A 143,307-nucleotide genomic window follows, 5' to 3' on the forward strand; every position below is an offset into this window, starting at 1 on the left:
GAAACTGACCAGAGAGGCAGTGACTGAAACTGACCAGGGCGCTGCTCGAAACTGACCAGATCGGTGAGCGTCGGTTAGGTGAGTCCCTTTGAACCTGGCTCTTTTGCTTCCAGGGCGTAGACCAGGTGTGGCCAAACTGTGGCTCCGGAGCCACATGTGGCTCTTTCACACATATTGTGTGGCTCTTGAAGCCCCCGCTGCCCTGTGGACCAGCTTGGAGAAAGCATTTGTCTCTTTAAATGATTTATCCAAGCCAAGCCAGCTGGCAGCTTGGGGAATCCATTTAAAGTTGAAGTTGCTTTCTTTCTACCTCTCCCTCCCCATCTATTCGCTTTCCTCCCTCCCGCTCTTCCTTCCTGTCTTGCTGATCTCAAAACATCTGGCGTCCATGTCTTTCAGCTCTCAGACATCTGACAGTCGTGTCTTGTGGCTCTCAGACATCTGGCATTTATTCGATGTGGCTCCTACATTGAGCAAGTTTGGCCACCCCTGGGATAGACGAACATCGAGGCGGGGGGGGGGGAGTGATTTGCAGGTGTTCGATGTTGCTGGCCCGAAGGGGGGTTGCAAACGGGAGGGGTGGGAGCCGCGGTCCGGCTGGAACTTTCTCTTCTGCCCTCGAATATACTTGATATTTCCATTATACATCGCTTGGAATGCTTTCGCCCCCTATAGACCAGCGGTGAATAAAGGTGCGCTAAAGTAGATAGATCCAGGTGGGCAGCCCATCTGCCACTATATTTGAATGCAGGGGTGGCCAACGGTAGCTCTCCAGATGGTTTTTTTGCCTACAACTCCCATCAGCCCCAGCCATTGACCATGCTGGCTGGGGCTGATGGGAGTTGTAGGCAAAAAACATCTGGAGAGCTACCACTGGCCACCCGTTTTAATGTATTCTTTTTTTTCTAACGGCAAACTAGAATGAACTTGTGCCCTTTTTTTAACCCAGAGCTAACATTACAACAGACTCTTATTTATTGCAGGTGGCAGGATGCCTAATGACATAGACATCAGTCTGCTATTCTGACATATAGTGCCTTGTTTTTTGTTCTTTCAGCCCCATCGACCCAAACTAGCAATCACCAGACCTTAACTTTGGATTCTTTTCATCTGCTAAAAAACACCTCCATGATTTTGCATACTAATTCACTGGCCACTTTCTCTCTCTTAAGGACTGCTGGCCATTCCATCCTATTGTCTGATGAAGTTGTGCTTCTAGCACACGAAAGCTTCCATTCGGAAGAAAGCTCTGTTGGTCTTAAAGGTGCCAATTGACTCCTGATTTGTCCTGTGTGCTAAAGCGATGCTGTCCTCCGCCGCTCTTATCCCGCGGGCTCAGGAGGGCAGCCCCCAATCCTCCCCCACACGCTGGGAAATCAGCCTTGTCCCTTCAGAAGAGCTTACTTCTGAGTAAGGATGAAGAAGGTGTCATTCCCCGACCTCTAGGCAAGCGGGGAGTCGAGCCAATAGGAGCTCAGGCTGGGGTCAAAATTGCCAGCCTGGAAGGCGCTGCGGGGTTTGTTTTTAGGCGCGCTGATGTTTCCCTTCCCCCGGCTTCTCTCAGCCCCTTTCTCGCCCTCTTGCCACCCATCGCTCCTGGAAGGAAAGCGTCGGAGGGGGACCAACCCTACCCAGCAAGCTTCTCCCCTCTGGGACCCTGAATCCCTGGGAGAAAGAGGTGGGAAGTCACTGGTTGAGGGGGTGGGGGTGGGGGGCTCTAACCTCTGAGCCAGGCGGTGGCATGGAAACAAAACAGCCAGAGAGCTAAGCCGTGCCTTTTGTTCTGGCAGATCCACCCTGGCTGGTGGCAGAAACTCCCTGGTGAAAGAAAATGAATTCCAAGTCCCACCATAGAAAGCCATTCTTACTGGGCTGGTTCTGGGACTCGGCAAAAGAGACAGAAAGCCCTGCATCCAGTTGAATAGCCTGTACACACAAAAGGTAAAGGTAGTCCCCTGTGCAAGCACCAGTGTTTCCGACTCTGGGGTGACGTCGCTTTCACAACGTTTTCACGGCAGACTTGTTACGGGGTGGTTTGCCATTGCCTTCCCCAGTCATCTACACTGTATACGTAACTCTCATAATAATCTATAACGGACACATTATGGTCTACTGCAGAATGTACATGATCTATAATGTGCAGCCAGTATGGGGGGGGGGGTGTTTCATACCACCAGAGTCTCCAAATCCATCAAATGCCCCAGATCTTGAAAAGCTTTCAGCATGTTTGCTTTCAACATTGGCAGCAGATCCCTCCATGGAAAGAGTTTGCCTTTTATTCGAATATACTTCGTTTGAACCCGTCTTTTCTCCCCAGACCCAAAGCAGCTCACGTTGTTCTCTTCCATTTTATCTTCACAACAGTCCTGTAAGAAAGAAAACAGATCAAAGTAGGAATCCAGTAGCACTTTTGAGACCAACGAAGTTTTATTCAGAACGGAAGCTTTCGTATGCGTGCAGACTTCATCAGACAATGGAATGGGGTACAGTGAGCAGCGCTACATATAACTGGTGGGCAGGGGTTAAGCATGCAAAGTGGTACAAAGTTAGAATCCAATGGCAAAATAGTGAAAATAACACATTGAAAGAACGTTTGGTCTGGATAGCATTTGCTTAGAAAAGCAAGATAACAGTAACATGTCAGAATGGGGAGATGATGATGAGAGCGTCATAAGACAATAAATTTGTTGTTGTTCAGTTGCACAATCGAGTCCGACTCTTTGCGACCCCATGGACTAAGTCACACCAGGCCCTCCTGTCTTCCACCATCCTCCGAAGTCTGCTCAAATTCGTGTTTGTTCGCTGTCCAGCCATCTCCTCTTTTGCCATCCCCTTCTTCTTTTGCCTTCTGTCTTTCCCAGCATCAGGGTCTTCTTCAGGGAGTGCTCCCTTCTCATTGGGTGACCAAAGTATTTGAGCTTCAGCTTCAGCATCTGACCTTCCAGGGAACAGTCTGGGTTGATTTCCCTTAGGGCTGACTGATTTGATCTTATTGCAATAAATGCAGTCTGTTAATTGCTCCATTGCTTGCAAGTCTGGGTTAAACTGAGGACCAAGAGTGTATGACTGGCCCAAGGTCACCTGGTAAACTTCTGGGGCAGAGTGGGGAATCGAACCAGGGTCTCCCGTGCCCTAGTTGGACAGTCTAACTACTACAGCATGCTGGCTGTTGCTTCAGCGTTAAAATAATCTTGATGTAGATGAAAGAGGAGGCTGTTGTTGGAAGAACATGTTGTGTTTCCCATACTGTCACCCGGTAAGCAGTATGGAGAAATCTCTTCTCTCCTCCCCACCCGCACATTATCTCGGTGGGACTGTATTATTGTTAACCAAGTTTCATGTTGGTCTGCTGTCAAAAAGTTAGATTTGAGTCGCGTTTCTCTTAAGAGTGCAACGAGATTTAGGGGGCATGAGCTCTTGAGAGTCTCAGCTTTGTGTTTGACAAAGGAAGCATTGACTTGAAACCTTGGAAATCGTGTTGATTGTGAAGACATTATTAGGAGCAATCGCTTCTGCCATGATTTTACAAGAGAAAACATGCTTCGCTGTTCTGCTCTCATTATTTCTTGCAAAGAGTTCGCGAGACAGATGAAGCCGACGTAGTGAAACCATTGTAGCTAGCGGCGAGCCGACGGCAGTAGAGAACTGTAGCTTGGCATGCGGAAGGTCCCAGCTCCAATCCCTGGCGTCTCCAGGTAAAAGGATCAGATACAAGACGAAGTGCCTGAGAGCCCCTGCCAGTCAGAGTAGGCGAGGCTTGCCTTGATGGAGTGGCAACGTGACTCAGTAAAGGCAGCGTTGTGTGTTCTGTTTTACAAAAATGTATGAAATGACTGTCGGTTCCTGCAGGGGATGCCCTGGCCCCAGCCTGGGGGGACGAGCTCCCCCCACCCCAGATCAAGGCCTTGCGGGATCTACTGCAATTCCACAGGGCCTGGGAAACGGAGCTGTTCTGCCAGACTTTCAGCTGAGGCAGTGGCCATCCCAAATATCCACCTTTGACCTCCCCTCCCCTTGGCCTAGCAGTCAGTAGCTCAACATCTCACAACACTGCCCAGAAGGCTCCTGTTGGTGTGTTACTGGCCCATTCTGCTTCTGCATGAGTCTGAGTTTAAATTGTGTGAATTTTAAACCCCATTGTTGTTTTAACCTGTTATTTGATTTCGTCACAATACTGTGTGACCTGTAAGCCATCCTGAGCTCGCCTCGCAGGGAGGGCAGGATGTAAACATAAACTTAAGTCCAGAAGCCCCAGGGAGCAAGTTGGGAAGTTCTGGGTAGATCTAATCCGTATGACCATTTGATGATGATGAAGAAGATATTGGATTTATATCCCGCCCTATACTCTGAATCTCAGTGTCTCAGAGCGGTCACAGTCTCCTTTATCTTCTTCCCTCACAACAGACACCCTGTGAGGTGGGTGGGGCTGAGAGAACTCTTACAGCAGCTGCACATTCAAGAACAACTCCTGCAAGAACTATGACTGACCCAAGGCCATGCCAGCAGTTGCAAGTGGAGGAGTGGGGAATCAAACCTGGTTCTCCCACACTTACCACTACACCAAACTGGCTCTCTTGATGTGCTGCTGCTCCAAAACCATTTTCTGCTTGAGAAACAGCCCTGAGTTTGATGACTGAACAGGAGTTGGAGGACTCATCTCTCACAGGGCAAACTGTGGGGAGGGATGGTGGCTCAGTGGAAGAGCATCTGCTTGGTAAGCAGAAGGTCCCAGGTTCAATCCCTGGCATCTCCAAAAAAAGGGTCCAGGCAAATAGGTGTGAAAAACCTCAGCTTGAGACCCTGGAGAGCCGCTGCCAGTCTGAGAAGACAATACTGACTTTGATGGACCAAGGGTCTGATTCAGTATAAGGCAGCTTCATATGTTCATATGTTCTACAGAGAAGTCCACGTTTACTGGGTGCTCTTTGGAGCCGTGGGATACATATGGACATATGAAGCTGCCTTATACTGAATCAGACCTTTGGTCCATCAAAGTCAGTATTGTCTTCTCAGACTGGTAGCGGCTCTCCAGGGTCTCAAGCTGAGGTTTTTCACACCTATTTGCCTGGACCCTTTTTTGGAGATGCCGGGGATTGAACCTGGGACCTTCTGCTTCCCAAGCAGATGCTCTACCATTGAGCCACCGTCCCTCCCATATCTCATAAGAGTCATTGGTGTCATGTTTAGATTGGCAGACCAGGACCTTGAAGGGCTGCTATGGAGAGGATAAAATAGAGATGGAAAAGAAATATTGGTACCAGACATTGGGTGAGATAGCAGACATAGAAGGAGCATCAACTCTATGGGCACCTGATACAATAGACCAGAATTTTTTAGAGTTCTTTAAGATTATGGCCTGGAATAGCTCCTCCCATAGAAGCTTAGCATAGTCATTCTTTTTGTTTATGATAACCTGAGATAACTGATTTTGAAGATCAAAGGACTCTGATGGTAAGGACAAAGCCCCGGAGTCAAGGTAACATCTATAGGTATTGCGCAACAGAGTCTTAACGGCTCTACATTCTTTATCAAACCAGGGCTGCAGAGATTTCATGTTTCTTTCCTTTTTTTACATTTTTCGGTCTAGCATTTAATGAACTAAGAATGTTAGATATTAGGGAATCATAGGCTGTTATTAGCACTGAAGGATTGGTTGCAATAGTTAAAACACTTCTAAGATTCGAAAGGGAATGAGAGTTTAAAAGTAACTGAGCTTCTCGTTTTGTCTGATTATTCCAGCAGATTTTTGGTAAGAACGTAGAATCCACCAAGGGTAGAGAGGGATTAAGGGAAAGGTCAGGGGAAAACTCTGCATGGAGGGTCAAAATAAGTGGAAGGTGATCACTGATAATGAGATCACCTATGCAAAAAATCTTTTATATAAGATTCTAGTGAGGGAGGGACAGTAATGTAATCAATTGTGCTGCAACCCTTCTTAGAAATGAATGTAAAATCCCCAGAATGAGAAAACCTTTCCAGGCCATTTAGCCAGACCCTATTGTGTTGGATACAGAATTTGGCAAAGCAAATGCCTGCCAAGTTTGAAGAGCTATCTTTAGCTTGCCTCCAATAGGAAAAAAAAGGTGGTAAGGTAGCATCTAAATTGAGGTTAAAGGCTTTAAAAAAGATTTTTTTCATCATTGCCAACTCTTGCATTAAAATCCCCTGCTATTATTATTTCAGTGGAGGGAAATTTGGTTTCCAGTTCATTCATAATTATATTCAGACATTCCCAATGATGTAAAAGGGCTGATTTATCTAGGGCAGAAGGGATATATATGTTTACCAAAATCACAGAAAGATTCCCATAAACAAGCTTGATAGCTTGTTCCATAGCGCTTCCAGCCTGTAAGGGGATGCATACAAAATTATAAAGAAGAGACACAAATATAGACAAACCCATTTGAAAACGACCTCTTGAGTTTGTTCTAAAGGCTGGTAGCGAATAGGGCTTATAGCCTTCAAGGTAGATCGGACTTTGGGACCAAGTCTCTTGAAGTAAGATGACATCAAAGTTCTTAAGGTAATTAATGAATTCTGCGTCTTTGGTTTTATTCCACCAACCAGTCACGTTCCACTAGATGATCTTAATATCCGATAATAGAGAAGTATTTGGAATTGAAGACAATGAAGAGGATCTCAGTCAGTCATCTTGGAATAATTGGTTTGACGAACAGAAGTAAAAATCATACCTTCGTTTTCAAGGACTCTAGAAATGTTTTTGCTAAGTTCACAAGGCCTTGGCCAGATGAGTTTATCTTTAGGATTGATGGATTTATCCATAAATGTGGTGGGCAATGGCTGGATCTCAGCAATGGCCAGCCTTTCTGAGGGCCGCCTGGTTTCAGGTTGAGGGTAGATGGTTGATGGAGTCTCAGATGGAAGAGTAGGTATCGTATTATCAAGATTCGAGTCTATTAAAGGAGGGTGACTGGAGATTGAAAAATGAGGTGGATCTTGTTGTTAATCTAAATCGATCAAAGGCACATCTTGGAGATCTCTCAACTCAGCAGAAGAAGTCTCAGGAGAACTCTTTTGCTGCCCACTCTGCTTTAATAAGAGACTTTCTTTCAACAAGTCTAATCTTTTTAAAATGTCTTGTTGATCATAAGTCTGGAGAGATTGGAACTGATCTCTAATGTTATCTTCCAAGATGTTGGTTGCAGAAAAAACCTCCATAGGTTCATTAAGAGGGTAAGATTGAGGTAACAAATTGGCTTTGGCAGATGAGATGTTCACATTCAAGATGTCACAGGTTCTATCTGCAACTGTTAGATAGTTATTCCGTTGGTCTAGATATTTCTTTCGATGAATCGGGGTAGAATGATTTCATTCTTAAAGACACGAGTAGAGAAGATTCCTTTAGATGAAAGGTATTTTTTAGATCGCAACAAAAGCTGAGGAATCTGCGCTGACCTAAATGATAGTAGCACCCTCTGAGACTGGGAACTAGCATCAAAGAAATCTACCTCATGAAGATCAATCTGGGTCATTTTCCCTGGGAATAAAGTTCTTAGTTGTCTTTTGGATAGTTGCATAGTGTTCCACAAAGGGCACCTCCCCTTATGGTTGCAGATGGTTAAACAGATTTTGTTTGGGGTGAGGATAAGTTTATAAAGTTGTTCTCGCTCATCAGATAGAGACTTTAATTTGTTACCTACCGTTGACTTTGATACTTGCTTTGGAGAGGCAGTCTTGGGATAGCTGTCCAAAAAGGGGCTTTTTGAGGATTCCAACTCACCCTGTTCCTGGAGTCTCTTTCCAAAGTAAGAGAGCTGCTTACTGACATGATCAATTTTGCTGTGCAGCAATTTCAGTTGGTTATAAATGTGCTCAACTGTTATAGCAACAAGGCTGATCAGATCAGATGGATCATTAGAACTGTTGCACTCAGTGATGCTTAAAGGGCTCAGCACTGCCCCATCAGGCTTACTACTGTTAATAATTATAGGGTGAAGATCACCGACTTTTTGTTTAGCTAAAGCTGGTTCATTTAGAGCTAGTTTATTTAAATCATCATTGTAATCAGCCAGAATCTCAAAATGATTTGAGATTGGAATTTGTACAGAGTAAAAATTTCCAATTCTCTTTTGGTTGGGAAGGGGGAGTAGAGGTTCCTCTTGTTCTCTTCTGTGCTTGGACACACCCATGTTAGTCTCAAGATATAACAGCAAATAGTAACTGCTTTAATTCCTTGGCTCAGGATGATAATAAACTGTAGGGTTGCATCACAGAACAGAGTCTCTTTCAGCCAGGCAGAAAGTTAGCAGCTTCTCAGGTTACATGCATTTACATAATATTCCTCTGAGAGCAACAGCTCTCATCCCTCTTTACAAGTATTGACAGAACAGGCATAATTCCTAAAGCCTGGCTCAACTCAATAGTAGTCCCAATTTATAAAAAAGGAGATCCTGCCATCCCAAATAATTACAGGCCGATTAGTCTCCTATCTACCATTGGCAAACTATATTCTAAACATCTGTTGAGTAAACTTGAACAATGGATGACACGAGAAAAAATTCTTGGTCCGGAACAACTGGGATTTTGTAAAGGCAAAACTACTCTTGATCATTATAATACCTTGTCTCATCTAATTTCTTAAAACACTATTAGGAAAAAGATGCAATTGTATGTAGCCTTTTTAGACTTAAAGGGAGCATTTGATTCAATTGACAGGGACCTGCTTTGGGCTAAACTTGAAGAAACAAGTATTGATTTAAAGACTTCTCATGCTTATTAAAAAATTATATACTTCTAACTTTTGTCAGGTCAAATGCTCTTCATCAGGCAATCTTACGTCAAAAATCCCGTTAAACAAAGGGGTTAAACAAGGCTGTGTGTTGGCCCCTTTTCTATTTAACCTCTTTCTTAATGATCTTGCTCCCTATTTGTCAGATATCGATCATCATAGTCCTAAACTCGGTGCCAGACATGTTCCCTTACTTTTATATGCAGACGATACAGTTTTACTATTTTGTTCCAGAATTGGATTAAAACGCTTGCTTGCCCGTTGTATCACTTTCCTTAACTACAATAAGCTCCTTTTGAACTATGACAAATCTAAAATTGTTGTATTTTCCAAATCTTGGAAACCAACTAAATGGTCAATAGGTGGCAAAGAGATAAAACAAGTAAAATACTGTAAATATTTAGGAATTCATTTCCAATATAACACACTTTGGACTAATCACCGTAACTGTATAATTAAGTCAGTCAATGTTAATGCTGCAGCTATTCAGCGCTTCTTTTATAGTAGAGGCAATCAGTTTGTCCCAGATGCGCTAAAAATCTTTAAGGCTAAAGTGATACCACAGTTCTTATATGGGGTCCCAGTTTGGATCACAGCCTTGGACAACAACATTGAAGGTGTCCAATCAAAATTTCTACGGAAAATCCTGGGATTCCCGAAGTGTGTACCATATGCAGTTCTATTTTTAGAAACAGGGATGAATCTTGTGGAAACACGAGCATGGCTGATGTTATTTAAATATTGGTTACGGCTACATTTCTATTCTGATTTGGAGAGCCTTCTATATCAACTGCTCTCAGAATCCAATATGTCAAATTGGTTAGTATTTATTGAGAGGAAAATTAAGTCTATGGGCATTGATATAGATTCACTTTTTATGCTATCCCTAAAAGATGCATTCTTGAAACTTAAGCTTAGAATCTTGGATATCGAAATGCAAACATTATATAGCCTGGCCAACAAAACTTGCTCCCCGCTGAATTTTGAACTTCCTCTTTCTGTAGGGAAATTAGCGTCATATTTCTCCTCTCTGCAAGCCCCACAACAACGGCGTGCTTTCTCGTTAACGAGAAGCAATGCATTACCATCTGCTATTTTATTTGGCAGATTTAACAGGATTGATTACTCTGCCAGACATTGTCTTCGTAATCCCAAATGTATCGAAACTATCTCCCATGTATTATTGAATTGTCCCCTTTATGATGATATTCGTCATACATATTTGAAAGATATTTTAGCAGATATGTTGAGCTGTGCTGATTCAGGCAAAGTCTACAGACTTTTAAATGACACCTGCTCTGAGTTAACTTTAACGGTTGCCGAATTTCTTCAACAGGCCATGGAAATCCGACAGAGACTGGCTCTGGAAGGACCATACCTTATTTGTTTTATTCATTTAATTGTGTTAAACTTGAAATTACATATATTTTACTCATTTTATGTACATTAGCTCCCCTGCGTACTATATTATCCAGCCAGATATTATCCAGTTATATTACTTACATTGTTATTTGTACTGCTAAATCTGTTTTATGCCAATAAAGGCTTGTTAAAAAAAAATAGAGATGGAGAAAACCACACTGCAAACTGCTTTGGATCCTCATTGGGGGAGAAAAGAGTCTAAATGAAGCAAAATGAATACAAATTGCAGGCACCAAATTTTACTCCCCTGTGTGGAAAGTGCTGTCAAGTTGCAGCGGACCCGGGGACTCCTCATTGGATTTTCAAGTCAAGGGACATTCAGAGGCGATTTGCCATTGCCCGCCTCTGCATAGCAACCCTGGATTTCCTTGGTGGTCTCCCACCCAAGACTTAACCATGGTCTAGCCCTGCATAGCTTATGAAATCTGACAAGATCCGGCTAGCATGAGCCATTCTCAGCTTAGAAAATTCTTTTCTGAAATACAGATTTTTTTTTCTTGCGCACTGCTATTTGCAAGCTACTATCTCTCTCAATTGAAATCCCCATATTTGCATGATGGAGAAGACCAGTGGTGGTTATGGGCAGAGTAAACCTGAGTGTTCGTTGACATCAGGATCTCCATCAGGCCTTGGTGAAGCTGACCCGGAAAGACTTCTGGATTGATCGTGGCTCTAGCGTTGTTGTTGTTTTTGCAGTACAACTCATTCAATGCTCTAGTCCCTGAAGAAAATGCAGCACCTGTGCATGGCCTCCACTGAGCCCATGCGCAAGTGGTGCGGCCCACGTGCAAGGGAAAAGGGAACGTCAGTGACCAAAGTGCCACTTAATTTTCTTGCCACTTCCTGCAATTCTGGTTTAGTGCTAAAGAAAGTCCAAAACGATTGAGAGCTTTCATTGGGATACAATTTAAGACAGGGGTGGAATTCTAGCAAGAGCTCCTTTGCATATTAGGCCACACACCCCTGATGTAGCCAATCCTCCAAGATTAGGGTTTGTAGAATCTTTCGGGCTCAAGTGCCGTGTTCTACTGAACACGGCACTTGAGCCCGAAAGATTCTACAAACCCTAATGATGTTACCAGCCGTGAAAACCTGAAATCTTTGATAATCCTCCAAGAGCTTACAAGGCTCTTTTTGGTAAACTCTTGGCGGATTGGCTACATCAGGGGTGTGTGGCCTAATATGCAAAGGAGCTCCTGCTAGAATTCCACCCTTGATTTAAGAGCACAGGCTGATGTGCAACACTGAATTCTTCAGGAGGGCTTCTCTACCCAGCACTGTACAAAAGGAACCACCGAGTTAACTTGGATAAATTATCGGGGTCTGCACTGCCGTGTACAGTTTTCTGTGGGTTGGAGCCTGTCATGTAATTTTGCATTGTTTAATGTGTCAGGTTAACACTTATTCCTTGTTCCAGTTCTGTTTAATCTGCCTTGAGTCCAAGTGAGAAAAGGAGGCATAAATGATGTAAATAAATAATAGGGAGAATGTTTAGAGAAGGCGGAGGGAGGATCGTTCGCTCCCTCCTTTTCTGCATTCCAGGCGACTCTGGATGATTAAACAGCCCACTGTAGTGGTGGCTGACTGCACTGCACTTCTCCAAGCAATTGGCTCTCTGAGGCTTCATTATATCACTTGGTCACACCGGTGTGTGCTGTGGACTCAGTGCTGGGAAATTCTTAGCAAAATGCCCGTCATTATGGTAGAGATGGCGTATAGCGTGTATTTTTCTTATGGAAGCCTGGGAGACATTATCAAAATATACAATCTTACGGCAGGAGGAGTATTTGCCAAGGTGGAGTGGGGCGGGGGCTTCTTGTATATAGTAAGGGCTTGTTAAGGAAAGCACAAACCCCCTCTAAGATCCTAATAAGCAAAGGCTCAGGGGTGAAGGGCAGGATACACACACACACAAAGACGCAGAATGTGTTGGTTGTTAGCAGGCCTCATTTTGGGCAGGAGCTCACAGGAGCAGAGCGCCAGAACCTCTTAATTTTATTGTGCTTCCTTTCTTTCTCGCTCTCCCCCCAATACTTGCTTCTGGGCTCCATTGTTCAAACCCCCTGTGAGAATTTTGCAGAACTCTAAGATTTGACAAACTTTTTAATATCCCCCCCCCAAAAAAATAGGAAAATAATTAAAACATATAAAGCAGACAGATGGAAATTTTCATCGTGCCACTGTAGCCACATAGGAGAAAGTCATTTTAAAAGTATGGTGGGAATAAGGTTTTATTATGACCATTCTAATTCAAGAAGCATTTGAAGGTAGACACTGAGCTGATATGATTGAGTATACCTGGTGCTGTCAGGAGTTTGTGGCATATGCAAATGAGTGGTGCTATTGAGCTCTGGCACCTCTTTGTCTACAAAATCACCCCTGGTTGTTAGGAAGTGGCTTTTGTGTGCCCGCAGTTCTGTACAAGGAGAGACTTCTTGTTAAAGTTGTCAAGTGTGTTTGGTCTGTTTTGGGATCTCAGATGCCGCCTTTAATCCGCCTCAAAAACGCTGCTTAAAAATAGCAGTACTCTGAAATGAAAATATCCACAATTCAGTTTGCAGGCTGTGAGATGTTGCTCGTGTCTCTCGGTTCTTTTCAGATCTGAATTTCTCAGTACGGTACTAAAATGGGCACAGTTCATTTTACAGAGAAATAAGTAGATTTTTTAAAAAAAAAGATGTGCTCAGCAACAGCCTCTCTAATTTCATGGTTCTTTCCCTGGCATATATTATCTTTATGATTCCCCTCCCCCCGCCCTCACATAAGACAAGTTCGAATTCCTCCCCTCACCCCCCCCTTTTTATATCTGCAGTTGTGAATGAATTGCTGAGACTAATCAAATGAAAAGCTTTTGAACAATCAAATGGCTGTTCTTGATTTGGTAGCAGATTTTAAAACATCTTTTTAATAAAGATTTGTCCCAAAAGTGCAAAGGGAAGGACCCACCTCAGAGGAGTTATTTCATCCTGAATAAAACTGGGAGGGGGGGAGTTTCTGGTGATGCCACAGGGGGGAAAGGTATTTGCTCATACACATATCTATCCAGTTTGGTGTAGTGGTTAAGTGTGCGGACTCTTATCTGGGAGAACTGGGTTTGATTCCTCACTCCTCCACTTGCACCTGCTAGCATGGCCTTGGGTTAGTCATAGCTCTGGCAGAGGTTGTCCTTGAAAGGGCAGCTGCTGTGAGAGCCCTCTCCAGCCCCACCCACCTCACAGGGTGTCTGTTGTGGGGGGGGGGAGATAAAGGAGATTGTGAGCCACTCTAAGACTCTGAGTGGAGGGAGGAATATAGATCCAATGTCTTCGGGTGTTTTTACATTCAGTTTGATCCAGAGTTTTAGAGTGTTCAAATCGCCTGGCACCATTCCGCTTTAATTATTTTCCTTTCACGTTGGTGGATTTGCTGCACTCTATATTTCCTGCTGAAAGCGCTTCAATTTTTTTTTTTTTTTTTGGGGGGGGTGTCTCTGATCAGAGGGAAGACGGAATACCAGTGCTTAGTGAAATGTATACTTAGTAAAATGTGTCAACACTGCAAAAACAATACAAATTTAAATTTCAAGATAAGGCAAACAACGATATGTAAAAATGTCAAGTGCTGTCCGTTCTCATGCAAGTTACTGCACCTTGCGGCTTTTGGAGAAGTCTTTTAAAATGCATGAAGACTTCTACAATACAAGTTTGAAATGCCTATGCAGAGAAATGATAGGATCAAACCTAGTTTTGAGAAAAACAGCTGTAAAAGCAGCGCCAGAACTCATCTCACCAAAACAAATGTAGATGCTTCAGGCAGCAACGATGCAAAACAGTTGTGAGAACAGTTAGGTGAGTTTCCAATGCGGTGATAGAGAGTCACAAACTGTCAGTGTAAAAACACCCTTCTTCTTCTTCTTCTTCTTCTTCTTCTATTCAGATTGAATCAAGCAACTGACTGAGTAAAAACTCATAATTATTTTATACCCTTAGATGACTGAGTGGATGCTGAACTAACCAGTGAAATTAACAGAACTTTTTAAAAGTTCACCTTTGAATAACTCAAGTCTGCTCAAATTCGTGTTTGTTACATCAGTAATACTGTCCAGCCATCTCATCTTTTGCTATCCCCTTCTTCTTTTGCCTTCTGTCTTTCCCAGCATCAGCATCTTCTCCAGGGTGTGCTCCCTTCTCATTTGGTGGCCAAAGTATTTGAGCTTCAGCTTCAGCATCTGACCTTCCAGGGAACAGCCTGGGTTGATTTCCCTTAGGACTGACTGATTTGATCTTCTTGCAGTCCAAGGGACTCTCAAGATTCTTCTCCAGCACCACATCTCAAAAGCATCTATTCTTCTGTGCTCGGCCTTCCTTATGGTCCAGCTCTCACAGCCGTACATTACTACTGGGAATACCATCACTTTGACTATACAGACTTTTGTTGGCAGGGTAATGTCTTTACTTTTTATTATACTGCCCAGGTTCACCATAGCTGTCCTCCCAAGGAGCAAACGTCTTTTAATTTCATGACCACAGTCACCATCTGCAGTGATCTTGGATCCCAGAAATGTGAAGTCTGTCACTACTTCCATGTCTTCCCCTTCTATTTGCCAAGGTGTGATGGGGCCAGATGCCATGATCTTTTTGATGTTGAGTTTCAAGCCTACTTTTGTGCTTTCCTCTTCACCCTCAACAAGAGGTTCTTTAGGTCCTCCTCACTTTCTGCATTAGAGTGATATCATCTGCATATCTGAGGTTGTTGATGTTTTTTCCGGCATTATTTCATCCCAGCTTCTGCTTCATCCAGGCCAGCATTCCACATGATGCACTCTGCATATAAATTAAATAAGCAGGGTGACAATATACATCCTTGTCGAACTCTTTTTTCTATTCTAAACCAATCAGTTGTTCCATATCCCATTCTGACCGTTGCTTCTTGACCCTTATACAGGTTTCTCAGGAGACGTGAGGTGGTCTGGTACTCCCGTCTCTTTAAGGACTTGCTACAGTTTGTTGTGATCCACACAATCAAAGGCTTTAGCATAGTCAATGAAGCAGAAATAGATGTTTTTCTGATACTCCCGTGTGTCCTTCATAATCCATCAAATGTTGGCAATTTGATCTCTAGTTCCTTGACCTCTCCGAAACTCAGCCTGAACTTCTGGTAGTTCCCGCTCGACATTCAGCTGAAGCCTAGCTTGTAGGATCTTTAACATGACCTCGCTGGCATGTGAAATGAGTGCAATGGTGCGATAGTTTGAACATTCCTTGGCATTATCCTTCTTTGGGATTGGAATATAAACTGATCTTTTCCAATCCTGTGACTGCTGTTGTGTTTTCCAAATTTGTTGACATAATGTGTGCATCACTTTAACAGCATCATCTTTTAGGACTTTGAATAGCTCAACTGGGATACCATCATCTCTGCTCGCTTTGTTGTTAGTAATGTTTTCTAAAGCCCATTTGACTTCACACTCCAGGATGTCTGGCTCAAGGTCATCGATTTCACTGTCATGGTTGTCCGGGACATTGAGATCCTTCTTGTATAATTCTTCTGTGTATTCTTGCCACCTCTTCCCCATGAACAGAAACAAAAGGTGGCCTCCTATCCAGGTACAAACCAGGGATGACCCTTCTTAGTTTCTTGGATCTAACAAGATCAGGCCAGCCTATAGCATCCAGGTTTTCAGCCATTACTTTTCAAAAAACAAGCCAAACAATGTCAAGAAAAGTGTGGAAATCATGACCTGCATAGCGCAGGCAAGCCCAGTCTCAACAGATCTGAAAAGCTATGCAGGGGGTACTCTGGCAAGTCCTTGGATAGGAGACCTGCTTGGAATACCAGCAGTTGGGAGGCAGGGGCAGGCTTTATTCATCTACCTTTCTCAATATCCTCCAGGCCCCCCAGTAGGGGTCAGGCACCAGAGGTTGCCATGACTTCCAGGAGCACATGCACACACACACACACGTGCTCATGCACACGCAACATACAAATAAAAAAACCCCAAAAGAAAGGAAAGTGGGGAAACAGTTGTAGCAGTGAATGCGTAACAAGATTTAAAGCTCTATCACCCAAGACAGAATAAAACTATTAACATTCTGAGGTACATCTGGACACCTTTTGTAGAATGGGGAGGAGCTTAATAAAGAGGGAGGTCATGCCTGAAAAAGAAATAACTGGAGGGGGGAAGCTAAAGAAATAGTCTGTGATTTTTGCATACAAAATGCTGAAGCAATCAAGTTAAGCAGAGGGACAGTTCATAGCAACTGCTGTCCACAGTCTCTTTCGTTATGTTAAACTGTTTTCTTCCTTGTATCTTTTCAAGCGCTTAGGGGGAAAAATTGAATCAAACAGTTTCTCCCTACAAACTAGTTTCTTGTTCTGGCGACTTTGCTGATTTGTACTTCGATTCTCCTGACTGTCCTCAAAGGCTTTGGTTGTAAAGATTCCTTTCCGTCTTAAACAACTTCAGATCTTCTTCCTTTGCAGGTCCAGAATTCACCACATCTAAGGTGTTTCATTTTTGCTGGCAAAGATGAGGAAGAGGTGGAGCCTGGAAGACTTCCGACTTCTTTTTGCCTGTGGGCTCTGCCTTCTTTTTATGGAGGGAAGTAAAACGGAACAAGGGAAATGTGAGTAGCCTTTTGAAGGGTAATATTAGTGACGGGTCAAGTTGCCTTTGGCGTCTTGGTTATGTTGCAATGACACCAAGATGGATGTTTGATTTTACAGCTCAGACTGAGGCTGAAATTAGTAGGAGCACAGAACAGAGGAAGAGAATTGACCTGTGAGCCCCCGTGAAATTGGTGGGACCCACTATTAATTGTACACTGTAACTGTGAGAGTTCATTTGTTCATTCATTCATTCCTCCAAAGCTTGTAGGGGTTTACAAAACTCAGGAGCGCAAAAAAATAGTGTCACCTCGGTAGGGCGTTATGGCCAGGAGCACCGCAGTTCACAGAAATCCCAAGGAAACCAGATGCCTGATCCAGGTTTGCTTAGAAGGAGATTTTTAACAAAGCATCAGACCACAGCAATTGCAGGCTTTGCTCCTATCCACTGAAGAAGAAGAAGAAGATGATGATATTGGATTTATATCCCGCCCTCCACTCCGAAGAGTCTCAGAGCGGCTCACAATCTCCTTTACCTTCCTCCCCCACAACAAACACCCTGTGAGGTGGGTGGGGCTGAGAAGGCTCTCACAGCAGCTGCCCTTTCAAGGACAACCTCTGCCAGAGCTATGGCTGACCCAAGGCCATTCCAGCAGGTGCAAGTGGAGGAGTGGGGAATAAAACCTGGTTCTCCCAGATAAGAGTCCGCACACTTAACCACTACACCAAACTGGCTCACTGAGCACACACAGCAAAGTTTTCCAGAGTCTAAGACCACATCCGTAACTAAAACTAGGCATTTGATATGCTAAGCAGTGTTCCCTCTAAGCTGAGTGAGCGTGAGCTAGCTCACAGAGTTTTAGCCTCCAGCTCACGCATTTTTGTCTTAGCTCAGGATGGATGAGCCCAGAGCACAATAATTGATGCAGCAGCTCACCACTTTAATGCCAGTAGCTCACCAAGTAGTAGGCTTGCCAATCCCCAGGTCCCAGCGGGGGTTCTTCCGCTTTCCCAGGATCCTTCCCACCCCCATTCAGCTGGCCGGCAAGAGGAAGCCCCGCCCCCAGAGGACCATGTGCCTTTCCACCTCCGGAGGCTTCAGTCTCCGATTGAAAGGCTTCCTCTTGGGATGGGGTGTCTGTGTTACTTTGAAGAAGTTGGCAGCAACTCGTGAGTAGAGAGGCCAATCCCTCGCTTCAGAGTTGCCAGAAATGGGGTGGGGAGGGAAACGTCTGCTGAGCACTTCGTTATTCCCTATGTGGAGATCGATTCTCATAGGGTATAATGGGGAATTGATCTGGAGGTTTGGGGGGCTCTGGGGGAGCTGTTTTTTGAGGTAGAGGCACCAAATTTTCAGTATAGTATCTAGTGCCTCTTCCCAAAGTACCCCCCAAGTTTCAAAACGATTGGGCCAGGGGGTCCAATTCTATGAGCCCCCAAAGAAGGTGTCCCTATCCTTCATTATTTCCTATGGAAGGGAGACATTTAAAAAGGTGTGCTGTCCCTTTAAATGTGATGGCCAGAACTCCCTTGGAGTTCAATTATGCTTGTCGCACTCTTGTTCCTGGCTCCGCCCCAATGTCTCCTGGCTCCACCCCCAAAAGTCTCCTGGCTCCACCCCCAAAGTCCTCAGATATTTCTTGAATTGGACTTGGCAACCCTACCAAGTAGAATTTTTGCTCACAAGACTCTGCAGCTTTGCGGGAACATTGATGCTAAGTCCAAATATAATTGCTTAAGCTGTCCCAAACACTAGGACGAGCCAGGCCATCTTGCAACTGGCCTCCAGTGGCAAGAAGAAACAACTCAGGTTTTGAAAAGAAGGACTGCTAGCAAGTGTGATAGCAGTCCGACCCAGTCCTCTCAGGGCAACTAAGCACTAGCAGGTAACGAAGATGGAGTTACTGAGGCCAATGTTCCTTCTAATCTCTCCCCCCCCCCCCAGGTCCCCTATTGTGCAGGTCAATTCGCATCCTGAGCAAAATATAATGGCTGTAATGTTAAAATGAGCAGTGCAGGACCCTCCACGGCTCCAGATTGCTGCCGAACAGGGCTTCCTGCATTAATGAATGGCTGTTCACATGCACTGCTTAGAGGGAACACTGTATACGCTATACAACCTCTTACCGCATTTTCCTGCAGTGTGTTTTATGACGTTTTTACGGCAGGTTTGCGGCATCGTGAGGATCAAACCAGAAGAAACGTGGGGAGTTCTACTTGAACTCTCAAACAGGAGAAGAGGAGCTGCTGTGGACTGAAAATTCCCCTGTGGTTTTTCTGAAAGCTCCCCTATGTCTTTCAGCAGCTTGCATAAGTGGTTGTGGGTTGCAGCCACCCAAACCGCCATAATTCGGCTGCTGGCTCGGAAAACTTGCTCCCCAAGCTATCTGGGTTTATCCCAGATTCCTGGGCTTTTAGCTCCCTATTTCCTCTTTTTAACTGATCCTCACCAAAGAAGAGCATTCATGCTGGCTAGATTTAATGCATGACCATCGGCCATCCTTTTCGGAAGATACCACAGAATCCCCCGCAATCTTAGACGATGCCCTTGTAGTCAAGGAGCCATCGAAACGGTCCCTCATGTTCTTTTGGACTGCCCTTTTTATAGCAGTCCACGTGCGAGATATCTAGATGCACTGCTTTCTGACCATCAAGACCTTTCTGACAATGCCAAGGTTCGCTTTTTACTGCACGGGAAACACAACTTTGTCACTACTCACGTTGCTTGCTTTTTACAGGTTGCGATCCAAACCAGAGAGGCTTTGACTCATGCATAGCCCACAGCTATTTTATGTCATTTAACTTTTGCTGTTTTTTTAAGGTTTTATTATATTCTATAGTGTCACTGTTGGTTTTAAAGTATACTGTATTCTTGTATTAATGCCAATAAAGGTCTATGGTATGGTAATTCAGCTGCTGGATGGGAAATCCCCGTAGGTTTACTTGCTGCAGGAGAGGGAGAGTAGGGTTGCTAGAAAAGATCCCCATGGTGGTTTTTGTGCCACCTTGGACAGGATAGCAATAGTGTGTTGAAGTTGTCCCGTTGTATAATCGTTTCATCGTCCAAAATCCTCAGCTAAAGACGAAAAATCGATTGAGGAAATGAATCCTGTGGGGCCAGGCTGATCCTTCACTGCGTGTGAGGCTCTGGAGAGAGGGAGGGAAGAATAGGTGCAACTGTTTGGTGGCCTTAAGAGTCGCAGCCAGTAGCAGAGGCCACAGTACCCTTTCATTCACCTCTGCAGTCAACTGGGAGTTGAACAGTGCGATTTTGGGGGGTGGGGGGTGGAGCAAGCTCCCCACTTGATGGCCCTTGGAACCAAAGTTTGCTATGCAGCCATTGGAGACCCTAGGACTGAGTTACCTGCTGACAGGGCTAGCCGTGCCACTAGGCAAACTAGGTGATCGCCTAGAGGGCCAATCTTCTGGGGGTGTCCAATTAGGCACCCCCATGTGGCTCACAACAGCCCCATGGCGCAGAGTGTTAAAGCTGCAGTACTGCAGTCCTAAGCTCTGCTCACGACCAGAGTTCGATCCCCAGCAGAAGCCGGGTTTTCAGGCAGCCTCCCATCCTTCCGAGGTCGGTATAATGAGTACTCAGTTTGCTGGGGGGGGAAAGTGGAGATGTCTGGGGAAGGCAATGGTAAACCACCCCGTAAAAAGTCTGCCGTGAAAACGTTGTGAGAGCAACGTCACCCCAGAGTCGGTGCTTGCACAGGGGACCTTTCCTTTTTCCATGTGGCTCAATGATGTTAGCAGTGTGTGTGGGGGGGGGGGATGTGTGTGCCAGAAGTGAGCCTTGCCGAGGGTGCCAGACGGTCTAGAGCCGGCCCTGCCTGTCAAAGCAGCTTTCTGCGAATACGTGAAGCTTCCTTATAGAGTGAGATCCAAGTCCACTGGTCCCAACAAGATCTTTGGGGCATCAGCTTTTGAGCGTCAAAGCTCCCTTCGTCAGATATGAGTCGGAATGGAGATCAGCGTCTTTTTATCCTAGTCAGAAGTGGGAAGGGGTGTTGTAAAGAATGCCTGTAAAGGGTGCAAAGTTATAAGCGCATTCTGTACAACGCCTCCCCCCCCACCTTCTGATTGGGTTAAAAAGACTCCGAAATCTTACTCGCGTCCAACAAAGGGAGCTTTGAGTCTCGAAAGCAAGGGCTCTTTTTGTAGCAGGAGCTCCTCTGCGTATTAGGCCACGCCCCCCCTGATGTAGCCAATCCTCCAAGAGCTTAGAGGGCTCTTAGTACAGGGCCTACTATAAGCTCCAGGAGGATTGGCTACATCAGGGGCGTGGCCTAATATGCAGAGGAGCTCCTGCTAGAAAAAGAGCCCGATATGCCCGAAGGTTTTGTTGGTCTCTAAAGTGCTCCTGGACTCAAAACTAACTGTTCTACTACAGACCAACACAGATACCTTCTGCAACTTCCTTATACTGAGTCAGACCATCGCTCTGTCATGGCAAGTACAGGGTCAGCCCTGCCACTGGGCAAGCTAGGATATTGCCTAGGGCGCCAGCCTTCTGGGGATGCCGAATTGGGCACCCCCATGTGACTCAGTGACATTATCAGTGCAGGGGCGGCACCAAAAGTTAGCCTTTCCTAGGGTGCCAGACAGTCTAAAGCCAGTCCTGGGGGAAGCATTGTCTACTCTGACTGGCAGCAGCTCTCCAAGATCTCGAGAGAAGGTCTTTCACGTCACCTCCTGGGACCTTCTGAAAGCCAGTTCGGTGTAGTGGTTAAGTGCACGGACTCTTATCTGGGAGAACCGAGTTTGATTCTCCGCTCCTCCGCTTGCAGCTGCTGGAATGGCCTTGGGTTAGCCAGAGCTCTCGCAGGAGTTTTCCTTGAAAGGGCAGCTGCTGTGAGAGCCCTCTCAGCCCCACCCACCTCACAGGGTTGCCTGTTGTGGGGAGAGAAGATAAAGGAGATTGTGAGCCGTTCTGAGTCTCTGATTCAGAGAGAAGGGCGGGGTATAAATCTGCAGTCTTCTTCTTTTTTCTTCTCCTTCTCCTGCCTGATCCTTTTAACTGGAGATGCCGGGGATTGAACCTGGGGCCTCGGCATGCAAAGCAGGCAACACTGCCTCGTGCTGTCGGTTCATCAAAATCAGTACTGCCCGCTCAACAGCTGCTCTCCAGGGTGACAGGCAGAGGTCTTTCCCATCACCCACTACATTATCCTTTTAACTGGAGATGCTGGGGATTGAACCTGGGACCTTCTGCATACCAAGCAGATGCTCTGCCACTGAGCCACGGTGGGTTCCTTGCGGTGCTTGGCGCTTTGCGGTCGCCCATACAGCAGGCCTGCTCGTTCATCCCAGCTTGAGCAAACGGAGGGATACAAAAGGGAAGAAGGGCATGGCTGGGGTCCAAGGGAGGCATTCCCTCTGCTCCACTGAGCTTATTCACAAGAACGAGCTGTGCAAATAGCTTTGTCCAAAGCCGGAGCATCACCGGGGAACTGTCGGTGGCATCTCCAGTTCACTGCCTCTCAGACATGAAAGCCTCATTCATCCTGCGGATGACAGAAAGAAAAGCCGAACTTTTCACATCAGCCAGCGTGCAGCCCGCTAGCTGCGTGGAGGGGAAGGAAAGCGACGAGGATCAGGTTAAGGTGTCTCTCCTTCAAATGAACACACGCAGCTGCCTTATGCTGAACCAGGCCGTCGGTCCATCAAGTTCAGTATTGTCTACTCGGCCTGGCAGCAGCTCCCAGGGTCTCAGGTAGAGAGGTCTTTCGCACCATCTACTGCCTAGTCTTCTTCACTGGAGATGCCGGGGATTGAACCTGGGACCTTCTGCATGCCTAGCTGAGCCTCTCCCACTCAAGTTGATGACCTTCCTTTGTAGGAACAAAATGTAAGGAGAAGAGCTATTGGATAGGACCAATGGTCCCTTCAGTCTGTCTCTCTGTTTTCCACAATGGTCCCCCAGATGTCTTTCGGAGACCCACAAGATGGTCATAGAAGCCAAAGGCCCCCCCCACACACACACACATTGTTATGCCCCCCTAAGCAAGAGGTACTCGAAGGTAGGCTGCCTCTGGAACCACTCCACCAAACTTAATTTTTTTTCTTTGTGTCAGAAATGAGAGATTGTCTTGCAGGGAAGAATCCCACCTGCCAGTTCCTAAATTATGACATCGTTCTAAAATGAGACAACTGGGAAGAGTTTCTAAGTGAGCAGCCCTCAGTTTATAGATGCCCGGCTCTGCTCTCATGGAGGCCAGGGAGTGGGGGGGCATGGAAGAGCACAGCGAGGGCCCAGGCCAGTTTTCATCCTTCTCCTCTACTCCATTTTATCCTCCCGGCAACCCTGTGAGGTAGGGCAGGTGGAGGGGATGTGACTGGCCCACAGTCCCCCAGTAAGCCCCCATGGCAGATCTGATGGGGATTCGAACCAGGGTCTCCCAGATCCTAGTCTAAGCACTGCACCCCACTGGCTCATGGTCCAGAATGTGACCTCGGGCTTCTCTACTTACAGCGATCTAGGAGAGGCCCTTCTCTGTTTGAGAGCCAAAATAAGCTGCCACGTGTCCGAGAGCATAAGACGGACCCAGGGTCTGATTTCAGCTCCACAGTTTCCTATGTCCTCTTTGCTTATGCTGTATCTGCAAAAGTTCTTTGTCTGCTCACAGCGTCGCCTCCTCTCCCTTGCAGATCCAGAGACCTACTGTGTGTTTCAAGATAAGAAGTACCGCGTAGGAGAAAGGTGGCATCCGTACCTGGAGCCCTACGGCATCGTTTACTGCGTTAACTGTCTCTGCTCTGAGGTATTTCTTGCAGCTATCCCGGAGGTCTTTTCTGTATTGTTAGTTGTAAATAGTTATCAAAATACTGGGTTTTAAAACGATTAGGATATGCAGGGTGGGGGTGGGGGGAGTGAACTGCTGCTGGCCTCATTCTTGTGGCGACCCAAGAGCCAGGAGGGGGGAAACTTTGCCCACCCACAGCCAAATCCCACAGTATAGCTCTTTGTCCAGCAGAAGGCAATGGGAGCTACTGAGGACTGCCAGGGCAAACCCGAGAACACTTGCCCTGGGAGTCAACTGTACTAAATAGACTTGAGTAAGTTTCTCAGCAAACCTGCTCAGGGCTTTTTTAGTCGAAAAAGCCCAGCAGGGACTCATTTGCATATTAGGCCACACCCCCTGATGCCAAGCCAGTTCATGTGCGTTCCAGTTCCAACCCACCACCCCCCCCCTGGACCTGCTTAGGAAAAACGGGCACTGGGCAACACTGCGACATCACTTCCGGATACATATCCGGAAGTCACAGCACTGGGTGATTGCTCTAGGAACTTCTTAGGTCTCTGTGACACGTCCTGTCCTATCCACGCTAAGATTTCTTTCTCTGCCATGCTGGATGTTGAGTTACTTTTTCACACACAAGCCTTTACTGGTATATATCAGATAGTAAATAAAAACAGTGTAGAGGTAACAAGGAAAAAAGGTACGTCAATCATATACATCTAAACATTAAGAAGAAGAAGATATTGGATTTATATCCCGGCCTCCACTCTGAAGAGTCTCAGAGCGGCTCACAATCTCCTTTCCCTTCCTCCCCCACAACAGACACCCTGTGAGGTAGATGAAGATATTGGATTTATATCCCGCCCTCCGCTCCGAAGAGTCTCAGAGCGGCTCACAATCTCCTTTCCCTTCCTCCCCCACAACAGACACCCTGTGAGGTAAATGAAGATATTGGATTTATATCCCGCCCTCCGCTCCGAAGAGTCTCAGAGCGGCTCACAATCTCCTTTCCCTTCCTCCCCCACAACAGACACCCTGTGCGGTAGATGAAGATATTGGATTTATATCCCGCCCTCCACTCCGAAGAGTCTCAGAGTGGCTCACAATCTCCTTTCCCTTCCTCCCCCACAACAGACACCCTGTGAGGTAGATGAAGATATTGGATTTATATCCCGCCCTCCACTCCGAAGAGTCTCAGAGCAGCTCACAATCTCCTTTACCTTCCTCCCCCACAACAGACACCCTGTGAGGTGGGTGGGGCTGAGAAGGCTCTCACAGCAGCTGCCCTTTCAAGGACAGCCTCTGCCAGAGCTATGGCTGACCCAAGGCCATTCCAGCAGGTGCAAGTGGAGGAGTGGGGAATCAAACCCGGTTCTCCCAGATAAGAGTCCGCGCACTTAACCACTACACCAAACTGGCTCTTAAGCAATTGGTCCTTAACTACCAGACTTAAAACTAAGGCTTAGGGTGATGGAATTTTGGGCACCGGTTTTCAGACAGTAAATAATGATAGCACTTAGCATCTATACAGCACTGAGCACTTAATCATCATGCACAAGGGCTTGGATCCAGTGGACTTGTGCAACACCTAGACCGGCACTGTCCTCTCTATATTAGAGGGCCCAGAAATTGGTTGGCCCAAATCTTGCAAGAGGGGCACAAGTCTGGCTTAGCACAAGTGGCTGCTGTGATCTTTTTTCTGCAGTTTCCGCTTGCATGAGAGCCCAAGTGCCAGCGGAAATGGGGCAGTGGATCCAATCCACTGTGTTGTTACTCATGATAACATCCCTGAAAGGTAGGCCGATACGTTTTACACTTGACATTGATCTATTCAGATGTCTGCCTTTCCTGATATCGAGGGTGACTCAAAGCAGCTAACAAAAACCAGTATTCACTGTCATGATAACAATTAAACAAGAACGCTCTGTGGCTTTTGCCTCAACTACGCTCCCTGCTATCAAAAGCCCTCCGTCTGAGGCCCAGTGGGGTATCAAGGTTAGAGTGCTGGACTGGGGTCTGGAAGACCCAGGCTCAAATCCCTACCCTGCCATGAAAACTCACGGGATGACCTTGGGCCAGTCTCACACACACTCAGCCTGGCCAACCTCGCAGGGGTGCTGAGGATAAAATGAAGGAGACCAGAAAGCAGGAAGCTGCTTTGGGTGCCCACTGAAGAAAAAAGAGCAAGACTCCAGTAGCATCTTAAAGCCTAACGGAATTTGCGACAGAGTGGAGCTTTCGTGAGCCACTGCTCTCTTCTTCAGATCAGCTGGACTCCCGAAAGCTCCTCGCCTTTCACCAATTTTGTTAGTCTTTAACAGGTCTGTGGCCATGGGGGGGGGGGCGGCTGTGGGGGCACTGCCCCCTGACTTCCAGGCAGGGCTTCTCCCCCCCCACCGCCCCGAATCCCAGGAGGGCCCTCCAGGAAACAGTCTGCATTTCTCTTTTTCTTTTTGCCATGACTGAGTTGGCAAAGCGTCATTAGTGGCATCCAGAGCCAGGAGAGCTGGGGAGGGCACAGGGAGGTGGAAGAAGCCACGTGGAATGGGCTGGGGGTGGGGGGGAGGTCAGATGGAGCTGCTGACTGCAAAGTGCCTAGATGGGGGAGAGGGAGGTGGAAGGAAATCTCCCTGCTTGCACCCAGGGTGCAGTCCCTTCTCGACTCCGAAGATTTAGGGTTGGCTGCCTCAACCTGGCCGCATTCAGAGCCTCCAGCTTTTGCTCCTACCCCAGAAAGTTCCTGAGAAATGGATGGAAAAGGCTGCCCCCTGACTTTTTAAAAAGCCCCCCGACTTTTAAAATCCTGGCTACGACCCTGGTCTTTAAGGTTCTCTTGGACTCTTGCCCTTTTCTACTGCTACAGACTAACACAGCCACCTATCTTGAGCTGTCTCCACCGGGGAGAAAGGCAGGGTATAAATGAAATCTATAAATAAACAGGACCGCTTTACATCAGGTCTTAACATCAATAATCTGCTTTCAGCCTTCTTTGTTCCTTAAATTTTCTAACATCCACCCTGGTGAAGTGTTCTGGTGAGCTGGAAAACCTGCACAATGATTTGTGTCAATGTATCCCCACTGAAAGGGATCCCACAGATTTTCATTCCTGGTTTTGGGTTTTGCATGGATCAGTCTGGCTGTTCAGCTTCCTTGGTGTTACACAGGGCTTTTTTTGTAGCAGGAGCTCCTTAGCATATTAGGCCACACACCTGTGATGTAGCCAATCCTCCTGGAGTTTACAGTAGGCCCTGTGCGAAGAGCCCTGTAAGCTCTTGGAGGATTGGCTACGTCAGGGGTGTGTGGCCTCAAATGCTAAGGAGTTTCTGCGACCGAAATAAAAAAAGCCCTGGTGTTATAGAACTACCGTTGGAAATGGGTCAGTATGGGACCTTGCCCATATTGCAGATAGGGCTGAAGCCAAGAGACAGCGGTTTGGCTCCAGAACATCGATGAATCAGGGAAGACCTCGTCTAAGGAATTCCCATGTGTCATCCTCTACACTACTTTACACCAGTAGCTAGAAGCCTGCTTTTGTGTTTGTGTGGGTGGGACAGTGAAATTACTAGCACACAAGGTGCTGGATGCCCTGATTTGGGAAGCCCAGGCTAGCCTGAAATCAGATTCTGGAACCTAAGCAGGGCTGGTCTTGGTTAGTTACTTAGATGGGAGACCACCAAATATTGCTATGCAGACACCTCTAAATGTCTCTAGCCTTGAAAACCCTGTAGGGTGACCCGGATGCAAAAAAAGGTGCCAGGTTCAAAAGGTTATTTTAGAAATATATTGTGTGCACACCAGCAATAAGCTTACTGTTCTTGATGTTCCATCTCTCTCCATCTTATTTCTCCCCATCCAAATCTTATGAATACAGTATACAGGATTATGTTCTGAGTCAAGGTACTGGCCCATCAAAGTCAGTAGTGTCTACTCAGACTAGTGGCAGCTAGCCGGGTTCTCAGGCAAAGGTCTTTCCCATCATTGACCATCTGATTCTTTAACTGGAGATACCAGGGATTGAACCTGGTACTTTCTGCACGTAAAGCAGCTGCTTTACCCCTGAGCCACAGCCACACCGATTAGGCCTCTAGAAGTGAAATCTTTAAGTGGGGAATGAGATGTCACTTGGCCATGCTGCAGAATGACTGAACAGAGGGCAGGATCCAACTAGATCCAGGAAACACGCGTTCCAATTGTTGCTCTGTCCCAGGAACCCCAACAGAATCTCAGGCGTGAAAGCATTTCTCAGGCTGCTTTCAGTTTAGAAAAGAAATGACTAAGGTGGGGCATGATAGAACTTTATAAAATTATGCATGAGGTGAAGGCAGTTGACAAAAGAGAACTTTTCCCCCTCTCCCCAAATGCTACAACTTGAGGGCACCTGATGAAGTTGATGGGTAGTAGATTCGGGATGGACAATAGGAAAATACTGCTTCATGGAGAGAGTGATTAAAATGTGAGATTTGCTTCTAGAGCAGTGGCCCCCAACCTTCTTGGCACCAGGGACCAGTTTTGTGGAAGACAATTTTTCCACGGACTGGTGGGGGTGGGGAGGCTGGGGGATTTGCTGCCCCAGGCTGTCCCCATGCCCACACCCCGTCCCTGCCCCCCATAGGGGTCTTTAAATGAGGAGTAGGCAAAGGTCTCTGCCTCATTCCGTGGCCCGGTTGCTAACAGGCCACGGACTGGTACCGATCCACGGATCAGGGGTTGGGGACCCCTGGTCTAGAGGATGTCATGATGGCCACAATCATAGACAGATTCATGGAGGACAGGGCCATCTGTGGCTGCTAGCCATGGTGACTAAAGGGCACCTCCATGTTCAAAGGCATTCAACCTCTGAATCCCAGAGCCAGGAGGGCACCTCAAGAGAAAGTCTCAGCCTCTGTGCTCTGTTGTTGACTGTCCAGAGGAACTGCTGGGCCACACTGGGACCAAACAACAAAAAATAACCATGATTTACCAAATTGCCGCTCTTATACAATCATGATTAATTATTAATAAATGATTTTATATTTTGTTCGCAAAGTCGAAAATTCATAGACTATTTCATATAAAGAGCCACAGAAATCACATCAATGTAAGGAATCCCGGAAATTGATTATACGCTGGTCTCGAAAAAGTCTTTTAAAGTCCCCGCTCCAGGGGCGGACTGGCCAGGGTGTCAACTTGCCCGATGGCAAGCGGGCCCCTGATGAAGTGGGGCCCCTTTCAACAGTAGACAATACGTTAAAAGTGTTCATGTCCTTTTAGTAGCTTAAAAATAGAATAGAAGTTCCAATATTATTCCTGTAATGCAACTAAAATTTGCATTGCGTTTAGGGTTGCCAACCTCCAGGTGGGGCCTGGGGATCTCCGACTTTTACAACTGATCTCCAGCTGGCAGAGATCAGCTCCCCTGGAGAAAATGCAATCTGTATTTACATTTATCTACTGCATACTGCCAGTAAAATGTACAATATATGTACACTATAATTACTATATATATATATATATATATATATATATAGTAATTATATATAATTTTGCAGAAGTTTTAATTGTACATTTTTTCCACTTACGTATTTTTTTGAATTTTGTTTTAATTTCTTATAAAAATTAAATGATAGCCTTATAGGTGTGGGTGGGCCCCCTTGACCTCCTGGCAACCAATATTTTTAGACCCAGCCCGCCACTGCCCCACTCCATACTCGAAAGGCAAAAAGGGCTTGTGCTGCTAACATTCAGATGGATGTTCATTAGTGGGTAGAGAAACCCTCTATGCCTCCTCCGATGGAGACACCGGTCTGATCAGAAACTCCGTTTCCAAGATGATCTTTGTCAAGGAGGAGTTTAGAAGCAACTCATAACTCCAATGTTCCTTATATCCTCCCACATACCAAGCACTCAGTCTTCGAGCCACATTGTGAGGCAGAACACTGGAGTAGATGGACCACTGTTCTGATCCAGTAGGACTCTCCTTATGTTCTTATGAAAAACGGGGAGATCAATGTGGGATCAAACAAGAACCCTTTGCAAGCTCTTGGTAATACAAACATAATCCTTGTGGCTCTCTTGCTCTTCCCCAGAATGGAAACGTGCTGTGCAACAGAATACGATGCCCAGCCCTCCACTGCTCTACCCCAGTCCATGTGCCTCAGCTGTGCTGCCCACGCTGTCCAGGTAAGACCTATCTGCAGTCCCACAAAACTTTCTGGAGCAGACCATTCAGGCCATGTTCGGCCTGCATTGTGAAAGCTGCCGTTTTGAGAGGTGCAAAAAATGTTGCAAGGGGGAAAAGCCCTTCCTTCCACTCTTTTCCTTCCATGCACACTCGCTTGTTTCTCCAGTCTGTTGGGAGGGGGGAGAACTCTTCCACATCGACATTTCCAAGTGCACGTCTGAGTAGGGTTGCCAAGTCCAATTCAAGAAATAGCTGGGGACGTTGGGGGTGGAGCCAGGAGACTTTGGGGTGGAGCCAGGAGAAATTGGGGGTGGAGCCAAGATCAAGGCTGTGACAACGCATAATTGAACTCCAAAGGGAGTTCCGGCCATCACATTTAAAGGGACGGCACACCTTTTCAATTCCTTCCTTCCATAGGAAATAATGAAGGATAGGGGCACCTTCTTTTGGGGCTCATAGAATTGGGCCCCCTGGTCCAATCTTTTTGAAACTTGGGAGGTATTTTGGGGAGAGGCACTAGATGCTATACTGAAAATTTGGTGCTTCTACCCCCCAAAAGAGCCCCCCCCAGAGCCCCAGATACCCGCAGATCAATTCTCCATGATTTTCTATGGGAATAAATCTCCATAGGGAACAAAAGAGTTCCCAGCAGACATTTCCCTCCCCCCCCCTGCTTTCTGACGACCCTGAAGTGGGCGGAGGGCCTCCAAACCGGGGGATCCCCTGCCCCCACCTGGGGATTGGCAACCCTACATCTGAGTGGGGTTGTCATCCCTCTACACCAGGGGTCTCCAGCTTTGGGCCTCTGGGTGCCATGGCACCACTGACACATTCCATGATGCCCACTAACTGTTTTTAGGAAGTGGGCAGGGCCTGGGAAGGATTTCTGATGGACTACTGGAGTTTTGATTGAAGAAGAAGAAGATATTGGATTTATATCTCGCCCTCCACTCTGAAGAGTCTCAGAGCAGCTCACAATCTCCTTTCCCTTCCTCCCCCACAACAGACACCCTGTGAGGTGGGTGGGGCTGGAGAGGGCTCTCCCAGCAGCTGCCCTTTCAAGGACAGAGAGCGGCCTACAATCTCCTTTCCCTTCCTCCCCCTCAACAGACAACCTGTGAGGTGGGTGGGGCTGAGAGGACTCTCACAGCAGCTGCCCTTTCAAGGACAGAGTCTCAGAGCGGCCTACAATCTCCTTTCCCTTCCTCCCCCACAACAGACACCCTGTGAGGTGGGTGGGGCTGAGAGGACTCTCACAGCAGCTGCCCTTTCAAGGACAGAATCTCAGAGCGGCCTACAATCTCCTTTACCTTCCTCCCCCACAACAGACACCCTGTGAGGTGGGTGGGGCTGGAGAGGGCTCTCACAGCAGCTGCCCTTTCAAGGACAACCTCTGCCAGAGCTATGGCTGACCCCAGGCCATTCCAGCAGCTGCAGGTGGAGGAGCGGGGAATCAAACCCGGTTCTCCCAGATAAGAGTCCGCACACTTAATCACTGCACCAACACTGGCTCTCCAGCTGCCTCTAGGATGTGCAGATTTTAAAAAAATGCTGCTTTGGCAGTGGCTGCCACCACAGCACAAGGATCTGCACCACGTTACTGAAGTCAAGCAATGGCAGTCATTTGGTGGCTGGCTCCGCCTCCTGCAGCAGCCATTTTGTTACTGTGCCCACTGTGTCATGTCAGAATTCCAGGCTCAAAAAGGTCGGGGACCCCTGCTGTACACAGCGTGACTACCAGTGGGCTTGCCTGTCTTGCTGCACCTCTACAGGAGGAGGGGCGGTATCAGCCAGGTCGCTTCGGCAACGCAGACGTGTTCCCTCTCCCCGACCTCCTCCATATTCCCCCTCTTGCAAACGGGGATGTGAAAAATGGCTAAAGGGGTGGGGCTCATATCTCAGAGGACAAAAGTATTTGCAAAATGCGTCCCTTTCCCATTTCAGCTCGGGGCTTCTGGCTGCAATGTAATCTACCGAGCCTTCTGGAGCAGAGCAAACAGACAAATTCCCTGCCTAAAAATAACAATGGAATGCTTTCATGCAGCAAAGCCTGTTATACACTCCATTGATGACAAGAGAGGCCTGTATTCTCAGGAGCTGTTTGGCTGGGGGTTGGACGAAAGCCTACCCACCTCCTGCCCTCCAGTTCTGCAGCTCCCAGACTTCCACTCATGTCATCGGTTGGCAGGTGAATGCCTTCCAAATGGGCCTGTTTAACAGGCACCGTCCGGTTGTCCTACTGGGCTCGACGTACAGAGACGGTTGAGCGTTCATCCAGTGCCGAAATCTTTGGTTCTCAGCTGTACGTTTTTGGCTGGCACTGTTGTGACTTTGGAACCACATCTTAGAACACGACTACTGCCCTTCTGGGGGAAAACAAAGGCTCTGTGCTGTGCGGGGAGAAAGGTGTTGCATGACAATCCTAATGAAGAAGTGCAAGGACATCAACATGCAAGCATGAGCATATGGAGCAGAGGCCCATCCGTGGCTATTAGCAACAAGAGATAGACGGAACGCTCTGTCTGGGGCAGTGATGCTTTGTATTCTTGGTGCTTGTCGGGGAGGGGCAACAATGGAAGGGCTTCTGGAATTCTGGCCTCACTGGTGGACCTCCTGATGGCACTTGGGTATTTTTTTGGCCACTGTGTGACACAGAGTGTTGGACTAGATGGGCCATTGGCCTGATCTGACATGGCTTCTCTTATGTTCTTATGACTGGGGCAGTGATGCTCTGTATTCTTGGTGCTTTTTTGGGGGGGGGGGCACAGTGAGAGGGCTTCTGGAGTTCTGGCCCCACTGATGGACCTCCTGATGGCGCCTGGGTTTTTTGGCCCCTGTGTGACACAGAGTGTTGGACTGGATGGGCCATTGGCCTGATCCAACATGGCTTCTCTTGTGTTCTTATGACTGGGGCAGTGATGCTCTGTATTCTTGGTTCTTGGGGGGGAGCAACAGTGGGAGGGCTTCTGGAGTTCTGGCCCCATTGGTGGAACTCCTGATGGCCCCTGGGCTTTGGCCCCTGTATGACATAGAATGTTGGACTGGATGGGCCATTGGCCTGATCTGACATGGCTTCTCTTATGTTCTTATGAGCTTGGGCTTTCTAGGCTTAGAAAATAAAAATGGGTTTTGTAACGCATGGCTTGCGTCCCACCTCCTCGAGCCTCTTCCTTTGGACCAAAGAAGAGCATCTAGCTTGAGGGGGTGGGACAGTAGAATGCAAGAAGTCGAGTTTCTCTCTCTCATAACGACTAGAACCCGGGGTCATGCACTGAAGCTGAAAAATGGAGAGATTCAAGACAAACAAAAGGAAGGAATTCATGCAACATTTAGTAAGACTGTGGAACTTGCTGCCACAGGATGCAATGATGGCCCCCAACTTGGAAGACTTTAAAAGGGGAATGGACAATTGGGGCTGTCAATGGCTGCTAGGCATGACAGACATCCACTCCCTCCAGTACCACAAGCAGGATGCCTCTTCCGTCAGTGACTGGGGAGCATAAGAGAGATGCTGTTGCAGTCGTCATGCCCCATGGCTTCCTAGAGGCAGCTGGTCAGCCAGAGTGTGAAGAGAGTGCTGGACTAAAGAGGCATTTGGTCTGATATAGTATGGAACTTTTTATGTATTTAGGCACATGGTTCTAAAAGTAAAATCCCCCAAACCAAGAACACAAGCCATGGAGAGAGAGAGAGTTTGTCATGGGTCATCGAGTCACAGCCAACGTAGGCGACCCCTGAGTTTTCAAGGCCAGAGACATTCAGAGGTGGTTTGCCATTGCCTGCTTCTGCATAGTGACCCTGGGCTTCCTTGGTAGTCTCCCTTCCAAGTACTGACCAAGTCCAACCCTGTTTAGCTTCTGAGATCTGATGAGATTCCATTTTTCCAGTTTGGTGTAGTGGTGAAGTGCGCGGACTCTTATCCGGGAGAACCGGGTTTGATTCCCCACTCCTCCACTTGCACCTGCTGGCATGGCCTTGGGTCAGCCATAGCTCTGGCAGAGTTGTCCTTGAAAGGGCAGATTCTGTAAGAGCTCTCTCAGCCCCACACACCTCACAGGGTGCCTGTTGTGGGGGAGGAAGGGAAAGGAGATTGTAGGCCGCTCTGAGACTCTGTCCTTGAAAGGGCAGCTGCTGTGAGAGCCCTCTCAGCCCCACCCACCTCACAGGTTGTCTGTTGTGGGGGAGGAAGGGAAAAGAGATTGTAGGCTGCTCTGAGACTGTGTCCTTGAAAGGGCAGCTTCTGTGAGAGCCGTCTCAGTCCCACCCACCTCACAGGGTGTCTGTTGTGGGGGAGGAAGGGAAAGGAGATTGTGAGCCGCTCTGAGACTCTGTCCTTGAAAGGGCAGCTGCTGTGAGAGCCCTCTCAGCCCCATCCACCTCACAGGGTTTCTGTTGTGGGGGAGGAAGGGAAAGGAGATTGTAAGCCGCTCTGAGACTCTGATTCAGAGAGGATGGCGGGGTATAAATTTGCAGTCTTCTTCTTTTTACACTGGTATTGAAATTTCATACTATTATGGTTATATTTTGATATTGGTTTTCGATCTGTTTGTACCGTTTTGTGCTGGTTACATCCTGTAATAAAGCAGTGATGGTGATACAGGGGCGGTTTGCTGTTGCCTGCCTCTGCATAGCAACCTGGGACTCCCTTGGTGGTCTCCCACACAGGTACTAACCAGAGCCAGCCCTGCTTAGGTTCCAAGATCTGACAAGATGAGGCTAGCCTGGCCCATCCAAGCCAAGGCAAGAGACAAACAGAGGTGGCTGGCCATTGCCCGCCTTTGCAAAGTGACGCTGGGCTCCCTTGGTGGCCTCCCATCCAAGTACAAACCAGAGCTTCTGAGATCTGATGAGATCAGGCTAACCTAGGCTGTTCAGGTGATTGTGTACCCAATGCGATTAGATCCTGTTTCAGTGTTGCCTGGAAGGATATGTGAAGGATGAGGGAAGCACTTGTTTCAGCATCTGCACCCTGGGCTAACAACTCCATTTTATGCTCCATTGTTGCTGGCGAGGGGCTGATTTGAAAAACAGTTTAGGAAGCTGTCTATAAGCAATTAAAAGAAGAAGAAGAAGAATTGCAGATTTATACCCCGCCCTTCTCCCTGAATCAGAGACTCAGAGCGGCTTACAATCTCCTATGTCTTCTCCCCTCACAACAGACACCCTCTGAAGTGGGTGGGGCTGGAGAGGGCTCTCCCAGCAGCTGCCCTTTCAAGGACAACCTCTGCCAGAGCTATGGCTGACCCAAGGCCATTCCAGCAGGTGCAAGTGGAGGAGTGGGGAATCAAACCTGGTTCTCCCAGATAAGAGTCCACACACTTAACCACTACACCAAACTGGCTCTCCTCTTCCTCTGGCAATAAAAACCTATTGCCAGAGGAAGGCCTTGGAGAGATCCCAAGTGGGGTAGAAGTCACTGTTGGAGTGGTTTGGACTTTGGAAAAGGTGCAGAAAAGGGCAACTGAAATGATTAAGAGAAGAAGAAAAAGAAGAATTGCAGATTTATACCCCGCCCTTCTCCCTGAATCAGAGACTCAGAGCGGCCTACAATCTCCTATGTCTTCTCCCCCCACAACAGACACCCTTTGAGGTGAGTAGGGCTGAGAGGGCTCTTGCAAGCAGCTGCCCTTTCAAGGACAACTCCTGCGATAGCTATGGCTGACCCAAGGCCATTCCAGCAGGTGCAAGTGGAGGAGTGGGAAATCAAACCCGGTTCTCTCAGATAAGAGTCTGCATACTTAACCACTACACCAAAATGGCTCTCCAAAGGGTGGAACACCTTTCCTATGATGGAGGTTAAAAAGGTTAGGGCTCTTAAGCTTGAAGAACATGTCTTGAGGACATGTCTGATGTTTACAAAAGTATGCATGGGATAGAGAAGGTAGAGGAAGAAATGATTTTCTCCCTTTTTCATAATGCAAGAACTTGTGGGCCCTCAATGAAATTGATGAGCAGTACGTTTAAAACAGATCAAAGGAAGTACTTCTTCACCCAAAGAGTGTTTAACATGTGGAATTCAAAAAGGGGCAGCAGCTACAAGCACAGACAGCTTTAAAAGAGGACTGGATAAATATCTGGATCAGAGGTCCATCAGTGGCTATTCGCCACAAGGCATAGAGAACAGTCTGGGGCAGTGATGCTCTGTATTCTTGGTGCTTGGAGGGCAACAGTGGGAGGGCTTCTAGAGTTCTGGCCCTGCTGATGGACCACCTGATGGCACCTGGGTTTTGGCCATTGTGTGTCACAGAGTGCTGGACTGGATGAGCCATTGGCCTGATCCAACATGGTTTCCCTTATGTCCTTATGAGCTGTAAGTGTTTTGCCACAGTCACTTTTGAGCTTGTTCAGTAGTAGTTTGACTCTTGGTGCCATTCTGGTCTTTTCAATCTGTTCATTCCCTTCACCAGGCAGGTATTGCAAAGACTGCCTAGTGAAAATCCTTTAAAGGAAGTCCCTGCGTAACTGGGACAAATGTGGCTATATCACAGGGCTTGTCTGCAAAGAACCATCTCTGTGTTGTGCTCTGGATGGTAGCTAGAAGTGTGATAAAGTACATATTGGAAGTTATCAAAGATTTCAGGTTTTCACGGCTGGCATCATCATTAGGGTTTGTAGAATCTTTCGGGCTCAAGTGCCGTGTTCTACTGGAGAAAGTTTTTCTTCCAGACGTTTCGTTCTCAGCTGCGGAGAACATCCTCAGTGGCGTTGCAGCCGGAGCAGGCGCTCTGACCTTCTTGGCTGCTGTGCATTGAGTGAGGCCAGGGCTGCTGGAGAGCTGCTATTTCTAGGCTGGAGGGGGTGTGGTGAGAGGGCAATTGGTTTGTGGATGTGCCCATTGTTTGGTGGGACTTATTATACATATTGGAAGCTTTCTGGTTCCTCGCAAGAGCCCTGTGAGGTAGATTAGTCTGCGAGGGAGATCAGTCTCCTAGTGAGCTTCCATTGGTAGAGTGGGGACTAGAACTCGAGCATCCCACATCCTGACACTGTCACCACTACACCGTAGCGGTTCTCATTGTTGGAACCCGTTGCCTGATGTTTCCTTTCCCAGGCAATGTCCACCAGGTGGAGGCATAGTTAGGTCATATCATGACAGCATCCTCAGAGGCAGAGTGGCCAGGTTCGTGTCCTCTGAGCCTAGGATCCGGTGGTGCTTGCTGTCGAAACATGTGAAAGGCCACCTCTGTGCCCAAATGAGCGACGAATGGTCGTTTTCCTTGGGAGAGGCAGCCTTAAATAGAAGCTGTGTACAACTGGAGTCCTCTGTGCAAAAGAGCTGAGCTTCTTAATTAGGCAAAGGAGCTGTAAATCAGAGCTGTTGATGTTTATGGCTATATAAAGCAGTCTGTACATTGCATAATGAACTCCCACAGACTGTACACGTATTATACGGTCATTGTTCGGAGCCACTGTACAAAGCGGATGAAGCAAGATCTCGCACGGTTTGGTTGCAAAATTCCCGACATGGCCTAATGTCTGGTAGGTTCGCTGCCTGCCCCCCCTGCCTCCACCCCCCCTCCGGCTCCTGATTTCCAGTTATAAAAGGGTATTAGTTACACAGCATTGCAAAGGAGGTATTTATTCAACATTCTCCAGAGGGCTGCCGGGTTACTCTTGCTGCTGATATGAGCAAATGTCAGACAGAATAGAATTGGGGGTGGGGTGGGGTGGGGGGCGGGGATAAGAAGGTCAACACGTCTAGCAATATGGGTGAATTGCGATAAATGAGAATGTTTGAGACCTAAAGGAGGAGGTTAGGAGAACAAAACAATAGGGACTGTCCTCTCTAGGGAACAGAAGCCATTTCCCGCTCTTGCTTGCCCAAGAAATAAAATCCATGGCAGGTGAAGTGATGGAGAAACCTGAGTTTTTAAACTCAGCCGGTGGGAAACTTAAAGCTGGTCCTTGTTCTCTGATATGGAGCCAGCAAAAGTGCAGTTTAGGCCATAATATCCTCTCGTTTGCCCGCTTTTTATTCCTTCCCATTTCAGAGAATCACTCCTTCCACAGAGATCCCATCCATCATAACGAGCAGCGAGTTGTGAGTCCAGTAACATACTAGAATCCAACAAAGAATTTCAGAGTATAGCTTTCGAGAGACAAAGCTCCCTTGAGTGATTTAATGCGAGGAACGAAAGGTCTCAAAAATGGTCTAGGTATTGAGCAGGAGGCTCTAATATAAATCCTGATCCAGACAAAATTGGACGGCCTGGGGGAGGGGTGTCACTCTTGTGTATTTTGGGTAGTGCGTATAGAACTGGGCACCTTGAATATTCATTAATTAAAAATTTCTCAGTCTGCTCATTAATGTGCCCCAGTGCTAATGCCTCCCGTACCATTATTTTAACTATTTTTAAAATATGATTCACCCGGTCAGTTGCCAATGTCTTGTAATGCCCTGAAACCTCTAGTAGACGTTTTATCGTAACACAATAGTCCTCTTTATTCATAAGCACGATCCCCCCACGCTTATCGGCAGGTTTAATTATTACATCAGGATCATTAATCAAACCCTTCAATGGCCATGCATTCCTCATAAGTCAGACTGCATTTTTACCAGTCGGTTTAGATTCCAACATCTCCAAATCTTTCAGAACTAGCTTCTCAAAAGCAATTGGCGAGGGACGGTGGCTCAGTGGTAGAGCATCTGCTTGGGAAGCAGAAGGTCCCAGGTTCAATCCCCGGCATCTCCAACAACAAAAAAAAGGACCCAGGCCAAGTAGGCGTGAAAAACCTCAGCTTGGGACCCTGGGGAGCTGCTGCCAATCTGAGTAGACAATACTGACTTTGATGGACCAAAGAGGGTCTGATTCAGTAGAAGGCAGCTTAGGGTGGCCAGACCGTCCCGGTCTCCCGGGACATTCCCGGATCTGGCCACCCAATCCCGGATCCCGGGCTGCCTATACCGGGACCATTAAAGGTCCCGGTTTAGGCAGCCCCGGAGCCGGTGGGCCGCGGGCGGGGAAGGCGGGGAGTGAGGGAGGGAGCGTCCCTGCGCCTGCGCAGGGCTCCTGCGCACGCGCAGGGACGCTCCCACCCTCACTCCCCGCCTTCCCCGCCCGCGCGCGGGGCCCGGCGGCAGTGGTGGAGGCCTCTCCGTGGCCTCCGCTGGTCGCTGGAAGCCCTCCAGAGACTCTGGAGGGCCTCCAGCGACCAGCGGAGGCCGCGGAGAGGCCGCGGGGCACCCGGCGCTGGTCCCGGAAGGCCTTCCAGAGCCTCTGGAAGGCCTTCGGGGACCAGCGCCGGCCAGCGAAGGCTTCCCCGCGGCCTCCGCTGGTCCCTGGAGGCCCTCCAGAGTCTCTGGAGGGCCTCCAGGGACCAGCGGAGGCCGCGGGGAAGCCGCGGGGCACCCGGCGCTGGTCCCGGAAGGCCTTCCAGAGCCTCTGGAAGGCCTTCTGGGACCAGCGTCGGCCAGCGAAGGCTTCCCCGCGGCCTCCGCTGGTCCCTGGAGGGCCTCCAGAGTCTCTGGAGGGCCTCCAGGGACCAGCGGAGGCCGCGGGGAAGCCGCGGGGCACCCGGCGCTGGTCCCGGAAGGCCTTCCAGAGCCTCTGGAAGGCCTTCTGGGACCAGCGCCGGCCAGCGAAGGCTTCCCCGCGGCCTCCGCTGGTCCCTGGAGGCCCTCCAGAGTCTCTGGAGGGCCTCCAGGGACCAGCGGAGGCCGCGGGGAAGCCGCGGGGCACCCGGCGCTGGTCCCGGAAGGCCTTCCAGAGCCTCTGGAAGGCCTTCGGGGACCAGCGCCGGCCAGCGAAGGCTTCCCCGCGGCCTCCGCTGGTCCCTGGAGGCCCTCCAGAGTCTCTGGAGGGCCTCCAGGGACCAGCGGAGGCCGCGGGGAAGCCGCGGGGCACCCGGCGCTGGTCCCGGAAGGCCTTCCAGAGCCTCTGGAAGGCCTTCTGGGACCAGCGCCGGCCAGCGAAGGCTTCCCCGCGGCCTCCGCTGGTCCCTGGAGGCCCTCCAGAGTCTCTGGAGGGCCTCCAGGGACCAGCGGAGGCCGCGGGGAAGCCGCGGGGCACCCGGCGCTGGTCCCGGAAGGCCTTCCAGAGCCTCTGGAAGGCCTTCGGGGACCAGCGCCGGCCAGCGAAGGCTTCCCCGCGGCCTCCGCTGGTCCCTGGAGGCCCTCCAGAGTCTCTGGAGGGCCTCCAGGGACCAGCGGAGGCCGCGGGGAAGCCGCGGGGCACCCGGCGCTGGTCCCGGAAGGCCTTCCAGAGCCTCTGGAAGGCCTTCCGGGACCAGCGCCGGCCAGCGAAGGCTTCCCCGCGGCCTCCGCTGGTCCCTGGAGGCCCTCCAGAGTCTCTGGAGGGCCTCCAGGGACCAGCGGAGGCCGCAGGGAAGCCGCGGAGCAGCCGGCGCTGGTCCCTGGAGGCCTCCAGAGGCCAGCGCCGGTAGCGGAGAGGCCCGGCGCTGGTCCCTGGAGGCCTCCAGAGGCCAGCCCCGGCAGCTCCCTCCCTCCCTCGTCGCGAGGCCGCCGCCGGAGGACTCCCCGCCGCCGCCGCCGCTGGATCCGCCGCCCTGGAATAAGGTAAGGGGGCCGAAAGCGGGGGGGGCGGGGGGCGGCCTTCCTTTCTTCCCTCCCTCCTCCCTCCCTCCCTTCCTTCCTTCCTTTCTTCCTTCCTTCCTTCCCTCACTCCCTTCCCTTCCTTCCTTCCCTCCCTCCCTCCTCCCTCCTCCCTTTCTTCCTTTCTTCCTTCCTTCCCTCACTCCCTTCCCTTCCTTCCTTCCCTCCCTCCTCCCTCCCTTCCTTTCTTCCTTACTTCCCTCCCTCCCTTGCCTTCCTTCCTTCCCTCCCTCCTCCCTTCCTTTCTTCCTTCCTTCCCTCCCCCTTCCTTCCTTCCCTCCCTCCCTCCCCCTTCCTTCCTTCCTTCCCTCCCTCCCTCCCCCTTCCTTCCTTCCCTCCTTCCTTCCTTCCTTCCTTCCCTCCCTTCCTTCCTTCCTCCCTCCCTTCCCTCCCTTCCTTCCTTCCTTCCCTCCCTCCCTTCTTCCTTTCTTCCCTTCTTCCCTTCCTCCCTTTCTCCCTTCCTTCCTTCCTTCCCTCCCTCCCTCCTTATGTTGTTATGTGATGCAGAGTGTTGGACTGGATGGGCCACTGGCCTGATCCAACAGGGCTTCTCTTATGTTCTTATGTGACGCAGAGTGTTGGACTGGATGGGCCACTGGCCTGATCCAACAGGGCTTCTCTTATGTTCTTATGTGATGCAGAGTGTTGGACTGGATGGGCCACTGGCCTGATCCAACAGGGCTTCTCTTATGTTCTTATGTGACGCAGAGTGTTGGACTGGATGGGCCACTGGCCTGATCCAACAGGGCTTCTCTTATGTTCTTATGTGACGCAGAGTGTTGGACTGGATGGGCCACTGGCCTGATCCAACAGGGCTTCTCTTATGTTGTTATGTGACGCAGAGTGTTGGACTGGATGGGCCACTGGCCTGATCCAACAGGGCTTCTCTTATGTTGTTATGTGACGCAGAGTGTTGGACTGGATGGGCCACTGGCCTGATCCAACAGGGCTTCTCTTATGTTGTTATGTGATGCAGAGTGTTGGACTGGATGGGCCACTGGCCTGATCCAACAGGGCTTCTCTTATGTTGTTATGTGATGCAGAGTGTTGGACTGGATGGGCCACTGGCCTGATCCAACAGGGCTTCTCTTATGTTATTATGTGACGCAGAGTGTTGGACTGGAGGGGCCACTGGCCTGATCCAACAGGGCTTCTCTTATGTGACAATACTGACTTTGGTGGACCCAAGCACTGATTCAGTGTAAGGGAGCTTTGTGTTTGTGTCTTCTAGTGCAATTTTGTTCTCAGATCCTGTATTTACTTCATCAGTATATGGGATAAGGCACTTTCTCAACTGTGCTGCATAATGCAGCCTATTTATTTTGTCCTGTTGGCTCTGTTGGCTCTATCTGCGCCACCTTCATCACTTTCGGGGTGTGGATCCCCCAGTGGAGTGGTCTCCCGACTCCCTCCGCCGGCTGTTTCTGATAGCCCTGCACCCCCTCTTTCATTTGATATGTGTCCCGTGCGGGTGCCACCCTCCCGCCGGGAGATGCCGCAAAATGAGCCCCCTTGAGGCTTATGGCGGCAGGGCTCGGGGGAAGCGAGCTAGACTGCTGTTCTTTTGAGGGGTTATAGAGTGTTTCGAGCCCGTCCCTGTGGCATCGGTCCCATCATTGTGGGGCCCAGGGGGCCGGCGCAGCGGCACGCTGAAGCAGCCTGTCGGTCACTTCCAGGTTCCTGTCCTGCATCTTGACCGGTGTTATTAGTGACAGGCTGCTTCGGCGTGCCGCTGCGCCGGCCCCCTTGGTCCCACAACGATGGGACCGATGCCACAGGGACGGGCTCGAAACACTCTATAACCCCTCAAAAGAACAGCAGTCTAGCTCGCTTCCCCCGAGCCCTGCCGCCATAAGCCTCAAGGGGGCTCATTTTGCGGCATCTCCCGACGGGAGGGTGGCACCCGCACGGGACACATATCAAATGAAAGAGGGGGCGCAGGGCTATCAGAAACAGTCAGCGGAGGGAGTCGGGAGACCACCCCACTGGGGGATCCACACCCCGAAAGTGATGAAGGTGGCGCAGATAGAGCCAACAGAGCCAACAGGACAAAATAAATAGGCTGCATTATGCAGCACAGTTGAGAAAGTGCCTTATCCCATATACTGATGAAGTATATACAGGATTTGAGAACAAAATTGTTTCCGGCGGTGATATTTGGGGGATTTTTGGGGACGTCACAGGAAGTGCTGTGAAGTCACTTCCTGTTTCCGGCAGGTGACGCGGGGGAAATGATGTCACAGGAAGTGATGCCACTTCCTGTTTCCGGTGGTGGCATGACATCACCGGAAGTGACGTCACCGGAAGTGACGTCACTTCCTGTTTCCGGCGGCGCGCGCGCCTCGCACGCGCGCACCCCCCCCCCCCCCAGTGTCCCTGGCTGGCCTTCAGACATTATGGTCACCCTAAGGCAGCTTCATATATTCATATGTTCAATTAACAAAGGTTCGCTCACATTTGGGATATATGCTGATTTGGGTTTAAATTTATTACCAAGATCATCATCAAAAAGAAATCTTAATTTAAGTAAACACATAAAACGTATAGAAATCAACCTGTGCGGTAAATGATAAATTTCTACTAGAGCAAAACCTAAGCCAAGATTGAGAACTCTACGTTCTGTATCAGTAAGCTTCCTACCAGATAAATTGACTATTAAGTTTACTAGGGTTGCATGCATGTTAGTTCCAGACATAATTGTAGCCAGGGCTTTTTTTTTAGCAGGAACCCCTTTGCATAATAGGCCACACACCCTTGATGTAGCCACTCCTCCAAGAGCTTACAGGGCCCTTAGTACAGAGCCTACTAGAAGCTCCAGGAAGATTGGCTACATTAGGGGTGTGTGGCCTAATATGCAAAGGAGTTCCTGCTACAAAAAAAAGCCCTGTAGCTTAATAAAGCCTTCAAAAGTAACATGCGTGTAAACGTAGGCAGCGTGTTGCCACTGTGCTCCACCTGAAGAGCTATGTGCTGCTCCTTTGAAGGACTTCCTGTACCTCCCTTTGAGAGACTTTCTTCTTTTGGCGCACAATACCTCAGCATTAACTTAGAAGACAGCTTCCTTCTCTCCAAGTTGCAAGTCCATTGGATCAACCAGAGTACATTGGATGAATCACTGTCTTTTTCAAGGACTGTTTATTGAAGGACTGAGCCTTTCAGATATTTGTTTTGGAGAGTATGTGGCTGGTATAAGTGATTTGTTATTTCAAGTGCAGTTATTTCCTGCTGCAAAAAGAAAGCTCTGTCCCTAAGGTATAAAGGTCCCAGATCGTGAAGGGCTTTCAAGGTTAAAACTGGCACCTTGAGCTGAACATGGAAATAAGCAGGGCTTTTTTTTTTTTGAGCAGGAAAGCACAGGAACGCGGTTCTGGCTTGGTGTCTGGGGGTGTGGCCTAATATGCAAATGAGTTTCTGCTGGGCTTTCTCTACAAACAAGCCCTGGAAATAAGCAATGAAGGTAGAGACCAAAGAATTGGGGCATATAACCTCCCACCCCACTACCTTAATATCCGCACTGCTGAGTTTTGAACCGGTTGTACGTGCTGCATTGCTTTTGAGCGTACCATGTAGAGCGTACGACTATCATCTTGTCCTGAAGGTTACTGTAGCATCGTAGTCAAAACCTCATCAACTGAGCAGCGATGTGCTGCTGTTCTTGATGGCTTTTTCTCCATCTCCTCTTTTCAGGCGATTCCCTCTTTTCCATGGCCAGTAAGGTCACGGGGAAGTCGTGTGAATACAATGGCACAACGTACCACCATGGAGTAATTTGTTATTTCAAGTGCAGTTTATGTTACAAGCTAGTGCATTTGAAAGACAAAAATATATTTAAAAAGTAAAGCCTGAGTATATAGTGTATAAGTATTCTATGCAGTGTTTTCTTGTGTTGTCCCGCCTGGGGATCGGCATCCCTAGTTTTGGGGCTTAGAGAGTGCTAAGCAACAGGAGCTGCTGTGGCTTATTCCCCCTGTGGGTGGGCAGCCAGCCGGCTTGGCTCTGAGCATCTTACAAACCTTCTAGGAGGCCCTGGGAGAGAATCATCACCTGTGCTGTAGTGACGAACAAACACATCCGTCGGATGCAACCCTTTCGAATGCTACGTGATGCCTTCCAATGAACGAGGAAGCAGGTTCTTTTTCACGCAAGCACTTGCAAATCTCACAAGTGGGAGGTGGCAGAAGAACATAAGAGGTGCCCAGCTGGCCAGACAGCTGGCACAGCTTATAGGGTTGCCAACCTCCTCCAGGTGTGACCTGGAGGTCTCCCACTATTTATAATTGCTCTCCAGTCAACAGAGATTGTCTTCCCTGGAGAAAATGGCCGCTTTAGAGGGAGCGCACTGTGGTATTGTGCTCTTTTGTGGTCCTTCCTCTCCCCAAACCTCACCCTCCCCGGGTAAATCTCCAGGTATTTCCCCACCCAGAGCTAGTCACCCCATTAGCCTGCTGTGTCACACAGAGGCCAAAAGACAAGACCCAAAGCCTTTCTTTCCCTGACAATGCCTCCTCCCCCACTTGTATTGCAAGGTTTACTGCAGGGATGTCGAACTCATTTGTTACGAGGGCTGGATCTGACATAAAAGAGAACATGTTGGGTCGGGCCATGTCTGGTTGGGCTGGGCCATGTATGTACCTATTTAAGATTAGGTAGCAGAGATAGAAATTTGAATAAAGAACACAGACAAATGCAAATATATATTTTTTAAAAACTTAAAACGTTAGCACTCATTGGTCTTAAATATGCTTTCTTTGTATTTCTCCCATGGGAGCCAGGGAACTGGGCAAAGGACGCTCTGGCTCTCTTTCCTTCCCCAGGGGACCAGGAAGGGGAGGAACCTCAGCCAATAGAAGGAAGAGAGGCTTGGCTCAGTAGCTCTGCTGTGCCTGGCAAAGCAAGCTATTCCTCCCCAAGGAAGGAGCCTCAGCCAATGGAGAAAACAGAGGTTTTATTCTGTAGCTTCCGTGCAATTGAGCAAGCCTGTTATGCAGAAGGAAGCAAGGTATAGGGAGAAGGAAGCAGATGACCGGCAGTTGATTGAAGGCCTGATAGGAGCCCTCCGGAGACCTGATTCGGCCCCCGAACTGCATGTTTGACACCCCCGGTTTACTGCCTCTAAATATGGTGCTTCCGTCAGAATATGCAGCCGTTTCTTGTGCTATTGCAGCCAGGATCAAACACCTCTTTGTTATATCAAAACAAAGAAACAACGTATTTGTTCCTGATTCATATGCAAAGGTACAGCATTAATGAACCGACAGATCAAATACAGCTAGGGAGACCAGCCTGCCGCTTTGGTGAGCAGCAGGGGGTGTAGAATGGGTGGAGGGGAGGATTGGCATTAGATGATGCCCTGATGTCACTTCCGGGTACATACCTGGAAGTTATGTCACAGCCTTGGGGGACACTAGGGCAGGGGTGGCCAAACCGCAGCTCGGGAGCCACACGTAGCTCTTTCACACACATTGTGTGGCTCTCGAAGTCCCCATAGCCCCATCAGCTGGCTTGGAGAATGCATTTAAAGTTAAAGCTGCTTTCTTTCCACCTCTCCCTCTCCCATCTATTTGCCTGCCTTCCTCCCTCCCTCCTCTCAAACATCTGACCATCATGTCTTGCAGCTCTCAAACATCTGAAGTTTATTCTGTGTGGCTCTTACGTTAAGCAACTTTGGCAACCCCAAAATTAGAATGTCAGATTAGGATCCGGGAGACCCAGGTTTCGAATCCATTCTCCCATCATGGAAACTTGCTGGGTAACCTTGAGCCAGTCATGCACTCCCCGCCTCACCTCCTTCGCAGGGATGTTGTAGGAATAAAACGGAGGAGAGGAGAACCATGTTATGCATTTTGGGTCTCCGTTGGCAAGTTCTAATGCCACTGCAGGACAAGAGTGTGAAGCAAAGTTTCCACTGGAATAAATCCCCTTCAGCCTTTAACAAAGATTTTCCATCTTCCACCTCGTGCTTTGATCTTTCCAAACGCCTGGCTGGCTAACACCACGTTCTGCCATCTGGGTCAGCCCATCTGGCTCCATGCGCTGTTTTCAGCTTGTGACCCAGACTCCTTGAAGGCTCCAGGAACAGTTATGATTAGTTACACATTTATGTTCAGGCTCCTGAGAATTTATGGTTTTCCAACGTGTATCAGGTTCAAACGGCTTCTTCGCTTTCTCTCCCTCTCCCGATCGTTGCTTTGCTTTGCGAAGTCACAAAAACTCAAAGTGGGGAAATGGGGCTTTTTAAAAAAAAAACCATGCTCATGCATTAGCTCATTATTTAACTCATGGTGGTATCCAAATGAGTGACAAGACTTAGTTTGCACAGAAGCCTAAAACATTAATTGTAGAAAACTCTTGCGTACTGCAGTTCAAAAGCAAAGGTCAACGTGGAGTAGAATTAACAGAAAGATCCAGCATCACCATTCTGATCAAAAACAGAGGCCCCCCCCCACCCCTCGCCATAAGTATTTTTAAGTTCCAAAAGCATAGTCATCATGTCGGTGTGCTGCTTTTCTCATCCTGTACATAGTCATGCAAATCCCTCCCTTCACTGCTCTCCTTTGTCTGTCTCCCCCTACCCTGCAACTGGTAGAAAAAGCCCAGCAGGAATTCATTTGTATATTAGGCCACACCTCCTGATGCCAAACCAGCCGGAACTGCGTTCCTGTGAGTTCCTACTAAAAAAAAGCCCTGCCCACAACTAACTTTAGATGCTAGTGGCAGACCTAAGGCTTAGGTATGGTTGCCAGCCTCCAGGTAGAGTAGGGTTGCCATGCCAACTCTGGGTTTGGAAATACCTGGAGGCTTGAAGGTGGAGCCTGGGAGAATGGAGTTTATGGGAGGGAGGGACCTCAGTAGGGTATAATGCCATAGAATCCACACCCCCCCCCCCCCCCAAAACAGCGGTTTTCTCCAGGAGAAGTGGAATACATGGTTAGAATGAGGCTTGAAACTCAACATCAGAAAAACTAAGATCATGGCATCCGGCCCCATCACACCTTGGCAAACAGAAGGGGAAGACAGGGAAGTAGTGACAGACTTCACATTTCTGGGATCCAAGATGGCGACCGTAGCCATGAAATTAAAAGACATTTGCTCCTTGGGAGGACAGCTATGGTGAACCTGGGCAGTATAATAGAAAGTAGAGACATCACCCTGCCAAGAAAAGTCCGTACAGTCAAAATGACGGTAATCCCAGTAGTAATGTATGGCTGTGAGAGCTGGACCATAAGGAAGGCTGAGCGCAGAAGAATAGATGCTTTTGAGATGTGGTGCTGGAGAAGAATCTTGAGAGTTCCTTGGACTGCAAGAAGATCCAATCAGTCAGTCCTTAGGAAAATCAACCCAGGCTGTTCCCTGGAAGGTCAGATGCTGAAGCTGAAGCTCAAATACTTTGGCCACCAAATGAGAAGGGAGCACTCCCTGGAGAAGATGCTGATGCTGGGAAAGACAGAAGGCAAAAGAAGAAGGGGACGGCAAAAGAGGAGATGGCTGGACAGCGTTACTGATGTAACAAACACGAATTTGAGTAGATTTCAGAGGATGGTGGAAGACAAGAGGGTCTGGCGTGACTTTGTCCATGGTGTCGCAAAGAGTCAGACTCGACTGTGCGACTGAACAACAATAAAGTGATGTTTGTAGTCTGGAGGTCCAGCCTCCACCTGGAAGCTGGCAGCCCTAATAGGGCCTAAAGATCTCCCGAAATTATAACTGATCTCCAGGTGGCAGAGGTAATTTCCCCTGAAAAAAATGGCAACTTTGGAGAGTGGACTCTAGGGCATTATATTCGGCTGAAGTCTCTTCCCTTCCCAAACTCCCCAGGGTCTGCGTCCAGATCTCCAGGAATTTCCTAACCCAGAGTTGGCAACCCTATATGCCTTATGTCTTGAATTTTTTCTTCAGTACCTCCAGTCCAAAAGTAGCTGGTGAGTCAGCATATAATCCAATTCAAACAGTCTGATTTGGTATAAAGCAATTTCATGCCTAAATTATAAGTAGGGTTGCCAACTCCAGGTTGTCAAATTCCTGGAGATTTTGGGAGCGGAGCCTGGGGAGGGTGGGCTTTGGGGCAAGGAGGGACCTCAGGGGGATAAAATGCCATAGAGTCCACCAGCCATTTTCTCCAGGGGAACTGATCTGTAGAGCCTGGAGGCCAGTTGTAGTTCTGGGCGATTTCCAGGCTCCACCTGGAGATTGACAACTATAAGAGGGCATTATTATGTTGCAAAGCATGGAAGGAGCCACGTTGTTAATCACAGAAATAATTGTCTGTTGCACAGGCCTGGACTGTTTCAGACAAACTTCAAGAAGCATCAGACGTTCATGAAGTTTGCAAGGAAGTCAGAAATTATCTTTCCAGCTCCTTACATTGTAAGCGAATATTGGACAGATTCATGAAGGAAAAAAGGTCCATCCATGGTTCTTTGCCATGATGACTAAAAGGGACCTCCATGTTCAGATACAGTCAGTTCTCCAAGGAAGCCTTCTGCCTTGTGGGTCTTCTGTGGAATCCAGTGGGCTGATGGTGGTAGAAAGTACCGTCAAGTCACAGCCGACTTTTGGAACCCCTATAGGATTTTCAAGGCAAGAGATGTTCAGAGGGGGGTTGGCTATTGCCTTCCTCTGCATAGGAGCCCTGAACTCCCTTGGTGGACTCCCATCCAAGTACGAATTGAGACTGAACCTGCTTAAGCTTCCGAGATCTGACAAGGTAGGGCCACCCAGGTCGGAGCGTCCAGTTGGCTCTTGTAGGGGGGCAGCGAAAGCTGGATTTAGATCGCCGTGCTCTAAAAACAGAGCTGGAGAAAACATCTTTTTCAATGTCTCCTTCATGCTATTGTTGAGCGATTTCTTATGCCACCGTAAAAACAAAATAAAGCACAGGAAATTAAGCTGCACGCTCACACCCACAAATACAAAAGCATTGGAGAGCAAACCACCTTTTGCTCAAGAAAGTTGAAGAAACCCGATCACCAGAATTGAAAGGGCACCATTCACTTGATACAGTGAGCATGCCGTTTACAGCTGTACCGGTTTAAAACTGCCAAGCGGTGGGTGATCTTGCGCGTGCTACTGGCTGGCTGGCTGGCTGTTAAAGGACAAGAGACCCTAAATTGGCCTGGCGTTCATAAGCTTAGCACAGCCCTTGAAGTTTCTTTCAAAAAAGGACTGGGTAGGGTAATGTGTTTGGCACCTGTGTCTTAAGGCTGAACATCTGGATTCAGTTAGTGTTCTCATTGGTGGTTGTTTGACACTGGATTGCTTCCCAGCCTCTTTTCACTCCTTTCAGCTGTTGCTAAAAAAGTAACCCGTTTAGAGAATGAATCCTGAGCCCTTCTCCCAAATCACTTTGTATTTTATTTAACTATTACGTTACAGTACAGCTAAAGGATAGAGGGGTCTGGATTTGCCATTCTTGAATGCGGATTCTAGAGTTTCTTTAAAGCCTATTTAAATCCTTGGAAAGTTTCCCAATGACTTTGAAAACAGCACTGGATGTTATATACCTTATCGCCTACAGTTCTGAAGTTAGTTAGAATGATAAGCACACAGCCTACAGTTCTGAAGTTAATTAGAATTATAAGCATGCACAAAGTATTTTCGTTCAAAAGAAGTTTGCAATCCTGATTCCTAACAGAATTTCTTGTTTCACTGTTCAAAAGCATTGGCATTTAAATTTTATCTCCTTTAGAAATAGAATAATAGTGGCTGAATAAATGTAATTGTTTGCACCTTTGGATCCTTTAACTTCTACTCATACCAGCTCCAGCCTCTTTTATTTAAGTCTAGAAAAAGAAAATAAAGAATGGAAGTTGAGTAGAATTATATATATTCTGCTAGGTACCCAAATGGCAAAGATGGATGGATGGATGGATGGATGGATGGATGGATGGATGGATGGATGGATGGATGGATGGATGAGCGAGCTTATATGTTTGCAATTCAGGTTCCTAACAGAATTTCTTCTTTCACTGTTCAAAAAGATTGCTATTTAAACTTTATCTCCTTTAGGGATAAAATAACAGATGTGATTTTTGCACTTTTGAATCCTTCAGCTGCTCCTCATACAGATTCTAGCCTCTACTCGCCAGTCTAGGGAAAAAAACAAAGAAAAAGAGGAAGAAGAGGGGGAAATGGGTGGAGAGACTATGGTAGTATTCTCAGGTTAGCATCGGGACTGATGTGGTGGGCACCTGACAAACCCCTCAGCCCGGCAGAAATTCTCTCCTGCAGCTAAACCCTCTTTTGTTTCCCAGTGGAAATGCCTGGAGCCACCAGCAGAGGCCAAGCACAAGAGAACTGTGCTTTGCAGTTCCCTTCAGACACCTCCTAAGTCAATCCAGAGGCCTTGATATCATTGTAGTGAATCTTTCTTACTCCTCTTAACCCACCAGCACCCGTGGAACTGAAAGGATGAGAGGAAGTTGTATTCTCTTCCTTGTAGTACAGCTGTAAGTGGGGGGGGGGGATGGCGGCCATTAGAGGGGAGAGTATAGACACAACTGAGGGAAGAGGAAATGTATAAGATGCTGCAATCATCCAGGAAGATGCTGGTCATTAGTAAACATAAAGTAACTTTATTCAGGATAATGAATGAACTAGGGTTGTGCAATGCAAACCTACCTGAAAAATACCCTGTCAGTATTTTGGGGGGTATTTATTCGGCCAAATACAAATTCTGTAATCTTATTCAGCTACCAATATAGCTGAGCCCAAATAAAAGCCAATATTATTCAGATTTTATTTGGGCATAGCTTCTGACTTCACTCGCCAAGTTGTGCTGCTGCCGCCGCCGCAGAACAACTTAGTGAGTGAACTCAGGCATGTAAAGGATCTCTTTCAAATGCTGAACAAAAGAGTTCAGTGGAACTGAGTTGAAACGTTAAACTCTCTTTTCTTCCCTACATGATCCTGAGGCAAACTGAGGCAACGCGCCATTATTTGAGCTCTGAAATGCAGAGCTTACTGAGCCCTTTATAAATGTGCCGTTGGAAAGTTTTGGAAAACAAGCAGCTGTACTTGCAGATACATCCCACCCCCCTTGAACAATCTAAAGCAGGACTACTTGTGTGAAAATTTTTGGCAGAGTCATCTGGATGTGCTTCTTTCCTTCCTACCAACTCTATAGAATAGGAAGCTTCCTTAAACTGTCAGACCATCAGTCTAACCCAATTTACTGTCTACTTGACCTAGGGCTGCCAAGCCCCCGGTCCGGGCGGGGCTTCCCCCACCCAGGAGGTTTTCAACCCACCAGCCCACAATGGCCCTGGGGGGGAACCTCCCCCGACGTCATTGGCACAATGATACCTGGAAGTGACATCATTGCACAGGCGTACGGTGGCCACTCTAGGCATTTCCAGGAAAACTCTATGGTTTTCCCAGACGCTCTAGCAATTTGGGAGGGAAAACTCTATTGTACAATAGGTACCATAGAATTTTTCTCTCCCAAATGGCAACCCTAACTTGACCTTATGGTGAATCTCCAGGATGTTTGTCCCAGCCCTGCCCCACGGAATGAACTTGGGGCGTTCTGCTTAGAAAGCACATCCTCAGCCTCTGAGCTCTGTCCCCTTCATACACAGCTCTAGCGCCTTTCAAAAGCAGAACAAGAGCTGACTCATACCCTTTAACAGATTCAGAAAAGTCATTTTGTCCATTGCTTTGCATGGGCAGCCAGTGACCCAACACCCATGGAATAAACCAGTTTGGGAGGGGAACAGTCTCGATTCGGGAAACAAAAGTCACCCACCCAAGGACTTTGGGGCCAGGTAGCCTTTGAGGTAGTGACCGAATGCCAATGCCAATGCTGGCAGAAATTCTCTCCTGCAGCTAAACCCTCTTTTGTTTCCCAATGGAAGTGCCTGGAGCCACCAGCAGAGGCCAAGCACAAGAGACCTGTGCTTTGCAGTTCCCTTCAGGCACCTCCTAAGTCAGCCCAGAGGCCTTGATATCATTGCAGTGAATCTTTCTTACTCCTCTTAACCCACCACCCAAGGACTTTGGGGCCAGGTAGTCTTTGAGGTAGTGACCGAATGCCAATGTTAACACGTCTCGCTTGAGCCGACAGCCCCGGGGAGGAGTTGGTGGTATAGAACGCTGCCTAACTCGTGCCAAGATTTTTCAAACTATGCGCTTGACATTTACAAGAGCAAATTACTCTGGCTTCAGTTTCATCTTCTGCAAGACAAGGGGTTATTATGAAAGAGGCCAAAAATCCTCTGATGAATGTGGTTTTATGTATCAGGTTTGGAGAAGTAACTGGAAAAGAGTAGATGCAGCAGGAAGGGAGGCCCAAATCTGAGCTGTTATCAGCTCATATGCCTACACTCAGGGCCTTTTTTGTAGAAAAAGCCCACCAGGAACTCGTGTGCATATTAGGCCACTCCCCCTGATGCCAAGCCAACGGGAACTGTGTTCCTGTGCTTTCCTGCTCAAAAAAAGCCCTGCCTGCACTCAGCACAGTTCCTGAGGAGTAAGTCCCACGGATTTCCCTTTAGGTTCTAGTTGGGTTGCCAGGTCAGTCCTGTCATTGGATGTAGCAGGTCAGGTCAGTCCTGGCAACCAGCACGGGAGGGGGGACTTACTAGGAGCAGCAAGGAGGCCCATCCAACATACAGCAGTGTGTCTACGTCATTGGCCATGTGACCCAGAAGTGACATCATCACATCTGGGACAACAGGGTGATGCTCTGGTATTTGGCCTCTACCGTAGAGATTTGGCCTCTACTGTAGAGATTTGGCCTCTACTGTAGAGATTTGGCCTCCACTGTAGAAATTTGGCCTCCACTGTAGAGATTTGGCCTCCACTGTAGAAATTTGGCCTCCACTGTAGAGATTTGGCCCAAATACCAGAGCATCGCTCCAGTGTCCTGGATATGATGACGTCACTTCCAGGTCACGTGGTGTCCCAATTACTGACACACAGCAGGCAAACAGAGGTAGTTTCCAGAAGTCCGAGTTTGTACAGTACAGTTCCAAGGTTCAAGCACAGGTTAGGCAAGATGCACAGCTTTGAGTCTGAGGAGGTATTCCAGAACCAGGTTTCTCAGGTACAGGTGAAGATCAGAGACTAAGAGATCAGCTCCAAACACAAGCAGCAAGATCAGTAGCTAGCAGATGCATTGCTTTCACATAGCTGCTCCCTTCTCTATTGCTTTTAAGGCCCATGCTGTTGAACCACCTCTGTTGCATCACGCACCCGCCAGCCGCCTCGGTCCTTCTCCTGCAAGCGCTCACCACCACTGCTGATGCTGGGCCAGTGCTGTGCTGCTAGATGGGCACTGCGCATTCCGACTCAAAGGTTTTTCCTAGGGTTGCCAAGTCCAATTCAAGAAACAGAGCAGTTTTTAAACTAAATCTAGGGGGAAAGCCGACAGGAGATGAAATGTCTCTGGTTCGGGAAGACTCATCTCAAAGAGATGAAGGGTTAGCTGATACTTTTCTACCGGGTAATGGAACAGAGTTGTCCACTAAGACGGTGACAAACAGAATGGACTGCCTGCCAGAGTCTCGAGGCGGCAGGAGGAAGGTGGCGGGCCTAGCTTGCCTAGAAAATTATAGATGTTTGTACGCAAATGCTAGAAGTGTCCGAAGTAAAATTGGTGAATTGGAATGTTTAGTGTTGAGAGAAAACAGATATTGTGGGAATTTCAGAAACTTGGTGGAATGAGGAGAATCAGTGGGACACGGTGATTCCTGGATATGTTATACCGGAAGGATAGGGAAGGAAGGGTTGGAGGTGGGGTGGCTCTGTATGTCAGAGAGGGCATATGGTCCAGTAAGACTGAGGTCAGAGAATTGGACTCCTATAGAAATGCTTTGGGTTGAAATAGAGGGGCCCAAAAGGCAATTTAACTATGGGAGTTTGTTATCGCCCACCAAATCAAAAGACAGAGGACGACTATAATATGATGGAAGGCTTAAAGATGGTGGCTAGACAAAAAAACTGTGTCGTCATAGGTGATTTTAACTACCCGCAGATTGATTGGGTCAATATGTGTTCTGGTCCAGAGAAAGAGACTGAGTTTCTAGATGTTCTCAATGACTGTGCTATGGAGCAGATAGTCACAGAACATATCAGGGGTGGGGCGATCCTGGATCTGGTCCTAAGTAATGCCCAAGACCTGGTGAGAGATGTAAAACTGATTGCACCACTTGGGAGCAGTGACTATAACGTTATTGATTTCACTATTTGTATAAATAGGGAGTTGCCCCAAAAGACCAGCACAACCACGTTTAACTTTAAAAGGGGTAAATTCTCTGAGATGTGGTGGCATGTGAAGAGGAAACTGAAAGGAAAGGTAAATACAGTCAAAACCCTTGGGGAAGCTTGGAGGCTATTTAAAACTACAATCCTAGAAGCGCAGATAAAATATATACCATAAGTTAGGAAAGGTACAAACAGGTATAAGAGAAGGCCTGCATGGTTAACAAACAAAGTAATGGAAGCTGTAAAAGGTAAGAAGGACTCCTTTAAGCAGTTGAAAGCTAGTCCAAGTGAGATTAATAAAAAAGAACACAGGCAATGGCAAATCAAATGTAAGACTGTGATCAGGCAGGCAAAAAGGGACTATGAGGAGTATATTGCAAAAAAACATAAAGACCAACAATAAAAATTTCTTCAAATATATTAGAAGCGGGAAACCAGCCAGGGAGGCAGTGGGGCCCTTGGATGACAAAGGAGTCAAAGGATTACTGCAGGAGGATAGGGAAATGGCTGAGAAGCTAAATGAATTTTTTGCATCCGTCTTCACTGTGGAAGATGAGAAGTGTTTGCCTGCTCTGGAACCACTTCTATTGGAAGGGGTGTTGAAAGACCTGAGCCAGATTGAGGTGACAAGAGAGGAGGTCCTACAACTGATGGACGAATTAAAAACTAAGTCACCAGATCCGGATGGCATACATCCAAGAGTTCTGAAAACTCAAAGATGAACTTGTGGATCTTCTGACAAAAATATGTAATCTTTAATTGACATCTGCCTCCATTCCTGAGGACTGGAAGGTAGCAAATGTCACCCCCATCTTTAAAAAGGGTTCCAGAGGAGACCTGGGCAGCTACAGGCCAGTCAGTCTGACTTCAATACCGGGAAAGTTCGTAGAAACCATTATCAAGGACAGAATGAGTAGGCACATTGATGAATACGAGTTATTGAGGAAGACTCAGCATGGGTTCTGTAAGGGAAGATCTTGCCTCACTAACCTGTTACATTTCTTTGAGGGGGTGAACAAACATGTGGACAAAGGAGACCCAATAGATATTGTTTACCTTGACTTCCAGAAAGCTTTTGATAAAGTTCCTCATCAAAGGCTCCTTAGTAAGCTCGAGAGTCATGGAGTCAAAGAACAGGTCCTCTTGTGGATCAAAAACTGGCTAATTAATAGGAAGCAGAGAGTGAGTATAAATGGGCAGTCTTCGCAGTGGAAGACGGTAAGCAGTTGAGTGCCGCAGGGCTCAGTACTGGGTCCCATGCTCTTTAACTTGTTCATAAATGATTTGGAGTTGAGAGTAAGCAGTGAAGTGGCCAAGTTTGCGGAAGACACTAAATTGTTCAGGGTGGTAAGAACCAGAGAGGATTGTGAGGAACTCCAAAGGGATCTGTTGAGGCTGGGTGAGTGGGCGTCAACGTGGCAGATGAGGTTCAATGTGGCCAAGTGCAAAGTAATGCACATTGGGGCCAAGAATCCCAGCTGCAAATACAAGTTGATGGGTGTGAACTGGCAGAGACTGACCAAGAGAGAGATCTTGGGGTCGTGATAGATAACTCACTGAAAATGTCAAGACAGTGTGCGATTGCAATAAAAAAGCCCAACGCCATGCTGGGTATTATTAGGAAGGGAATTGAAAACAAATCAGCCAGTATCATAATGCCCCTGTATAAATCAATGGTGCGGTCTCATTTGGAATACTGTGTGCAATTCTGGTCACCGCACCTCAAAAAGGATATTATAGCATTGGAAAAAGTGTAGAAAAGGGCAACTAGAATGATTACAGGTTTGGAACACTTTCCCTATGAAGAAAGGTTAAAACGCTTGGGGCTCTTTAGCTTGGAGAAATGTCGACTGCGGGGTGACATGATAGAGGTTTACAAGATTATGCATGGGATGGAGAAGGTAGATAAAGAAGTACTTTTCTCCCTTTCTCACAATACAAGAACTCGAGTGCATTCAATGAAATTGCTGAGCAGTCGGGTTAGAACAGATAAAAGGAGGTACTTCTTCACCGAAAGGGTGATTAACATGTGGAATTCACTGCCACAGGAGGTGGTAGCGGCTACAGGCATAGCCAGCTTCAAGAGGGGGTTAGATAAAAATATGGAGCAGAGGTCCATCAGTGGCTGTTAGCCACGGTGTGTGTGTGTGTGTGTGTATATAAATGTATATATCAATTTTTGGCTGCTGTGTGATACAGAGTGTTGGACTGGATGGGCCGTTGGCCTGATCCAACATGGCTTCTCTTATGTTCTTAACATCTGGGGACATTGGGGGTGAAGCCAGGAGCAAGTGTGCGACACGTATAATTGAATTCCAAAGGGAGTTCTGGCTGTCATATTTCAAAGGTCTGCACACCTTTGAAATGCCTTCCTTCCATAGGAAATAATGAAGGATAGGGGCACTTTCTTTGGGGGCTCATAGAATTGGACCCCCTAGTCTAATCTTTTTGAAACTTGGGAGGTATTTGGGGGAAAGGCACTGGATGCTATGCTAAAACTTTGGTGAATCTACCTCAAAAAAGAGTCCCAGATACCTGTGGATCGATTCTCCGTTATACACTAGGGGAATCAGTCTACATAGGGAATAATGGAGTGCCCAGCAGACATTTCCCTCCCCCCTCCCACTTTCTGATGCCCCTGAAGGGGGGAGGGCCTCCAAACCAGGGATCTCCTGCCCCCACCTGGGGATTGGCAACCCTAGTTTTCCCTTATCTTTCCCCAACTGTGTTCTTGAGGCTCTGGTAATGAGGGGAGTGGATTGACCCGTATGACTCTGTTGCTAGCCCAGGGCTGGGAAGCTGAAGGGCCAGAGTACCAGGTCCTGGCTGAGGATCCATGTTTGGCCCCCCAGAGACCGCCCCCTCCTGCAGTGCCTCTGCCACTGGCTATGGGTTTGGGTCAGGCCCACTATCTGCCTTTCCCTCAGAAGAGCTCTCTACAACTCTTTGCTTGACTGGTGGCACGTGGGCAGTGACATGGATGTATTGCTGCACGTCAGATGGACCTCCTCCTTTTTCGGGGGCGAGTTATGGCTGGGGGTCTCCTGCCAGACGTGGGCAAACGGGAACCCTGGGCTGCCCTCTCCCAGCTTCAGTAGTGCCCCTGCAAAGGTTGCAAGCGAGGAACCCCTGAGGAGAGAGCAGGAGAGCAAGTAGGCTTCCCAATCCCCAGGTCCCAGCGGGGGATCACCTGGTTTTACAAGTTTCCCCCCGCCCCCCAGCCAGCTAGCCGGCGGGGGAAGCCCCCCCCCCCCCCACAGCCCTAGATCTCCGACAGTTTTAGGGAATTGATCCGCGGATATCAGAGGCTCTAGGGGGGCTGTGTTTTGAGGTAGAGGCACCAATTTTTCAGTATAGCATCTAGTGCCTCTTCTCAAAATACCTCCCAAGTTTCAAAACGATTGGACCAGGGAGTCCAATTCTATGAGCCCCCAAAGAAGGTGCCCCTATCCTTCATTATTTCCTATGGAAGGAAGGCATCTAAAAAGGTGTGCTGTCCCTTTCAATGTGATGGCCAGAACTCCCTTGGAGTTCAATGATGCTTGTCACAGCCTTGCTCCTGGCTCCACCCCCAAAGTCTCCTGGCTCCATCCCCAAAGTCCCCAGATATTTCTTGAATTGGACTTGGCAACCCTAAGAGAAAGGCTGCCCCACCTTTTTGACTGACTCAGGCATCCGATTTAAAAAGAGCCCGAAGTGCTTGAAATCCAAAGCGGTTTCTCCTCTCCCTGTTCTGTGCCTCAGTGGTAAGGCCTCGAGGGCGCGTATGAGACTGTAACATGTCGAGTTTCATGTGTATTATACAATACAGAGGTCCTGACATTTACTTTTCATGTTACTTCAAAAGGGTATTAAAAGGCTGAGGTGCCCGCATGCCAAAATAAACGATTTACAGAGGCCTCGAAATGTCGCCGTTTTGCTCACATGCCTATAATCTGAAACCCCTCTCGCTCATTTGGTCCAGTGCCCGGTTTAACAAACGGAGGGAGGGGGCAGCCCGACATTCCTCAGTAGCATAATAATGCTAGAGCGTTTCTTTTTACATGATATTAACCCGCAGATGTTAAGAAGCTGCAGCCACCCGTGAATTCTGCAGGTCAGGGAAGAAGGTTTCGCTTGCACCGAGCCTCTGGATCCAGCGGATTCCTGGCGTGCTGCAATTATTTGGCTTCCAGCAAACAAACACTTTGTTGTTCTTTCCTCAAAATGCTTGGTTTAAAATGACCATGCACTGAAGTCAACATATAAGGTTCCCAATGTGCAGGCTTGGCTCCATTTGTGACATAACCCCTCTCTCTCTCACTCTCGCTTGGCATCAAGTTGCACTTGACTAATCTTGACCCTGTAGTGCAGGGGTGTCAAACATGTGCCCTGGGGGCCAACTCAGGCCCCCAGATGGCTGCTATCAGGTCCCCAAGCAACTGGCTGTTGTCTGCATCCTTCTCTCTTTCTCTTGCTTCCTTCTGCATAACAGCTTCCTTTGCCAGGCTTGCTCAATCACACAAGAGCTACAAAGCAAAACCTCTATTTTCTCCATTGGCTGAGTCTCTTCCCTTAGGGAGGAAGGTGGGGGAGGCAGAGCTTGCTTTGCCAGGCTCCCTCAATCACACATTAGAACTACTGAACCAAACCTCTTTTCCTTCTATTGGTTGAGACTCCCTCCCTTCTGGTCTCCTGGGGAAGGCAGGAAAAAGCCAGAGCTTCCTTCACCCAGTTCCCTGGATCCCACAGGAGAAATACAAAGAAAGCATCCTTAAGATCAATGAGTACTATTGTTTTAAGCATGTTTTTAAGTTTTTAAAAAATATATATTTGTGTTTGTCTGTGTTTTTAATAAAATTTGTATCTCTGCTTCCTAATCTTAAATAGGTACACACATGGCCTGGCCCAACATGGCTTGGCCCAACAAGGTCTCATTTATGTTATAACAAATTAGTTTGTCACCCCTGCTGAAGTGTTTTTGAGACTAGACGTTCAGAGGTTTGCCATTGCCTGCCTCTGTGTAGCAGCCCTGGAATTCCCTGGTGGTCTCCCATTCAAATACTACCTAGGGCTGTTCCTCCTTAGCCCCCAAGATCTGACAGCCTGGACTATCCAGTCAGGGCCTGACATTATTTGGCCATCGGAAACTGGAACACAAGAATCGGGCTGCTTGAAGGTTCCCCAGTTAGGACTCTGGTGTGTGAAGTCTTCCTTGGAGAGGAACATCAGACGGAATGGGTAGTGCAAGAGCACCCAGTGTGTTCCCTGGGGGAACCATGATGCCCACAATGTGTTTTCTTTCACTCTCTCACTACTCTTTCCCAGTGTATTTTTTTTAAAAAACCACCCCTCTTCTTCTCTGCACTTGGGACTTCCTCAGTCTGTGTGTGTGTGTGTGTGTGTGTGTGTGTGAAGCTCCATCTGTTGTGGTTGGCGCTGCCTCCTATGGCAGCCATTTTGTAGCTGTGCCCCTGTGTCAGAATTCCGGAGTTCCCCTCAGGCTCAATAGGGTGCAGACCCCAATGCTAAATGACTCTGGATATCTACAATGGGACCTTCTCAAAGACTCATTTAAACAATTCAAATCAAATCAAAATACCTTTAATGGCATAATAGTATCAAAAAGATACATTGTGCATACACTTCCAGTGATTAAAATTCATCCAAAAAAGTACAATTCATATTAAAAGCCTATGTCTAAGAACAACTGCTTCTGCTAAACATTTAGCTACCGTATTAGTGGTTTCTGTGAAAACATCATTAAGCAAATATCGAACTGCGCTATATTGGTTTCTGAATAGGTCAAACTATATGGGTAGAAGTTTGTTACGAGACTCCGTGTGTAATTGGCAATCGAACATAATATGAGAAATTGAGTCACTATCAGTAGTGGGGCAACTGCAGAGTCTTTCCTGGAAGGGAATGTTATGATATCAACCCAACAGCGTATTAGAGGGAAAGACGTTCAAGCCGCGCTAATGTAAAGGCTCTACGATGGTCGGGGTGGCTGAGATTATGAAAGTATTGGGCCATTTGGCCATATTGAATTGAATGGTTAAGGTGAGCTTGTGAATAAACATGTGGCTGATATGGACAGAAATTGTGTAATTCTAAATCAAAAAGTCTTTGTCTGATAGATCGCAAAATTGATCTTTCTTCCATTTGGACATTTAAAGAATTCAGTTTCGCAGAAATTCCTGAACTGCTGAAGGTTAGTCATGTTCCTCACTTGTTCCAGAAAACGAGTCCAATGTGCCAGCGCAGCAACGCAAAACATCAAAGTTGCCCTAGGAGTTATTTGGGGAAAGACAGTCCCCAGGACTCTTTTTTGTAGCAGGAGCTCCTTTGCATATTAGGCCACACACCCCTGATGTAGCCAATCCTCCTGGAGCTTCCAATAGGCCCCGTAATAAGAGCGCTGTAAGCTCTCGAAGGATTGGCTATATGAGGGGTGTATCCTAATATGCAAAGGAGTTCCCGCTGCAAAAAAAGCTCTGTCCCTAAGGTATAAAGGTCCCAGATTGTGAAGGGCTTTCAAGGTTAAAACTGGCACCTTGAGCTGAACATGGAAATAAGCAGGGCTTTTTTTTTTTTGAGCAGGAAAGCACAGGAACGCGGTTCTGGCTTGGTGTCTGGGGGTGTGGCCTAATATGCAAATGAGTTTCTGCCGGGCTTTTTCTACAAACAAGCCCTGGAAATTAGCAATGAAGGTAGAGACCAAAGAATTGGGGCATATAACCTTCCACCCCACTACCTTAATATCTGCACTGCTGGGTTTTGAACCAGTTGTACGTGCTGCATTGCTTTTGAGCGTACCATGTAGAGCGTATGACTATCATCTTGTCCTGAAGGTTACTGTAGCATTGTAGTCAAAGCTCATCAATTGAGCAGCGATGGGGCACTCAATACTGTTTGTGCTGCTGTTCTTGATGGCTTTTTCTCCTGTCCTCCATCTCCTCTTTTCAGAAGATTCCCTCTTTTCCATGGGCAGTAAGGTCACAGGGAAGTCGTGTGAATACAATGGCACAACGTACCACCATGGAGAAATGTTTGTGGCAGATGGACTCTTTCAGAACAGACAGGCCAACCAATGTGCCCAGTGCAGCTGCTCCGTAAGTAACACAACAGCGCAAAATCCCCGCTGTCTACACTGCGTTAGACTTACTGAGATGCAAAGGTCTGGGCACACATGCAGAGTCTTGAGGTAGACTCAGGCTCACCATAAGAAGTCAGCACCACAAAGGCCAATGATACAAGAATCGGGTTCCCAATGCTGAACTTTGCAAATATCAGGAGATCTGAAAGCGGTGGCTGGAGAAGGTGTCATTTCTGGGGATGTGACATCACATGCTCTGTGATGCACTAGTAATTTCCCTAATCTTTATGGTAGAGACTATAGAGGTTGATGAAAGCCCTGGAGCATCATAGAGAATGTAACATTTCCAGGTGGAGTTTTGGAAAATGTGATGTTGTGTGGTAAAGGCCATAGAGATTTTAAGGATTTTTAGACCTACTGAGATGCAAAACAAACCCACTGAACAGGCCTGGGCACACATGCAAAATCCTTACAATCTCTATGACCTTTACCATACAACTTTGGGGAAATTCCTAGACTGTCCTTACCTATACTATTCCCCCCGCTTTTTTCTCCCACTCCTTAAATCATCAATGGGGATTTGCTCACTCTGGGTGAGCAAAGGGCAAGCCTATATGCAGGCATTATGAAGGAGTCGTGTTAAGGTTAATAACCTCAAGGAGGGGCCTAGAGTTCTCTTGGAATTATAACAGGTTGCCCGGCTGTAGCGAACAGTTCCCCTGGAGGAAACAACAGCTTCGGAGGACTGATTCTATGGCATACTAGGGCTGTGATCACACACACTTTCAATCTACTTTCAATGCACTTTACAACTGGATTTCACTGTGTGAAATTGCAAAAAAATAAAGTGCATTGAAAATGGGTTGCATTATTTCGCTTGTGTGACCACCCCCTAGGAGAAGCAAAAGCCCTGAATTCACAGCTGAGTCCTCTCTCAAAACTCGACCCTCTCCAAGCACTCCCCCCAAATCCCCAAGAATCTCCTACAGTGAATTGGAAACCCTCCGTCAGGTGGAGGCCACAACTCCCGAGTTCAGCGTTCTTAACGTAAAAAGATTACACTGTTTGTGATATGGGCATGAGTCACACACTGACTTGCCTTTCCCCCCCTTTTTTCAATGGCAGGAAGGAAACGTCTACTGTGGTCTGAAGACATGCCCCAAGTTAACGTGTTCTTCTCCAACGTCTGTGCCTGACTCATGCTGCCCAGTTTGCAGAGGTAAAATCCATCCATAGTCTTTTTTTCCCACAATCTCAGAAATGGATAGTAGCACAGACAGGGACCCGTGAGAAATCATGAATGAGGGGACATCCCATTCCCCCCAGCTTTGCTTCCTCTCTCCCACTCCCTTGTTCTCTCTTGCCAGCACTGTTTCTCTCAAGGGCACAGCTGGTGGGCTCTCCTTCCAGCCACAGGTGGCAAACTGCCACTATTTAAAGGCCCATCCCAGTTCAGCCTCACAAACACACCCTTGCTAAATCACCGCCCAGACACATCCCACCCCCCAACCTACCCTACCCTACCAGTTCTCCTACCCTACCAGTTGGCTCATGTCATGGTGGCAGTGGCACAGGGCCAGTGAACCCATTAGGTGTCCGTTGATGCCATGGGGCCTGCTAACCGCTTTCTTAGTGCCCACCAAGAGTTTTCAGAAGGTAGACAGGGCCAAGTGGGGCTATTGCCCATTGAAGATCTGATTGGCTGTGGAGATTTGGCAGCAACTGCCACCACAGCACAAGAATCATAGAAGAGTTGGAAAAGCCATACAGACCATCTAGTCCAACCCCTTGCTCCATGCAGGATCACCCTAAAGCATCTCCAACAAATAATCATCCAGCCACATTTTGAAGACTGCAAGAAGATCTAATCAGTCAGTCCTAAGGGAAATCAACCCAGACTGTCCCCTGGAAGGTCAGATGCTGAAGCTCAAATACTTTGGTTCCCAAATGAGAAGGGAGCCCTCCCTGGAGAAGACTCTTGAGTCCCTTGAACAGCAAGAAGATCCAATCAGTCAGGGGAGGGACAATGGCTCAGTGGTAGAGCATCTGCTTGGGAAGCAGAAGGTCCCAGGTTCAATCCCTGGCATCTCCAAAAAAAGGGTCCAGGCAAATAGGTGTGAAAAACCTCAGCTTGAGACCCTGGAGAGCCGCTGCCAGTCTGAGTAGACAATACTGACTTTGATGGACCAAAGAGGGTCTGATTCAGTATAAGGCAGCTTCATATGTTCCTATGTTCAGTCCTAAGGGAAATCAACCCAGACTGTTCCCTGGAAGGACAGATGCTGAAGCTCAAATACTTTGGTCCCCAAATGAGAAGGGAGCACTCCCTGGAGAAGACTCTTGAGAGTCCCTTGGACAGCAAGAAGATCCAATCAGTCAGTCCTAAGGGAAATCAACCCAGACTGTCCCCTGGAAGGACAGATGCTGAAGCTCAAATTCTTTGGTCCCCAAATGAGAAGGGAGCACTCCCTGGAGAAGACCCTGATGCTGGGAAAAGACAGAAGGCAAAAGAAGAAGGGGACGGCAAAAGACGAGATGGCTGGACAGCGTTACTGACGTAACTAACATGAATTCGAGCAGACTTCGGAGGATGGGGGAAGACAGGAGGGCCTGGCGGGACTTGGTCCATGGGGTAGCAAAGAGTCGGACTCGGCCGTGCAACTGAACAACAACAAACGAAGGGAAGCTCACCACCTTCTTGGCATTATTGAAAGAAAGCTGCAGCAGCCATGCTGTGTCACAGGGCTGGATCTGGGGGCGGCAGAGGGGGCACTTGACCCAGGCGCTGCCAGATGGGGGGGGTGCAAATTGGGTATGGAGTCCATTCTATTCTATGGGCCCATAAGGGGGCATCATTTTTTAATTTTGCCCCCCCCCCAAAAAAACCCCATGTAAATCCGGTCCTGCTGTGTCAGAATTCCAAACGGGCCCACGGCATCAAAGGGCTGGGGACCCCTTAAGGCAAGAAAGGGTCAGGAGATTGGCTCTCAGTTGGATCTTGGCTGGCTGGCGAAACACGGCTCCTTAAAGGGCCCTCATCTTGACATCATACCTGGGCATCTGGCCAGCATCAGGATCCCCCCTCCCCCAAGGTTATGGGAGCCCAGACAGAGACTATGGTTTACCACAGTTTGTTTTATATGCCATCTCCTTGATAAACAGTAGCTAGACCTCTCTTTGCTAGTCTATGCTCCCTATTTGCTATTTTTGGCTTTTGGAAGAGGTTCATATTCAACTTTACCTTATATGGCGAACTTGGAACTGAAGAGGTGCAGTGTCGAAAGAGATCTCTTGAGTGCATCATCCGCACCACACCCAACCAGGGCCCCTAAAACGGACAAGGGGGACTTGCATTTTTTTAAAGAGAAGTGGAGAAAGGCTGCAAATCGACGCAGCCCCCCTAGCAAGACCCAGTCCTGCATGGCCACCTAGGCACCCCTGACGGTAAAAGAGGCGTAGCAACCAGAGGGAAGTTATTTCCTGCAATTTGTTTCAGGTACTCAAAGCCACCCACGTGGGAAACCTCCTTTAATTTTTTTTTTTAAACGCCTTCTGTATTTTAAAAAGTTCTTACCCCAGTGATCTCCCTTTCATGTCGGCACAAGTGGATTACTTTCGCCGTGTGGCTCGAATAAAGCTGTGCATTTGCATGAAAGTGTCGGCACTCTTCGGAAATACGATCTGCAGGTCCATTCTGTAATCCCTGGAAGCCCGACTAGCATTTGAGACATATGTGCAAACATTTTCACCCACTCCCAAAGCCATTTAAGTACTTGGGATTAAGCCAATTTAGCCCCTGCGTTTCCCATTTAATTAAATTACCATCACAGGTTCCCCAGCATTACCATGATTTATGCAGCTTTTCTACCATCTTGTCAGTTATTCCCTTTTGTAAAAAACATAAAGAGTCTTGTGGCTCATTGAAAATGAACAGACTTATTATGGCATAATGTTTCCACTTCATCAGATGCGTGAAGTGTGTCCACATTGGGCAGATATACACACACATGAGCTCAGATCAGTGATTCACCAGCAGTGGGTCAGGAACCAAAAGTGGATTGAGATTCTAAGAGTTGGGTTGTGAGGCCAGGAGAGCGAAGCAGGGACAGCATGACCTGGAAGAGGAGACTCAGAGAGAGTCAATGGCAGGTTTTGGGTTTTTTTTAGCAGGAATGCACAGGAACGCAGTTCTGCCTGGGTTGGGGTCAGGGGGCGTGGCCTAATATGCAAATGAGTTCCTGTTGGGCTTTTTCTACAAAAAAAGCCCTGGTCAATAGCATATGTGGGATTTATTGGGATATTTGGTTAATATGGCAGAATTTTGCCCAGTCATAGAAGTGTACTGCTGAGTGCAGTAAATAAAAACTCATAAAAATTATATTGCAAAGAAAGTAAACTTACATTGATTCAAGGAGATCCAGTTCACCTTCAGGTTGCAGTCAAGGGAAGAGTACAAAGCGTAATCTAAAGAGTACATTCCCTATTGCAAATGGTCAGCTTCATGTGTCCGGGAGTATGAGGGTAACATATCTACAGGAGGGACCTGCAGAGACTTGTGTCTCTATGGAAGGCCATGTGAGGAGAAGGAAGAGGACACAAAGAGAGAGAGAGAGAAGGCGTCAGAGGGTAAAGAGACAAAGAGAGACGTCTCATTCAAGGAAATAACGCCTAGTCACCCTTAGAGTGATGTAGCTCCCTCCAGTGTCCAGGCATGCTGAGTCGCTCACTCCAACAGGATTGCCTTCCCAAAATGTGCAAAATGGCCATAAAATATAGCCTGTAACCCAACAAGGCCCTGACCTGGATGGCCCAGGCTAACCTGATCTCATCAAATCGTAAAAGCTAAGCGAGGTCAGCCCTGGTCAGTCTTTGGAGGGGAGACCACCAAGGTCTATCAAGGTTGCTATGCAGAGGCAGGCAAAGGCAAACCACCTCTGAATATTTCTTGCCTCAGAACCCCTACAGAGTTGTTGTAAGTCTGCTGCAACTTGATGTCATTTTCCACCACCACCACCACCAACTCAACAAGGCTATTTAAAAAGACTATTTTTTTTTTTTAAGGAAAACATCAACTCGTTCAGTGTTACCGGAAAGATCTGCATTTTCTTCTTGGTGGGGGGAGTGGCATGAAGTTACTTTGAAAAGGGAAGGAGATCCAGGTTTAAACACCTGCTTTCTGTTCTTCACAACCCCCCCCCCTTCACCTGTTTGGTTTAAGCGGCTGGGAGCCATTTAAGCCAGGGGTGTCAAACTCATTTGTTATGAGGGCCGGATCTGACATAAATGAGACCTTGTTTGGCCGGGTCATGCGTGCCGTAAAATGTAATGCCAGGTAGCAGAGGTATGAACTTTATAAAGGGCACAGTCAAACATGCTTAAAACATTAGCACACTTGCAATATTTTGTTTCACTCATGCAGAAGACAATGTTGCTTTCAAGTTCGATTTTACTGTCTTTGTATGTGGCTGTGCATGACATCATATCCCCTGCACCCACTGAAGTTTTTAGTACCTTCCCCAGACTCCACCCTCCCCAGGCAGCACCCCCATATCTCCAGGAATTTCCTGACCAGGAGCTGGCATCCCTACATGAAGACAGTTGTGCATACAAGCTTGGGTCACCTTTCTGAGCACAAGAGGGAAGTGCAGCCACAGTTTTAAACCAGAAAAAGAAGAGTTAGACCAATTCCGCACTAGCAATTGCTCCACCCCTGGGCTTCTGGCTTCCCCCAGCTCAAGCGATCAATTCCCCACCAATTGCTGCATGGGTGCATTTTGATCAGTGGCTCTCTCCAATTTCCCTCGCGGCTTCCAGAACACTAAAAAGCAAGAGCAGGAAGCTCCGAGGGGAATTGGAGGGAGCCGCGGATCAAAATGCACCTACGCAGCAACTGGTGGGGAATCGATCGTTTGAGTGGGGGAAAGCAGAAGCTCAGGGGCGGAGCAACTGCTAGTGAGGAATCGGTCTTAGTGTGTGCTTACACAGCATCCCTGCACCTCTAACTGTGCCCTAGGGTTGCCAAGTCCAATTCAAGAAATATCTGGGGACTTTGGGGGTGGAGCCAGGAGACTTTGGGGGTGGGGCCAGGAGACATGGGGGTGGGGCCAGGAGCAAGGGTGTGACAAGCATAATTGAACTCCAAGGGAGTTCTGGCCATCACATTTAAAGAGACAGCACACCTTTTAAAATGCCTTCCTTCCATAGAAAATAATGAAGGATAAGGGCACCTTCTTTTGGGGCTCATAGAATTGGACCCCCGGGTCCAAACTTTTTGAAACTTGGGAGGTACTTTGGGGAGAGGCACTAGATGCTATACTGAAAATTTGGCGCCTCTACCTCAAAAAACAGCCCCCCCAGAGCCCCCAATACCCGCAGATCAATTCCCCATCATTCCCTATGGGAATCGTTCCTGGAGGTGCATAATGGCTGTGGGGGTGGGGCTTCCCCCGCCGGCCAGCTGGCTGGGGGAGGGGGGAAGGCTGTAAAACCGGGGGATCCCCCGCTGGGACCTGGGGATTGGGAAGCCTACTGTGCCCTCCTAAAATTATTGTCTCCAATAAGTCTTGACACTGCTGTTTCTTACTCTCAGGGGATGGGGAATTATCGTGGGACAGCTCAGACGGCGACATCTTCCGGCAGCCGGCAAACAGAGAAGCGGTAAGTGAAGGTCAATTCCTAACTGTGCACACACCGAGGCCCCAAATATCAGTTGCCTTTGAGCAATCCTAGGGTAACGAGTCCGTGTTCTGAAGGAGAAGTACTGTGATGTGGGGAAGACCGACTAAGAGGAGAGATGGATGTGGGAGAGGGAATAAGCTGCAGAAGAACTGGCTCATTCCAGTTAGAGGCATTGGTGCTTGTGTTCAGTAGGGAGAGGCACGATGCAGAAAGAATAGGTGGGTTTTGAAGAAGGGTTTCACATTCACATTTTTCTCCCACACTCCAAGAACCTCAGGTGACATCCAATAGTCTTTCCTCCCTCTCTTTATCCTCACAACAACCTTTTGAGGTTGCTTAAACAGAGAGTGAAAGTGGCCCAAGATCACCCGATGGGGCATGATGGGATGGGGATTTGAACCCAGCCCCCTAGATGGTTGCTAACTGCAGTCTGGGAAGTTCCTAGAGATTTGGGGGTAGCAGTGGGATCTGGGGAGAGACGGGCACTCAGCAGGGATGCGATGCCATAGAGTTTGCCCTCGAAAGGTGCCATTTCCTCCAGGGGAATTGGTCTCAGTAACCTAGAGATGAGTTGCAGTCCTGGGAGAACTCCAGGTCCCACCAGGAGGTTGGCAGCCCCCACTGCTCTGCACATGGGATCACCAGCGAGAGAAGCAGAGCTACACTGGACCTCTGAGAAGCAACATAGGTTGTCAGACCTCTGATTGGGGCAGCGGTGCTTCCAATTTCGGGGGCCCCAATCCACCACCGGCCAGCCGGCTGGTGGGGAAGCCCCCCCCCCACAAACAGCCCCCACTCCCACCCCCACATTGACACTGTGAAAGTGATGTTGACATGCTGGGAATGTTGCACAGCCATGCTGTAGCATTTTGGCCCAAACTCTAGCCCAGGGGTGGCCAAACTGTGGCTGGGGAGCCATATGTGGCGCTTTCACACATAAGCCCCCACCGCCTAAGCTGCTGGTTTGGGGAAGGCATTTGCCTCCTTAAATCTCTTGTCCAAGCCAAGCCAGCCAGCAGTTTGGAAAATCTATTAAAAGTTAAAGTTGCTTTCTTTCCACCTCTCCCTCCCCCATCTATTTGCCTGTCTTCCTTCCTTCCTTCCTTCCTTCCTTCCTTCCTTCCTTCCTTCCTTCCTTCCTTCCTTCCTTCCTTCGCAGCTCTCAAATATCTGATGTTTATTCTATGTGGCTCTTACGTTAAGCAAGTTTGGTCACCCCTGCTCTAGAGTTTTGACTAAAATGCTAAAGCAGGGGTTGCCAAACTTGCTTAACATAAGAGCCACATAGAATAAAGTCAGATGTTTGAGAGATGCAAGGGAGGGAAGGAAATAGATGGAGGAGGGAGGGAGAGGTGGAAAGAAAGCAACTTTTAACTTTAAATGCATTCTCCAAGCTGTTGGCTGGCTTGACTTGGAAAAGTGATTTAAAGAGACAAATAGCTTCTCCAAGCCAACCAATGGGGCTCAGTTTCCAGACCTGACAGTGGGGGCTTTGAGAGCCACACAATATGTGTGAAAGAACCACGTGTAGCTGCCCAGCCACAGTTTGGACACCCCTGTGCTAGAGTGGCAACATGCCCAGCTTGATGACATTACTATCAGTATGATGTTATTCCACCGATGACATCAAGCGCAGCTAGGGTTGCCAAGTCCAATTCAAGAAATATCTGGGGACTTTGGGGGTGGAGCCAGGAGACTTTGGGGGTGGAGCCAGGAGACTTTGGGGGTGGAACTATGAGACATTAGGGGTGGAGCCAAGATCAAGGCTGTGACAAGCATAATTGAACTCCAAAGGGAGTTCTGGCCCTCACATTTAAAGGGACGGCACACCTTTTCAATTCCTTCCTTCCATAGGAAATAATGAAGGATAGGGGCACCTTCTTTTGGGGCTCATAGAGTTGGGCCCCCTGGTCCAATCTTTTTAAAACTTGGGAGGTATTTTGGGGAGAGGCACTAGATGCTATACTGAAAATTTGGTGCCTCTACCCCAAATAACAGCCCCCACAGAGCCCCAGATACCCGTGGATCAATTCTCCATGATTTTCTATGGGAATAAATCTCCATAGGGAATAAGAGAGTTTCCAGCAGACATTTCCTTCCCCTCCCCCCGCTTTCTGACGACCCTGAAACGGGGGGAGGGCCTCCAAACCGGGGGATCCCCTGCCCCCACCTGGGGATTGGCAACCCTAAGCGCAGCGATATCACCCTGCTCTCCGCACTCCTAGAAGTCTCCCTCCCATCCCCTGCTGGCCAGGTAGGGCAGAGTGTGTAAGGTGGTCAGCCTCTAAATGGAACCTAGAGACCTCCTAGTGTTAGAGATCACTTCGCCTGGAGAAAATGGCAGTTTTGAAGGGTGACCGCTAGGGTAATATACCCCATTGAAGTTTCTTATCTCCCCATGTCAAGACTCAGGGGGGTCTCACCAAGTGCTGCCCCCACTCTGGGTTAAGGGTCTCCCTTGAGAAGGCCCAGAGTACCCTCCCAAGCCCTTCAGGCCTCCCTTAGCTAGGCCAAATAATGGGCGTGAGGACCAGGCAGAGTAAACAACAACAAAAAGGCTTATTCCAGTGCAATATAAATTAACAAGGTGTATACACCAGTAAAAGGGTGAAGGGAAAATAAACAAATGCCTTAACGCGTCTGTCTTACTATCCCTACTCTTACCGGCACTTACCCCCTTGGGTAAGGGTCTCTCCCCTGCTTCCAGCTCTCCAGGCTACAGCCTGCCTCCAGCTCAGCCTTCCACGAAAAGAACACCCATTTCCTGGGCTTGGCCTTTATATTCTCTTCCCAGGCCCCACCCCTCTCTGGGCCTGTTTCCCTCCAAAACCCTCATTACCCTATCAGAGGGACAGGGGATCCTGGGAGATGTAGGCTTTTCCCAGTAACTCCTAAGCAGGCTTCCCTGGGGCCTGCAGGCCTCGCTAGGCCCAGGATCATGACACCGCAGACTGCAGCCTCCCTGGTTTTAGCCCCAAATCTCCAGGAATTTCAGGGTTGGCAGCCCTAAGGACGAGAAAGGGTGGAGCTACCAGAGAGAGCAAGAGAGACCTTTGGACAATGGAGGGTGGTTGCAGAAGGCAAGTGAAAGTCATGGGTAGTCAGTCAGTCAGTCAAAAACCATATTGTGTGTAGCCATTGGCAGTTACAAAACAGAACACAGACACTAAAATTCCCAGATAACATCTTCAAAGTTCCCCAGAAGGGCCGACTTCAAGAAATCACAACATTTGGTATCACTCTTGCTCGCGGGTAGGGATATTTTAACTCCTCAGCAAGAGAATTTCTGACCAAGGTTTATTTACCGGCAAAGCGTACAGTAGCCTTTGAAACCTCCTCAGGTAGCTGCGGAACAGGCCTGTCTCAAAGGAAATGGGAACGTGCATTTTTCAAGCTTGGTGCCTTGACATTTCTCAAGGGGTTTCTGTGCAGCAGGAGACTGATCTCAGAGGCGAGACTCGAATTTTACACCGACTTGCCACAGAAATTCAGTTAATGAGGCCCAGGATGGAGGCCAAGCTGGTGGAATGCAGCAAGGGGAGAATTTGGGTTCCAGTGGGAGGGAACTCCGGTACCTTGATAGGTGAAAGATGGGAACAAGCAAAGTCTCTTCCTGAGCTATGATGCAGGATTTTGAACCTGTCTGAGGTCCAAGTTCTCGCTCTGCCATGGAAACTTGCCAGGTGGCCTTGGGCCAGTCCCATGCTCTCAGGCTAACCTAGCTCACAGGATTGGTGTGCAGATAAAATAGAGGAGGGGGAGAATGTTGCAAGCGAAGATGAAATTGGGAAGGGGAGGGAAATGGGATATAAATGAAATAAACATTCCACCGGTGTATGCTGGGTTAATTTAGAAGAAGATATTATATATCCCGCCCTATACTCTGAATCTCAGAGCGGTTACAGTCTCCTTTACCTCCCCCCTCCCACAACAGACACCCTGTGAGGTAGGTGAGGCTGAGAGAGCTCTCCCAAAAGCTGCCCTTTCAAGGACAACTCTGTGAGAGCTCTGGCTGACCCAAGGCCATTCCAGCAGCTGCAGCTGGAGGAGTGGGGAATCGAACCTGGTTCTTCCACATAAGAGTCTGCACACTTAACCGCTACACCAAATTTACTTTGCATTAATATTCCTGCACGGATTTCAAAGCCAAGATGATATTGAAGGATGAACTGATTGAAGATACGCTGCCGAAGCATTAAGTGAGCAGTGACTCATGAAAACTAACTTGGGATAAATGTTGTTAGTTTCTACAAGGCCACTGGACTCCTGGCATACTTCTAGAAAAACGTAGCAGCCCTATCGGATGTTCCCATGGTACCACAGTAGCTCCCACTGAGGAAATACAGGCTGTGCTCTGTGTGGTGTGCTGGTCTTCATACAAGTGTGGTTATACAGGCAGGGCTTTTTTTTGTAGCAAGAGTTCCTTTGCATATTAAGCCACACACCCCTGACGTAGCCATTCCTCCTGGAGCTTGCGGTAGGTCCTGTACTAACAGCCCTATAAGCTCCAGGAGGATTGGCTACATCAGGGGTGTGTGGCCAAATATGCAAAGGAGTTCCTGCTACAAGAAAAGCTCTGAATACAGGTAAGAGGCAGCCATCCCTTATTCAGAGATTTAGCCAGCCTCCTGGGGATCCCCTATTATTACAGCTCATCCCAGGACACGAGAGATCAGTTCCCCTGCAGGAAATTGATATTTTTGGAGGGTGAACTTTGTGACATTGTAGCCCACTGTGGTCCCCGTCTTCCCAGGCTCTCAGAGTGCACAGGATACAGGATGACCTTGACAGGCTGGAAAACTGGGCTAAAATCAATAAAATGAATTTTAACAGGGATAAATGTAAAGTTCTGCATTTAGGTAGGAAAAATCCAATGCATGGTTATAGGATGGGGGAGACTTGTCTCAGCAGTAGTGTGTGCGAAAAGGATCTAGGGGTGTTAGTGGATCATATGCTGAACATGAGTCAACAGTGTGATGCAGTGGCTAAAAAGGAAAATGCAATTTTGGGCTGTATCAACAGAAGTATAGTGTCCAGATCACGTGATGTGATGGTATTGCTTTACTCTGCTCTGGTAAGACCTCACCTGGAGTATTGTGTTCAGTTTTGGGCACCACATTTTAATTTTGAATCTGTACCCCCAAATTCCTTATGTTCCTCCAAAAACTTCGACATTTCTTGAGTGCTTGTAATTGTACATCTCTTTACTTTGTATTCAAAACTTAGACCCTCTGGAAGTATCCATCTGTATCTCATTTCATTTTTTCTCAGCTTGTCAGTCAGTTTTTTATACAGTCTTCTGTCATTTATAACTTTCCTTGGCAATTCTTTCATGATTCTTACACTACTGCCATCTACCTCCAATGTATTTTCAAATTCTTTACTTAGAATCCTTCCCACCATATCTCTTGTCACCAGTCTCACTACCACTGTAGATATAATCATAAAAATAACTAGTTTCATCAGGGTCATCTCCCAAAAATTCAGCAATGATTTTTATTATATGTGTCCTTAAATCAGTCTCAGCAGATTCAGGCACCCCTCTCAAACATATCTGATTTTCCATTATTTTACAGTCTTGTAGTACTGCTTTCTCCTGTATTTTTTTAAAAGTGGAATCCACTGTTTCCATTCTTGCATCATGGTCTTTCACCTTTTTGTCTACCTCCTGCACTTTCTTCAACACTGCTTGGGAGTCTTTTCTGAGATCTTCAGTGTCTTTTTTTATTCTTTCTTACACTCAGTTACTGAATCTTTTATCACTTTAGCCAATCTTGCCTCCATGGCTTCTATTTGTTCCTGCAGTTTAGACATTTTTACCTCCTCAAGTGACCTAGCCCTCGTACGAATCTGCTTGGCTCCTGATTTATGGATAGACATCTCTGCCTACCCCATTTTGGGCACCACATTTTAAGAAGGATATAGACAAGCTGGAATGGGTCCAGAGAAGGGCGACGAAGATGGTGAGGGGTCTGGAGACCAAGTCCTATGAGGAAAGGTTGAAGGAGCTGGGGATATTTAGCCTGGAGAGGAGGTGGCTGAGAGGTGATATGATCACCATCTTCAAGTATTTGAAGGGTTGTCATATAGAGGATGGTGTGGAATTGTTTTCTGTGGCCCCGGAAGGTAGGACCAGAACCAATGGGTTGAAATTAAATCAAAAGTTTCCGGCTCAACGTTAGGAAGAACTTCCTGACTGTTAGAGTGATTCCTCAGTGGAACAGGCTTCCTCCTTGGGAGGTGGTGGGCTCTCCTTCCTTGGAGGTTTTTAAACAGAGGCTAGATGGCCATCTGACAGCAATGAAGATCCTGTGAATTTAGGGGGATGTGTTTGTGAGTTTCCTGCATTGTTCAGGGGTTGGACTAGATGACCCTAGAGATCCCTTCCAACTCTATGATTCTATGATTCTAAACCTGAATCTGCAATGGTTTTGGTAATTGTGTCAAGAAAGTCAAATGTTAAATTTTTGCAGTCCGGCGTAACTGATTGCTATAATGTAATTGGGAGAGAAGCCTCCATGTTTTGAAATGGTAGAAGCAAAAGAAGCAAAATCCCAAGGCATCTCTGTTTTCCATTGCTAAACTGACAGCTGAAATCCGACTCAGATTGAAGCAAGCTTAAACCTATCCAAAGCAGTAAACTCTAAGTGTGCTTAACTCTGCAATGGAAAGATGAATCTCAAATTCCTAGCTGCTCTGACCAGCAGGAGAATTCTTTCCAAATCCCAGATGTGAAGACCAGCTAGCTCTCAAACAAGAAGGCATATTGTTGTTGTTGTTAAACTTGCTTTCTTTCCACCTTTCCCTTCCCATCTTCCTTCCTTTCCTTCCTTCCTCCCTGCCTCCTCTCAAACATCCAATGTTCATGTCTTGCAGCTTTCAAATATTCTATGTGACTCTTACATTAAGCAAGTTTGGCCACCCTGATCTATAAATATGTCCAACTTACACCTTTGGTGTCTGCTTCGTGCATCTGAAGACGTGGGAGCTAGCTCGGATTGCCAGCTCCAGGCTGAGACATTCCTGGAGATTTTGGGGGTGGAGTTTGGGGATGGTAGAGTTTGAGGAGGGGCCTCAGCAGGGTGTAATGCTAAGAGTCCACCCTCCAAAGCAGCCATTTTCTTCAGGGGAGCAGATAAAAGGAAGTACTTCACTGAAAGAGTAATTATGTAGAATTCACTGCTGCAAGAAGTGGTGATGGCTACAAGGATAGGCAGCTCCAAGAGGGGACTGGATAAACATCTGGAGCAGAAGTCCATCAGTGGCTCTTAGCCACAAGGTAAAGAAGGAACACTCTGCCTGAGGCAGTGCTGCTCTGTATTCTTGGTTCTCGGGGGTCCACAGTGGGGGTGTTCTGGAGTTCTGGCCTCGCTGGTGGGCCTCCTGGTGGCACCTAGGTTTTGGCCACTGTGTGACACAGAGATTGGACTGGATGGGCCATTGGCCTGATCCAACATGGCTTCTCTTATGCTCTTATGTGACAGAGTGTTGAACTGGATGGGCCATTGGCCTGATCCAACATGGCTTCTCTTATGTCTGAGGCAGTGATGCTCTGTATTCTTGGTGCTTGGGAGGGGCATCAGTGGAAGGACTTCTAGTGTCCTGGCCCCACTGATGGACCTTCTGGTGGCACCTGGGTTTTGGCCACTGTGTGACACAGAGATTGGACTGGATGGGCCATTGGCCTGATCCAGTCTGGCTTCTCTTATGTTCTCATATGTTCTTATCTCTGTTATCTGGAGATCAGTTGTGATAGCAGGAGATCTCCAGGCCCCACCTGGAGGTTGACAACATTAGCACCAGGGCTTTTTTTTTTTAGGAGGAACTCACAGAAATGCAGTTCCAGCTGGCTTTGTGTTAGAGGGTGTGGTCTAATATGCAAATGAGTTCCTGCTGGCCTTCTACAAAAAAAGCCCCATGTGAGACCATGGTGATGTTAGGGGTGTGGCCTAATATGCAAATGAGTCCTCGCTGGCCTTTTTCTACAAAAAGCCCTATGTGAGACAATGGTGATGTCAGGGGGTGTGGCCTAATATGCAAATGAGTTCCTGCTGGCCTTTTCCCCGCAAAAAGCCCTGTGTGAGACAATGGCGCTGTTAGGGGGTGTGGCCTAATATGCAAATGAGTTCCTGCTGGGCTTTTTCTACAAAGCCCTGCTTAGCACTAACCTACGGAAGCTTCTGCCACAGTAAATGTATTTGTTTTTCAGGTACCACAAGGCTGTTGGTTGATTTTGCTGCAAGACGGTAAATTTAAGGGATCTGTGCCTGAGCCTAGTAGGCCACAAGAAGGGCTCCAGAGAAGTCCCTCAGCATTTCCCTCAAAAGCCCTTCCTTCCTTAAGAGACATTCCAATTCCGGTTCTCTTTTTCTTCTTCCGACAGAGACACTCCCCTCACCGCTCCCATTATGACCTGCCTCCCAGCAGTGCCAGGCAAGCCTTCCATGTGCCACGATTCAGTGGCGGCCGAAGCAACCGAGGAGCCCTCCCAGACCTGCAGCAGGCCTCCGGGACCATCGTACAGATTGTCCTCAACAACAAACACAAGCACGGACGAGGTGCAGAGGCATTTTGAGTACCTTTCTGGACAGGCTTCAGCCTGGTGTAGGGAAGGATTTCCACAACTTCTCTACCCCTCGCATTTTCTGACTATGGTACTCTAAAACCTGAGGTTACAGACACTAGCCAATAGGTACCCGAGTCCTATTGTGAAGTTTCAGAAAAAGAATTCCGACAACGTTCACTCAGGAACACACAAGAACCTCAACCTTACCCATTCATAATAGACAGCCTCCTAAGCAAATATGACCGCCAACTCTGGCTTGGGAATCGGGTTGCCAGGTTTGGTGCAGTGGTTAAGTGCACGGACTCTTACCTGGAAGAACCGGGTTTGATTCCCCACTCCTACACTTGCACCTGCTGGAATGGCCTTGGATCAGCCATAGCTCTTGCAGAGTTGTCCTTGAAAGAGCAGCTGCTATAAGAGCTCTTTCAGCCCCACCTACCTTACAGGGTATCTGTTGTGGAGCGGGGGTGGGGAGGTCAAAGGAGATCGACTGCTCCGAGATTCAGAGTATAGGGCAGGATATAAATCCAGTATCTTCTTCCTCCCTGGGCGCTGGCAGGGAATGGGGGAGGATAGGGTTGCCAGATCCAGGATACGGAACTCCTGGAGATTTGGGGATGGGGAGGACAGGGACCAAGTGGGGTACAATGCCACAGAGTTAATTCTCCAAAGCATCTCAGGGGAACTGACTTCTGTAGTTAGGACAGAGATCAGGTGAGATTCCAGGGAATGCCCAGGCCCCACCTGGAGGCTGGTATTCCTACTTGAGAAATTCCAGGAGATTTTTTGGGGGGGAAGGCTGAAGGCAGAGTTTGGAGAGGGGGGAGACCTCAGCAGAGGGTAATGCCATGGAATCCATCCTTCAAAGCAGCCATTGTCCTCTGGAGATCAACTGTAACCCTAGAAGATCTCCCACCCTCGCTTGAAGGTTGGCAGTCCTAGGAGAAGATAGACCAGCTGGAGATCTCCAGGCCCCACCTGGAGGTTGCCAGGCCTGGACAGGGTTGCCAGTTCTGGTTTGGGAAACTCCTAGAGCAGGGCTGGCCAAACTTGCTTAACAAAAGAGCCACATAGAATAAACGTCAGATGTTTGAGAGCTGCAAGACATGAATGTCAGATGTCTGAGAGCCACAAGGATGGATGGATGGATGGAAGGAGGGAAGAAAAGCAAATAGATGGGAGGAAGAGGTAGAAAGAAAGCAACTTTTTAAAATGAATTCTCCTAGCTGCTGGCTGACTTGGCTTGGCGAAGTGATTTCAAGAGACAAATGCCTTCTCCAAGTCAGCCAACAGGGTGGGGGGGGGGGGTTCAGGAGCCACACGATATGCAAGAAAGAGCCACAGTTTGGCCACCCCTGACCTAGAGATTTGGGGGGGAAGGCTGGAGCATGCACACGTCAGAGTTTGGAGCAAGACACACAGTGTCATGTCATACAGTCTGCCCTCCAAAGCAGCCATTTTCTCTAGGGAAACTGACCTCAGTCTTCGGATCAGATGTGATTCCAGGAGATCTCCAGGCCCTACCTGGAGATTGGCAACCCTTGATGAGACCCCAGGCATCCTTCAAAAGAAGCCGGTGTAGGTCTGCAGCTCTGCACCCAAGCGACAGTCCACACGCAGCAAATGTGGCCCCCCAAACGTTTCAAAGCCTTTGATTGATGGCCAGCTAATCTTTGAAGGCATTAACCAACTGAAGGAATGCTGGCTTTATTATCCACCTGAACAATCATGAAATAACATTCGGTTCAGGCCAGCGGTGTTTCATGTTGGCTCCCGCCCACTGCCGTGTCTCCACCCCCACCCCACCCCTCACCCCGGTTCACACACAAAGATCTCATCAAAGCAATTTCTAACTGATTTGCTTCGGAGCATAAAAAGCTTGCAAATGAATAGCACATTTCCCATGCGCAGAACCTCAGAGGGCCCGTATGCTTCTTTGCAGACAGGTTGGGTTTCTTTTCTTTCTTTTTTTTCAGATGGAAGAAAGAATTGCTGAGCAGGCCATTTTTCTTTTGTTCTATGCAATTAGTGTAGGTGTTATTAATTAACTACTGAGCTGACTTCAAACACGCCAGGGTCTGGGGGACTCCAGTATCCAATGGCTTTATAGGAGGCCAGAAAACATGGAAATGACTGACAAGGAATTCCTTATCCAGACTTTCTTTCTCAGACTTTCTTTGCTCTGATTCCCCCTCCCCCAAGGGTTGCCAATCCCCAGGCTGGGGCAGGGGATCCCCAGGTTTGGAGGCCCTCCCTCCACTTCAAAATCATCAGGAAGTGGGGGGGAGGGAAATGTCTGCTGGGCAATCCATTATTTGAGATAGAGACACCAAATTTTCAGCATAACATCCGGTGCCTCTCCCCAAAATACCCTCAAAGTTTCAAAAAGATTGGACCAGGGGGTCCAATTCTATGAGCCCCCAAAGAAGGTGCCCCTATCCTTCATTATTTCCAATGGAGGGAAGGCATTTCAAAGGTGTGCGGTCCCTTTAAATGTGATAGCCAAAACTCCCTTTGGAGTTCAATTATGCTTGTCACAACCTTGCTCCTGGCTCCGCCCCCGAAGTCCCCAGCTATTTCTTGAATTGGACTTGGCAACCCTAGTTCCACAAAAGGGATCCATTTCCCTTGGCAGAAGGATCTGTCTCCACTGCAAGAGCTTTTGAGACATAAAAAATATCCTTGGGGGGGGGGCGTGTAAACTGCTGCCGCATCATTGTTGATCTCCCTCTTGGTTACAGTGTGTGTCTCCAATGGAAAAACCTACTCCCACGGGGAATCCTGGCACCCAAACCTCCGGTCCTACGGGATCGTGGAGTGTGTCCTATGCACCTGCAATGTGACCAAGCCGGAGTGTAAAAAAATCAGTTGCCCGGATCGGTATCCCTGCAAGCAGCCCAAGAAGATCGAAGGGAAATGCTGCAGAGTCTGCACAGGTAGGCGCAGCATCTGGCTGGAGAGGTCCTGGGGCTGCCTGCCAGCTCTGGGGTGGGAAATTCCCCGAGATGTTGGGGGTGGATCCTGGGGAGGCCAGGGAGGGACCTCAGCAGGGGATAATGCCAGAGCCCACCTGGGAAACTGATCCACCTGAGCCTGCAGGAATGTCAGGAGGTCGCCAGGCTCAACCTGGAGGCCGCAACCCCAAAGCAGCAACCGTGAATGGAATAAGAAACAATGAAAACGTTATACAGTTTTAAACATGGAATTCTGAATAAATTTGACGGGGAAATTTCATAAGGGTCCGTGTCGCTAATGCACAATGTCATGACTTCAAATAGGTTGAGACAAATACAGCCTCAAGCCATACGTTAGCAACTCATCCAATAAATGCAAAAATGCCAGTCTCTAATGTCTTCAAGAATATTCAGGAGCAACACAAAGTGCATATAGCCTTCACAATGCAAAAAAAAAACTGTACAAGCAACTGTATTTTTTGGATGAGTCGCTAATAGATGAATTGAAAGTGTATTCGTGATGTGAAGTCATTATATTGTGCAGGAATGACATATACTCTTACGAGATTCTTCATCCGATTTATTCAGAATTACACGTTTAAAATTGTATAATGTTTTCATTTTTTCGTTATTCTGTTCACAATTGCTGCCTGTGGGTTGGCATCCCTATCTGGCAGCGCTGGCATCTGCAGTAAAGACCTACGAGATCACTCTGTCTGTCTGTTGTTCTCCTGTCCTTTCTTTAGGGACCTTAGTTTATCCTCACAACAAACCTGTGGGGTAGGACAGACCGAAAAAGAAAGCGTCTGGCCCAACCTCAGCTAGCAGCCTTCATGGCTGAGAGGGGATTGGAATCCAGGACTCCCAGATCCTAATCTGATACACCAACCCAGTACACCACATCCACCGGCTGATTTCAGAAGTCATAAACCTATAACTGGAAGGAAGGCTGTTTCATTTGGGGGAACAGAAATGCAGACTTCTTGAGTGATAGATTAAGGGGCTTTTCCCCTGCTGTGAGTCCTGATTGATTCGAAACGGATATGAATTTTTGATGCTGAGAGAACATTTTTCTTCTTCCTGACATTTTGGCAGAACTTCTTTGATTTGGCCCAGGTTTAATTGTGGCCAAATTAAAATCACCCGTCCAGAGCTGCTCAGAAATATTTTGAAAACTGCAGAGGCAAATGTTGGTTTTAACTGTGCATGAAAGGTAGCAAGAGCTATGCTAGGATTGCCAGCTCTGGGTTGGGAAATACCTGGAGATTTGAGGGGCAGAGCTGAAGGAGGGCAGCGTTTGGGGAGGGGAGGGACCTCAGCACAGTATAATGCCATTGACTCCGCCCTTCCGAGCTGCCATTTTCTCAAGGAGAATCAATCTCTGTTGCCTGGAGATCAAGTGTAATATTGAGATCTCCAGCCACCACCTGGAAACTGGCAACACTATTGAGTACACATTTTAAAGTCACTCCAGTATGCCTCCCAGCAGAATTTCTTTGTAGACAGGCTCAGAATATAGATTCATTTCAACATAGAGCTGTTCCAGATCGGAGAATTCCTGTTCTGGATGCATGGCTGCCTTCTCTTGCAGAAGAGACTGAAAACCAGCACCTTGACCACAAAGATTATTTCTGCGGTGAAGAGACCCTTCCTGTCTATGAAGCCGTTTACATAGAGGATGGAGAAACCATCCGAAAGATAGCAGTGAAGACAGAGAAGCCGCCACAGGTAGAAATCCACTTGTGGACCATTAGGAAAGGTGAGTTATGCTTCAGCTCCTCCCAGGGGTGGAATTCTAGCAGGAGCTCCTTTGCATGTTAGGCCACACCCCCTGATGTAGCCAATCCTCCAAGAGCTTTCAAGGCTCTTTTTTGTAAGCTCTTGAAGGATTGGCTACATCAGGGGGTGTGGCCTAATATGCAAAGGAGCTCCTGCTAGAATTCCATCCTTGATTCTTCCTATAGTACGATTGTTTCTGAACAGAGTTGCCCTGAAGCTCAAACACAGACTGTGGTCGCTGGTCATACTGTCTGGCCCAACAATTAACCCTGTGCATTTGCTCCAAAATCCAGAGGTGGTCAGAGCTCGGAGAAACCAGCAAGATTGACCCGACTGGCCCTGTTTCCAGTATCTATGTGACTGGGACAGACTGGGTCCTCTGAACTGAATTCCCTCAATCAGGTCTGATCAGCATGTGGAAGGCAAGAGGGAAACAACCGGGTGCAGTACCACTCCCCCCAAAAGACCCCAGTTGTAATCAATGCTCCCTCTAAGTTGTGGAGTCTCGTGAGCAAAACTTCTACTTTAGAGCTACCGGCATTCAAGTTGTGAGCTACTGCATCAATTAGCACGCTCTGGGGCCATTTTTCCTGAGCTAAGACAAAAATGTATGAGCTGGTGGCTAAAAAACGGTGAGCTAGCTCACACTAACTCAGTGTAGAGGGATCACTGGTTCTAATCCCTGGCATCTCCGGCTGAAAGGACCAGACAGGAGGTGATGGGAAAGGCCTCTATCAGAAATCCTGGAGAGATGCTGCCAGTCAGAATAGATGGTGCTGACCCTTGATGGATCAATGGTCTGATTCAGTAGAAGGCAGCTTCGTGTGTCCATCTGAGGTATGTTTCATTGGTCTAAAGATAATAATAATAAAATAATAATAATAATAAAATTTTATTTATATCCTGCCCTCCCCGCCGAAGCGGGCTCAGGGCAGCTAACAACATATTCATATAATTATACAAAGGTTTAAAATCACATTAGTCTTAAAACATTCTAATTTAAAACGAATACAAATACAAATAGATTTCAGGTGCTAATTCTGTTCATAAAATAATGGTGATAGAAGTCACCTAACATCAGTTGCTCAGCCTGTGTTCCTGTGCATTAGTAAGACTGCAACTAAAGAACCCTGACACAGCCTTATGTACAATCAGTTTCCGAGGGTAGCCATGTTTGTCTGCAGTACAGCAGCTGGATTCTGGGCTGGCCCTAGGGCGTGTGGTGCCCCAGGCAGACTTTCCAGCTGTCATCCCCTCCATGGAGGCACTTTCCGCACTGCCCCTCCCATCCCCTTTTGTGCTACCACCCACCCCCACCCCCGCCAATACAGAAACTGCAGGCCAGCCAGGAGCCCTCTCGCCCCTCTCTGATGATCAAAATCATCAGAAAGGGGCAGGGAGGGCTTCTTGCTGGTGCGCAGTCTCTGTATAACTCCCTGAGCATCTGAGGACATTCAGGGAGTGATAAAGAGACTGTGTGCTAGGCAGCAAAATTTGGGCATTTTTCTATGGCGCCAGGTCGGGAGGGCCAATCTAGCACCCTCCCCAGCCAAGAGCCTTAGGCAAATGCCTAGTTTGCCTAGTGGGAGGGCCGGCCCTGTCTGAATTTGAGTTACAGGATTTCCAGCCCCCAGGTGGGAGTGAGGGATCCCCCAATTTTGTGAGCTCTTGCCTGCTGCCAGCAACAGCCATGACCTCAACAGCTATGACCTGGCGCAGTGCCCCCAATGTGAGGACATTGCCTGGAAGTGATGTCATCAGACCAGGCATGTCGCATAGCAACGCTCTGTCATTTTGGGCAAAACTCTATGGTAACCAAAATACCAGAGCGTTGCCATTTGACATCCCCAGCATGATGACATCACTTCCGCATGACGTCATCATGTTGGGGACATCGCCCCACCCCTACTCCCAGAAAGCTCCCCCCACCCCCCCACCAGCCAGGCCTTTGGACCTGGCAACCCTAGTCCAGTAATACTTGTATTGGATTTTCAGTAATAAACATCACATCATCTGCAAAGGCTCTATATTTATAAGTCCATCCTTTCAATTTTAGCCCCTCTATTTCTTTATCTTCTGTTATTTACAACAACAAAATCTCTAGAGTCATTATAAATAGCAATGGGGATAAAGGGCAACTTTGTCTTGTACCTTTGCTGATAACCATTTGCTCCGTTAAATCTGAATTAACACATAGCTTAGCTCGCTGTTCAGTATATATCGCCTTCACCATTCTTATAAAGTCTTTTCCCAACTCTACTTTTTCCATCACAGCAAACAAAAAGTCCCAAGTAAGATGGTCAAAGGCTTTCTCCGCATCAGCAAAAAAGAGTGCCACTTCTTTTTCCGGATGTTTTTCATAATACTCTACAATGTCCACCACTATTCTGATATTGTCTCTAATTTGCCTCTTCAGGAGAAAGCCTGCTAGCTGCTCACAGATAAACCTATGCAGGTGTTGTTTTAGCTTTTCCGCCAAAATTTTTGCAAAGATTTTGTAGTCATTGTTAAGCAATGAAATCGGTCTGTAATTTTTCACATTTGTAGCATCTCTGTCTTCTTTTGGTAACAATGAAATAACTGCTTCTTTCCAAGTAACTGGCACTTGCCCATCCAAACTGATATTATTCATCAATTTTTGGAGCATTGGAACTAATATATTTATAAGAACTTTGTAAAATTTTATTGAAAAGCCATCCGGTCCCGGTGCTTTCCCTATTTTCATTGAACTGATTGCAGCTTCTATTTCACCTTTTTCAATTGGATCATTCAATGTTTCTTTCATCATTTCTGTTGTTGGATTTACCTTCACATTTTGTAAATAAGCTTCTATTCTTTCTTTATCAACACACTGGCCTTTAAATAAGTTAGCATAGTACTTGTAGAATTCCCTTTTGATGCCCTCCTGGTCGACAATATCTTTGCCACCGGTTTTAATCTTGTTTATGTATTTATTTTCCCTTCTTTTCTTCATTTGCCACGCCAAATACTTTCCAGGTTTGTTTGCCCCTTCAAAAGATTTTTGTTGGAGTCTTTTCAAATTCTATTCCACCTCTTTATTCAGTAAATGACTTAACTAACTCTGTAAAATTGTAATTTCTCGCAAATTTTCTTTTCCCCCGGTCTCTTTCTTAATTCAATTTCTTTTCTACTTATTTCCTTTTGTAAGACCAACAATTGCTTTTCATTTGCCCTTCTGTCCTTATTATTCAATGTAATTAATGTTCCTCTCATCACAGCCTTATAGGCATCCCAAACCGTTTGAAATTGTACCTCTTGGTTGTCATTTATTTAGAAAAAAGCTTTAGTTTCTTTTTCTAGAGATGCCACTACCTTCACTTTCTGTAATAAGTCATCATTTATCCTCCACCTCCTCTCTTTTTTCCTCCCTTTAGCCAAGCGCATCAACGGGTTATGGTCTGCACCTATTTTCGCAAGAATCTCTACTTTTTTTGTGATCAGCCCCAGCTCTTTTGTAGCCCATAACATATCAATCCTAGAAAAGGTATTATGTCTGGCTGAAAAAAACCATAGTCTCGTACCCTGAGGTTGAATTTTCTCTTCACATCTTCTAAGCTCTCTTGTTTAATTAGTTCAAGAAATGCTTTAGGTAGTTTTCCATCTACATTTTTTCCCCAGATCTATCTAAGGAGTTCTGGATAGTTCCATTAAAGTCACCCATAAGCATTATCTGATCATATGTTACTTGATCCAGTTGCTTCATAATATCATTGAAAAAGTCACTCATAGCCCCATTAGGAGCAAAAAGTCCCAACAACAGAGTCTTTTTGCCATACATCAAAACTTTTACTGCCAAATATCTACCTTTATTATCTTTAAAAATCAAGTTTTGGCTCCAGCTCCTTCTTTATGTAAAAAATCACTCCCCCCCCCCTTTTTTAGCTAATGAACCAAATTCTTCCCCTAAAAATTTGTTACGTAAAAATTTGTAATCCGATTGTCTAACGTGTACTTCTTGTAGACAAATTATATTACATTTTTGTTTTGTAATCCAATGAAATGTCGCTCTTCGTTTCTGCGGTGAATTTAGGCCATTAACATTCCAAGAAATTAATTTGTAATCCATAATGATTCTTCAATTAAGCTGTGTCCCCAAAATCCTTATTGTCTGCCAAAAACCCTTCCATGCCTTGAATGTCTATTATGGAATACTTCAGCCCTTTATACTCAAAAGTAAGTCCGGCTGGTAAAATCCATCTATATCTTGTACCTTTTGCCCTTAATTTATCCATCAAAGGTTTAAGTTGTCTTCTGTCACTGATGACCTTCCTTGGTAGTTCCTTCGTTATTCTGACTCTGCTCTCCTCCACCACCAATTATTTTGCAAATTGTTGGCTCAAGATCTTTCCCACTATATTTCTAGTGGTAAATTTAATTGCTGTGTCTCTTGGCAATTTACGCCTTCTCACAAACTCTGAATTGACTGTACACGTAATCACATTGATCTTCAGTCTTCTCTGGATCTTCACCCAAATATTCAGCAATAATAGTCATGATATATTTCTTTAAGTCCTCTTGATTGTTTTCTGGCACCCCCCTCAGACGTACAAAGTTCTCCATCAGCTTACAGTTTTGTAGTAGAACTTTTTCTTGAATCTTCTTTATTGTAACATCTTGATTTGTAACTCTATTTTCCACCTCCTGCATCTTCTGTGTTGTTGCTTGTGACTCCTTCCTCAGATCTTCAATTTCTTTCTTGATCTCTTTCTTTACAGCTTCAGCACTGGAATTTATTTCTTTTGTTAGTTCCTTAGTTATCTCTTTTGTTATTTCTTTAGTCTCTTTAGTCAACTTTTTCTCACTTGTAGTTATCAAATCTTTCATTGCCTTTCTTAATCTGGCCTCCATAGCATCCAGCTGTTCTTGGGCAATCTTAGACATTTTGCCCTCTACTGAGCCAGCTCTTCCACGTGTTCTTAGTTCGTATTTTGGATCAGACATCAGACTTCCCATAGCATATAATAGACCCCAAGCTGACCTCACCAAACTACAAACCGATAACAGGGTTCAATAGATTAGAGCATGCCCTCTTCAGCAAGCCCAAAATTGCCATCCTCGGAGCTTCCTGGGCCAAGATATTAATATTTAAAGTTTTGTAAATATTCAAAATGGTGGCCGCAACTTTTTCAGGCCCCAACTCTATGATTTTTTGGGCTAGAGTAGGCCTGGAGGTCTAGGATGTGTCCCTCTTCTCCCAGCGCTGTTTCCTGACTCTCTGGAAATGAAGTCCCATTCTCAATGGTTTCCACTCTCAAGATATTTCGATCGTCACTTCCTGTTTCCCAATTGCAAGCCGAGGCTTTGTTATGACAGGGGATTTTTTTGCAGAAGCCACAAAGGTAAACAAATCTTGTTTTTTTGAGTTTTACAGTGCCTATTAAAGTCCCAAAGCCACGATTTCACCTCCAGCCTCTGTAACCCAGTTTTACTTCTTTGCAAATAGTTCCAAATCTTTGTTTCTTTAGTTTAAAAACGTTCTTTTAATCCCGGAATGAAAGATAAGAATTGTACCTTATCAAGTGTCCAAAACTTCCTTACACTGATCGTTCCAATCTTCAGTAGTCTATAGTCCATAGAAAGTTGGGGTTGGGTGAACTTATGTCAACTTAATGACTCCCAAAAGCCTTTGTAGACGTTGTTATGCAATTTTTCACGGGAGATTCTTCAAAGCCGAAAAGGAGCCCCAGCGGGACTCCTCGCCAGCCAAAGTTAAACTCCTCAAAATCTTGCAAGCATGTCTTGGACTCTTCCCATAACTGGGAGGGTAGAGAGCAGGTGATAAAAACATCTTTTATGTCCAGAACAAAAGCGTTGGTCCACTCCACGAAAGGGAGATGTGTCAGTTCCCCATCTTTCCAACTCCGGAAGCCTCAATGGTCTCTTAAGGTGCTGCTGGGCTCAAGTCTAGCTGTTCATGTGCAATCAGATGGTTCTTCTGCAGTGTTTTTGTCAATGTGCAAATGCTCATGTAAGGAAGGAATCAAAAACAAGCAATGCTTGTACACGGTATAAAATTCCTCCGATCAGAGTAGAGAATTTCTTATTGCATCGGTTCCACTTCAGAAAGGAAACCTGGCAATTCGGAGCTTGTAAGCTGAGGGGGGAGGTATAGAAGAAGAGGATTTCAGATACCTCATCTTGAGCAACTCTCTTCTCATGGTTTTGCTGTAGGAGTCCTCAGTCGTTTTGATACAGAGAAAGTATCCAAGGAGAAGTTTGATGAACTTCCTCACTTCAAGCAGATCACAAGGACTACCCTGAGTAAGTCAAGCTCTTCATTTGGGTTTTTCTTAGAAATTTCACATGCACACACACACACCTGCAGGGCAACCCTTTCCTGAGGATAAGCCCCTCTGAGTAGATTTCAGTAGAATTCTGAGTAGACCTCCTTAAGCTTGCACTGTTAAATCTACCAGTTGCAGCAGATGTGCTGTTCTCTCTGAAAGGGATTAGCCACAACAGTCTGAAAGAAGAATTCTCAAACACCAAGCAGCCCACCAAATACCTTTTATCATTGCTGGTGATGGAAATTTGTGGGTGGAGCCTGGGAGGAAAGGGATCTCATACAACGCCCCCTAGAGTCCACCCTCCAAAGCATCCATTTCCTCCAGGGGAACTGATCTCTGTAGTCTGGAAATGAGCTGGAATTCAGGGTAAGAGAAGAATCAGTTGTGTATGTAAGAATTTTCTATTCCATAACACGTTCTCTAATGTAGTTGTAAATGAGTACCTAGCCTACTCTTAGATCCAGGTGGGTAGCCATGTTGGCCTGAAGCAAGAGAATAAAGTTAGAGTCCAGGGGCCAAGCCACAAGACATGGACATCGACATGTTTGAGAACAGGAAGGAAGGAAGGAAAATGGGGATGGGGATGGAAGGAGAGGTGAAAGAAAGCAACTTTAACTTTAAATGCATTCTCCAAACCACCAGCTGGCTTGGCTTGGAGAATAATTTAAAGAGACAAATGCCCTCTCCAAGCCAGCCAAAGAGGTGGCGGGAGTTTCGAGAGCCACACAATATGTGTGAAAGAGCCACATGTGGCTCCCAGTCACAGTTTGGCCACCCCTGTTTAAGACCAACAAAGTTTTATTCAAGGTGTGAGCCTCTGTGTGTAAGCACACTTTGTTGGTCTTAAAGGTGCCACTGGACTCTAATGTTAGCCTACTCTGACTTCAGGGTCCCTCAGTTTCTATTTACAAATCAATCAATCCAGTAGAATCGGCTACTTACGAGCGTAGTTAGCCCCACCGGAAGGCAGGTACCCCAACCATTCACACATCCAAGGAACAGCTTGATGTTCCAGGTCATCAACCGATATGCTCAAAAGAACCAAAAAAAGGATTGGGCTTTTTTTTTTTGTAATCCAAGTCTCTTGGGAGAGAGATAGGAAGGTATGAAAACCTGTTGGTCTTGCAAGCTGCTGCCATTCCTGCGCTGACATTTTCCCCTGCAACTGTACTGTGTGTTTGGTTTTTTAGGTCAATGGAAGATATTCAGCGAAGGAGAAGCTCAGATCAGCCACATGTGCAGAAGCAGGGTGTGCAGAACTGAACTGGAGGATTTGGTCAAAGTTTTGTATCTCGAAAAGTCTGAAAAGGACCACTGTTAAGGGCGCATCGGAGCGGGAGACCCGAAGGAACCTGGCAAAGGCTTGGATCTGCTGCTGGACCGCCGGCTTGTCTTGCTTGTGCCGCCAGTGCCCTGGAAACCAAACTCTTCATGCGCGTCAATACTCTCATCTCATGCCCAATGCAACTTGCTGCTTTATGCATAGACCTGTGCCAGCCCCAGCAACTACGTTTCTGCAAAAGAGCAGGAGGCTCTGAGTCACTGGCAGAAGCAAAGGGGAGGGCTTAACTTCAACTAGAGTGTCCTTGCTTTACGGGGTTGAACCCGGATCGTTTGCGGCAAGCTGAACGGTCCAGAGACAGATTGATCGAGGTGCAGAAGTTGAGGGAGACCAGGACTTCTACTGCCTGGAAGTCTCAAAAGGACGCACGTTGGTTTTCCAGCTGGGAAAGAAAAACAAAGCGAATGGTGTTTGTGAGTTTGAAAATGCAAAGCTAAACTGCAAGCTAACAGGCACTTTCTGCTTTTAAAGTAGGGGCCAATGACGCATGATGGGCTGACTCATTTAAGACCACACTGACGCTGGCGGGGTGTGTGTTTCAAGAGCAGAGCTTCGGAAAGTGAGAGTTAGAGGGAAGCATTGGTAGTGGGTAGAGGGGCGTCTGTGCCTCACAAGCATGCATCTGAAACCCAAAAGTAAAATGTAGCGGCAGGGGGTGGTTTTGAGAGGGGAAATGGCTGGGCAGGGAATTAGGGGTTAAATACTCTCCTCCCCCCACCCCAGTGCTTTCCTGCTGTCTCTTTTGCTCTGCTGAAAGCTGCTTGTTCTTCAAAACAATGTCATTGGGCTATCATTACATTAAGTTTGCCCCTTAACTGCTGGCTAGCAGAACGTACAAAGCGGCAACGATAAAGAAAGTACTCTTATTTTTCTAGTCATGGCAGGGGGCTGAGACAAACGTCATTTTGAAAGGGTTTCCTCTTTGTGCGCCTCTGACCCGTCTCAGGCATGAAGTGTGAAAGGCCAGCCCAAGACAAGCTAGCCCAAAGCTACACTCCTGTGGTTCCTCCCAGCAGGCCCCTTGGTCAACAACTTCCGCTACGCAGCCACTTAATGGTAGAACTTAGCACGATCCTCAGTTGTCATCTATTGCAGTGGTCAGAGCTTACACATTCACCCCCATCGTTTCAATGGCAACCTCCCCCCCAGCTCCTGCGTCTTCCGTTTATCCACGTCAATGACCTTTCTGCTGTACCATTTCTTAGAAATGTCCCTCTTGTTTGATCCCTCACTCTGCTCACATCCCAACCTGCTGCGCAGAGAAGGCGGAAGACGGAGCATTTGTCATGCCGCTCTTGGCAGCCACTGGGCTACTGAATGAAGTCGCTTGTAGACATCAGTGCCGTCAAGTCGCAACAGACTTAAGGGCAATCTCAGCAAGAAGCTTTCAAGGCAACAGAGAAGCAGAGGCGGTTGCCCATTGCCTTCCTCTACAGAGTCTTCCTTGGTGGTCTCCCATCGAAGTACTGACCCTGCTTGGCTTCCAAGATCTGACAAGATCGCGCTATTCCATGCACCTTCACTCCATTCCCATTTTATAGGGGAAAACAAAACAAAAAACTGGTTAGTATTTAGTTGGATCCTAGCACACTGGTTAATCCAGACAAGCAGTGATGTTAGCCCAATACCAGCAAGATGAAAAGAAGTTTATGGAACATTTTGCTGTGACATGACCACCTCTGTCCAAGGCAATGGTAGATGCTAATGGAAACACAGCCAGAGTTATCTTTGTTTTTTAGATGAAGAAATGTAACCTCAAGCAGCATCAACCTGTCCAGTGGTAACTTAGGGCTTTCCCATGTTATCGTGCCCCTTGCTTCTTGTTGCTTTGGGGGATGGTTGTTTCATATGTGGTTTGCCCCCTCTAGTGGTTGATTCAATATTACATCTCTTTACATCTGTCATATCTCCTTGCAGATTTAAACAGCAGGTTTTTATGCCAGACGTAAACCAATGTAATACTGAATTGACCACTAGAGGGAGCAAAACACATACAAAACAGGGTGGGGGAGGGGAACCCAGAGCAATAAAAACACACAAGTGAGGAAATATGAGAATGCAAGAAAGCTCCTAATGAACATTTAGGTTTCATTCCAGAAACTGCCAGAACCCAGTTCAGTTATTAAGATTTTGGTACTCCAGCCTCACCTAATGAGAGAACATGCTCACCATGATATGACTGTCTGTGAATAGGGCAACGTGAATATTTCCCAACTTCAGTCTGTGCAGATGCATACCTTCAAAAACCTGGGTTTTAGATTGCATGTACTGAAGCTGGACAATACGCATCTTAGCTTGGTCATTCACAGTGGCAACCACATGTATGGTGAGCATCATGCATAGCTTAGTCTCTCTTTACACATGAAGCTGACTTGTCTCGAATGAGACCACTGGTCCGTCGCAGTCAGTCTTCTTTACTCAGACCGGCAGCAGCTCTCCAGGGTCTTAAACAGAAGTCTTTCGCATCACCGAGAATAGGCTTCCTCGGGAGGTGGTGGACTCTCCTTCCTTGGAAGTTTTTAAACAGAGGCTAGGTGGCCATCTGACAGCAATTAAGATCCTGTGAATTTAGGGGGAGGTGTTTGTGAGTTTCCTGCATTGTGCAGGGGGTTGGACTAGATGACCCTAGAGGTCCCTTCCAACTCTATGATTCTGTGACCTCCTTCATAGAATCTTAGAGTTGGAAGGGACCTCCAAGGTCATCTAGTCCAACCCCCTAAATTCACAGAATCTTCATTGCTGTCAGATGGCCATCTAGCCTCTGTTTAAAAACCTCCAAGGAAGGAGAGAACCTTACCAGGTCCTTTTAGATTTCTGGGGTTGAACCTGGGATCTCCTTGAATCAGACCATTGGTCGATCAAGGTCAGTCTTGTCTATATGACTGGCAGTGGCCCTCCAGGCTCTCCGATGAAGGTCTTCCACATCACCTACTGCTTGGTCCTGGAGATGCCAGGGATTGAATCTGGGACCTTCTGCATGTCGAGCAGATGCTCTGCCTCTGAACGAGAGCCCCTCCCCGCTGGATCACCAACAATGTCGTGACAAGGCAGGGCTGATGAGAAAGTAAACTGGTTTTCTCAGATGTACCTCTTTTCATCCATGGCTGTTGCGTGCCTGAGAAAGATAAGCCTGATCTCAGCCTGTGTTATGATCACAGTTTATTACATTGGGACACCAGTGAAGACTAATGCAAAAAGAATCACGCCTAAAGGATTTATTACCAATACACTTACAAAAACACAAGCGCTGAAAATGATCAGATATAGCGATGAGCAGGATTGACATTGAGGTTTCAGAGTTCAATGATGCATGCAAAAAAGTATAAAATTCAGCAAATCAAGAAAAGGCACCTGTCATTCTATGACATTAGGAAGGAGCACGAGCCCAGGAGCACCTCAAAGATGAGCACAGGTTGTAGCAGGAGACGAGCTTTCTTGAGTCACTGCTCCCTCCTTGAGACGCAGCTAGAATATGAGTCCATCTAGGTATAAGGACGGATGAACTCACATTCTAGCAGTATCCGAAGAAGTGAGGCGCGACTCACGAAAGCTCCTTCCCTGCCGCAAATTCTGTTAGTCTTTAAGATGCTCCTGGACTCTGGCACTTTTCTGCCGCTGCAGACAGACAAACACAGCTACCCATCTGGTTCTATTACATTGTTATCCTTTCTCCCAAGGAGCTCTGAGCAGCAGACAGAATTCTTCCTTCCTTAGTTTATCCTCGCAGCCAGGGCTTTTTTCCTGGGGGAACGCAGCAGAACAGGGTTTCAGAACCTCTTCCTGAAAATAAAAGATGTTTGCAAATTCACAGGGGGGGGGGTGTGCACCCGTGTGTTTCTTCTTCATTTCCCTCTTGAGAATACCAGCACCTCTTTTTCCAGAAAAAAAAGCCCACTCAAAAGAATCCAGGGGGAAGGTTAGACTAGGCTGAGAGACAATCGTTGGCCCATTGTTGCCAAAGGCACAACTTCTCCTTGCAGGAAAGTAGTAATTGCCCTGTTTAAGGCCACTGAGAATCAGCATAGTCCACATTGGCTGGCTACTCCCTGTTTGCCTTCCCTAACTCATAGCAGTAGGTGTCTGGCTCAGTGGTAGAGCATCTGCTTAGCCTGCAGAAGGTCCCAGGTTCAGTCTTCAGGAGTGCCAGATACCTGGATCTGGCAGTAGGTGACACGGAAGAGCTCTTCTGTTTTTTGCAAAGAGCTGCTGCTATTCTGAGGTCTCAGTACTGACCCTGATAGGCCGGCAGTCTGATTCAGTAGAAGGCAGCTTAAGTAAGGGCAAGGTTTAGCGCAGGGATCCCCACCATGGAGCTTGTGGGTACCGTGGGATCTGCCAGCGCCTTTTCCTGCAGCCTGTGAAGTGCTTTCCAAAAGCAGGTGGGACTACCTAGGTCTTGTGTTCAGCAGGGCTTCTGACTGGCTGTGCGTATAAGAAGGCATCTTGTTCGACAAAGCTTCCACCTGAAATATTGAAGAGTCACTATTAGAGCTCTCTATAATCTCAATCCCCGACGTTTTGTGGTTGGCTCCACCTCCTGCAGCAGCCATTCAGTGATTGGTTCCACTGTCTGTGGCAGCCATTTTGTGGTTGTGCCCACTGCCCTGTGTCAGAATTCCAGAGATGCCCAGAGGCTCAAAAAGGTTGGGAAACACTGGCTGAGTGGCAGAGCCATCTGCTTTGCACGCAAATGGTCCTAGTTTCATCCCTGTGCTTGCAGTAGAAAGGATCAGGTAGGAAGGAGGTGATGTGAAGACGTCTGCCTGAGACCCTGGAAAGTCACTGTCAGTCAGAGGAGACAGTACTGTCCTCGGTCATACCAATGGTCAGGCTCAGTTGAAAGCAACTTCCTGGGTTCATGATGGATAAAGATGAGGCGGTCTGCTAAAAGCCACGTGTTCCACATCCATGGAGGCCGCAGCAGTAGGTGAAGGACAAAAGCTATCTGCGTGGATTCTTAGAATTTCTTTTATTTACTTGAATGTGCCTCTGACCAAGCTGGGAAATTGTGATGGGCAGTTTCAAGGTCCTGCTGGTAAGCCTGGAGACCACTTCCTGTGGCTGTCTCTATTGGCCACATTTCCTCCACGCAGCATCTTACTGAGCAGACTGACGGCTTTTCAGACAAGTGATATATCAGCACTGTTGCCATCAGGCCACTTGGACAACTCGCAACGAATGGAGACAGCCACTGTGGGGACACATTTCAAGAGTCTGACCGTGGCAGTGGTTTGGGCCCTCCGTTGGACACCTGATCGTTGACGGATGTTCTTCAGTGAACCAGATGATGGGAAAGGCTACCAGGTCTGGGTTGGGAAATGTTTTGGGGGGTGGAGCCTAAGGAAGGCGGGGTTTGGGGAGGGGAGGGGCTTCAGCAGGTCAGAATGCCACAGAATCCACCTTCCAGAGGAGCCATTTTCTCCAGGGGAACCCATCTGTCACCTGGAGATCAGTTGTAATCTCCAGAGATCTCCAGCCACCACATCGAGGTTGGCAACCCTAGGAAGGCAGGGGAAATGGTTAGAAAATGTACATTGTTTGAATAATATTTTTAGTCTGACAGAAAGATTAACATCCTTTTGTCTTTGCGACAAGACAGGTTGGATGCCAATTGTGTATTTATTTGTATGGTAACTTTGTAAGAGAAAGAAAAAAATGTAGTCAGGTTGTTCAAGATTAACAAAAATATGCAATACCTTGGGTTGGCTTTTTTTTTTTTAGGTGAGGAGTGGGGTTCCACTCCTCCCAAGACACATACTTATAATCATTATTTATATAACTCATTCTATCACTTTTATAAGTTAATAAATTTGAAGTTGTTCAGAACAGGAAATTTTTCATTCACGTTCCTTGGATTTCACTAGATTGGCTGGTTCAAAACATTGACGCATTCCATCATTTGTTTCCAAGATGGCTGATCATCAAAACAACTACAATAGCAATTAAACATAAAAATCACAAAAAATAATTCAATTGAGTCAACATAAATAGCAACAGCTTCAAAAGCCAGCATGGAGTTGTGGTTAGAATCAGGGGTTATTTCATAGAAAAAGAAATGCTGGAGCTCATTAGCACAATTTATGCACATAACTCATTACCACAAGCCACACACCCCTGACATCCCCGGAAGGCATACTAAATTATACCAGCTCAGCATCTACCTTCAAATGCTTCTTGAATTACAATTGCCAGAATAAAACCTTACTCTCGTCCAATGCTCCCTCTAAGCTGCAGAGTTTTGTGAGCAAAATTTTTACTTTGTGAACCACTGGTATTAAAGTTGTGAGCTACTGCATCAGTTATTGTGCTCTGGGGCCATCCTTCCTGAGCTAAGACAAAAATATGTGAGCTGGAAGCTAAAAAACTGAGCTCATGTTAACTCAGCTTAGGGGGAACACTCCTTCCATCATACTTTTTAAATTCCTTTCTCCTGTGTGGCCACAGTGGCATGATGAAGATTTCCATCTGTCTGCTTTCTATGTTTTGGTTATTTTTCCATTTGTTGTGGGGGAAAATATTAAAAAGTTTGTCTTATTTTAGTTCATCAAAATTCTCATGGGGGGGTTGTACAATGGAGCTCAGAAGCAAGTATTCAGAGGGGGGGGAGAAGAAAGCACAATAAAATGTAGAGGTTCCAGAGCTCCGCTCCTGTGAGCTTCTCCCCAAAGTGAGGCCAGGTTAGAATGACTACCATCTGGGAGACCCAGGTTAGACCTCATGCCGAGTGACCTTTGGCCGGTCTCCTATGCACAGCCTAACATACCTCGCAAGGATATTGTGAGGGAAAAACAAGGAGAACTATACCAGCTCCTTTAGGGCTCCACTAGGAAGAAAACTGGGGGGGGGGGGCAAATGAAGTAAATAAATATGTAAAAGCATTTATAAAAAAATGGCCAGTGCAGGAAGGACTATAAAACATAATGTTCCCCAGACCACCCTGAGCTTCTTGTTGGGTGCGTGAGATTGAAGTGACGCCTGTTTTCTGTTGGTAAAACAGCCTCGGCTTTTTTTGTAGCAGGTACTCCTTTGCATATTAGGCCACACCCCCCCTGATGTAGCCAATCCTCCAAGAGCTTACAGGAGGCCCTGTAGTAAGAGCCCTGTAAGCTCTTGGAGGATTGGCTACATCAGGGGGGTGTGGCCTAATATGCAAAGGTGTTCCTGCTACACAAAAAACCCTGAACAGCATGCCTCATCATTATCACAATGAAATGTAGGGGTACTGTGGAGTGGATCCAGTGCCGGATTAAACCCTGTGGAGGCCCCTAGGCAGTTGAAATCTTGAGGGCCCCCTCACAAATTATCTCAGTGTCTGAGTGCCCACCCCACCGCCCACAGCCCCCGCTGCAGCTTGCAGACTCCTTCTTTAAAAGCCCCTTTTACTAAGCTACGGGGGTGAGGCAGAGAGAGGCAAATTTGGCAGCAACGCCAGCAGCAGCTGTACTAGGTCTGCCAAGTCCAATTTAAGAAATATCTGGGGACTTTGCGGGTGGAGTCAGGAGACTTTGGGGGTGGAGCCAGGAGACATTAGGGGTGGAGCCAAGATCAAGGCTGTGACAAGCATAATTGAACTCCAAAGAGAGTTCTGGCCATCACATTTAAAGGGACGGCACACCTTTTCAATGCCTTCCTTTCATAGGAAATAATGAAGGATAGGGGCACCTTCTTTTGGGGCTCTTAGAATTGGACCCTCTGGTCCAATCTATTTGAAATTTGGGGGATATTTCGGGGAGAAGCACTAGATGCTGTACTGAATATTTGGTGTCTCTACCTCAAAAAACAGCCCCCAAAGAGCCCCAGATACCCGCGGATCAATTCTCCATTATTTTCTATGGGAATAAATCTCCATAGGGAATAACAGAGTTCCCAGCAGACATTTCCCTCCCCTCCCCCCGCTTTCTGACAACCCTGAAGCGGGAGGAGGGCCTCCAAACCGGGGGATCCCCTGCCCCCACCTGGGGATTGGCAACCCTAAGCTGTACCAGGCTAGTTGGGCAATAGGGTTGCCAAGTCCAATTCAAGAAATATCTGGGGACTTTGGGGGTGGAGCCAGGAGACATTAAGGGTGGAGCCAAGATCAAAACTGTGACAAGCATAATTGAACTCCAAAGGGAGTTCTGGCCATCACATTTAAAGGGACGGCACACCTTTTCAGTTCCTTCCTTCCATAGGAAATAATGAAGGATAGGGGCACCTTCTTTTGGGGCTCATAGAATTGGACCCCCTGGTCCAATCTTTTAGAAACCTGGGGGGTATTTTGGGGAGAGGCACTAGATGCTATACTGAAAATTTGGTGCCTCTACCCCAAAAAACAGCCCCCCAGAGCCCCAGATACCAGCAGATCAATTCTCCATGATTTTCTATGGGAATAAATCTCCATAGGGAATAACAGAGTTCCCAGCAGACATTTCCCTCCCCTCCCCCCGCTTTCTGACGACCCTGAAGCGGGGGAGGGCCTCCAAACCGGGGGATCCCCTGCCCCCACCTGGGGATTGGCAACCCTATTGGGCAAAAAGCAGCTGAATTGCTGGCTGCTTGTGCAGGCTGGGAGGGCTGCAAGCAGGGGGGAAACGGGGGGGGGGAGCCAGTCTGGGGCCCCTAAAGGCATGGGGGCCCATAAGCCGTGCCTACTTGGCCTAATTGTTAATCCAGTGGATCCAGCCATCCCCCAAAGAGCCTTCTTTCAACTTAAGTGGCTCTACCAGTTGGAGGAAGTGCCACTTAAGTTGGAGGGAGTCCCTTAGGCTGGAAGAGCCACTTCCCTTGGAGGAATTCTCCTTCGGATGGAGAGAAGGCCTCAGGCTTTGCTCAGTGGTGTAGGAGGTGAGGAGGGTAGGATCCAACCCAGCACCAGGGACATGGAGAACGCATCTCAGCAACTTTCAAGGCCAGCCTCCAGCTGATTTCAGAGTCAGCTTTGCCGTCTATGGCATATTTGTCATTGTTCTGTCCCTTACTCATCCCCGCATTTGTAAAGGGCAGCTCATTTCCCACTGGTGCGACTGGACATTTCTCATGACCTCAGCTCGTGGAGAGCTTGGAAGTTCTTCCCAGTCAGCATGTGCTGGGCCTGATTTGCTAAGTCCAAATGGCTTTGGGGATGAGATCAGCTCTGAACAAAGTCATTACAACGTGCCAAGATTAACAGGAGCCTGAAATTTGTGCTGATGGAGAGGGAAAGGTTAGGAGGATTTTTTTTTTTAATCTAGTAATGCTCGGATAAAGGACTGCATGGAGACAGGCTCTTTTTTCAAGCCCCGGGACAGAGGGGCCGCCTCCCTGAACGTTCAGGTTTTATTTCGAAATAAAGGTGACGCTTCACCCCTTTTACCTATTTATTATTTATTTGCAGTATCTGTATCTTGCCTTTCTGCCCTATCAGGGTCACCACCGTAGCCAACAATTCAAAAAACTGGCATCGTAAACCTAAATTAAAAACCAGAGCTAAAGTGTTGGGTTTTTATGAAGGTCCAAAGACAAGGATGCTATAGGCTTCCCAATCCCCAGGTCCCAGAGGGGGATCCCCCGGTTTTACAGACTTCCCCCCTCCCCCAGTCAGCTGGCTGGCGGGGGAAGCCCTCCCCCACAGCCATCATGCACCTCCATGAACGATTCCCATAGGGAATGATGGGGAATTGATCCATGGGTATCGGGGGCTCTAGGGGGGCTGTTTTTTGAGGTAGAGGTGCCAAATTTTCAGTATAGCATCTAGTGCCTCCCCCCAAAATACCTTCCAAGTTTCAAAAGGATTGGACCAGGGGGTCCAATTCCATGAGCCCCAAAAGAAGGTGCCCCTATCCTTCATTATTTCCTATGGAAGGAAGGCATTTAAAAAGGTGTGCTGTCCCTTTAAATGTGATGGCCAGAACTCCCTTTGGAGTTCAATTATGCTTGTCACACCCTTGTTCTTGGCTCCACCCCAATGTCTCCTGGCTCCACCCCCAAAGTCTCCTGGCTCCATCCCCAAAGTCCCCAGATATTTCTTGATTTAGACTTGGCAACCCTGGGATGCTAACAATATCCGGCCCAGTTGCTTTACAAGAGGGAAATCCTGCCCTCAGCTCCTGTGCTCCCGGCTATAAGTACAAAGGCACTGGCGTTATTGACAACTGCTTTTGATTTTAATTAATATCTAATCTAATGACATATTTTTGAATGTCTTTGGCTACTTTCTGCTTGGCATGAGAGGTTCTGCTATTTCCCTTTATCCTTCCCATCCTCTATGTCGATTGACTCTGACTAGAGATACAGCCAAGTTATTCCCTGACTCACCTGAAGCCTCTCTGCTCTGCTGCAGCTCGACGAAGCTACTCAGTTTACAAGCATCACCCTTTAGCAGCTGGACTTCTCCCCTTCAGTCTCAGGGTGAGAAAGGACAGCAGTGGACCACTGCCAGATTAAACCCTTTGGAGGCCCCTAGGCAGTCAAAATCTCAGGGGTCCTCTTGCAAATTATCTCAGAGTGGGAGCACTCGCCCTGTCACCTGTGGCCCCCATGGCTGCCTGAAGGCACCTTCTCAAAAGCCCCTTTGACAAAGCTGTGGGGGAGAGGCAGAGAGAGGCAAATTTGGCGACGATGCCAGCAGCAGCTGCACCAGGCAAACGGGGCAAAGAGGGGGTCCGTTGCTGGCTGTGTATGAAGGCTGGGAGGGCTGCAAGCAGGGAGGAAACCGGGGGTGGAGGGAGCCAGCCCAGAGCCCCTAAAGGCATGGGGGCCTATAGGCCAGTGCCTACTTGGCCCTGCTGTGCACTGAGCAGTCCCACTCAGAAAGGACTGGTCTAACTGGGGGTGCCAGGTCCAATTCAGGAAACAGCTGGAGACTTTAGGGCTGGAGCCAGGAGACTCTGGGGGTGGAGCCAGGAGGAAGGGTGTGACAAGCATGATTGAACTCCAAAGGGAGTTCTGGCTGTCACATTTAAAAGGACCCCGCTCCTTTTACCCTTCTTTGGAAAGCATAGAGGAAAGGGGCACCTTCTTTTGGGGGATCATAGACTTGAACCCCCTGGTCCAATCTTTTTGAAACTGTGTGTGTGTGTGTTGGGAGAGGCACCAGATGCTATGCTGAAAATTTGGTGCCTCTACCTCAAAAAAACGCCCCCTGAGCTCCAGATACCCATGGATTGATTCTCCATTATACCCTATGGGGACCAACCTTCATAGGGTATAACGGAGTACCCAGTGAACGTTCAGACCCTCCCCACGTCACTTTCTGATAACGCTGAAGTAGGGAGAGGGCCTCCAAACCATGGGATCCCCTGTCCCCAGCTGGAGATGGGCAACCTGAGGCCTAACTCCGCCAGGGATCCTCAGCCTTTTGAGCCTGCAGGGCGGTGGAAGCAGGAGGTGGAGTGAAGCCCACCACGAAACATCGGGGCGCGGAGGGAGGTTATCAAACAGTAAGTCTTCCAACATTTCAGGCAGAAGTTGTGCCTGACAGGATGCCTTTCAAAACGAACACATCGCTTAATGCTATTTTCTGGCTTCCACACAGCTACTTCCAATCAAGCAGCGCTCTGTCTCTCCCTGTCTTCTCTTTTGGCTGTATTCTCTGTGTATTCTCCGATCCCCCCATTTCCAAGCACATCACAGATCCCTGCCCCCCCCTCCTTCTTAAAATCTCCTTGGCCCCCTCTCACTCTCCTTCCGCTACCAAGAGGCCACTGTGATCTATCCCTGGATAACATTCGGGTGGGATGACTGTACTGCACTTTATGTGGGATGCCTCTGAAGAGCGTTTTGGAAATGGCAGGCAGTTTAGGACACCAGCCAAACAGATTGTGAAACACCTTCAGCCCAATTAGCAGAGCAGGCCCAATTCAAGGGGTCGCCTAAGAAGACTTCAGCTTGGATGAAGTGGTGCATAAGCAGAAATGCAAACAGACTTAGCGCAGTTCCATTTGCACCTGATCTTGTGTGATACCTAGCACTTTCCTTCCGATAGCTAGTTGTGCCCAGAAATCATAGAATCATAGAGTTGGAAGGGGCCATACAGACCATCTAGTCCAGCCCCCTGGTCTATGCAGGATCAGCCTAAGGCGGGGGTGGCCAAACTTGCTTAACGTAAGAGCCACATAGAATAAGCATCAGATGTTTGAGAGCCGCAAGACATGAACGTCAGGTTTTGAGAGTGGCAAGCCAGGAAGGAAGGAAGGAAGGAAGGAAGGAAGGCAAATAGATGGAGAAGAGGGAGGGAGAAGTGGGAAGAAAGCAGCTTCAACTTTAAATGCATTCTCCAAGGTGCCGGCTGGCTTCTCTTGGAGAAGTGATGTGAAGAGAGAACTGCCTTCTCCACGCTGGCTGATGGGGCAGTGGGAGCTTCAAGAGCCACACAATATGTGTGAAAGAGCCACATGTGGCTCCCGAGCTGCAGTTTGGCCACCCCGGGCCCTGGCCTAAAGCATCTCTGACAAATAATCATCCAGTCACAATCATTTGCACAGCTTCCTAAGCAAGCAGAAAAGCAACTTGAGATACATTATGTTTAACTTGGTGCAACAGAAAGCATGAGAGTTTCCCCGTGCCCAGCTTAAGAACATAACAGAAGATGGCAAAAACCTCCAGGATCCCTTGCCAATCTGACCTGGAAAAAAAAATTTCTGACTGACCCCAAAGTGTCAATCAGCATTATCCTGAGTATGTAACAGGGAAAACAGTTCCCTGCAGCCACTGTGGCCGGACCTGCCTGTCCCACATTGGTCTTGTCAGCCACCAGCGAGCCTGCAGCAGACGTGGACTACTGCACCCTTCTTAAATCTTCGTTCGCGAAGCCAAGCTGTAACGTACTCGAGGCGGAGACGAGAGTAGGGCAACATTGTTTATTAGGAGCACGTTGCAAGAGAGGGAACACGCGGGCCGGGCCCCGCTTATGTACATACCCGGTTCAGCCTCCTGTACAGGTCAGGCCAATCCTGGCCTGTTAAACTTCCCGCCGTGGATGTAGTAGGCGGGGATTCCGCGCCCCGCGCTAGAGGTGCCTGGGATACCCAGCCGCCTCTGCGCGTGGGCGCGTATTTCAGCCAATACATTACACTCCTCCCCCCCTAGTTAATGAACATAGTCTTTAAGATACGCGGGCGGGCGGCTCTCCCTGGTGGACCGTCTGGGAAGGTCCTGTGGGGGGGGCGCTGCTTCCCTGGCGGGCACGTCCGGGGGTTGTGGTGCCGCCAGAGGCGGCGGGTTTGGTTCCTCGGGCCGGTCGGGCTCGGTGGGCCCCTGCACTTCGGGCGGCGGCCCTGCTGTCGTTGGGGGCGCGTCGTCTGGCCGGCCTCTGGTTGGCTCCGCCTCCTCTATGTCCGCTGGGTCCTCGGGCAGTGTCCGGCGGCGTAGCTGGTCGATGTGCCGCCGTAGGACCTGGCCCCCCTCGGTCAATATGTCGTAGTGGCGGGACCCCGTTACTCGTAACACTCTGCCCGCCACCCATTCGGGTCCCCTAGCGTAGTTCCGGGCATAAACTGGGTCGCCTGCGAAGAACCCCCTTGCCGCGTCCCGGACCTCGGGACTTCCGCTGGGGTCAGCGGTCCTGTCGGGGTGTAGTCGGTCCAGCCGTGTTATGAGTTTGCGCCCCATGAGGAGCTCGGCCGGACTGACCCCTGTGGCCGGGTTGGGGGTGACCCGGTTATCGAAAAGGAACGCAGCTAGCCTGTGGTCCCAGTCTCCCTGAACGATGCAGCTTAAGGCTTCCTTGGTTGTGCGGACCATCCGCTCCGCCTGGCCGTTAGTGGCCGGGTGAAAGGGGGCGGAGCGAATGTGTTTAATCAGGTATCTATTGAGGAACCCTTGGAAGTCCGCCGCTGTGAATGCTGTCCCGTTATCTGAGACTATGGTATCCGGAATACCGTGGGTGCACAAGACCCTGCGCAGCGCTTTGATGGCGGCGGCCGCTGAGGTGGACCCTACGGGAATGACCTCCAGCCATTTGGAATAGGTGTCCACAATGATCATGAAGATTTGACCCTGGAATGGCCCCGCAAAATCGATGTGGAGCCTCGACCAGGGCTTCCGGGTAGACTCCCACCGTGTGGCGGGGGCGCTGGGGGGCTCAGGCCTTGACTCCTGACACGTTTGACACCTGCGCACCCACGTCTCAATCTCCCCGTCCATTCCCGGCCACCAGACGTAGCTCCTGGCTAACGCCTTCATTCGGACTATGCCGGGATGGGTCTCGTGTAGGGATTCCAGGACTCGCTTTTGCAGCGGAGGCGGGATCACCACCCTGCTTCCCCATAATAGGCACCCCTTGTGCGCGGCTAGCTCCTCCCTCCTGGTCGTGTATGGTTTGAATTCTTCCCCCTGTTCCCCTCCAGCCAGCCCCTCATCACCCAGTCTAGCACCCTCGCCAGTGTTTTGTGTTTCTGTGTTGCCTTGGCGACCTCCGCCGCGTGGAGGGGCTGCTCCGGGAGGCTCTCTATCATCATGACCTGGTGTGCGGGGGCGGGGTCTGGGCCTACTTCTGGGAGCGGCAAACAGCTGAGCGCGTCTGCGTGGCCCATGGCCTTGCCTGCCCTGTGCACCAGTGTGTACGTGTAGGAGTTGAGGAATTGGTTCCACCTCAACACGCGCTGTGAGAGAATTTGGGGGGTTTGCCGGTCAGGGGCCAACAGGCCTAGGAGAGGCTTGTGGTCGGTGGCAATGGTGAACCTCCGCCCGTACAGATATTCGTGGAACTTGCGGACCCCCGCCACGATTGCCAGTGCCTCTTTGTCTATCTGCGCGTAATTGCGCTCGGCTGGAGACAGCGTGCGGGAGTAGTATGCCACCGGGACCTCCCTCCCGTCCGGGAGTTGGTGCCCCAGGACTGCCCCCACTCCGTAGGGCGACGCATCGCACGCCAAGATGACGGGGAGACCCTCGTCAAAATGGTGGAGCACCGCATTAGATACTAGGATGTCCTTGACCGCCTGGAATGCGGCGGCTTGCCTTTTTCCCCACACCCACGGGGCCTTTTTGTCCAGTAACCTGTGGAGGGGCTCAGCGAGGGCTGCCTTGTGGGGGAGGAACGAATGATAAAAGTTCAGCACCCCCAAGAAGCTTTGGAGCTCCGCCTTGCAGGTGGGAGCCGGGGCCTGCAGGATGGCTCGAGTTTTTTCTTCTGTTGGGTGGATTCCCGCGGAGTCTACGGCGAAACCCAGGAACTCCACCCGTGGGACCCCCAGCAAGCATTTTTCCCGTTTGACCTTGAGCCCCGCTGTCTGGAACCGGCGGAGCACCTCTCTCAAGCGATTTCCGAAGTCTTCGGGGCCGGGGGCGGCGATTAAAACGTCGTCGAAAAACGGCTGCACTCCGGGGATCCCTTTAAGGAGAGCGTCCATTATACTCTGAAAAATCCCCGGAGCGACGCTTACCCCGAACTGTAGCCTCTTCACCCGGAAGGCCCCCCTGTGTGTCACTATGGTCTGGGCTTCCGCCGTCTTGGCGTCTACTGGGAGCTGTTGGTAGGCCTGGGCCAGGTCCAGCTTCCCAAAGACCTTAGACCCCGCTAGAGCAGCCAGGACGTGGCTCACCACCGGCACTGGGTAGGGGTTGTCTTGGAGCGCTTTGTTAATTGTGCACTTGTAATCTGCACATATACGCACGTCCCCATTGGGTTTGACCGGAGTCACTATGGGGGTCTCCCACATGGCGTAATCGACCGGCTCCAGGACCCCTTGTGCTACTAGGCGGTCCAACTCTGCCTCGATCTTGGGCTTCAAGGCGAAGGGGACCCTCCTTGCCTTGAGCCGGATCGGTCTGACCGTCGGGTCGAGCGGTAGGGAGATGGCTGGGCCCTTGTAACTACCCAGCAACCCATTGAATACGTCGGGGAACTCTCTGCACACCTCCCCGAACCCTCCCGCGGTGGTCGTGCGCGCCACCTCTATTCGGATTCCCAAGGGGCCAAACCATGCAAGACCCAAGAGGGTGGTAAGCGGCCGCCTGACCACCAGGATGTCTAGGGGGCCTCTGAAGGACCCCCGTTCCACCTGCACCCGTGCCCACCCCGCTATTTGGACCGGGTTTTGCTGGAAGTCCCGCAATATGAAATTTGCCGGTCACAGCTGCAGCCCCTGGCCGGGGCGCAGCCTTCTCAGGGTCTCTTCCGCGATTATGGAGATGGAGGAGCCCGAGTCCACTTCCATGACGCAGGGGGCCCCGTCTATGAGGACCGCCATCTTTATCTTGTTGGGGGTGGTCAGGGGCAAACTCAGTACCTGAAGTGAGGTGGAGGCTGTTGAGTGGGACTCTGTGGCCTCGTGGTGTGCGGTCGGTCGCGGGCGGTTGTGCTTGGCTCGGCACGCTCGCGCGATGTGGCCGGTCTTCCCGCAGCTCCTGCAGTCCCAGGTCCGGTACTGGCAGTCCCTCCGATCGTGGGGGTCGCCGCAGCTGGCGCATTTGGCCCTTTCGTTAGTTCGCTGGTTCGGCCGTTCGCTGGCTCGGGGGTGCTGTGGAGCTCGGGCAGCTGGTCCTGCGGCGCAGCGCGTCTGGAAGGCTTCCCCCTCGTCCTGGTGCTCGGGGTCCAGCTCCTCATGGTGGGCGGTCTCGGTCTTGACCCGGGGAAAGGTCCGGGCAGCCCTCTCGAACGCGACCGCCTCGCTGAAGGCGCCCTGGAGGGTGAGCTCTTCTTTGGCGAAGAGCTTCTGCTGGAGCCTTTCGTCGCGGAGGCCCCACGTGAACCGGTCGGCCAGGGTTTCCTCCAACTGGGGGAAGTTGCAGTTCCCGGCGAGTTTGCGGAGGGCCGCCAAGTAGTCCGCGGCTGATTCTCCAGCGGTCTGGTCCCTTTTGTGGAACAGGAATCTGCGGGCCACCCGTGAGGGCTGCGGCAAGAAATGGCCCGTGAGGAGCCTGATGATCTCATCGTAGGATTTCTCCGCGAGGCGGGCGGGAGCCGAGAGACCCTTGGCGATCTCGAACGTGGCTGGCCCGCAGACGCTCAGGAGAACATCCCTCTTTGATCCGGCGTCGGTGATCTTGTTGGCCCGGAGGTAGAACTCGACCCGTTCCGAGTAGGACTCCCAGCCCTCAGGATTTGCAGGGTCGAAGGGCTCGATGTACCCGGTGTTCCCGCTCTGGTTGGCCATGGTGGCGGCGGCGGTCGTGGCCGGTCGTTCGTTGCCCAAGGTCTCCGATTGTAGCCGATGAGGCTAGAATCCCACCTTCGTCGCCAGTGTAACGTACTCGAGGCGGAGACGAGAGTAGGGCAACATTGTTTATTAGGAGCACGTTGCAAGAGAGGGAACACGCGGGCTGGGCCCCGCTTATGTACATACCCGGTTCAGCCTCCTGTACAGGTCAGGCCAATCCTGGCCTGTTAAACTTCCCGCCGTGGATGTAGTAGGCGGGGATACCGCGCCCCGCGCTAGAGGTGCCTGGGATACCCAGCCGCCTCTGCGCGTGGGCGCGTATTTCAGCCAATACATTACACAAGCCGAGAGAGAGAGAGAGAGAGTATGTAAGAAGGGGCCACAAGAACTAAGCACTGATGCAACCCTTCCTGCCCTCCTTCTCATGATCTGCCTAATTCACAGGATCCTTATTGCTGTCGAATGGTCATCTAGCCTCTGTTTAAAAACCTCGAAAGGAGAGCCCACCACCTCCCAAGGAAGCCTGTTCCACAGAGGAACTGCTCTGACTGTCAGGAAGTTCTTCCTAATGTTTAGCCGAAGACTCTTTTGATTTAATTTCAACCTGTTGATTCTGGTCTGACCTTCTGCAGCAATGGAAAACGATTCTGCACCCTTCAAGTGCTTGAAGCTGGTGATCATATCGCCTCTCAGTCGTCTCATCTCCAGGCTAAACTTAACCCAGCCCCTTCAGCCTTTCCTCACAGGGTTTGGTCTCCAGACCCCTCACCATCTTCGCTGCCCTCCTCTGGACATGTTCTGGCTTGTCTATATCTTTCTTGAATTGTGGCGCCCAAAACTGAACACAATCCTCTAGGCGAGGTCTAACCAGAGCAAAGAGATGAACGAAGGTGGTTTGTTGCCATTGCCTGCCTCTCCTCCTCATTTATTGATGCTCGCAGACCAATCGATCGTAAGCATATAAAGATACGAAATCAATCCGAAATAACATTCATAAAATTCACTCGCTATAAAACATTACAATTAAACATGAATTTTAAGATTCCGTAATAGTTCATTCTTTTCCCAATTGTTTTGCTCATGTAATATACTTATTTAACATTACAAAATTTCTTAAAATTCTCCTCGGAACCGAAAAAACCCCAAAAGAAATTTTGCTACTGGGATTGTAATGGCTGGATCAGAACCACCAAGCAAAAATTGAAGCTTACTATAGATAGGTCAGTGCCAGAAATTAATTGGATCAATGGATTGTGTTCTTAAATGCGTGTATCTTTGGCAGAAGAAAAAAGATATGCTCTATAGTTTCGATAGAGCCAGACCCACAGCCACAGTTGCCTGCCTCTGTACAGCAACCCTGGATTTCCTTGGGGGTATCCCACTCCATCTCCCATAAGAGCCCCGTGGCGCAGAGCGTTAAAGCTGCAGCACTGCAGTCCTAAACTCTGCTCACCATCTGAGTTCGATCCCCGGCAGAAGCTGGGTTTTCAGGTAGCCAGCCAGCTTGAGGTCGACTCAGCCTTCCATCCTTCCGAGGTCGGTAAAATGAGTCCCCAGCTTGCTGGGGGGAAAGCGTAGATGACTGGGGAAGGGAATGGCAAACCACCCCGTAAAAAGTCTACCGTGAAAACGTTGTGAAAGCAACGTCATCCCAGAGTCGGAAACGACTGGTGCTTGCTCGCACAGGGGACCTTTCCTTTTCCTTTCCTCCCATCCAAGTACTAACCAATTCTCCTTAGCTTCTGAAATCTGACAAGACCAGGCTAGCCTGGGTCACCCAGGTCAGGGGAAGAACATTTGAACAGTGGCTAGCAAATAAAAATTTGAACACAACTCAAGAAGTTTCTCCTGTTACCTGAAGGAAAGGCCGTGAGTCAGCGCTTAGAGCACCTGCTTTGCATGCAGAAGGTCTGAGGTTCAGTTCCTGATGTCTCCATTAAGGTTCTCGGGTAGCAAAATTTTGGAAAGAGCTTTCTCTGCACATTAGATTAGACAGTATGGCCTGAGGGTGTAAGACAGGCTCCCAATGATTTCCTCTTCTGCACCCTCCATGTGCTCATTCAGATGAGCTGTCAGAAAGGATAGCGCTGATGGAAAGTAAAAGTAAAGGTAGTCCCCTGTGCAAGCATCAGTCGTTTCTGACTTTGGGGTGACGTCGCATCACAATGTTTTCATGGCAGACTTTCTACAGGGTGGCTTGCCATTGCCTTCCCCAGTCATCTACGCTTTCCCTCCAGCAAGCTGGGTACTCATTTTACTGACCTCGGAAGGATGGCAGGCTGAGTCAACTTGGAGCCGGCTACCGGCTACCTTGAACCGGCTACCTTGAGCCAGCTAGTTTCCTCCAGGATCGAACTCAGGTCATGAGCAGAGCTTGGACTGCAATACTGAAGCTTACCACTCTGTGCCACGGGGCTCCTCCTCTGACGGAAAGGCTAACTTCAATTAAGATAACAGAAGTTGTCTCCTTGGAAAATGAAGCCGCAATACTATTCCTAAAAACCCCCCAACCCTGCTTTGATTGAGATGCACAAGTTGAAACCTTAAAGTTAACAAGAGCTGCGGCATCTGTCAGAACTGACATGCGCTCATCCGAGAGATGTGACAGAGCTTCCTCTTTTCCCTGTTTTCTGTTTGCTTGTTTGCCCAAAACAGCAGCAAGATGAGAGAACTGTTGCTTTGAAATTAAGTTAGGATGGGCCTTTGCGGTGAGATAAATAGCACTCATCCTTTTCATCACTTTCTAGCATTTTAATTACATCTCTAGCAAAGAGGGAACTAGTTTACTTGAGCTTAATTATTTTGCCCAGGAAGACAATGGGCCTCTGTTGGAGTGGGTAACGGCATTTTGATTTCCTCGAATGTTCTAAGGAAGATGTGACCGTTAAAGGCTTTGTGGCAGAGAAGAGCTGCTTCACACCTTCTCCCTTCAGATCTGAGCCGTTTTGAATTGGTTCCATTTTGGAGGGAAACCTCCTTTGGGGGGAACAAATGAGAGCTGCTCATTGGAAGGGGTCCAGCCAGGTCACTTTGTGACATGTGCAGCAGGAGCTGTCTCTCGTCATGAAATTTGCGCTTGCTAACTTTTGTCTAGCTCACTGAGATGCTTTAGGTGTGCTGGAATTATGAAAGAGTCCTAGCCATTAACACAGAATGCATCAAGGATCCCACATTGACAATTATGCAGCAGTTCTCCATGGTGCAGTTACATGAAGCTGCCTTCCGTGATCCAGCAAGGTCAGCCTTGTCTACTCAGACTGGCAGCTGCTCTCCAGGGTCTCAGGCAGACAGAGGTCTTTCTATTACTTTAACCAAGAGTGACTCCAAAACTTTTGTATCACCTACTGCTAAGGTCTTTTAGCTCAGGGGTGTCAAACACGTGGCCTGGGAGCCAGATCAGGCCCCCAGAGGGGTCCTATCAGACCTGCAAGCAAATCAAAAGTAGGTTTGCAACTTACAGATAGACACCTGAACAGCATACTCAAGATTGCTACAGTACAGACATTGTCTCCAGGTTTTGATGCAATAATTCAAAACGAGAGGTGTCAGTTATCAGAGACTGTTAAATAAACAAAATATTGCAAGAGTGCTAATGCTTTTTTATTGTATTTTAAGGGTTTTTTTGTTTTAAGTTTTTTGAAAAATCTTTGTGTTTGTGTCCACTACCTGGCATTACGTTTCATGACACACATGACCAGGCTCGACAAGGTCTCATTTATGTCATGTCCGGCCCTCATAACAAATGAGTTTGACACTCATTTTAGCTGGAGCTACCAGGGGTTGAACCTGGGACCTTCTGCATGCCAAGCAGATGCTCTTCCACTGAGCCACGGCCCCTCTTTTGCAGATAATTGACAGTGACAGAAATGAGGCATGGAACTGGATAATGGGGGGGGGGGGGGAGAAATAGGGCCATTGGCTAATTAAAAACATCTTTATTAATATCAGGTCCAATTGACCTTGGGGTTTGTTTCAACAGGTCAATTGCCACTCAGCAAGCGGTGGGGAGAAGCCTTCAGCACACAGCACAAATTTTAAAAGTTTTACATTTAATCGAGTAAAAACATTCAAACACACAGGTTGGTAAAAGATGCTAACTCGCTTCAGATAAAAGGACCTTACAGCTGCCAGCAATTATCACAACCAAGCTGTATCTTCTCCACAAAGATGGATCCTACCAAACTTATGACTCTTTCCAAATCGTCAAGGCTTGCAAATGATAAATTTTCTCAGTCCTTATCCATTACAATTAATCTTATGGGTTTTGATCAATTGATAAATAAAGTTAACATATATTTGCACGATACGGTTTTTCTGCAGGAAAAAAAAGCATACTTTGCTTTTAGATAATGCACACACATTTTACACACTCCTCATGTAGGCAAAAAGGGGAGGAATGCCTCATAGTATTACCCCATTTTTTTAAAAAAAATGCTGCCTGTTTAATCAACTGCACTCTTTTAGTTGATCAAAGGCATTTAAAATAATTCTAACTGATAAAAATCCATTGTGAGTTGGGAATAGAAATGCGATAAAGAGCTAGTCTGGCCCTTCGCTTTCTATTACACTTCAGTTCCACCCTTTCTCTAAGGAACTCAGCCGGTTCTCTTCTCCTCCGCTTTATCCTCAAAACAACCCTGCGAGGTAGATCAGGTTGAGAAGAGGGACTAGTCGAAAGAGAGCTTCATGGCGGGGACGAGTGCTTAACCCTGGGCTGCCCAGCCTTTGCCCAGCCACCAACCATTCTAGTCTGTAATCATTTATCCAGTACAGGGCTTTTTTTTATAGAAAAAGCCCAGCAGGAGCTCATTTGCATATTAGGCCACACCCCCTGACACTGAGCCGGCTGGAACTGTGCTCCTGTGCATTCCTGCTCAAAAAAAGCTCTGATCCAATAGATTTGCTTCAAAGCAAGTTAGCAGCAGGACTACAAAAAGATCCAGCAGAGCAGTAATGATCTGGCAGGTGACCACATCTTTTGAGCGTTTCTCCCATAAACTCTGTATGTATGAAAGCTATGGAGTCAGCAAGAGGTTTTCTTTTCTTTTCAGGACAGCCTCCATTTTTGTTTTTTGAAAGTATTATGTCTTGATCCCCTGCAGTCTGAAGTGGTACAACCCAGGAAGGACTATACTACAAGTCTGCCTGTAACTCAAAAGATTGGGTCTTCTTTTATTTAGCCACAGGGTATTGATGGAACTCTCTGTCTGGGGCAGTGATGCTCTGTATTCTTGGTGTTTTGGGAGGTAAGGTAACAGTGGTAGGGCTTCTAGTATCCTGGCCCCACTGGTGGACCTCATGATGGCACCTGGCTTTTTGAACACTGTGTGACATAGGGTGTTGGACTGGATGGGCCATTGGCCTGATTCAACACTGCTTCTCTTATATTCTTGAGGGGGAGGTAGAGCAGAGGTTTATAAATTTAGGCAACGTGTAGAATGTCATGAGCCCTGACGAGGAGGAGCTGGAAGGGTTAACAGACCTGGAAGAGTTGCCAGCCAGTTCCTCAGCTGAACAAACGGCAGCTGGCCCATCAATCACTCTCCAGGCACCAGTGTCAGCTGTTGATGATCAATTGCCTCCAAGCTCTCCTCCTCCCATCTCAAGAGTTTGAAGCAGGCTCCGGAAAGAACTTTCAGAGCAAAGACATGAGGCACGCCGATGCTTCAGATCTCTCAGCCCTGAGTTCTAGCAGAGTCACTGCCACCCAGGGAACAGGCTGATTGAGACTCCCATATAGCTCCCACCCAGGACCTGGTAACCTTGTGGAAGCAACAAGTCTATTCTCTGGCTTGCATCCACGCTCCTGCCTGATTCCTGATCTGCTTGAATTCCTTGGTACCCTGACCTTTTGGCTTTTGGACATTGACTTCTGATTCCGGTTTGTGATTCTGCATTGGTGACTTGGCTCCTGCTTGACTCCCTGGACTTTGACATTAGACTGGCTTTGGACTCCTGCCTGCCTGCACCCTGAGAATGTGACACAGAGAAAGTGAAACCTTCTCTCCAAGGAACAGAGTTCAGGATCATACAGTGAAAGTGAAGGGCAGCAGGTTCAGGACAGACAAAAGGAAGAACTTCTTCACAGAGTGTGTCATTAATTTATGGAATCAATTGCAACGCAAGGTAACAATTAAGATTGAGATAGCATTAAAATAGGCTCAGGCAAATTCACTGATTGCAACAAACAAATCAGAAGGGAATTGAAACTGGAAGGAGAGTCATAAAGGAGCTCTTCTTACAGGGCCCACTGTAGCTCTTGGAGGACTGGCTACATCAGGGGTGTGTGGCCTAATATGCAAAGGAGGTCCTGCTAGAATTCCTTACAGGGCTCTTCTTACAGGGCCTACTGAGAGCTCCAGGAGGATTGGCTGCATCAGGGGGTGTGTGGCCTAATATGCAAAGGAGTTCCTGCGACAAAAAGAGCCCTGGATTTGAGAAATTTGGACTGGGTTCTAGTTTACAGTAGTCATTGTACAGATGTGTCTGTGAACCATACGTAAGCTTGGGAACCGCTTTGCCCTGGAAGGTTTTCAATGCATATGGACTATGAGAGTCCCCTGTTGTAAAGAAGAATCTTTAAAACTGCTGTAGCCGCTCCTTGGGCAGATTCAGTTACATGGGAAAGCTGAGCTGTCCAGGAACCATACAGTCAGGACACTTAATTATATTTCTAACAATGCGTTCAGTGCTCTTAATGAGAAAACATGCAGCCTTTCAAAAAAGGAAGTGAAGCTCCAGATATCTCTAAGATAAGCCTCCAGACCTCCAATTTAAAGTTAAAGAAACTTGCAACCCCAATTATCTTCCCAGGAAAAAGCAATACTCAGAAAGGGGGGAAGCTGGCACCACATTCCCGCCTCCAAACAAATCAAGTTGTCTTCTGCATCTCGAGCTATTTAAATCAAGGTCACTGGGCAGATAAAAGAGACATCCTTCACTCCCTGAGCGAGCGCAGAAAAAACACCTCATCGATCTCATCAAAACTAAGACACTCCCTAATAACCTCTGTAGGGTGATTTGACTTTTTCACTTTGGCTGGTCAGCAATTCCTCTAATGTTACTAAAGATGCAAAGATTCCTCTCCTCTTTCGAGTGGTTAAGAATGCAAAGCGGTGCAATTTATTTATTTTTTTGCCATTGGATTCTAATTTTGTACCACTTTGCATTCTTCATCACTGCCCACCAGCTATATGTAGCTCTGCTCACTGTAGCCCATTCCATTGTCTGATGAAGTCTGGACACATATTAGGGTTGCCAATCCCCAGGTGGGGGCAGGGGATCCCCCGGTTTGGAGGCCCTCCCCCCGCTTCAGGGTCATCAGAAAGCGGGGGGAGGGGAGGGAAATGTCTGCTGGGAACTCTATTATTCCCTATGGAGATTTATTCCCATAGAAAATCATGGAGAATTGATCTGTGGGTATCTGGGGCTCTGGGGGGGCTGTTTTTTGGGATACAGGCACCAAATTTTCAGTCTAGCATCTAGTGCCTCTCTCCAAAATAGCCCCCAAGTTTCAAAAAGATTGGACCAGGGGATCCAATTCTATGAGCCCCAAAAGAAGGTGCCCCTATCCTTCATGATTTCCTATGGAATTGAAAAGTTGTGCCGTCCTTTTAAATGTGATGGCCAGAACTCCCTTTGGAGTTCAATTATGCTTGTCACAGCCTTGATCTTGGCTCCACCCCTAATGTCTCCTGGCTTCACCCCCAAAGTCCCCAGATATTTCTTGAATTGGACTTGGCAACCCTAACACATATGAAAGCTGACATCCTGAATAAAACATTGTTGATCTTAAAGGTGTAACTGGACTCCTACTTTGTTCTGCTGCTTCAGACCAACACAGCTGCCCGCTTGGATCTTTGTCCCTGAAACTGTTTGCAGAGCCGTGCCTTTCTTTCACCCGAGACTAACCCTCCCCAAATCCTTGGCAGATCTGGGGCCTTAGCCCAGTTGCAGTGAATGCTGGGGAAATTATAGGTCCGCTATGGGGTGGAAACTGAAACGCTTTGCCGCTTAAGTCATCAAAGGTAAAGCCTCTCTTGGGGGCTGAGAACTTTATGAGCCGGACCTGGCCTAAGTTACAAAAAAACAAAAGACCAATTTCACAACATAAAAGAGGACTTGCAGTACAGAGGGCCCTTGCCCAGACTGCTTTGGGATGAAGGAAAAACAGATTTATTACATATTAGGCGGGGGTGGGGAGTCACAGCCCTAAACGAAATCAAGGGCCTTCTAAAGCAGAAGTTTGCTTAATTGCACAAGCAAATTTGTGCTGCAACAGCTCAGAGGTGACTGCTGGCTGCTTATTTATAGATTCACTTCTTTCGGGCTTTGATCAGGTTCCTTACATAGATCTTAGAGGTTCGCAGCTGCTAGTCTTCTTGCCAACCCTGCTGGAATTTCATGGTCCAACGAATAAACATCAGGTCCCCCAGTCCTGAGACCTGAAGAATGACTGAACTCTGGAGCCTGCAGCAAGGAGCCCGCCAGATTTTATTTTTCCTCCTCCCTCAACTTCCTGATTGACTATTGGCTCCACCCCTGACCTGCCAGTTTCCTACAGGCTCCACTCCTGACTCTCCAGATTTTGGACAAACTCTGCTGTGAAAAGGTAAAGGTAGTCCCCTGTGCAAGCACCAGTCGTTTCCGACTCTGGGGTGACGTCCAGTGTTCCCTCTAAGCTGAGTTAGGGTGAGCTTAGCCTCCAATTTTAGCCTCCAGCTCATATGTTTTTGTCTCAGCTCAGGAAAAATGGCCCCAGAGCAAACTAATTTATTCAGCAGCTCACAACTTTAATGCCAGCAGCTCACAAAGAAGAATTTTGGCTCACAAGACCCCACACCTTAGAGGGATCAGAGACAAGACAAGGTAATTTGGAAGTCCAGATTGACAGTATCCGTCGCTTTAAGGCTTCTTGGTACTGTTGGTATGATTATGTAACACTTGCTATACAGGTGATAAAGTGAAAGCATGTGAGTAGCATGTGCAACCCATTAGCCAATAAGGAATGTGATTGGCTGGTGGGGGTATAACAGCAGTAGCCACAATGCCACCTACTGTGGAGAGAATGGACGGAAAGGAGTGGCATGCTGTTGGATTGTTGGATGGACTGATATTGATGGACTTATTTATTTTATTTATTTATTCTATAACTTATATCCCGCCCTTCCCACAAAATGGCTCAGTGCGGCTCACAGCAAACGATAAAACAATAAACAAAGTGCAGGGTTATTACATTCAAAAGTCAAAGCATTTAAAAAACCTAAAAACCTTAAAATCTTGACATTAAAACTATACAGTATAATTCACAGAAGTCTAATAAGCTACATTTGTCCAGTCAGGTGTAGGCTAACCGGAAGAGGGTTGTCTTACAGGCCCTGTGGAACTGAGTAAGGTCCCGCAGGGCCCTCACCTCTTCTGGTAGCTGGTTCCACCATGTGGGGGCCATTGTAGAAAAGGCCCTGTCTCTGGTTGTCTTGAGACGGACTTCCTTAGGCCCGGGGATGGTGAGAAGATTTTGAGTCCCAGACCTCAGCACTCTCTGGGGAACATGTGGGGAGAGACGGTCCCTCAGGTAGGCAGGTCCCAGGCCATATAGGGCTTTAAAGGTAATGACCAGCACCTTGTACCGGACTCGGTATGTTATTGGAAGCCAGTGCAAAGCCCGAAGACCCGGCCGGATGTGCCCCCACCTTGGGAGGCCCAATAACAGCCGGGCCGCGGCATTCTGCACCAGCTGCAATTTCCGGGTCCGGCACAGGGGCAGCCCAATGTAGAGGGCATTGCAGTAATCCAATCTCGAGGTGACCGTAGCGTGGATCACAGTTGCTAGGTCGTCGCGGTCCAGGAAGGGGGCCAACTGCCTTGCCCGGACTGTGTAACTGACTATTCTTTTGGACTGTGTGTACCTGTACCTTTCAACTGGCTGGACTGACTGTGAGTGGACTGACCTCTGGACTGTAACTTGACTTCGCTATTGCCTAAACCCTAATACAATTCTGTTAACTGGCTGTCTGTGAGTGTGTATTCATTAGAACATCAGCTGAGGCTGGGCTGACCAGAGTGGCCCTGCGGGACGTTTCCACTACACTCTGTCACAGATTCCAGCCTTTGAGCTTGTCTGTTCTCTTCTCTCTGCCCACCTTCTGTTTTGTGTGCAGAATACAGGGCTGCCAACTCCAGGTTAGGAAATTCCCGAAGACTTTGTGGTGGGACCTGAGAAGGGTGGAGTTTGGGGAGGAGAGTGCGGCCCAATGCCATACAGTCCATTCTCCCAAGCAGTCATTTTCTCCAGGAGAACAGATCTCTGTCACCTGGAGATCAGTCATAATTCCAGGAGATCTCCAGGCCCCACCTGGAGGTTGGCAATTTAGGCATGAGACTGAATAGTCCCTCATCTGTAAGAAGCTATTGTTTCTTAATATGACCAAGTGAAGGTCTCTGGGTCCCTCCCTGGAAAATGGTGGGCGATGGGGGGGGGGTAGAGTTGCCAGATCCAGGTTGGAAAACTCCTGGAGATTTGGGGATGGAGCCTGTGGAGGACAGGGACCTCAGTGGGGTACAAGGCCATAGAGTTCACCCCCCAAAGCATCCATTTTCTTCAGCGGAAGCCAGTTTGGTGTAGTGGTTAAGTGCATAGACTCTTATCTTGGAGAACTGGGTTTGATTCCCCATTCTTCCACTTGCAGCTGTTGGAATGGCCTAGGGTCAGCCATAGGTCTCATCAGAGTTGTCCTTGAAAGGCCAGCTGCTGTGAGAGCTCTCTCAGCCCCACCCGCCTCACAGGGTGTTTCTTGTGGGAGAGGGAGATAAAGGAGATTGTGAGCCACTTTGGGACTCTGAGATTTGGAGTGGAGAGTGGGATATAGATCCAAGCTTTTTCTTCTTCTCTGTCAACTGGAAATGAGCTGCAATTTCAGGGAACCTCCAAGTCCTACGCGGAGGCTGGCCTCCCTAGTGGTGTACTGTATCAAACAGCAGCTCGATTCCTATCTATTGAAAAGGGACGGCCTTTAGCCAGGAAGTCTTCAGTCCTATGATGCCCATGGGGAGGAGGGAGGGAGCACCCAAGCCAAAGGAAAACCCATCTGACTTGTTCTGATCACAAACTAACCAGAGCCTGAGGCTTCTGGACAACGTGAGCATGCGCCAAGGCATGGGAGGGGGTCCTTCCAGTCCACATGTGCCTTATGAGCAGTGTTCCCTCTAAGCTGAGTTGGCGTGAGGGAGCTCACAGTTTTTTAGCCTCCAGCTCACACATTTTGGTCTTAGCTGAAGAAAAATGTCCCCAGAGAGCACACTAATTGATGCAGGAGCTCACCACTTTAACGTTGGTAGCTCAAGAAGTAGAATTTTTGCTCGCAGGACTCCACACAGCTTAGAGGGAGCGTTGCTTATGAGCCCTTCTGTTTCTGGACGACTTCCCTAAACGGCTATTGTTCTGTGCCTCAGGATATAGTCCAACTGAAGTCTTTCTGTGTCTCACGGGTTTCCAGGCTACTAATTTATACATGTGCTCAACTTTCCATCGAAATGAATTGCGCTTCAAAGCACTGCGTTTCGGCTAGACTGTGCTTTGACAAGCCGGCCAAATCCCTCCAGCTTAAAAATGCATGACTGTTTGACCTGAGAGTTAATGTTGTTATCGTTAGGTATTGTTGTTGTCGTCCTCATTTTGAAAGAAACTGTTGGCAGAATGCTGTTAATATTCTCAGGAGATGAAGGCAACTGCAATTTAACCCGGAATCTCTAGAGAAGCTGCCCGTTATAGTTTCTGAAATCCTCTTCCTCTCCTATGTGTGGAAATCAGAAATGGCTTCCCAGACATCCCCGAGCCCAGGACTTTCTTTGTAGCAGGAACTCCTTTGCATATTAGGCCACACACCCCTGGTGTAGCCAATCCTCCTGGAGCTTACAGTAGGCCCTGTAATAAGAGCCCTGTAAGCTCTTAAGAGCCCCGTGGTGCAGAGTGGTAAAGCTGCAGTACTGCAGTCTGAACTCTCTGCTCATGACCTGAGTTCAATCCCGGCGGAAGCTGGGTTTTTCAGGTAGCTGACTCAGGTTGGCTCAGCCTTCCATCCTTCCGAGGTCCATCAAATGAGTCCCCAGCTTGCTGGGGGGAAAGTGTAGATGACTGTGGAAGGCAATGGCAAACCACCCCGTAAAACGTCTGCCGTGAAAACATTGTGAAAGCAACGTCGCCCCAAAGTCGGAAACAACTAGGGCTTGCACAGGGGTATACTGCACCTTTACCTTTTTAAGCTCTTGAAGGATTGGCTGCATAAGAGGGGTGTGGCCTTATATGCAAAGGACTTCCTGCTGCAACAAAAGCCCTGACGACCTGCCTGCAGATGCGAAACAAGAGACATGCCACCGTCACAATTAGAAATCTATGGCGGTTGCATAGAAGTAAAAGTGCAGTTCTCTAGAGTCCGTTAAACCCATGACAGAAAGCTGCGGCTTATAGGGTAGGCGGACGTTCACGTGCATTAAGAGTGTGGCCTACAAGGGTTGCCACCTCTGAGTTGGGAAATTCCCAGAGATTTTTTGGGGGGGGGGGGTGGAGCCTGAGAAGAGCTGGGCTTGCGGAGAAGTGGGACCTCAGCAGCCCCCCTTCCAAGGCAGCCATTTCCTCCTGGTGAACTGATCTCTGTTGTCTGGAGATCCGTTGAAATAGCAGGAGATCTCCAGCCAGCACCTGGAAGCTGGCAATCTACCTACAACACAATCATTCCCCAACCACCACCATCACCTTGACCTAATATAAAAAAAGAAACAAATACGGGCCTTTCCTTCATTCCATTTTTATAGACCCTTAAAGGCAAGATTAGGAAGGATTGTAGGTGTCATCTGTCTACCCATGTCCTTGTTCCAGGTGCCACCAGAATTCAGGGAATGGAGGGAGCTCAGCAGGGATGAGATGTTTTAAATTTGCCTCCCAAATCTGCCATAGTAATTTTCAGTGGGGGCCTGATCCCTGTAGCCTGAAGATCTGTTGCAATTTCAGGAAATCTCCAGGCTCTGCCTGGAGGTTGACAACCTTGTCTTAGCAGCAGTGACAGAAGTCAGAACCACCAAGCCAATCTTGTGAAGGTTTTTGAACTCACAAAAGGAAGCTATCTGGAATCCTTCTACAAGTATGAGTGTGTGTGCATATTTTCTTGCAAAAGCTTATTCATAAGGTCACAAATGCCATTGATTAGGAATTCATTAGGAGACCCAGTATCTGACTAGGACCCGGGAGACCCAGGATACAAACAACGCTAAGCCAGATAGTTTCAGAGGGGAGCCATGTTGGTCTCCAGGAGAACAGCTAGATTCGAATACAGGAGCCCCTTAGAGACCAACGAGATGTGGGAGTGGGGTCTAAGCTTACAAGAGCTGTCTAACAAAGGGGCCTTTGGCTCTCAAAAGCTCATACCCAAAAATCTTGTTGGTCCCCCAGGTACTACTGGGCTCCAGTCTAGTCACTCTGCTGTGGATGTTTGCAGGGTGACCTTGGGCCAGCCACGCACTCTTAGCCAGCCTCACCTACCTCGCTGGGCTGTTATGAGGATAAAAAAGGAGTAAAGGAGCACATATAAGCTGCTTTGGATGCCCCCTGGGGAGAAAAAGGGAGTATGGATGAAGGTAATCAATCAATCAACAACATCACTGTTAACAGTAAGTTCACAAGATGTTTTTATTGGCTCTGATCACATTCCTGTTGAAGGCAGAAAGTTCTTTTTGTTATACCTGTTTGCAGGAGAGCTGCTTTTCGTCGAGTGATCATGCCGGATTTTAGCTTCATTTTTAATAAAAGTGCAAGAGGGTAATAAAAAGATAAAGGTAGTCCGCTGTGCAAGCACCAGTCGTTTCCGACTCTGGGGTGACGTTGCTTTCGCAATGTTTTCACGGCAGACTTTTTACAGGGTGGTTTGCCATTGCCTTCCCCAGTCATCTACACTTTCCCCCCAGCAAGCTGGGTGCTCATTTTACCGACCTCGGAAGGATGGAAGGCTGAGTCAACCTTGAGCCGGCTACCTGAACCCAGCTTCTGCTGGGATCGAACTCAGGTTGTGAGCAGAGCTCAGGCTCCAGTACTGCAGCTTTACCTCTCTGTGCTATAGGGCTCTTACAAGAGGGCCATGCAGGGATTCAAATTCTTTTAAATACACAAACAAAGATAGACACCCTGATTCAGAATTGCATACAAACAGATTCAGATAAGAAAGACCTGTGTGTGTGTGTGGGGGGGGGGGAGGGATCTGTCTGTGTCACTGTTGGAGTGAGCGACTCAGCATGTCTGGATGGGGGGGAGGGAGCTACATCACTCGATACGTGTATAGGTGTTATTTCCTTGAATGGGATGCCTGGGTGCCTTCATTCACACACACTAAATAACGTGCTTTGCAACTGGATTTTTACTGTGTAAGAACAGCAAAATCCACTTGCAAACTGTTGCCGAGTGAAAGCACCCTTTGTCTTAACCTGGGAGTTGCCCTCTGACCTCTCCTCTCCCTTTGTCCTCTGATTTCCCATGGCCTTCCACAGAGGCACACTTCTCTGCAGGTCTCTCCAGTAGATACGGTACCCTCATACTCCCATACATGTGATGTAGGATTAGCTGGCAGGGAAAGTCCTCTTTAGATTAGGCTTCCTCTTTAGGATTAGGCTTCTTTCTCTTCTTTCAACTGCAACCTGAATGTGAACTGGATCTACAAATGCAAGTTTACCTTTTCTGCAATATACTCCTTGGGAGATCGATTTACTGCGCTCAGCATCATGCTTCTATGACTGGGCAAAACTCTGCTATGTTAACCAGATATCCCAGCATCCACCTGAATAAACCAAGGATCGTCCCTCTCTATAAAAGAAGCATGAGATCATTTGAGGGTCACGTCATGCATGTTTAGGACTTTGCTCAGTGTATCCTTCCAAAATCTCTTCTACCACCACCAAGAAAATACCCAAAGCTATGATAAAATAGTCACTTGTGAAATTCAAAGTGAGTTTCAGCGCTCCTCCTGCTCAGGTGAAGAGCAAAATTCAAGTCCAGTCAATTCTCAAAGACCAACAAGATTTATAGGGTAGAAGTTCACCAGGATAGTTTCACCATCTTCAAGTACTTGAAGGGCTGTCATCTAGAGGATGGTGTGGAATTGTTTTCCGTGGCCCCAGAAGGTAGAACCAAGACCAATGGGTTGAAAATACATCAAAAGAGTTTTTAGCTCAACATAAGGAAGAACTTCCTGACCGTTAGAGCGGTTCCTCAGTGGAACAGGCTTCCTCGGGAGGTGGTGGGCTCTCCTTCCTTGGAGGTTTTGAAACAGAGGCTAGATGACCATCTGGCAGCAATGAAGATCCTGTGAATTTAGGGGGAGGTGTTTGTGAGTTTCCTGCATTGTGCAGGGGGTTGGACTAGATGATCCTGGAGGTCCCTTCCAACTCTATGATTCTATGAGAGCCAAAGCTCAAACATTCATCAGAGATCTGGTGCCCCTGGACTCCCACCTCGTTCTTCTACCACAAACAGCTCCCCACCTCAAACTTCCTTCTCAGGCGAAAGATCTGAGGAATTAATGGGGCTTTATTGTACTTTGTATGCTCCTAATCTTGGAATTGTAAATCACTTTGAGCCACAAGCCATGGCGGTGGGGGGGTCGGGTGGGAAGGTTTACTTTAATAAACATTTTAAGTAATCCAAACATTACATCAACACCATAAATCTCTCCCCTCCCAAAGGGAACCAACCAACCACAGTGAAGTGGGGCACACTTAACAATAATTTTAAAATAACTATCAATGTTGGCCTGACTTTAACTACTGGGATTTTTAAAACGCACGACTCTTTTCACTGGGTCATGTTATGTCTGGGTTTCCCTCCCCACCCCCCGCCCATTGTTTCTGCTTGAATTTTTATTGCTGCTGCAAATGTAATTGCTACTGAAGTTTTATGATTTATGTATGAAGGCCAGTATTTTAAAGTGTTCCGATACAGCTTCTAAGTACTGTTGAAACCACCTGGGGAGCCCGTGGTTTGCAAACGAGGCTGAGAAATCAGTCCAATAATGTTAGTGATGTTATAACGCACCGCAATCACAGCCGCCTCTGGGGCTCGTCTTGAACAACCCCTGCATAACCTTTACGGATGTGTGTTCTTTCTCCAGGACTCGAGGAAAATGTATGGCAATTCTAAAATCATACAGAACCATGTAAATAGTAAATGCCTTTATATACAGATACGCAGACAAGTAGATTAGGGCGCAAACATCCTGCCCGCCCTGTTTACAGTCCATAGACTCTGCTTCTTGCTCAGGTGGCCTCTTGAACTGAGGTAAAAATCTAGCTTGAGTATCTTGGTTGCCAGGTCCACCCTTCCCTCCCCCCCCCCCCGGCAACCAGGGGAAGACTTACCTTTCTGGTACAGTTGCCAATCCCCAGTTGGGGCAGGGGGTGGGGGAAGGCAAAAAGCCTCCACCTAAATCAGCCTCAAGCCAACGTACAAATTAAGTTTTTTTTATCAAGCACTAATACATTATTTCAAACCAAACATATCATTATTAGAGCATACCAACAAGAACATCAAAGCAATTCCTTCAGGTATGAGAGTCGGGAGGAAGCATCCAAATAACTACTCTTAAAAGAGAATTCTTAAGTATTCTTAAAAGAGTCCAGGGCTCCAACTGAAGTGAAATGGAGCATGTGTACAGACTGGAGCATGTGCATAGAAGTGTGAGGATTGTATGAAGCTCGTCAAAGCTTATGTGAAATGAGGTTACAAGTACGGCCTCGTCGCATGATATTACTGCCAAGCTGCACTGGACTCAAGAATTCTTCAACTGGAGCGCTGGACGCTTTTAGGAATACCTATACCTGAAGAAATTGCTTTGATAGCATCATAAAGAGACTTTGGGCACTGAGAGGTGCAGATGTTTTTGTTGATTTGCACGAAGAATGATATGTTTGGTTTGAAATAATTTATTAGTGCTTGATTAAAAAAAACCTCCTTAATTTGTACATTGGCTTGAGGCTGGTTTACATGGAGGCATTTTGCCTCCCCCCCCCCCCCCACGCTCCAATTTTCCACATTTCTCTTTTGGCTTGCACAATCCCCAGTTGGGGGCAGAAGAACCCCTAGTTTGGAGGCCCTCCCCCCAATTCGGGGTTATCAGAAAGTGTGGTGGGGGACGAATGTCCGCTGGGCACTCCATTATACCATTGAGACCAGTCTATATAGGGTATAACGGAGAATCGATCCATGGGTATCTGGAGGTGGGGGTAGATGCACCAAATTGTTGAGGTAGATGCACCAAATTTTCAGCATGGCATCTGGTGCCTCTCCTCCTTATACCCCCCCCCCCCAAAGTTTCAAAAAGATTGGACCAGGGAGTCTAATTCTATGAGCCCCCAAAGAAGGTGCCCCTATCCTCCATTATTTCCATTGAAGGGAAGGCATTGAAAAGGAGTGCGGTTCCTTCAAATGTGAGGGCGAGAACTCCCTTTGGAGTTCAATCATACTTGTCACAATCTTGCTCCTGGTTCCACCCCCAAAGTCCTCTGGCTCCACCCCCAAAGTCCCCAGGTAGTTCCTGAGTCAGATCTGGCAATCCTACTTACTAGGGAGGTCTTAATTGGCAACAGGGTGATGTCACTTCCTGTGTACCTGGAACTGATGTCAGTGCATCATTGGGGATGCTCTGGTATTAGGGCAAAATGTTCCGCCCAAATGCTAGAGGGTCCTTGGCATCCCCCATGATGCACAGGCCTCACTCCCAGGTGCATGGAGAGCGAGGTCAACACTTTGAAACGCTGCCAAAGCCCCTCCAGGTTTCCCACCATTCCACACCCGGAGGGACACCCGCCACCAGTGGAGACTTGACAAATCTAGTTAGGCCCAACCTAAAGCCTTGCTTCTGAATGAAACAAATCACAGGAAATGCAACTACCATATGGAAAGGAAAGGTCCCCTGGGCAAGCACCAGTTGTTTCCGACTCTGGGGTGACGTTGCTTTCACAACTATCATATGACCCTTGCGCAATTAAACTTGTATCAAGATGCAGAAAGCCTATAAGACAGGAGTGGCCAAACTGTGGCTCAGGAGCCACATGTGGCTCTTTCACACATGTTGTGTGGTTCTTGAAATCCCCACTGCCCCATTAGCTGGCTTGGAGAAGGCATTTGTCTCTTTAAATCAAGAGAAGGCATTTCTCTCTTTAAAGCTGGTGACTTGGAGAATGCATTTAAAGTCAGAGTTGCTTTCTTTCCACCTCTCCCTGCCTCCCTTCCCCATCTGTTTTCCTGCCTTCCTTCCTTCCTTTCTTCCTGTCCTGCAGATCTCCAACATCTGACTTTCATGTCTTGCGGCTCTCAAACATGACATGAACCACAGGCATGAGCCACAAGACATGAACATCAGATGTTTGAGAGCCGCAAGGAAGGAAGGAAGATGAAGGGAGGTGGAGGTAGAAACAACTTTAACTTTAAATGCATTCCCTAAGCTGCCAGCTGGCTTGGCTTGAAGAAGTGATTTAAAGAGACAAATGTCTTCTCCAAGCTGGCCAGCAGGGTGGCGGGGGCTTTGAGAGCCGTACAATACATGTGAAAATGCAGCTCCCGAGCCATTGTTTGGCCACCCCCGCTCTATGGTTTTGAGGTTAAAAAACCCCCTAGAGTTTGCCCAAATACCAGAGTGTTCCTGGCACGACATCCCGGGTGCGATGATGTCATAGTGCCAGGACATTGTGCGACATCCCTGCCCACCCCTGGAATGCCCCTGCTCCAGCAAAGGTAAGACCTGGCAACCGTACAGTTGTCTGACAGCCACTGGCCGGCACCCTTATCGGAAAACCACCCAGACTGTCCTCAGGAACTGGAACTCTGGGGCAGGCCAATTCGACCGTCAGCTCCCATCTTGAAAGTCCAGATGTTCTCCTGATGCTTATTTCCAAGACCAGGGTGACACTTGTATAAACGAAGCCCTGACCTACATCCGTAAGAAAGAGGTTCCAAGGAAGACAATTGGCTTTCCATACAAGCCTCCCTGACACCACCCACAGTGTTATGATTGGCTGCATCCTGCTCCCTAGCTGATTAGATGAACCCCATATCCATAGTTGCCAAGTGAGCTCAGAACAGTCATTCTCTCTCAGCTTCAACTACCTCACGGAGCTCCAGCAGCGAGATCGTTCTGCGCAGCAACAGGGACATACCAGTGCCAAGTGTTGTGTCATGGCTGAACAGGAAGCAAAATATCCTTTTCTTGGCTCACTTCCTCTTGCTTCAGCGCTGGTCCTTGAACCGTTAATAGCCTTTTAATTCGGTTCGGTGCCTTAGTCCTCTATATGACCCTGGGCTTGGCTCTGCCCCATTGACAGCCGTTTGCTGCCAAGGAACAAACATGTTCTTGTGGGAACAAGGTATGTCTTGATCCACTGGAAAGGTCATCTTTGGCTCGCCGCCATCTTGGAAATGAACCCTGGACGTGGGATTTCTCCGAGCCAGTGTTCTGTCATTCTCTTCTGCAACAAGAAGGCGCTGCTGGGAGCCAAATGTCGGTCGCACCAAAGCGTTGCCAAAGCACAGGCCGGGCCAGCCCTAGACCCTTTGGCACCCTAGACAAGGTTAATTACTTGTGGCCCTCCCCTTCTCTGGGGTCGCTGTGGCCAGATCTCTCCATTCTATCCTATGGGTCTATAGGACAGAATGGAGAGATCTGGCCACTGCTGTGGCGCGACCCCAGAAAAGGGTTTAAAGTTTAAAATCCCTTCTGTAGCGTCACACCGCAGTGGCGGCCCAATCCCTCCGTTCTATCCTATGCATCCGTAGGATAGAAAGGACTCCATACGGAGAGAATGGATTGAAATTGAATCTCCCCAGAGAGTGCTGAGATTGGGAACCCAAAATCTTCTCGTTATCCCCGGGCCAAAGGAAGCCCGCCTGCAATCTACCAGGGATAGGGCTTTCTCTGTAACGGCCCCTTCCTGGTGGAACCAGCTGCCGGAAGAGGTGAGGGCCCTGCGGGACCTTGCTCAGTTCCGCAGGGCCTGTAAGACAACCCTCTTCCGGCTGGCCTATAACTAACCGGCATAGGAAACCAAGTGTAGCTCTATTAGACTTCTGCTTTGTTTTAATGTTTTTATATTTTAAATGTTTTTAATTGTGTAAATGCCTAAACTTAATATTGTTATGTCGGATTTCATGTGTTGTGAGCCGCCCTGAGCCACCTTGGTGGGAAGGGATACAAATCATAAATAAACTAAACTAAACTAAACTAAACTAAACTAAAATAAAAGAGTTTCTGGCTCAACATTAGGAAGAACTTCCTGACCGTTAGAGCGGTTCCTCAGTGGAACAGGCTTCCTTGGGAGGTGGTGGGCTCTCCTTCCTTGGAGGTTTTTAAAGAGAGGCTAGATGGCCATCTGACAGCAATGAGGATCCTGTGAATTTAGGGGGAGGTGTTTGTGAGTTTCCTGCATTGTGCAGGAAGAAGATGATAATGGATTTATATCCCGCCCTCCACTCCGAATTTCAGAGTCTCAGAGTGGCTCACAATCTCCTTTATCTTCCTCCCCTACAAAAGACACCCTGTGAGGTGGGTGGGGCTGAGAGGGCTCTCACAGTTTCAAGGACAACTCTGCCAGAGCTATGGCTGACCCAAGGCCATTCCAGCAGGTGCAAGTGGAGGAGTGGAGAATCAAACCCCGTTCTCCCGGATAACAGTCCGCACATTTAACCACTACACCAAAATGGCTCTTATCTGGGAGAACTGGGTTTGATTCCCCACTCCTCCACTTGCACCTGCTGGAATGGCCTTGGGTTAGCCCAAGGGATATTAAGGCAACCATGCGTGATCTACTCTGCCCATCCCTGGATCCTTTGCCAGGGCGAAATCATGCAGTGCTGATGCTCTTGACAGCAGCTTTCCTTCAGCAGCAAGTGGGAGAAAAGGTGATGATGGGGACTTGCACGGGGGAAGACTAATATAGTACTCTTGGGCCCAGGTGTCCCTGAGGGTGCCTTTTCCAGTAATCAATTCCACGTCCACAGAAGGCTATGCTGGGTGAATGCGAAAAGCCCAGATACATTTTTAAAAATTAAGAGAAGGCACTGAGAATGTAAACAAAGAAGAGCAAAAACAGCCAAGTGTGCGGAGATCGAATTGCACCCGACCAAAAGCATAAAACTTTCCATTACCTTTTGCTATATGTATGTGTGTTTGTTTATATACATATATGTGTGTATATATGTAATCTCCAGGGCTAACAAAGTGATCTTTGGGGCTAGGATCCAGGATTACTGGAGAGTTTTGCACACTCCTTTAGTGTGGAGCTCCACGCATGCTTTGTTCCCGACCAGTGGAACGGTTGATAGATTTTGCAAAAAGCTAGAGAAGTTCGAAGAAATACTCCCTCTAAGCTGTGGAGTCTTGTGAGCAAAAATTCTACTTTTGTGAGCTACTGGCATTAAAGCTGTGAGCTTCTGCATCAATGAGTTTGTTCTGGGGCCGTTTTTCCTCCGCTAAGACAAAAATGTGTGAGCCGGAGGCTAAAAAAACGGTGAGCTAGCTCACGCTAACTCAGCTCAGAGGGAACACTGATTGGAAGAGGGATTGTTTTTCAAGTTGCATACTTTTGTCTCATATTTGACTACAGGGACTGGTTTTTGGAAAGAGTCTTGGGCCTCTGAATAAGGAATAGATCTACTGTGATGTAAATTTCTGTGGTCTAAAACCTCATGAGGCTTATTGCTATTTGTGTACAGGAAAAATGTAAACATTGGGATCAAAACCCAATGGAATGCTAGAGCTCCACTCTATGACATTTCCGTGCAAGGCCCAAATATCTACAAGATAGGGTAGACATCCTCTAGGCGGGGTCCAGACATCTCCTGGAATTACTGCAGAGATCAGTTCCCATGGCAGACTCTGTTATGGAACCACATCGCCCAGATCTCCAGAAATATCCCATTGGAGTTGGCGACCTTAATACAAGATGGCACTTCCTTGCAAAAAAGGGGCAATTGCATATTATTGACCCAACAAGAACATTAGTTCCTCCATAAATCAAAGCCAAGAACATCACTGACAAAACTCTTTCTCTGAAAATCGATGCATCTCAAAGTCACACTTTCACATATTCCTTCCTCGTACATATTGTCTGTTTAGAAATAAACAAATGCACAGAGTTCATTTTAAAATGGCATTCCAGAAAGTAAAGAACGGAAATCAGGAGGCCAATCCCCGCGCGAGCAAAAATTGCCGTTACTTTCCGAAACACCCTGGCGCATTCCAGAACATCAGTTCCTCTTACGCTAAACAAAAATAAGTATTTAATTTGGCTCCCCCTTGTTTATGTTTCCGCCACAAAAATGAAGCATAATTGGGTTTATTCAGTATTGTGTATCCTTGGCTGCATTTATACTTCTTGGTGGAATGTTAAAAAAAAAAAATCTGAATGTGTTTTTGTTTGTAAAGCTGAAACTAGAAAAACAAGCAAAAGAAACTTCTCACAGAGAGTGTGTGTTTGAAACACTTGCGCTAATGGAGGCAGCCAGAAAGTTGGCTACGGAGAATACCAGTCTGTCTGTTCCCCCCAAGGAATTCCCTTTCTGGTTTCTCTTGTCAAATATTCTCTCTCCAGCCTGGGCAGGAGTCCTTGGACTATGGTCGCCATTTTCCCACAAAGGTTTTATCCTAATCCTCACTCTCTCTCTCGGCTTGACTTCGTGAACGAAGATTTAAGAAAGATGCAGTAGTCCACGTCTGCTGCAGGCTCGCTGGTGGCTGACAAGACCAATGCGGGACAGGCAGGTCCGGCCACAGTGGCTGCAGGGAAAAGTCTGATTTGGGATTGGTGCTGTAGCAGTACGATTCTTCCTCAATCTCCTTTTGTCCTCAAGACCAGCTATGCGTGCGTTCTCAAAGGAAGAGACAGCCTGGTGGATGGTGTGCCTCCATGCTTTGTGATCTGAGGCTAGGTCAGACCACTGGTGATGGTTAATGCAACAGGTACCAAGGGATTTCTTCAAGGAGTCCTTGTACCTCTTCTTTGGTGCCCCTCTATTTCGATGGCCAGTGGAAAGTTCGCCATACAGGGCAATCTTGGGAAGGCGGTGGTTTTCCATCCTGGAGATATGCCCTGCCCAGCGCAGCTGCGTCTTCAACAGCAATGCCTCGATGCTTGTAACCTCCGCCCGCTTGAGGACTTCAGTGTTGGTCACAAAGTCACTCCAGTGGATGTTGAGGATGGTGCGAAGGCAGCGCTGATGAAAGCGCTCAAGGAGTCGCAGGTGATCCTCAACAATGCAAACATACACCCATCCGGAAGCCTGTGGCACTGCAAACGGTATGCATTAGGCTTTCCATTTGCCTGCCTGCAGCCCCAATCCCGTCCTCAAGAAACTGAGGAGCAGGAGAAAAAGTGGCTTCCGTAGCAACTCTCTAGGAAATGTCTTTACCATAGAGATTGGGGAAAATTCCTACTGCATTGCCAGGAAGTGATGTCACATCCTCCTTGAAATTCACCCTCCACAGGAACCACCCTCAAAATCTGGCATTTGCCAAGGCTGTGCTGGCAACCCTAGGGATTATTTCCCTACACTGAAATGAAGAGTCACTGATCAAGAGTTCTCACTGTACGTGACTGAATAAGATCCCAACAATGTGTCACTTCCTGTTGCAAGTAACAGGCCAACGGCTAAATGATCAGGAATGCCATTGCGGTGAATACCCCCAAGATGGCCCTTTAAAAACATACGACTGGGCTCACTGACTTGAGTCATCTGGAGCTGACACTCAGCTGTGGTCTGCTTCCTGACTATACCACTTTATGGCCTTGACCAATCTGGGGCTAGGCAAAAAGATGTTGGTGTCTGAAGCAAGACAGCCTGACAACACCCCTCCCCCACTACCACACACATGTCCTATCTAGAGCAGGGCACAACTTGTGGGGAGGTTCTCCAGCACAAACGTCATCGATGTGAACAAGAACTGTGAACCCAGTCCTCTAATGCCAACCTGTGTCTTGGCTCCGGGACAGAACTTGATCTGCACAGCTGCAGAGGACACTCCCCACCCCCAGCAAAGATTCCTGCTGCCCCCCACATGCCCTAGACCCAGGGGTCGTTTTGTAGAAAAACAGATGGTGGAGCTCATCCAGGGATGGTTCTGCAGCTGCACCTACTATTCAATGGGCAAAGTGGGAAGGAGGAGGGGGAATCCTCAGAAAGGTTCAGGAGCTGTGCTCCCGTGAGCTCCTGCTGAATCCGAGGCCCGCCTAGACCTAAGCCAAACGTCATTCTCAAAAGAAATCCCTTATCCAGCTCCAAAGGCAACCAAGCCCACTAGGATAACTACGGCCCCTGGAATCTTATCCAGCTCACGGACAATAGAGATCAGTTCTCCTAGAGGAAACGGCTGCTCTGGAAGGCGGGCTCTATGGCATCCTGTCCTGCTGAGCTCCCTCCTCTCCACAAGTCCCGCCCTTCCCAGGCTCCACCCCCAGGCATTTCCCAACACAAAACTGTCAGCCCGAAGTGGAGATGATCTTTGACCCCAAAGAAGTGGTGGAGGTGGCAGCCTGGAGGGAGGTCACAGAAGGCTTCACGGTTTCCGGGTTGGGCCGGGCTGTTCAAGTGGCCCAGGAGGAAGAGGGTTGTCAGATCCCACAATTGCAGCCAGTCTCCAGACTTACTGAGATCAGTTTCCCTGGAGGAAACGGCAGTTTCAGAAGGCAGGCTCTATGGAATCGTAGGCCTGCCGCGCTCTCTCCCCAGACTTCACCCGTCTCCAGGATCCAACCCCAAATCTCCAGGAATTTCCTGCCCCAGAGTTGGCAAACCCAAGGGTTAGCCTAGACTGCCCCCCACCTGACCACCAGCCTAGGCAGCAGCCAAGCTCCCCTCCCCTCCCCAAACTCCACCCTCAAATGTCCAGAAATTTCCCCACACCGGAGCTGGTCTACTGCCCAACCCACCCCAGAGGCTGCCAGCTGTCACTGGCTGGAGGCCCTGGGGAGACCTAACCTCTATTTCAACTCCAGCAAAGCAAAGCTAACCTTGATTGTTTGTACAATGCTGCCACCTAGCAAGAGACACCCAGAATTGCTCCTGTGTAAGAGGGCAACAGTCCTATAAAAGATGTTGTTTGTTTTTAGAATTTCTTCTTTAACTGTTCTTGTATTACGGCGGTCCCTTCTCAGTTTCTGTACATGAAGCCAGTCAGCTGGTTGGATGTGGCCTCCAGCACTCCCGGCATCCCAGAGATAGCCTCTGTTTTCTCACCACTGGCCCTAGCAAATCAACGTGCCTTCTCCATCTCATGTCCCTTTTTTAGTTCTTGATTATGTATTTTCAGGTGTATCAATACCAAAGGACCCGTGATGTCTTCTCCATGGATAACTACAAGTATGAGGGGCTGTTGTGTCTGTCTGTACGGGCCAATGTTTTTGTCCTCGCCTTTGTACACCTGTTCTTTCTAGTTCTCCTGGTCATGGTGGTGCCCTGAGCACACATCCAGATGTGCTGTGCTTTCATACTTGTATGCTTTCATCTCCTGTAGGAGAGCCAGTTTGGTGTAGTGGTTAAGTGTGGGGACTCTTATCTGGGAGAACCGAGTGTGATTCCCCACTCCTCCACTTGCAGCTGCTGGAATGGCCTTGGGTCAGCCATAGCTCTCTTATCTGGGAGAACCGGGCTTGATTCCCCACTCCTCCACTTGCAGCTGCTGGAATGGCCTTGGGTCAGCCATAGCTCTCTTATCTGGGAGAACCGGGCTTGATTCCCCACTCCTCCACTTGCAGCTGCTGGAATGGCCTTGGGTCAGCCATAGCTCTCTTATTTGGGAGAACCGGGCTTGATTCCCCACTCCTCCACTTGCAGCTGCTGGAATGGCCTTGGGTCAGCCGTAGCTCTCTTATCTGGGAGAACCGGGTTTGATTCCCCACTCCTCCACTTGCAGCTGCTGGAATGGCCTTGGGTCAGCTGTAGCTCTCTTATCTGGGAGAACCGGGCTTGATTCCCCACTCCTCCACTTGCAGCTGCTGGAATGGCCTTGGGTCAGCCATAGCTCTCTTATCTGGGAGAACCGGGCTTGATTCCCCACTTCTCCACTTGCAGCTGCTGGAATGGCCTTGGGTCAGCCGTAGCTCTCTTATCTGGGAGAACCGGGCTTGATTCCCCACTCCTCCACTTGCAGCTGCTGGAATGGCCTTGGGTCAGCCGTAGCTCTCTTATCTGGGAGAACTGGGTTTGATTCCCCACTCCTCCACTTGCAGCTGCTGGAATGGCCTTGGGTCAGCCATAGCTATCGCAGGAGTTGTCCTTGAAAGGGCAGCTTCTCTGAGAGCTCTCTCAGTCCCACCTACCTCACAGTGGTGTCTGTTGTAGGGGGAGAAGATATAGGAGATTGTAAGCCGCTCTAAGTCTCTAATCCAGAGTGAAGGGCGGGGTATAAATCTGCAGTCGTCTTCATCTTCTAGTTCACTGAGCCTGCACCTTGTGTGGTGGAAAGGGCTGTTAAGTTGGAGTCAATTTGTGGTGACCCCGTAGGGAAGAGTAGAGGTGGCTTTCCACTGTTTGCCTCTGCGTCGCAAGCCTGGACTTCCTTGGTGATCTCCAATCCAAACTAACCAGGGTTGACCCTGCTTAAGCTTCCAAGATCTGACAAGACCAGGCTACCTTGGGTCATCCAGGTCAAGACAGTTGGTAGCCCAGGCTAGCTCAATCTTGTCTGAACTCAGAATCGGCCCCAAACAGTCTTTGGAGGGGAGACCACCCCAGAAAAGCCCAGGGTTGCGACGCAGAGGCAGACAAGGGCAAACGACCTCTGTTTGACTCTTGCCTTGAAAACCCTTCTGGGTCACCAGAGGTCGGCTGCGAGAAAAGGACCAACTAGCCGAGTCAAGTTTCGTTTAATACGGTCAAAAGAAAGAAAATAGGTAACAAGTGGCATTAAAAAAAGCCAAAAGCCAAGTAATTGAACTTGGGCACAGTACAAAATGTTATGCATAAAAATTTCAGGTTCCATTTCTAGTTATAAAACATAAATTAAAATATTTCATAGCCATTTAAATGTTTTTATCCGTTAGTTGTTTACAGAGTCTTATGGCTTGTGCAGCAAACGTTGCAGCCTTCATAGCAAATTCCTGGTTCCTATCTGCTAAAATGTTATCTAAATAAAAGCTAAAATCTCTCCCCAGGAATTGGTCACAAACAGGAGCAATATAAATCGAGCGAGTGTTCTGATAAATTTTACATTCAAAGAGAATGTCCTCTCTCATCTCTATCTTCCCATCTCTGCAGATACAGAAGCCCTGGACGTATTCCACCAGCCATTCAATGACTTTCATCCCACCATTAAGGACTTTTTTTTGGTAGCAGGAACTTCTTTGCATATTAGGCCACACCTCTCTTATGTAGCCAATCCTTCAAGAGCTTACAGGGCTATTCTTACAGGGCCTACTGTAAGCTCTTGGAGGATTGGCTACATCAGGGGTGTGTGGCCTAATATGCAAAGGACTTCCTGCTACACAAAACCCCCATCAACCTGACAATGAACCGATCTCTGCAAGAAATACATTTTCTGGAGACCACTGTAAAAATATACAGTGGGCACATAGACACCACCAGGGCCGGACCTCCTACTAAGCAAACTAAGCGATTGCCTAGGGCATCGAGCTTCTGGGGGTGCCGAATTGGGTGCCCTTCATGTGATTCGGTGACATTATCAGTGCGGGGGGGGGCACCTGTTAGCTGGCCCTGGACACCACCTTATACCAAAAACCCACTGACCGGCAAACATCCCCACATCCCTCCAGCTACCATCCCAAATTTACCAAACCATCCACTGTACACTGCCAGGCTCTATGCTACAGCTGCATCTGCTCCAATCCTACAGAGATTCTCGCCTGAGGGATCTACCCCAAACCTTTTGGGAACTAAACTAGCCACCTGATGAAATCAAGAAACAGATTAACAAAACCAGCATGGCATCCAGTGAAAAGTTGTTGCAAGAGAGGCCCAAGAGAGTCAAAAATAGAACACCACTAGGGGTCACATAGGACTCTCTGCTCAAAACAGTTCAACACATCACCAGTGACTTACAACTTCTACTGAACAGTTCTCTTTCATAAGTACTGGGGTGAAAACCTTTTTCTTGACCACAAATAACGCCCCCCCCGCCCGCCCAATCTTAAACAACTCCTCACCCACAATAACGCAACATCTAATTTGAACACAGACACTGGTATAAGAGCTTGCAATAAACCCAGATGCCAACTTTGCAGCCACATTCCTCCAGACAACACAGTCACTGGACCTAACAACATCAACGATACCATCGCAGGCTCAATCAGCTTCCTCATCTTCTAACGTTGCATATGCCATTAAATGCCAACAATGACCTCCAGTTCTTTACTTAGAACAAACGGATCAAGCCCTACGCCAAAGGATAAATGGACACAAATCTGGCATCAAGAATCACAAAACTGGGAAACCTGTACAACACGTCAGCCTTCCAGGACATTTAACATTTACCTCAAAGTAGATGTTTTATGACAAAGGAGCTTCAGAAACAGACTGGAAAGGGACATTGCTGAGCTGCAAGTTCTTGCAACACTCAGAACAATGGAATCCGCAGGACTTAATAGCTACCCATCTTGATCCACCTGGAGACAGGTAACCTTAACTCATGACTTTCCAAAGGACAGGAATCCCAGGGGTGTCGAACTCATGAGGGCCGGCTCTGACATAAATGAGACCTTGTCAGGCCGGGCCATCTGTGTCATAAAATGTAATGCCAGGTAGTGGAGATATAAACTTTATAAAGAACCCAGACAAACGCAAAGATTTTCTATCTCTCCTGTGTGACTGAGGGAACTGGGCAAAGGAAGCTCTGGCTCTTTCCCTCCTTCCCCAGGAGAGGAGGAGGCAGAGCCTCAGCCAATAGAAGGAAAAGAGACTTGGCCCAGTAGCTCTGCTATGCAATTGAGAGAGCCTGGCAAAGCAAGCTCTCCTTCTTCCCCTTCCTCCCCAAGGGAGGACCCTCAGCCAATGGAGAAAATAGAAGCTTTCCTATACTGCTATTGAGAAAACTGGCAAAGCAAGCTGTGACCCAGAAGGAAGCAAGAGAGAGAGAGAAGAAAGCAGACTTGCCCCCTTGGGGGCCTGATCCGTCCCCCGGGCCACACATTTGACATCCCTGCCTTAGAGCAAGCTGCAGCTCTCCTCTTTTGTAAGGAGACAGACTGCAGCTATCAACTCTGATGCATTCTCCTTTTCTGTCCAATCTGCCATTTCTGCACTGTTCTCTGATGCAGAAATTGATTCCTGTGCTTGATTTCCCAGGATGACACGAAAGGGGTCTTGGTTCAGTGGCTGAGCACACGCACTGCATGCAAAAGACCCCTGGCTCCAGGTATACGGTGCCAGGGAGCAGATGTTGGGGGAGGCCTTTCTCTGCCTGAGTGCCGCTGCTTATCAGTGGGTGTGACCATTTGCAAGTGGATCTCGGTATTCTTACACGGTAAGATCCAGTTGCACAGTGCGTTATTTAGCGTTTGGGAAAACACCCAGTGTGAATGGGTATTGGAGTGAAACAGGACGGCTGGGCAACTTCATCGACAGTGCGCCTACCTGCGCTTTCACAATGGTGATGAGAGCCCAACAGAGAATCCTTGTCATGTGGAAGCAAGAAAGGCCGCTTCACATATTTTAAAGTTCCTAGCCAGGTACTTCTCCCAGGCCTATCTCAGCCTACCATCTCATGTTCCTTTGTACATAGAAGAGAGCAGGGCTTTTTTGGAGCAAGACTGCACAGGAACGCTGTTCCGGCTGGCTTGGTGTTAGTGGGTGTGGCCTGATATGCAAATGAGTTCCTGCTGGGCTTATGCCGCAAAAAGAGAAGAGTCACCTTCTGTATTGCTGCAGAGGGCGGAACTAGATCTACTGGGCTTAGGGTGCCGGAGGGTGGGTATCCGTAGAACATCAGGAGACGCTCTCTAAGGGACAGAGCAGTTCAACAATAGAGCCAGTTGTTAGGAATGGGGGCTGTCTTTTGATGGAGACCTTCAAGGAAAGAACTGGCCAGCCATTAGTCAGATGCTCTAAGTTTGGATTTTCTGCAATTGATTAGAGCAGGGGTGTCAAACTCATGTTATGAAGGCCAGATCTGACATAAATGTAACCTGGCCAGGCCATGAGCGTCATAAAATGCAATGCCAGGTAGCAGAGATATAAACTTTATAAAGGACACAAAAAAACACAATTAAAGATTTTTTTAAAACTTAAAACATGCTTAACAGTAGTTCTTGTTGGTCTTAAAGATGCTTTCTTTGTGTCTCTCCCGTGTGATCCAGGGAACTGGGCAACGGAAGCTCTGGCGCTTTCCTTCCTTCCCCAGGGGACCAGGAGGGGGAGGAGCCTCAGCCAATAGAAGGAAAAGAGGCTTGGTTCAGTAGCTCTGCTGTGCGACTGAGAGAGCCTGGCAAAGCAAGCTGTGTCTCCCCCCCCCTTCCTCCCTAAGGGAGGAGCCTCAGCCAATGGAGAAAATAGAGGGTTCATTCTAAGCTCCTGTGAGATTGAGCAAGCCTGGCAAAGCAAGCTCTGCCTCCCCCCCCTTCCTCCCTAAGGGAGGAGCCTCAGCCAATAGAGAAAACAGAGGTTTCATTCTGAGCTCCTGTGAGATTGAGCAAGCCTGGCAAAGCAAGCTCTGCCTCCCCCCCTTCCTCCCTAAGGGAGGAGCCTCAGCCAATGGAGAAAATAGAGGCTTCTTTCTGAGCTCCTGTGAGATTGAGCAAGCCTGGCAAAGCAAGCTATGATGCAGAAGGAAGCAGAGTGGCAGAGTGGTAAAGCTGCAGCACTGCAGTCTGAGCTCTCTGCTCACGACCTGAGTTCGATCCCAGTGGAAGCTGGTTCAGGTAGCCGGTTCCAGGTTGACTCAGCCTTCCATCCTTCCGAGCAGTGCCAAATTAAACCCCCTGGAGGCCCCTAGGCAGTCAAAATCTCAGGGGCCCCTTTGCAAATTATCGCAGAGTTGGAGTGCCTGTCCTGCCGCTTGGGGCCCTGCTGCAGCCTGTGGGCACCTGACTTGGCAATGAAGCCACACCAGGCTAGTCAGGCAAAGAGGGGCTCAGTAGCTGGCTGCGGGTGGAGGCTGGGAGGGCTACAAGCAAGGGGGAAAGGGGGGGGGGGTGAAGCCAGCCCAGGACCCCTGAAGGTGTGAGGAACCATAGGCCTACTTGGCCTAATTGCTAATCCAGCCCTGGGGCCCAGGCTCTTTCCTTCCTTCCAGGGGGCCTGTGCCTGAGAAGCTGCGATGACAGGCCTCAGATTCAGCAGGAGCTCATGGGAGCACAGCTCCTGAACCCCCTCCTCCTACCTGCCTTGTCTATTGACTAGTAGGTGCAGCTGCATAACAATCCCTGGGTGAGAGCCGCAGGCAGCCAGCCAGCCACCAGGGGCTTTTGCCACGCCCCCAGGAGAAGCCCGCGCCACCCTTTCTCCACTTCTTCTGTGATTCTGGGCGGGGGGGGGGGTAGCCTGCTGACCTTTTGATGGCGGCCCAGGAGAGCCCCGGGGAGCGAGGCCTGCGCGGAGCTCTCGCCAGTCCAAGCAGGCCTCGCTCGCAGGGGGCTCTCTTGCATCAGGTTGCTTTTAGCTGGGGAGGCGGGGGGGGGGGGCGGCGGCATTCACCAACGAGTTAGGCTAACGAGCTCCACCGCCTATTTTTTTTTTTGTCTAAAACGACCCCTGTGCTAAGGAGCCAGAACCGGGCCGACGCCTCTTCCGCTGGCACAGCCTGCGGCCGCTGGAGCGCCTGGGGGGCGGGGCCCAGAAGAGCGGGGGCGGAGCCCCTCCTGCCGGCTGGAGGCGGGGCGATGGGGGGCGGGCGGGCGGCTCCTCTCCTCTGGGGAGCGGGAAGGCGCAGCACATGGGGCTGCCGCTGCTCGCCTCCTGGGCCCCCTTCTGCCTCGCCGCGCGCCCCCCGCAGCAGCAGCAGCAGCAGGAGGCGGCCCCCGGGAGCTGCCCTCGCCGCCCGGCTTCGGAGGAGCCCTTTTTGGGGGGGGGTCTTCGGTGCGTCCCTCCCCGCCCCCCTCGACTGCGGATGCAGCGGCAGGAGCGCGCGGGAGGCGGCGGCGGCGGCATGCTCCAGAACTGCGGCTACCTGCCCTGCACGCTGTGCTCCTTCCTCTTCGTCTCGCCCTTCTCCTGCGCCGCCGCCTCCAAGCACGACCCTCCCCGGCCCAGCCACGGGCCCCACGCCGCCGCCGCCGCCCGGACGCGCATCGCCTGCCAGCCCCAGCAGCACGGTAAGGCGGGGAGGGATCGTGGCGAGCCCCTTCCCTCCCACTAGGCTCCATCCCCGACCCTCGATCTCGTGCTGGGTGGCTGCATGGAAGGCCGCTGGGCCTGGGCGCGCCTCCCTCCCCCTTGCAGCCCTGGCAAGCCTCGGCCCTTGCCCAGGCAGACCTTGCCAGCCGCTCCCGGCTCCCTGCAAACCGGCAGCCTCCAGTCCCAGCCTGGCCATCCCATTTGCACCGGCCTCTGGGCCCCAGAGGGATCCTGGTGGTCGTGGCTTAGAACCCTCTTTGGCCTGCCAGTGGCGAGGAAGGAAGGCGACTGTACCCGTTACCTTGCTCGAATCCAACCGTGCAGGCCTCGTGGAAGCAGAGTTGGGAGATTTGGACGTGGTTGCTCCCTGGCGTGGCTTGGCTCCCATCGTTTTCAGGCTTCTTCGCGGGGCTGAATTGCAAGGAAGAGAAAAGACGGAAGCAAATACCAACAGAGCCTTTGGCATGACAAACCCAGGTTTGTCGCCTGAGTGTTTGTGCAAGGGAAAGGGGATCCCGACTCCTGGCTGAGCGGATCTGTGGGAGACCCGTGTTTGCACAGCTGTGGCTGTTAAGTTCTCCAGTCTGGTGGGTACGTCTCAAGTGGGTGCATGCCCAGAAAAAGCAATGCGTGGATGGGCCGTTGATGATGCCGGTTGCGCTACTGGCTAGTCAGGTTTTTGTCGGGTTAAGAGCCCAGAGTGGCTGCCTGTCACTGGTCAGGAGATTATCACTGTGCAGGTTTCCGGTAAAAACTAGAGCTGCTACAGGAAGCAGGCAAAGGAAGGTGTGTATGCGTGGTGAAACCGAAGAGAGAACGGGGCGCACGTGCTAAGTGATGCGGTTTCAGTCCACTTCAGCAACCATTTGCAAGTGGATTTTGCCATTTCACACAGTAAAATCCAGTTGCAAAGCGGATTGAAAGTGCATTACTTAGTGTGTGTGAAAGTGCCACACACAGCTGCAAGTAGACGAAAGGGAAAGTATCTCTCACTTGAGTGCTGGATCTGTTCCCTTCTAGGTTTTGGGCTGTATCAACAGAAGTATAGTGCCCAGATTATACAAACTGATTGCATTGCTTTACTCTGCTCTGGTTAGATCTCACCTAAATTGATTGTGTTCAGTTTTGGGCACCACAATTTAAGAAGGATATAGACATCACCCAGAGGAGGATGATGAAAATGATGTGGGGTCTAAAGACCAAGTCCTTGGAGGAAAAGTTGAAGGAGCTGGATATGTTTAGCCTGGAGAGGAGGCGGCTGAGAGGTGATATGATCACCATCTTCAAGTACTTGAAGGACTGTCATCTAGAGGATGGTGTGGAATTGTTTTCTGTGGCCCCGGAAGGTAGGACCAGAACCAGTGGGTTGAAATTAAATCAAAAGAGTTTGTGGCTCAACATTAGGAAGAACTTCCTGACCGTTAGAGCGGTTCCTCAGTGGAACAGGCTTCCTGGGGAGGTGGTGGGCTCTCCTTCCTTGGAGGTTTTTAAGCAGAGGCTAGATGTCCATCTGGCAGCAATGCTGATTCTGTGAATTAGGCAGATCGTGAGAAGAAGGGCAGTGTTGCACCCTGCTGAAGCCCCTTCCCCCCCCCCCCAGACCCCACCCTTCTCAGGCTGCACCCCCTTCAGGTGTTTTGCGACCTGGAGCTGGCAACCCTATTCAGACCCAGCCACTCCCACACACACACATGTACATGTTTTGTCTCTCAGGTCCTTCCAAGCAGGGCCGGCCCTGGGTGATTGCCTAGGGTGCCGGCCTTCTGGGGGCATCGAATTGGAAGCCTCACGTGACTCCGTGATGTTATCAGTGCAGGGACCCCCCCCCCCCCCGAAGTTAGCCTTCCCTAGGGTGTCAGGAACTCTAGGGCTGGCATTCAAAAATGGCATGTTGATAAGTTTGCAAAGCCTCTGTGATTAATTGGTGGATATCCTTTATTCCACCCCCACCGCCGGGGAACTAACTGTGTGTGACATGCTGACCTCGGTCATCAGAGAAGCCACTTTGGGAGGGTAGAAGTGAGAGCAGAAGCATCAAGAGGGAGGGTGGCCTCACCCTTTCTCTGCTCGCCCCTTTTGCACTTCAAATCCCCCTCCCACACAGGCACACCCCAGCAACTGCCCACGCACTTGCACTTCAGCAACTGGAGGAGATTTCAAGCAAGGACACAGCAACCTTTTAAAAGCATTATTGATATCCTGGCCTTTCTCCCCAATGGAGACGCAAAGCGGCTGACCTCCTCCTCTCCTCCATTTTATCCTCACAACGACCCTGTGAGGTAGCTCAGGCGGAGAGTGCATGTCACCAGCCCAAGATCACCCAGCAAGTCTCCATGGCACGAGTGGGGATTTGAACCTGGATTTCCCAGATGATCCTAGTATGAAACTTAAACCGCTGCACCGTGCTGGCTTTCTCCCCCTTCCCCTCCCCACAAGCAGCATCCAGCTGTTGGTTGGTAGGTTTGCCAGTTTGGTGTAGTAGTTAAGTGCCTGGACTCTTATCTGGGAGAACCGGGTTTGATTCCCCACTCCTCCGCTTGCAGCTGCTGGAATGGCCTTGGGTCAGCCACAGCTCTCGCAGAGCTGTCTTTGAAAGGGCAGCTTCTATGAGAGCTCTCTCAGCCCCACCTACCTCACGGGGTGTCTGTTGTGGGAGAAGAAGATAAAGGAGATTGTGAGCTGCTTTGAGACTCTGAAATGAAGAGTGAAAGGCAGGGTATAAATCCAATATCATCTTGTTCTTCTTGTTAGCATTTGGATGTCATCCATAGTTAGTTCCTCATTCTACTCCTTTTGCAAGGAACAGCAGTAACATCCAGCTTGTTTCCAAAAGCCCTTTCTGGAGTATATCTGAGGACACTTTCAGAGGGCAGCCATGCTGGGCTGCAGCAAAACAGCCTGATGGTGCCTTAGAGATCAGCAAGACTTTTGCAGGGTATGAGCTTTTGAGAGTTAAGTTCTTGCCAGAGGTGTCTGGCAAAGGGAGTTGTGATTCTCAGAAGCTCTCCCCCCCCCCCTCCGATCTTGCTGGCCTCTGAAGTGCTGCCGAAATGGAATCTAGCTGTTCTGTCTGAGGACAGTTTGGTCTTTGGACAAGGATGCCCCCAAGCCGTGTGCTTCTGTCAGCTCCTCCCAACGTGTCGCAGATGAAAACAGGGACACGCTTCTGCACTTCGGCAGACTTCACTGGCAGAAGGCACAGAATAGGAAGCAGAACCAGGGAGGACAAAGAATTCAGGACTAAGGGCTTCACCTTCCGAAAAGCAGTGCTCCCCCCGTTTCTGTCACTGTGTCTTTGGTGGCGATTTGATGCACAGACGTTAGCTTGCAATAATCCTCATCTTGCAGAGGGAAAAGCTCAACCTGCAGATTTGCATATATCAAACGGTTATAAAAGGCACATGAACAGGCCACAGTGGTTTCTTTCTGATTAGTTGGCCACCTCAGCCGATCCCTGCCCTTCAGGCTTCACATCTGGAAGGAAGTTATTCTTTGTACCTGAGTAGATATTCTCTGTTAGTGATTTTCTCAGGGCTTTTTTTTTTGTAGAAAAGAGCCCAGCAGGAACTCATTTGCATATTAGGCCACACTCTTGTTTGACCCCACCATAGTTTGACACAGGGCTTTTTGTAGGAAAAGCCCAACAGGAACTCATTTGCATATTAGGCCACACCCTCTGATGCTAAGCCTGCCAGAACTGCTTTCCTGTGTATTCCTGCTCAAAAAAAGCCCTGGATTTTCTGGAAAGATGTTGGAAGGAAATTTTATGCCTACAGAGAGATAGGAGAAAATCCTAGATGTCACCTTTCCCGGGGGGGGGGGGGGGTGGAGGGTGTCCCACATCAGACCCAAAAATGCCATATTGGATAGGCATTCCCTCTTCCTGGGGGAATGTTCTGTGTGGAGAAGGAAAACTGAGGATTTTCAACAGAAATACCAAACTACAATTCCCAGGATTCCTTGATGAAAAATCTATGCCTGTTAAAGGGGCATAAATCCGTGAAGCGAGCAAAGAGATTTTTCCTGGCCTCTTCTGAAATACTAGAAGCAAGGCTTTTTTTTTCTGGGAAAAGAGGTGCCGGAACTCTCAAGAGGGGAATGAAGGAGAAACGCACGGGTGTCCCTCACGAACTTTTAAACTTTTTTTTTTTTTTGAGAATTTTGTTTCCGTGAAGAGGTTCTGAAACTTCGACAAATTTCGCACTAGATCTTTAATCCTGGTTTAACTCTGTCCCCAAACTGACATTCTACATTAGAATCAGAGAATCAGAGAAGAAACCAACTCTGTGATTCTATGATTTTAGTGTTGAATGTCAGCTTGGGGACAGGGATAAACCAGGGTTAAAGGTCTAGTGCGGAACTGGTCTTCGTTCCACTGCATTTCCCCAGAAAAAGCCCTGACTAGAAGTTGGATGGCAGTCAGTTCAGGACAGAGACAGGTCTAGCCCTGGCTTGGGAAATTCCTGGAGATTTGAGGGCAGTGCTTGGGTAAGGATTCAAATCTGGGTCTTCCAGATACTAGTCCAACAGCAACCACAATGCAGTGCTGTTTCCAGTGAAAATACTATCACTATGTAGCTTCCACAGCCAGCTTTTCTCCCCACTCCCCCCCGCCCCTATTTGGGACCCAGAAGGGCTGACTATATTTCCCCTCCTCCTCTTTGAATGTACAGGTTGAGCAGGTATTTGTAGAGCACGCAGCAGCAGTGTTTCATTTATTTATTTACTCCACTTATACCCTGCCTCACTCCCTAATGGGGACCTAAAGTGGGTTACATCGGTCTCCTTTTTATCCTCCAAACAATCCTGTGAGGTAGGCTA

The 143,307-nt window shown here is 48.4% G+C and overlaps 1 protein-coding gene across 1 annotated transcript; it reads left to right on the top strand.

The window, feature by feature from the left end:
• Nucleotides 1-16,632: 16,632 nt before the first annotated feature.
• Nucleotides 16,633-89,648, top strand: CHRDL1 (chordin like 1). Its single transcript, XM_060250113.1, has 11 exons — nucleotides 16,633-16,776; nucleotides 23,411-23,523; nucleotides 29,568-29,661; nucleotides 61,365-61,510; nucleotides 62,620-62,713; nucleotides 68,084-68,151; nucleotides 76,556-76,730; nucleotides 79,480-79,674; nucleotides 81,284-81,451; nucleotides 87,664-87,753; nucleotides 88,970-89,648. Exons 1-11 carry the CDS (start codon nucleotides 16,680-16,682, stop codon nucleotides 89,098-89,100), a joined length of 1,371 nt encoding a protein of 456 aa, XP_060106096.1. The 5' UTR covers nucleotides 16,633-16,679; the 3' UTR covers nucleotides 89,101-89,648.
• Nucleotides 89,649-143,307: the final 53,659 nt, after the last annotated feature.

Source organism: Heteronotia binoei, chromosome 11 (genome assembly GCF_032191835.1).
Source record: "Heteronotia binoei isolate CCM8104 ecotype False Entrance Well chromosome 11, APGP_CSIRO_Hbin_v1, whole genome shotgun sequence".
Classification (NCBI taxonomy): Eukaryota; Metazoa; Chordata; class Lepidosauria; order Squamata; family Gekkonidae; genus Heteronotia; species Heteronotia binoei.

What these genes read in the sequence shown, in the direction of transcription:
- CHRDL1 (XM_060250113.1), top strand. Translation starts at nt 16,680, where the DNA reads ATGAGGAAGAGGTGGAGCCTGGAAGACTTCCGACTTCTTTTTGCCTGT. An exon ending in GTGCTGCCCACGCTGTCCAG is followed by an intron (nt 29,662 to 61,364) that starts GTAAGACCTATC and finishes TCCTCTTTTCAG; the next exon opens with AAGATTCCCTCTTTTCCATG. An exon ending in ATGCTGCAGAGTCTGCACAG is followed by an intron (nt 79,675 to 81,283) that starts GTAGGCGCAGCA and finishes CTTCTCTTGCAG; the next exon opens with AAGAGACTGAAAACCAGCAC.